This window comes from Lolium perenne, chromosome 5 (assembly GCF_019359855.2).
Source record: "Lolium perenne isolate Kyuss_39 chromosome 5, Kyuss_2.0, whole genome shotgun sequence".
In the NCBI taxonomy this organism is placed as follows: Eukaryota; Viridiplantae; Streptophyta; class Magnoliopsida; order Poales; family Poaceae; genus Lolium; species Lolium perenne.
In genome coordinates, this window is record NC_067248.2 from 117,002,928 (window position 1) to 117,147,106 (window position 144,179).

Consider the following 144,179-nt stretch of genomic DNA (forward strand, 5'->3'; position numbering starts at 1 on the left):
TCAGTGGCTTTCTAACAATATAAAATTCACTAAATTTGGTTTAGCCAATTTGAAATGGTTGAATTTCAAAGTTTGGGCAGTATGGAAAATGTTTGGAAAAGTTTAAATCAAATTTGAATTAAACAGGCCGGCGGGAAACGAAACTGGGCCAGATTCGGAATAAAACGGCCCAGTCCAGCCCACCACGGTCCACAGACGCGTGGGCTGCCTGACAGGGTGGGGTCCGCCTGTCAGCCTCCTTTAAAACCCGAAACGGTACGGGGCGACGTGGAGCGTAGGATTAGAGAGGGATCTAACGGCTGAGGTGCATCGTCTCGCCGGCGAGAGAGAGGTTCGCCGGCGGCTCGGGTAGGGGGTGGGAGTGCTAACCAGGGCTCCCGTGGTGGCTGGCAGTGTGCGTGATGTAGATGTGGACGACGGCGAAGCTCCTGGCACCGGCGGCAACTCCTGGATCGGCTCCAATCGACGGCGGCAAGGTGCGGTACTGGCGGGCTCCGATCTTCAAATTGGAGCAGCTCCGGCGACAATCGAGCGAGTGGTTGGGTGGAGGAGAAGCAGTGGAGGATGGTGAACGAGATGGTGTGCTCAGCTTCGTCCAGGGAACGCCGTATTTATAGATGGCCAAGGGTGTTGCGTGGCCGTGAAGAAGTCGACCGAGGTGCGGCGGTTCCGGCGAGGTGTTGGGCTAGGCAAGGGTGCTACGGTGTTCTCCTCGTCCAGGCGAATCTGTAGGTGGCAACGGCGCGGTCGGGCGGCGTCTGTAGGCGAAGCATTGCTTCCGTGTCTGCCGCGCTGGTCGCGGGATCGCTTCGTCGTCTCCGGCGGCGGCGGGCACGGGTCGTGGTCTTGGCCGTGTCTGGCGATGTCCTGGTGGCGCGTGCGTGCTCAACGGCTAGTCAGGGAGTCCAGGGCGTGCTCGTGGTGGTGGCGCGGCATGTGGCCAGTGTGTGTCCGCGTCGGACACACGCGCGACGCGAGCGGCGTCCAGGGCGTGTGTGGGCGCGCGTCGTCCGGCCAATGTCGTCGTCGAGCGCGACCATGGCGGTGCTAGGGTGGCGTAGGAGAGGTGGTGGCACACGGTGGCGAGGTGGCCAGGGGTGGCGAGCAAGGGAGAGAGGGGGTGGTGCGGCATGGCCGGCATGTGGCCGGCATGGCCATGCCATGCCTTGTTAGCCCTCCCTTAGGGTTTCTATGTGGCATTCAAATGGTTTAAGGGGACCAGGGGACCAATTGGGGCAGGTTTGGGTAGATAGGGTTGAGGTAGATCACTATTTGCTATAGTGTGTGAATAGTGTTCAAATTTGGAAAATACAAAATTATCCAAATTGGAAATAATTCAAAAGGGGAAAGTTTGTGATATGTGAAGGTTGAGATAAGTTGTAATTGACCAGAGATGAATTGAGGTGGTGGTGGAAAAATTAGATTTCAAAATTTGGCCAAAATGGCTAAGTGAAGATTGTTGAACTTGTTATAAAGTTGCAACTTTGGATGAGCATAGCTAGTGATCAAAAATGAATTTGGCAGGGTGGTCTTCATCAAAGTTGTTCACCTTGATGTTGACTTTGAAATGGTGCAAGGAGTTAGCAAGAATGGATTTGAGAAAATTGAATTGCAGGGGCTCAAAGTGGTGATCAGACTAAAATTGGCAGATTTGGCCATCATCACATGTGAGTGGGAAATGTGTGTGAAATTCATTTGGATTGTGCAACCCTGGTTCCAAAAGTTGTAATAAGTGTTTAATAACACTATTCAACTAATGGTGAAGACCAAATAGGTCTAGGGTCAAAATTTATAAAAATGCCATAGGGCATATGTGAGGGTTTTTAGGGTTTTGTATTTTATGGATTTTCTTTTTCTTTGATTTATTTGGTTGGTGATCTTCATATGATCACTCTAGGGTTTTAGAGCACATCAAAATACAAGTAATAACAATCATCATGGCATATCACTCAAATGCACAAGTCCTATGCATGGTACTATATGCAAAAGAAAAGTTTTTGTTGGTTTGAAATTTTGTTCTCTGGAATTCTCTAACTTTCTTTCCATTGAAAATTGGGGTGTTACACCCCAAGAGGAAGGTATGATGCGCACAGCAGCAAGTTTTCCCTCAGAAAGAAACCAAGGTTTATCGAACCAGGAGGAGCCAAGAAGCACGTTGAAGGTTGATGGCGGCGGGATGTAGTGCGGCGCAACACCAGGGATTCCGGCGCCAACGTGGAACCTGCACAACACAAGCAGAGTACTTTGCCCCAACGAAACAGTGAGGTTGTCAATCTCACCGGCTTGCTGTAACAAAGAGTTAACCGTATTGTGTGGAAGATGATTGTTTGCAGAAAACAGTAGAACAAGTATTGCAGTAGATTGTATTTCAGTAAAGAGAATTGGACCGGGGTCCACAGTTCACTAGAGGTGTCTCTCCCATAAGAATAGCATGTTGAGTGAACAAATTACAGTTGGGCAATTGACAAATAAAGAGAGCATGACCATGCACATACATATCATGATGAGTATAGTGAGATTTAATTGGGCATTACGACAAAGTACATAGACCGCCATCCAACTGCATCTATGCCTAAAAAGTCCACCTTCAGGTTATCATCCGAACCCCTTCCAGTATTAAGTTGCTAACAACAGACAATTGCATTAAGTATGGTGCGTAATGTAACTAGTGACTACATCCTTGAACATAGCACTAATGTTTTATCCCTAGTGGCAACAGCACAACACAACCTTAGAACTTTCTCACATCCGTCCCTGTGTCAATGCAGGCATGAACCCACTATCGAGCATAAGTACTCCCTCTTGGAGTTACAAGCATCTACTTGGCCAGAGCATCTACTAGTAACGGAGAGCATGCAAGATCATAAACAACACATAGATATAACTTTGATAATCAACATAACAAGTATTCTCTATTCATCGGATCCCAACAAACGCAACATATAGAATTACAGATAGATGATCTTGATCATGTTAGGCAGCTCACAAGATCCGACAATGATAGCACAATGGGGAGAAGACAACCATCTAGCTACTGCTATGGACCCATAGTCCAGGGGTAGACTACTCACACATCACACCGGAGGCGACCATGGCGGCGTAGAGTCCTCCGGGAGATGATTCCCCTCTCCGGCAGGGTGCCGGAGGCGATCTCCTGGATCCCCCGAGATGGGATCGGCGGCGGCGGCGTCTCTGGAAGGTTTTCCGTATCGTGGTTCTCGGTACTGGGGTTTTCGTCACGGAGACTTTTTATAGGCGGAAGGGCAGGTCAAGAGGCGGCACGGGGGCCCCACACTACAGGCCGGCGCGGCCAAGGGGGGGCCGCGCCGCCCTATGGTGTGGCCCCTCCGTGGCCCCTCTTCGTCTCTCCTTCGGACTTCTGGAAGCTTCGTGAGAAAATAGGCCCCTGGGCTTTGATTTCGTCCAATTCCGAGAATATTTCCTTACTAGGATTTCTGAAACCAAAAACAGCAGAAAACAAAGAATCGGCACTTCGGCATCTTGTTAATAGGTTAGTTCCAGAAAATGCACGAATATGACATAAAGTGTGCATAAAACATGTAGATAACATCAATAATGTGGCATGGAACATAAGAAATTATCGATACGTCGGAGACGTATCATGCCTACAGTATTTTAATCCTGCTGTTTACTATAATCACTACTGCTGTCTTTGTTACACTGCTGCTTATATTTCACTACTGCTACTGCTATAAAACTGTTGCTACTGATAAACTCTTGCGAGCAAGTCTGTTTCCAGGTGCAGCTGAATTGACAACTCCGCTGTTAAGGCTTACAAATATTCTTTGGCTCCCCTTTGTTGAATCAATAAATTGGATTTTACTTCCCTCGAAGACTGTTGCGATCCCCTATACTTGTGGGTCATCAAGACTATTTTCTGGCGCCGTTGCCGGGGAGCATAGCTTTATTTGCAAGTTCACTTGGATTTATATTGTTCGCTGTAAATTCTCCATCATGGGTAAACCTCGCGATACTAAAGTCGCCATATTACCATCCACTACAAGAAAAGGTACAACTCTGAGTACCTCTGCTGCTCTTGATTCACCATCTGTGATAAGTCAACTTGTTTCACCACCACAAGCTTCACATGCTGGTACTTCTGCTGAATCTGAAAATTCTTCTTATAATTTTAATGATGCTTCTGCTGTGCTTGATGATAGTGGTTCGTTAGGATCTTTTCTAGATGCTACAATTACTAGGTCTAGACAAATTGAAAATACTAAAATTCCTAATGAAAATACTGTTACACCTATTAATTCACCTGAGTCTGTTGAATACTCTAGTGATGATCTTGATGAAGATTATGTGGAACTTGATGATGATTTTATTGATAAATGCAATGCTACTACTGGTACAAGTAATATTAAAAAGCTTCTTGCACAACATACTGTTAGATATAAATTGTCTCCTGATCCTAAATTTGCCACATCTCCTATAAACATTAAGGATAAGGATTATGATTTTTCTCTTGATTTATCTCATATATCTATTGTTGAGAAAACACCTTTTTGTGGTACTGAAAAAGAAAGTGATGTAGAACACATGAATGAGCTTTCTACTTTGAGTAGCTTGTTTTCTGATGATATTAAGAAGCGTACTTATTTTGTTGCTAAATTTTTTCCTTTCTCATGAAAGGATGATGCTAAAACTTGGTATAATAGTTTGCCTCCTGATTCTATTGACAGTCCAAGTGGTTTGCTTGATTTTTTCTTTCGAAAATATTTTCCTGCTAGTGCTCAACATATTGCTTTGCAGAAAATTTATAGTTTTGACCAGGAAGATGGAGAGAAATTGCCTGAAGCTTGGGCAAGGTTTTGCTCTCTTATCAGAACTCGGCCTGGACATGATCTGGAAAAACATGATTTACTTGATATATTTTATAGTGGACTAACCATCGAGTCTAGGGCATACCTGGATAGTTGTGCTGGTTGTGTTTTCAGGAAAAGAACTCCAGACGAAGCTGAAGAATTATTGGCTAGAATAGGCCGAAATCACGATGATTGGACTACACCTAAACCAACCCCAACGCCAATATTGAAGAAGAGGGGTATGATTAAATTAAATGATGAAGATATGAGGGAAGCCAAGAAATCTCTTAAGGAGAAAGGTATTAAATCTGAAGATGTGAAGAATTTACCTCCCATAGAAGATTTATGTAAGATAACTCCCCCTTCATCCATGATTGAGGTACATTCTCTTCAACGCTTTAGTAGGGAAGATATTCCTTACTCAAAACCTCCGGATCAATGTTTAGATGAGTTTGATAATTATTTTGTTAAGCAAGATAATTTTAATATGAGAGTAGACAATCATTTAATGGAAAATTCTCAAGTTATTAGTAATTTGCATGATATTGTGGAGAGAACCTCCAATGATGTTAAGATGCTTGTTAAACAATTTCATATGGTTCAAACTCAAATTGATCAACTCACTAAAGTGCAAAATGACTTGTTAAAAAATAGTTCTAAAGAAAAACATGCTTATGAAGTAATAACTAGAGGCGGTGTTTCTACTCAGGATCCTCTATATCCTGAGGGGCATCCCAAAAGAGTTGAACAAGATTCTCAACGAACTGAAACTAGTCTCCTTCTAAGAAAAAGAAGAAGAAACATAAAACTGTTGTAGAATCCTCTGAGCCTGTTAATGATCCTAATAGTATTTCTATTTCTGATGCTAAAACTGAAAGTGGTAATGAACATGATAAAGATAATGATAAGAATGATGCTTCTGATAAAGAAGTGGTTGAAGATGAACATGAAAAGCATGCTAAAAATAAAAAGTACACTAATGAAGATTTTATTGCTAAGAAACATGGTAATGAAAGGGAACCTTGGGTTCAAAAGCAAATGCCTTTTCCTGCTAAGAAACTAAAATCAAAGGAAGAGGAACACTATAATAAATTTTGTGATTGGATGAAACCTTTGTTCCTGCAAATCCCTTTGACTGATGCTATTAAATTGCCTCCTTGTTCAAAGTCTATGAAAGATATTGTCTCTAACAAAAGGAAAATTCCTAATGAGAAGATTTCCACTATGCTTGCTAATTACTCTTTCAATGGCAAAGTTCCAAAGAAGCTGGGAGACCCAGGTATAGCGACTAGCCCTTGTTCCATCAAGAATAATTATGTTAGAACTGCTCTATGTGATTTGGGAGTAGGTGTTAGTGTTATGCCTTTTTCTCTTTACAAGAGACTTTATTTAGATAAGTTGATACCTACTGATATATCTTTGCAAATGGCTGATAAATCTACTACTATTCCTGTTGGTATATGTGAGGATGTTCCTGTTCAAGTTACTAATAATTGCTTAATATTAACTGATTTTGTTGTGTTGGAAATGCCTGAAGATGATAATATGTCTATTATTCTTGGAAGACCTTTTCTTAACACTGCAGGGGCTGTTATTGATTGCAATAAAGGAAAGGTTACTTTCAATGTTGATGACAAGGAGCATATTGTTTATTTTCCCAAGCGGATTGATAAAGTATGTGGAGTTAATATAATTTCTAATTTGAGAACTATCAAAGTGGGAGTTATTGATTGTCCTAAATATGAGCCTAAACAAGGATATCAAAATATTATGATTGGATCCATATCAATACAATACAAGGTAACATGATTGATTTGAGGTTTATTTCTTCTTGTGTCATGTAAAATTTATTTGGTGGAAAGACTTGATCAACCTTGTTAACAAGTACATTTTATATGCATGGAAGAGCTAAACAACATTTCTTTCTTCCCACACTTGTTTTACTTGATGTAGTACTACTTGTTTTGCCATATGCTTTAGTTGTTTAGAGGTTTGAAAATCTTTTTCTGCCCTGTAATAATAATTTTAATACCCAGAAATGTGCATTTTCCAAAGTTTTCAAAAATTTACAAAAAATATACCGATGGTCTTATTTTTCGAAAAGCAACCTGGGAGTGCCTGGGGCTGACCAGTGGGGCACCCCAGGGCTGCCCCCCATGTGCCAGCGCGGCCAAGGAGGGGGGCGCGCCACCCTGTGGTGTGGGACCCTCCTTGCCCCACTTAGTCATCCCTTCCTCCCATTCTACTCTCTCTCTCGAAAAAACTCGTACCAACTTTCTCTCACTCGCGTTTTTGCTCAAGAGCTCAGGATTTCTCGATCTCTTTGCTCAGCCCAGATTTCTGTCTGAAATTTGGCACATTTGCTCTCCGGTATGTGACTCCTCCGATTATCCAAATAGAATTTTGCTTGGTTGAGTATATCTTGAGTATTTTGCTGCTGTAGGTAACATGTTAAGTGAGCTTGCATGCTTGTTCTAAGTTGTAAAAAATAGTTTTGATGCATGTTTAGTACTCTACCAAGTTCCTATAGTAGTTACCCTCATTTATATGTCTCAAAATCAACTTTTATAATGTTTGTTGAAAAATTTCAGAAAATGGAGTGGAATAGGCACCAACTCAACCAACATGAATTGGAGGTGCATGAAGTTATGAGAGTTCACCGCGAAGAGGGAGTATACCCCTCCTACTACCCTACTGCGCGTAGTTGACGTATGTCTTTCCGTTCAACACGCGTCCGTTGGGAACCCCAAGAGGAAGGTGTGATGCGTACAGCAGTAAGTTTCCCTCAGTAACAAACCAAGGTTTATCGAACCAGTAGGAGCCAAGAAGCACGTCGAAGGTTGATGGAGGCGGAATGTAGTGCGGCGCAACACCAGGGATTCCGGCGCCAACGTGGAACCTGCACAACACAAGCAAAGTACTTTGCCCCAACGTAACAGTGAGGTTGTCAATCTCACCGGCTTGCTGTAACAAAGGATTAGATGTATAGTGTGGATGATGATTGTTTGCGGAAAACAGTAGAGCAAGTATTGCAGTAGATTGTATTCGATGTAAAAGAATGGACCGAGGTCCACAATTCACTAGAGGTGTCTCTCCCATAAGATAAATAGCATGTTGGGTGAACAAATTACAGTTGGGAAATTGACAAATAGAGAGAGCATGACCATGCACATACATGATATGATGAGTATAGTGAGATTTAATTGGGCATTACGACAAAGTACATAGACCGCTATCCAGCATGCATCTATGCCTAAAAAGTCCACCTTCAGGTTATCATCCGAACCCCTTCCAGTATTAAGTTGCAAACAACAGACAATTGCATTAAGTATGGTGCGTAATGTAATCAATAACTACATCCTCGGACATAGCATCAATGTTTTATCCCTAGTGGCAACAGCACATCCACAACCTTAGAACTTTCTGTCACTGTCCCAGATTTAATGGAGGCATGAACCCACTATCGAGCATAAATACTCCCTCTTGGAGTTACTAGCAAAAACTTGGCCAGAGCCTCTACTAATAACGAAGAGCATGCAAGATCATAAACAACACATAGGTAATAAATTGATAATCAACATAACATAGTATTCTCTATCCATCGGATCCCAACGAACACAACATATAGTATTACAGATAGATGATCTTGATCATGTTAGGCAGCTGACAAGACCCGACAATGAAGCATAATTAGGAGAAGACGACCATCTAGCTACTGCTATGGACCCATAGTCCAGGGGTGAACTACTCACTCATCACTCCGGAGGCGACCATGGCGGTGAAGAGTCCTCCGTGAGATGATTCCCCTCTCCGGCAGGGTGCCGGAGGCGATCTCCTGAATCCCCCGAGATGGGATTGGCGGCGGCGGCATCTCTGGAAGGTTTTCCGTATCGTGGCTCTCGGTACTGGGGGTTTTGCGACGAAGACTATATGTAGGCGGAAGGGCAGGTCAGGAGGCGTCACGGGGGCCCCACACGCTAGGGACGCGCGGACCCCCCTGGTCCACGCTGCCCTAGTGTGGCGGCGCCCCGTGGCCCCACTTCGTCTCCTCTTCGGTCTTCGGAAGCTTCGTGGAAAATAGGCCCCCGGGCGTTGATTTCGTCCAATTCCGAGAATATTTCCTTACTAGGATTTCTGAAACCAAAAACAGCAGAAAACAGCAACTGGCTCTTCGGCATCTCGTCAATAGGTTAGTGTCGGAAAATGCATAAATATGACATAAAGTATGCATAAAACATGTAGGTATCATCAATAATGTGGCCATGGAACATAAGAAATTATCGATACGTCGGAGACGTATCAGCATCCCCAAGCTTAGTTTCTGCTCGTCCCGAGCAGGTAAACGATAACAAAGATAATTTCTGGAGTGACATGCCATCATAACCTCGATCATACTATTGTAAGCATATGTAATGAATGCAGCGATCAAAACAATGGTAATGACATGAGTAAACAAATGAATCATAAAGCAAAGACTTTTCATGAATAGTACTTTCAAGACAAGCATCAATAAGTCTTGCATAAAAGTTAACTCATAAAGCAATAAATCAAAGTAGAGGTATTGAAGCAACACAAAGGAAGATGAAGTTTCAGCGGTTGCTTTCAACTTGTAACATGTATATCTCATGGATATTGTCAATGTAAAGTAATATAACAAGTGCAATATGCAAGTATGTAGGAATCAATGCACAGTTCACACAAGTGTTTGCTTCTTGAGGTGGAGAGAAATAGGTGAACTGACTCAACATAAAAGTAAAAGAAAGGCCCTTCGCAGAGGGAAGCATTGATTGCTATATTTGTGCTAGAGCTTTGGTTTTGAAAACAAGAAACAATTTTGTCAACGGTAGTAATAAAGCATATGCATCATGTAAATTATATCCTACAAGTTGCAAGCCTCATGCATAGTATACTAATAGTGCCCGCACCTTGTCCTAATTAGCTTGGATTACCTGGATTATCATCGCAATACACATGTTTTAACCAAGTGTCACAAAGGGGTACCTCTATGTCGCCTGTACAAAGGTCTAAGGAGAAAGCTCGCATTGGATTTCTCGCTTTTGATTATTCTCAACTTAGACATCCATACCGGGACAACATAGACAACAGATAATGGACTCCTCTTTAATGCATAAGCATGTAGCAACAATTAATGTTCTCATATGAGATTGAGGATATATGTCCAAAACTGAAACTTCCACCATGATTCATGGCTTTAGTTAGCGGCCCAATGTTCTTCTCTAACATTATGCATGCTCTAACCATTAAATAAGTGGTAAATCTCCCTTACTTCAGACAAGATGGACATGCATAGAAACTCACATGATATTCAACAAAGAGTAGTTGATGGCGTCCCCAGGAACATGGTTATCGCACAACAAGCAACTTAATAAGAGATAAAGTGCATAAGTACATATTCAATACCACAATAGTTTTTAAGCTATTTGTCCCATGAGCTATATATTGCAAAGGTAAAGGATAGAAATTTAAAGGTAGCACTCAAGCAATTTACTTTGGAATGGCGGAGAAATACCATGTAGTAGGTAGGTATGGTGGACACAAATGGCATAGTGGTTGGCTCAAGGATTTTGGATGCATGAGAAGTATTCCCCCTCGATACAAGGTTTAGGCTAGCAAGGTTATTTGAAACAAACACAAGGATGAACCGGTGCAGCAAAACTCACATAAAAGACATATTGTAAACATTATAAGACTCTACACCGTCTTCCTTGTTGTTCAACCCAATACTAGAAATTATCTAGACTTTAGAGAGACCAATTATGCAAACCAAATTTTAGCAAGCTCTATGTATTTCTTCATTAATAGGTGCAAAGCATATGATGCAAGAGCTTAAACATGAGCACAACAATTGCCAAGTATCAAATTATTCAAGACATTTTACCAATTACTACATGTAGCATTTCCCGTTTCCAACCATATAACAATTTAACGAAGAAGATTCAACCTTCGCCATGAATACTATGAGTAAAGCCTAAGGACATATTTGTCCATATGCAACAACGGAGCGTGTCTCTCTCCCACACAAAGAATGCTAGGATCCATTTTATTCAAACAAAACAAAAACAAAAACAACCGACGCTCCAAGCAAAGTTCATAAGATGTGATGGAATAAAAATATAGTTTCACTAGAGGAACCTGATAATGTTGTCGATGAAGAAGGGGATGCCTTGGGCATCCCCAAGCTTAGACGCTTGAGTCTTCTTAAAATATGCAGGGGTGAACCACCGGGGCATCCCCAAGCTTAGAGCTTTCACTCTCCTTGATCATATTGTATCATCCTCCTCTCTTGATCCTTGAAAACTTCCTCCACACCAAACTCAAAAGAACTCATTAGAGAGTTAGTGCACAATCAAAATTTACATGTTCAGAGGTGACATAATCATTCTTAACACTTCTGGACATTGCACAAAGCTACTGAAAGTTAATGGAATCGAAAAATCCATCGAGCATAGCAAAACAAGCAATGCGAAATAAAAGGCAGAATCTGTCAAAACAGAACAGTTCGTAAAGACGTATTTTATTGAGGCACCAGACTTGCTCAAATGAAAATTCTCAAATTGAATGAAAGTTGTGTACATATCTGAGGATCACTCACGTAAATTGGCATAATTTTCTGAGTTACCTACAGAGAAATCTTCCCAAATTCGTGACAGCAAAGAAATCTGTTTCTGCGCAGTAATCCAAATCTAGTATGAACCTTACTATCAACGACTTTACTTGGCACAACAATGCGACAAAATAAGATAAGGAGAGGTTGCTACAGTAGTAAAAACTTCCAAGACTCAAAAATAAAATAAAAGTACTGTAGTAAAAACATGGGTTGTCTCCCATAAGCGCTTTTCTTTAACGCCTTTCAGCTAGGCGCAGAAAGTGTATATCAAGTATTATCAAGAGGTGGTGTATCAACATTATCTTGGGCTTTACCCTTACCTTTCTTGTTCTTTTTCTTACTCTTTGATTTAGGGAATACATGTCTTCCCCCCGGTGTAGAGGTGAATTTCAGGGTGCCTTCTCCCATATCTATGACTGCTCCCAATAGTTTCAGCAGGCATCTTCCGAGTGTGATTTGTCCTGTTCCTACACATTCAATAACAAGATAATCAATGGATATTGTTCTTCCAAGAATGGCTGTATGCACACCCGCAGCTATTCCCTTAGGAGTTATAACAGAGTTATCAATAAGAGTTATTCCTTCTCCCCCTTCAACGAATCCCCAAAGTGTCAAAGATTCATGAATACTCTTAGGCATAAGGCAAAATTCAGACATAATATCACAATTGGCATGAAGAGTTTGATTACCGATAACAATTTTAATAGTGGGGTCCCATAATGAAGGTTCAGAGTTCACTAAAACTTGATCAAGACGGTTACGAACATATCTATAATTTTCATTCAAGCGAGATGCACTTGTCTCAAGAGTGTTTAATCTATTATAAATGCTGATAAGGGCTGAATCAAAGTTATTAGCTGAATCATGTGATGCAACCAACTTCTTTATGGCATTAAAAGCTTGATCCCCATTGCAATGAAGGAAATCTCCTCCCACTACAGCATCCAAGGCATATCTATAGCGAATCATAAGACCAAAATAAAAGTTACTAAGGAGAAAACTTAGAGTCATTTGAGGTTCAGCTTTACGATAAGAAGTAAAAATTCTGGACCAAGCATCTTTAAAACTCTCCTCATCCCCTTGCTTAAAAGTGAAGACTAATTCTTCAGGTGAAGAAGTAACAGGTGCAGAGCTAGACATGGTAACAAAAGTAAAATGCAAGTAACAAAGTAAAATGCAAGTAACTATTTTTTTGTGTTTTTGATATAGAGTGCAAACAAGACAGTAAACAAAGTAAAGCTAGCAACTAATTTTTTTGTATTTTGATATAATGTAACAAACAAGAAAGTAAATAAAATAAAGCAAGACAAAAACAAAGTAAAGAGATTGGATTGTGGAGACTCCCCTTGCAGCGTGTCTTGATCTCCCCGGCAACGGCGCCAGAAATTTACTTGCTGCGCGTAGTTGACGTATGTCTTTCCGTTCAACACGCATCCGTTGGGAACCCCAAGAGGAAGGTGTGATGCGTACAGCAGTAAGTTTCCCTCAGTAAGAAACCAAGGTTTATCGAACCAGTAGGAGCCAAGAAGCACGTCGAAGGTTGATGGCGGCGGGATGTAGTGCGGCGCAACACCAGTGATTCCGGCGCCAACATGGAACCTGCACAACACAACCAAAGTACTTTGCCCCAACGTAACAGTGAGGTTGTCAATCTCACCGGCTTGCTGTAACAAAGGATTAGATGTATAGTGTGGATGATGATTGTTTGCAGAAAACAGTAGAACAAGTATTGCAGTAGATTGTATTCGATGTAAAAGAATGGACCGGGGTCCACAGTTCACTAGAGGTGTCTCTCCCATAAGATAAATAGCATGTTGGGTGAACAAATTACAGTTGGGCAATTGACAAACAGAGAGAGCATGACCATGCACATACATGATATGATGAGTATAGTGAGATTTAATTGGGTATTACGACAAAGTACATAGACCGCTATCCAGCATGCATCTATGCCTAAAAAGTCCACCTTCAGGTTATCATCCGAACCCCTTCCAGTATTAAGTTGCAAACAACAGACAATTGCATTAAGTATGGTGCGTAATGTAATCAATAACTACATCCTCGGACATAGCATCAATGTTTTATCCCTAGTGGCAACAGCACATCCACAACCTTAGAACTTTCTGTCACTGTCCCAGATTTAATGGAGGCATGAACCCACTATCGAGCATAAATACTCCCTCTTGGAGTTACTAGCAAAAACTTGGCCAGAGCCTCTACTAATAACGGAGAGCATGCAAGATCATAAACAACACATAGGTAATAAATTGATAATCAACATAACATAGTATTCTCTATCCATCGGATCCCAACAAACACAATATATAGCATTACAGATAGATGATCTTGATCATGTTAGGCAGCTCACAAGACCCGACAATGAAGCATAATTAGGAGAAGACGACCATCTAGCTACTGCTATGGACCCGTAGTCCAGGGGTGAACTACTCACTTATCACTCCGGAGGCGACCATGGCGGTGAAGAGTCCTCCGGGAGATGATTCCCCTCTCCGGCAGGGTGCCGGAGGCGATCTCCTGAATCCCCCGAGATGGGATTGGCGGCGGCGGCGTCTCTGGAAGGTTTTCCGTATCGTGGCTCTCGGTACTGGGGGTTTCGCGACGAAGACTATATGTAGGCGGAAGGGCAGGTCAGGAGGCGTCACAGGGGCCCCACACGCTAGGGCCGCGCGGGCCCCCCTGGTCCGCGCCGCCCTAGTGTGGCGGCGCCCCGTGGCCCCACTTCGTCTCCTCTTCGGTCTTCGGAAGCTTCGTGGAAAATAGGCCCCTGGGCGTTGATTTCGTCCAATTCCGAGAATATTTCCTTACTAGGATTTCTGAAACCAAAAACAGCAGAAAACAGCAACTGGCTCTTCGACATCTCGTCAATAGGTTAGTGCCGGAAAATGCATAAATATGACATAAAGTATGCATAAAACATGTAGGTATCATCAATAATGTGGCATGGAACATAAGAAATTATCGATACGTCGGAGACGTATCATACCCATGCACCGATTTCATGAGGAGTGCAGGAATCTTGCAAGATGTTCAAAATCTGATTTCCAATGCAGGGTTGGAAGGTTTTGTTGTTGGTGCACCTTACCAATATGCAAAACTAACAATGTCAGTGGTGCAGGATTTTGAATTCCATTGGTCCCAACCTAACCCCATGGTTCGATATAAAATTTACAATAAAACTATCAACCTGCCCTTTGATGATTTTTGTGCAGCTATTAGAGTGCCACAATGGGGATTATGCGAGAAGGTTAGGGGACTGCCGCAGGAGCTCTTGAGTCTATACAAGATGATCTGTCAAGGGAGAAGCTTCTCAGATGAGAGTGGTAGAATTCGTAGTATTCAACTCCCAGCTATTCGCTATTTTGCTTACTTTATCACCAAGTGCGTACTTGCTAGAAAGAATGCAAATAAGTTATCTATCTAGGATTTGGTTTTCCTAGCTGCTGCATTGCAACGTGATAGGACTTATAATTTGGGTGCTTTGATAGCCTTTAGACTTGCTACTAACCGTGATAAAGGAGGAATTTGTGGAGGTCTCATCGCCTCTCGTTTGCTAGCTATGCATGGTATAGAACCTCACCCTCTTGATGTTCAGCTCTCCATAGAGAAACTTGATATTGTTTCCATGATAAAACATGACTTTGTTTCTGATTGGTCTAATTTGAATAAACTGTCTTACGAGATAACCTTTTACAAGAAAAAGTGGAGAACAACTAAAAAAACTGAAAGGCTAGTAGGATTGCCTGCACCTGCTTTGTTTAACCTTGATTCCAGGAAAAATTGGCCGGTCACAGAAGATGAACTTGATGCATACATAGAGGGGGTGGCCATCATGCAGGGGACGGCACGGAGGAGGCCGAGGAACCCCTTGACTTGTCATCCGATGCAGCGAGTTCTTCACATCAACATTTTGGGCATGTGGAGCCTTCACCCTTTTCTTCTGCACAGGGACCTTATTATGACCACGCCATGTATGATCCACCGGCGTGGAACCCTGACCCTCGTTGGGGTTGATCTCCACTTAGGCCAAAACCCTAAGCTTGGGGGGAGGTATGCCGACATCACTCATTCATTGCATATTACAATTGCCGGATACTTGTACATAATTGTTTCTCTTCTTAAGGTGGTTTCTAATAAGAGGGAGATGATATTTGGGGAAGTGTTGTCTAAAAACAGATTATGGACCGATACCAAAAAAATTCCTAAAAACAGCCAGAACATTATTATCTAACTTTCATTAGTTGAGCACTTTTCGAGTTGAGCAGCGGAAGATTTTCGTAAAAATTGATTACTGTACTGTTGTCAAGTTTGACGGATTTCTGCTACTTTGTGTTTATGTGACTCTTTTAGTTTTCATTCTTTTTTTTTTGCTTTTGTTTCTTTCCTAAAACGCAAAAAGACCAAAAATATTTCTGCTGTTTCTCTTACCATTTGTTTATTTTGGTTTCTTGTTCCTATTTTGCTTTATTTACTATCGTTGGTTTGCTATGAGAAAATCCAAAAATGTGTTGCTTTGTTTGCCTGTTTCCTTTTGTTCTTGTTTCCAATTCGAAAACACCAAAAATATTTGTTGTTCTTCTTTGGTTTTTTAAATTTTATTATGGAGTTCAGCGGTCTTCGGTGCCTGGAGCTTGGTTTTCATTCCATATTATTCAAGCTACACAAGTGAAAGGCAATAATGACTATCTACGACAACTCGACTGTGGTGAGAGGCTGGTATGAACTCTATTTGTTTTCATTTTTGTACATATACTCATCCATGTGAGCATGCTTAGTTGGTTCATGTGAGGTATATGTCATTTAATGAAAGTCTAGTAGTTTATGATCTCTCATGTTTAGCTCCAATTTATTAATATGAGTAGCATGTCATAAATATTTGTTTGCATTGTTTTATTCATAGATAGGTATGACATTGTGGTATCCTCCTCTGAATAATTCACTTGAATCGACTTGGCACATGCTCACGCATGCATATAACTGAACAAAGTCAATTAAGCCTTGATGATTTACTTTGCTTCAGAGTTCTTGTATCACTGTTATGCCTCCGTTAATTTATTTTGTCGCAAGCATGATTATGACAGTTACTGCTCTCTTGATTGTCGCTTCCCAGTCTATTGCTAGCCTTCACTTGTACTGAGCGGGAATGCTGCTCGTGCTTCCAAACCCCTGAAAATGAAGTTATTCCAAAGTGTCCACCATAAATACCTATGCATGGCATTTCAAACCATTCCAAGTAAATTCTCATGTGCTACCTTTAAACCTTAAAAATACTTCTCAATTTGTGTCGATGTTTTATAGATCATGAGGAAGTATGTGGTGTTTATCTTTCAACCTTGTCATTTACTCCTGACAGACTTTCATCAATGGACTAGTGGCACATCCGCTTATCCAATAATTTCGCAAAAAGAGCCGGCAACGGGGTTCCCAACCCCAATTAATTAACTTTCATCAATAATTCTCTTCACATGTTTTTCCCTGATTTACCAGTAAGCAACTTAATTTGCAAATATACACTCCTCCATGGTATGTGAATGTTGGAAGGCACCCGAGGATTCAGTTAGCCATGGCTTGTGTGAGCAAAGGTTGGGGGGAGTGTCATCCATAATAAAACTAAAGTACGTGTGTAAACAAAAGAGAAGAGGGATGATTTACCTTGCTGGTAGAGATAACGTCCTTCATGGGAGCCGCTCTTGAAAGTCTGGTTGACGAGGTAGTTGGAGTGCCCACTACCATTCGTTGACAACAACAAACACCTCTCAAAATAATTTTACTTCTGTTTTTAAAAATGAAAAGCTCTAGCACATGTTGATCCCTGCTTCCCTCTGCGAAGGGCCATTCTTTTACTTTTACGTTGAGTCACCACCCTTTCTTTGAGCACCTTCTTGAGAGCACAATTGTCATTCTTAGTATAATATGCTTGTCCCAAAATGTGATTAACTGTGGTATAACTTTGATGCTTTTATCTTTGATAATCTCTACTTCCAGTCTTACCATGAACTTCAAAGGTGCCCGGGCATTTATGTTTTGCTGTACAAATACGGGCAAGCGAGATACCACTTTATCATATCGTTTTATGAGAATTGCAATCTTGCTGATAGACATGATTCATGATGCTTATTATTAATTTGTTGGTACCTTTTCCATGATTGACATAGCTATTAGATGACTTTATTTGCATGTATCTTATTATGAATCGCCTAAGTACTTGTCCATATCATGAGAATATTTACATCATATGAACAAATGTGTTCGTGAAAGTTCTTTTATCACACTCAGTTGTTAACTGAATTGCTTGAGGACAAGCAATAAGCTAAGCTTGGGGGAGTTGATACGTCCAAAATGTATCTACTTTCCCGAACACTTTTGCTATTGTTTCGCCTCTAATTTGTGTATTTTGGATACAACTAACACGGACTAACGCTGTTTTCAGCAGAATTGCCCTGGTGTCCTATTTTTGTGCAGAAACTCAACTTTCAGGAAAATCCCCGGGAATAATTGCTTTGGGCCTATTTTCACAGAAGATTTACGGAGCCATAAGACGAGACAGAGGGGGCCACGAGGCGCCCACCACACCAGGCGGCGCGGTGGGCCCCTGGGCCGCGCCAACCTATGGTGGCGGCGCCTCGGCCAGCCTCCGACGGTCCCCTTTCGACTACTTAATCCCTCTGACCTTAAAACGCGAGGGGGTTCGATGAAAATTGCCAGAAGACATCCAGAACTCCGCCGCCATCGCGAAACTCCGTCTCGGGACCAGAAACTCCGTTCTGGCACTCCGCCGGCACGGGGAATTGGAGGAGATCATCGCCATCATCACCACCGACGCCTGTCCATCAACCATCCATGATTCCCCCATCCATGTGTGAGTAATTCCCCCGCTGTAGGCTGAAGGGGATGGTAGGGATTGGATGAGATTGGTCGTGTAATAGCATAAGATTGTTAGGGCATAGTGCCTAATATCCGTAGTTGGTACTTTTATGATATTGTTGCAACTTGTTATGCTTAATGCTTGTCACTAGGGCTCGAGTGCCATGATCTCAGATCTGAACATGTTATCAATTCATGATGATATTCATTGCTTTATGATCTTACCTGCAGGTTGTATACACATATTGCTGTCCGGAACCCGAGGCCCCAAAGTGACAGAAATTGGGACAACCGGAGGGGAAGGCTGTGATATGAGGATCACATGTGTTCACGGAGTGTTAATGCTTTGCTCCGGTGCTCTATTAAAAGGAGTACCTTAATTACCAGTAGATTCCCTAGAGGCCCGGCTGCCACCGGCTGGTAGGACAAAAGATGTTGTGCAAGTTTCTCATTGTGAGCACGTACGACTATATACGGAACACTTGCCTATGGTTGTTTAGTACTTGGATACTGATTTATTACTATCTGCAAATGCCATGCCTTGATTGATACATGAGTTCTCTCATCCATGCAGCGCCCGTTCATCCATCCCTGTGCCTACAGTATTTTAATCATGTTGTTTACTATAATCACTACTGCTGTCTTTGTTACACTTCTACTTATATTTCACTACTACTACTGCTATAAAACTGTTGCTACTGATAAATTCTTGCGAGCAAGTCTGTTTCCAGGTGCAGCTGAATTGACAACTCCGCTGTTAAGGCTTACAAATATTCTTTGGCTCCCCTTGTGTCGAATCAATAAATTGGGTTTTACTTCCCTCGAAGACTGTTGCAATCCCCTATACTTGTGGGTCATCATGTTCCCAGAGAATAGAAAAAGGAAAAAAGGGAAGGTGGAGACTAATTTGAGAAGGTTACTAGTACTTCTAATTTAAATGCATGCAGGCCTTAGATGAGAGGTAATATGGGATAAATATTTTTTCAGATTAGGCCCTATGAATCGAGACAGAGGGGTATAAAACTATGTGCACTTCCAGATCATTTCTCCCGTTTTTTAGATGTCCTTTCACTTACTATAAAAAACAAAGAAGCACTATAAGGGCTCTTTTGATTCAAAGGAATGTGGAGAGTGTAGAAATAGGAAAGCTGTAGGATTGAAATTTTCCCATAGGAATCAAATCCACCATAATTCCTATGTCAATCCTATGAATCAAACAAGCCCTAAGTGGTTACCAGTGCTTAATGCACAGTTCCAAAGAGTTCATCCCGCAGTCCAAATAACTAATAATCAGATGATCTCAATTTTTGTGTATGTAGTTGTGCCTATTACCATCACAAATATAGTCTCAAATAGTATGATGGTGGAGATACACATTTTTTAACTACCATGATTTTTGGTAAATGCTTAGTCAATTTTGGCATAATTTGACTTTCTAAAAATAATATAAGCCTTAAGCTTTGGGATGGAGGTACTATATTAGCTTTTCCTTGGCTTAAGCAAAATCCCTTCCCATCCCCTTAAATAGAGTACTCCAGAAGTAAACAATCCCTCGAGGCTAGGAGATAAGAGAGGCCATACTCCTTGCGCGCTGGCAATGCTGGAAACTGTCATTGTTACCCTGAAGATGGAATCCACTGTGATCCACTGCATTTTATGCTCCCAGCCCCTCAAGCCCCCCGTCTTCAAGGTCGATCCCTTTCCCTCCCACACTCCATTGATGTTTCTTTTGTGGGTTCACTGCTGCAAAAATGGCAATCCACGAACTTTCATTTGTGCAGTGCAAGGGTAATCATTTGGCCCGCGGCCGCTGCCTCAGCGAGCTTCCCAGGAACGGGTGCCATAGGTGCGTGGAACCCCGCGGCGGATTCGAGCACGACCCAGCAATGAACGCCGTCATATCAGCGGCGACGGTTGAGTGCCCCCACAGCAGCTGCGGGAGCTTGGTGGCCTACCACCAGGTCCACGACCACAAGATTGCATGACGCACACCCCTTGCGCTTGGATGGAGCCCGGCTACGACTTCACAGCCCTGCCAACGGCGCACGTCACCCACTTCGCAACGGCCCACTTGATCCAAGTGCACAAGCTCCCGCCGTACAACACGACCAAAGTGTTCCAGGTGCTGGTGCCGGTGCCGGGTTCACCGTGAATGTGGATCATCGCCGAAGGGGAGGACGGCGTCGTGTTCGTCCTGATCATCTGCGTGCTCGGTTCGACTTCGACCACCAGCGTGTCTACGGTGTGCGTTAGGGCGGCGTGCGTGCGTGTGGCCTCTGTACATGGCAAAGATGTGGGCGAATGGGCCAGCGTCGTGCTCGTTGGCGCACGCGAGGAGCAGGGCGGACACCGTGAATGTGTCATTGGAGGCGTCGAGCTGCACCTTGCCGGGCGATGTCGCGTTTGATGAACTCACGCCGTTCCTCTCGGTGCCTCCGCTGTACCTGGTGCTTGGTGGACCTTCAAGCTACTACGTTTCTACATTCGCATGGAGAAGGAGAACAATTAATCATCAAAACAAGCACTCCTACTCTATATGATGATTCGTAGTATAGTGCTAATGCGGATGTAACCTCTAGTAAAGTACTAGTACTAACACTGTATGAGTACTATTATTTCAGTTTCGCTTCTATTGTTGGGAAACATCATCAGGAACATAACTTGAACTTATTGGTTTCAAATCTGTGACAATAAAAGAAAAAGAACAAGAAAGGGAGTAACTGTTTTTCGTCCTGCTAATGCAACCTTGAGGTGATAGGGAAAACTTTGTACAAAGCATCGTGCTCATATAAATATACGTATAAAATCATCAGCAGTACCTCGATAGGTGCCATTTCCATTGATCGACAAGACAAGACACACACATAGACTGGGTCACTGGGAGATGGAAATTACTACTAGATAGCTGTCCTGACGTGATAGGATGCCTACATACACCCTACTTGGCAGGTTACGATACCTTCCCAACGAAGGTATCCAGTCAGACCCATTGATTATTTTATTATGAACGGAGAGCATTCTAGAAGACATGTCATGTCTTGGGGAAGATGTTTGGCTTAATCATGGTTTAGATATGGCCACGAATTTTGTCATTTAAGGCACCACCTATGGAAACCACAAGATTACTGAAACAACAACACATTACTTGACGCTAATGTAGATGTATCTAGACATATTGTAGCTATAGATACTTCCATTTTAGCATCAAGTAATATGGATCGGAGTGAGTAATATAATACAGTATACTCAGTATAAGGTTAACTTTGGCACACGCTGGGACGCACATATTTGTTAGAAGTACACACATGCAAGACAGAGCACAGAGTAAAATAATTACTATTTACTTATGGAAACCAAAACCTTGTACGTGTCCACTATATATATAGGCATGGACTACACTTATTGCTTGTGGATGAGGATAGCTGTTGTGGACAACACAGTGGATGCTGTTAGAGTGAAACGACACACTTACTATGGATCGTAGGGAGTATGCAAGATAAAAAAAGATCTACCATACTTATTATTATTATATACTTTTTTGCGAATCTTATTTTATACTCATCAGTTATGGACTCACGACACTTGTCGTCGTGGTGAACGAGCAGATGCCATAGGATGGCTTAGATTGGGGCCGAATGGACGCAAGAGGATTCGGGGGAGGGTTTGCGATCAGGTGGGAAGAGATTCCGGATGGTTTCCTCAAGAACTTGGCCAAGGCCAGAGGTTGAAGAAGAAAGGCACAAGGAAGAACTCCCTCTAGATCACCATGTTCATTGATTCACACAAGTTACAGGCTCTGCCTACATGCATACACACGTCTCTTCTAACGTAACCAATCGCATCGTGCCGTGCCCGCAAGGAGGGCTGCCCCCTCTCCTTATATAGGGGAGAGGGTGGCTTACAGAGCAAGAAACCCTAATGGCATCTTTGACTGGACAAACTACTTTACAGAGTTACTGTACAAAGCTACTTTAATCATAGATGACACCGGGGCCTTCTTTTATCATAGGAGCTGACGTCCTCCGGCTTCTTTCTCCGTCACCTCTCTCTTTGGCGCCAGGGCTCTGAATAAAGTTACTTTGCTTAGCTCATCCTTGTCTTCTTGCTCTGAAGAGAATCTTTGACCAGTCCTGCCGACAGGCACTCCTTTCCGGTATCTTCTATACCGGGTTCCGGCATACCCCTTTGGGGATGCCGGCTTAGCCTTGCTCTCCCGGATTCCTACTAGGCTTCCGGTAAGAACATTAAACCGGTATCTCGATGGCTCAAACCATCCGGTTTGGCATGCCTTTGGCATACCGGGGGTTATCCCCCCAACATTAGTCCCCGAAGCTGGTATAGCCTGGAGGATTCTATCCTACAGACCATGCCAGGTTTTCATCTTTTTAAGATACCGGTTTAATCACTCATGTCTTGAGCTTAGTTCCGGCACCTTTACCCTTGTTCCTTTTCTTCTCCTTGCAAGGCTCGTTCCGGCATCTCTTTTTTCCGGCACCACGTGTCTTTACTCCTTCCTCGACGAAGTCGAGAATATTTCGGGCCCCGCGCCTGTCAGAGACAGGCGCACTGTAACTGACGCGCCAGTGTCCGTTGTCACATCGCTTCGACTCCCGCGCGCGCAGTTAATGCATCTCTGCGGATCCCACTACTTCTTCGGGATCCTGTGTGCGCCTCCGTGTGGCCTCCCTCTTCTCACGTGTATCCGTTCGCCACGTGGCGGCCCAAGGTGCGAACCGTCGCGGGCCGCGAGGCGAACCGCCGCGGCCCAGCGGTTCCATCTCCACCTTCTCTCTCCTTTATAAACACAACTGCCCGTTCCTCTTCATCTTCTTCGCATTCTCCTCCTTCGCGCACAGAGCTCCACGCCTTTGCGCCACCGCCGTTCTCCGTCCGCCGTCGCTCGTTCAAGCTCCGGCGCCTGGCGAACTCACGCCGCGCCTCCGCCGGACTTCGCTGTGCGGAGTTCTTCGGCAGCAACTTCCTCGCGTCCGCCGCATTTGTGCTTCTTCGCGAGCTTCTCCGCCTCGCCGTCAACGGAGCTCGCCGGCGACCGCAGACCCGCTTCACCGTCAGCGAACGCTTCCTTCAGCGACCGCGCCGCTCAAGGTTGGTACCAATTTCACTTTACTCGCCGTTCGCTTGCTTTCCAGATCTTGAGCCTTTGCTGTTCTTATTTGCTCTTTTTCTTTGCTTTTATTCTTACTCGTAGATCTTCACGCGGGGTTCAAGTTTGGGATTTCTGTTTCTCCGCCTACCCTCGCAATGTCTGACGAGGAATCTTCCTCCGCATCTTCTTCTTCCCTTTCTCTCAAGCGCCGTAGACCCTCTCCCGGTGAATCTACGGCCTCAGATCCGATGGAGACCGATTCCGGCAATCAGCAGGAATCCGGTAGCCTCCAAGAGTCCGGCGGCCACCTAGAATCCGGTAGCTTTAGCCAAGCTTCCGGTAGCCAAGAGGCCAGTAGCTCTGGCCAAGCCTCTAGCAGCTCCAGCCAATCTTCCGGCGAGGAGCCTTCCCCAACCACCCGCGGAGCCTGGATGGGCTCCAACGTTACTGAGTTTGAGATCGATTGGTTGTACCGGTCTCGGAGGATTCCGGAAGGAGTTACCTGCCGGATTCCGGATGATGAGATCGAAACGGATCCGGAAGACGACGAGTATGTTGTTTTTCTCGCTCACTTTGAGCGTGGCTTCGGCCTTCCTGCCTCTACTTTTTTCCGGGAGTTCCTAGATTTCTACGAACTCCAACCTCACCACCTTCCTGGCAACGCCATTTTCTATCTTTCTTGCTATGCCACCTTCATGGAGGCTTACATCGGCATTCGTCCCACTCGTGAGACGTTTGCCCGCTTCTTCAACTTGCGGATCAACTCCGTCCAGGGCAAGGAAATCCCTAAGCCCAAGCCGCCCGTGCAGTGCGGCTCTTGCATCATCGGCTCCCGCCAGGGGAGCACTTTTCTTAAGTTTTCCGGCCTCGAGTCTTGCCGCGCCTGGCAAGGAACTTTCTTTTATGTGAAGAACACCGGCCGCGCCGATCTCATCAATCTTCCTCCATACCAAGAGGGGCCCCCCAGCAGAACCAACTGGAGCTACAACCCGAGGACGGAACACGCCGAAACCAACCGGGTAGTGCGCTTCTTGGCCTCTTTGAAGAAGGAGACCAACATCTGCTCTGATGATATCATCCGGACTTTCATATCGCGCCGGGTGCTTCCTCTTAAGCGCCGCGCACATAGGATGAGCGAGATGTATGGCCCAGGCGATCCTACCAAGATCACAGGCCGTGCTCTCAGCAAGAAAGACGTTGTTCGCAAGGCTAAGCAGATTTGTCAAACTGCTATGCCTTTTGCGTGGGAATGGGGCCTCCTTCCCCTCAGTTCCTCTAACCCTCCGACTCAAGAAGTAAGGGATTGCGCAATTTAGGGTTGTCTTCTGCCGGTAACTTCTGCTTTTGTTAACCTTCCTTTTTATCTTGTTTCAGGCCAGGGACCGCTTCCCTCTCATCCGGGCAGAGCCGCGAAGAACTCTCCGGAAGCGCGCCTTTGACTCCTTCGACCCGGATCCCTACATTCTTTGGAAGGATCTGAAGATGGGGAAGACTCCGGCTGCGCGCCTTGGCCGGGACCCGCCGGAGCCCACCGGAAACCCCGAGGACCTGGTTGTGCTCGAGGTACTTTCTTTTCCGGCTTCCTATACTTTGCCACTATTGCTTTCTTGCGAATTGCTTCTTAGCCATATCCAACTCACAGATCCACGAGCGCGTGCCGCCCCTGCGCGCCGAGGCCGGCTCTGAGTTTGTGGACAAACTCATGGCCCAGGGCCAGAAGAACAAGCAGCCGGCATCTACTGCCGGCTCCAGCCATGCTCCTCCCTCCAAGCGCTTCCGGACGGAGCCCGTGGGGGAGAAAGAAGTGGGCGTGCGCCGCTACGGGCGCAAAGCGATGCCAACCGCTTCCGGGTAATTTTCTTTTCCGGCTTGCCTCTTTTTTGCTAAGTTCTTTTTCCGGTTGCTTTTTCTCAACCATTGGTCTTTTCTCTTTTTCTCAGCCCCGCTCTCAAGCTTGGCCCAAGGCCATCGGGCTCTGAGGGATCCGCAAGGACCTCAACCCCTCCTCCTCGCTCAAGCCCGGCACCATCTGGTGCCGGCAACTCCTCTGCCTCCCTTTCGGGGGGCACAACAAATTCGGGGCGTGCGGCCCCTTCACTGTCAGATCACCGCACGGAGGAGGATCTTTCCTTCCTCCCGGAACACCAAGACACCGGCGCCAGCAACATCGGCGCCGGAGAAGAAGAAGCTGCCGGGCGGGCGGAGCCTTCTGCTCCTCCCGTCCTTGAAAAGACAACTTCCGCGCCGGAACCTTCCGCGCCGGAAGGCTCCAACACGGGTGACGCTCCTAGCGCTCCCCCTTCTCCACGCACCATCCTCATGCCTCCGCCAGAGGCTCCTCGCGCCCAGCCCTCCAAGGCCGCTCCTAGCGCGCCGCCGGCCAAGACCTCCGGGGCCTCCTCTACCGCGCCGCCGCCCAAGCCTTCCAAGCTCATTAAGGGGAAGGCGACGGCCTCCAGCGCCCCTTCGGGCGGCCAGCAGCCCTTGGTGCTGCACGTGTCCAAGGCCGCCAAAAGTGCCAGCATGAAGGCCACCGGCCTCCTTGGCCGCATCACAGAGTTCCAGCGCCAAGGCCGGGACCTGGGGCACCTTCTGCCGTATGCTCAAAAGTGGAACGCCGCGGACATCACTCCGGCGACCCGCGGAATGGGCAAGGATCGGTTGCCGGCACCTGATCCTGTCGGGGATCGGTGTTCTGAGGAGCACTTCATGCGGCTCCGGGCTGCCGTAAAAGAGCTTGACAGCGCGTGGTACGATTCCACGAACAATCTGACGGTATGTTCTACTAACTTTCAATCTTTGCCGGTTTCTTCGTTTCCGGCTCTGTTTTATCTTTTCCTTAGTTTCATGCCGGTTTCTCTCTTGTCTATCTTCCCAGTCCCCGAGTTTTGTGGTGAGAGCGCAGCTCTTAGCGCAAAACTTAACTTAAGATTTTAGCGTGAAACCGGCACTGCCAGTCCCCGAGTTTCGGGTTAAACATCTTCTCCTTAACACATAATTTACCTTAGAAACGCGCAAAACCGGCACTGCCAGTCCCCGAGTTTCGGGTTAAGAACTTTGTTCTTAGCGCAAAACTTATCTTAAAAACGCGCAAAACCGGCACTGCCAGTCCCCGAGTTTCGGGTTAAGAACTTTGTTCTTAGCGCAAAACTTAACTCATTTCTTCTTTTTCTTGAACAGGTCACCGCTGACGCTCGGAAGGCCCTCTTCGAGGAGCTTTTGTGGGAGCACCGGGAGCTCGCTGAGGCACATGACAAGTGCCAAGGTAAGTTTTTGTTCCACCGGCATCTTTGCTACCGGAAACCTTTTTTCCTTGTGATATTTACAATTTCTGTTCAACAGTGATCCCGGAAGCTTCCATCGATGCTCTGAAGGAGCAGCTCGCCGCGGCCCAATGTACTATTTTTTCCTTTCTCCTTTGAACTTGGTTTCTTTTCATTTTTACTAGTGTAACCTTGTTAACACTCTTTTTTCCGGCTACAGGGGAGAAGGACCAGCTCAACCGGCAGCACCAGGAGGAGCTGAACGCCCTCAAGACCAGCTACCAGGAGCTCAAGTCTCAGCTGATTCAGCTGGGGCTTGACCACGCCAAGGCCCTCAAAGCCGCTGAAGTGACCGCAGCGGCCAAGTTGGACGAGGCTCTGGAGAATGCTTGCAATGCCACTGTGGTGTTGCGGGCAGAGCTGGAGGAGATGGCCAAGGCCCGGAAGGGTGCCGAGGAGAAGGCCGCGCGGCTGGAGGAGGAGCATAAGGAGTGCGATCAGCTGATCCTGCAGACCGACACACTCGCCCTCCGTAAGTTCTTTTCTTTTACACTTTGACTACTGCATACGAGCCTTTCTTCCTTCGACCCCATTTTCTTTCCGCTATCTTTCCGTCCGGTCTCTCTTCTTCCGGATTCTTTTCTCTCCGGTCTCTTTTTCTTCCGGACTCTTTTCCTTCCGGTCTCTTTTCCTTAAACTTTTTCTTTCTTTGCATAGGCCTCTTTCCGGACTCGCAGAGGTACGCCGTCAAGAGGGTCGACGCGCAACGCAAGGACAAAGGCCAAGCGGATCTTACCGTGCCATGGACGCCCAAGGACCATCTGGTCGCGCTTAACGCGCGGGTGTCCCATATGCGCTGCATAGACCGCAATCTTTCGGACATCCCTGATGTAGCTACCCAGCTATACAGGACTTTATGGCCTGGCGAGGAGGTGCCGGACACCTTCTCCCTCATCAGCGATCGCCTCAAGAGTGCCGGCAAGAGGATCCGCGAGTGGCAGTGCTCTGCTGCTCGCGCTGGAGTGGACTCCGCCCTTCGCGTCGCCTGCTCCTGGTACCCGGAGCTCGATCTGGACGCCCTTACCGGCGTGCGTGAAGACGCAGAAACTGATCTGGACCCGATCCTCGCCGCTAAGCGGCAGGATCGCGCGTACCGCATCGCGGAGTATGCCGACATGCGCACCTTCATCCCTCCCCCTCCTGGCGTCGAGGACTATCTGGCCGAGGAGGAGGGTGAAGCCGAAGACGAGGTCCTGGATGATGCTGATGCCGGTGCTGCTCCTCCGGAAGCCCCTGCTGCGTGATTACTCTCTTTGAAGTGTTTGCCTGCTATATGTGTTGGTCCTGCTTATCTTTGAAACAATGTTCGTTAAATTCTGCCCCGGAATGCCGGGGTCTATGATGTAAGACTTTAAGTTTGCCTGTGGTTGTGCTACAACATTTCCTGCCGGTAAGTTATACCGGTAGCTAAGTATTTATAAGTTTGCCTTAGCATATTTTGCTTTTGGTTTTGATTTTATCCTGCACTGCAAAGATTTCTCAACTGTTTCCGCATCCAATTTGATGCATACTTGGTTCTTTTGCCTTGGCTCTGCCTGCCTTCTCTGGGCGTTCTTTGGCGTATAAGCACAAGGTTCTTTCACCAAACAAGCATCTTCTGGAACTTAGAAATAACTTTGAAATTTTGCAAAAAACCGGTTTAACCGGGGTTAGTTAGATTTTCCGGATTGTTCTTTCCTGCTCTCCCTCTTCGCAGTTCATGTGCTTATCTCCTACCGGTTTATCTTGCTTGCCATGAAGCCGGTTTGCGGGCAGCAGCAGAGTCGAAGACTCCGGTAGGATTTAGCACACTACTAAACCGGAAAGAAAAAACATTCAATAAGCAACCGGTAAACTGAAAAAATAGACAAGTTACATGCAACTTTAGTTGGGGTAGTCCCCGAGATTCATTCAAGATTCTGGCAACTTTTATTCATAGCTTATAAGGTACAAAAAGGAACTTCTTACACCACCACTTCAAGAGTAGAAGGGACGCAACAGAGCTACGTTCCATGGACGTTTGCTCTCCTCTCTCTCCTGTCCGCCTTTCCTTTCTTCCACTCCTGTGCATCGATCAAGTAGTATGCATCATTGTGAAGCACCTTGCTTACAATGAAGGGACCTTCCCATGGTGGCAAGAGCTTATGCCGGCCTTCAGTGCGCTGCACCAGGCGAAGTACAAGATCTCCTTCCCGGAAAACTCTTGGGTTAACCTTCCGGTTATGATAGCGTCTTAGGTTTTGCTGGTAAATGGCTGTTCTTGCCAAAGCCAGCTCTCTTGCTTCTTCTAGCAAGTCCACATCGTTTTCTCTGGCCTCTTTGACCTCTTGCTCAGTATAGAGCTGTACCCTTGGTGAATCATGAATGATATCGGTTGGTATCACCGCTTCTGCTCCATAAACCATGAAGAAGGGAGTGTATCCGGTAGACCGGTTTGGGGTTGTTCTTATACTCCACAGTACTGATGGTAGCTCATCGAGCCAACACCCCGGTGACCTTTCCACCGCATCAATGAGTCTAGGCTTGATACCGGAAAGCACCAAGGCATTCATTCTTTCCACTTGGCCATTGCCTTGTGGGTGTGCCACTGAGCACAAATCCAACCGGATGTTCTTTTCTTCACAGAACCTTTTGAACTCGCCTTGAGCAAAGTTGGTTCCATTATCAGTGATGATGCTGTGCGGGTATCCATACCGCAAAATGACATCTTTTAGGAATTTCACCGCTGTATGCCCATCACACTTTGCGATAGGTTTTACTTCTAGCCACTTGGTGAACTTATCCACCATCACCAAGATGTGAGTCATGCTGCTTCTTGCAGTTTTGAATGGTCCAACCATGTCAAGGCACCAAACGGCGAATGGCCATGTTAGCGGTATTGTCTTTAAACCGGATGCTGGGGTATGATTTTGCTTGGCGTACCTCTGGCAGCCGTTGCATTTTCTTACTAAATCCTCAGCGTCCTCCAAAGCAGTGGGCCAATAGAACCCATGCCGGAATACTTTTGCTACTAGCGCCCTTGACGAAGCATGATGCCCACATTCTCCTTGGTGAATTTCCTCAAGCATTTCTTTCCCTTCCTCCGGTTCCACACATCTTTGAAGGACACCGGTAACGCTTCTCTTGTACACCTCACCATTGATGAATGTGTAAGCTTTGGACCTTCTTTGTATCCTCCTTGATTCATTTTCGTCAGCCGGCAAGGTGCCGTTGATCAGGAATTCCTTAATAGGTTTAACCCATGACGGTATCTCTCGAACCAAAAACACCGGTGCATCTATCTCCATGCTATCCACCAGCATCATTTCTTCCGGTATGGGTACAGCAGTCCCCGAGCTTACCGGAGCAGTCCCCGAGCTTGCCGGAGCAGTCCCCGGGTTCCCTTCATCGATATCCATGGGTACTACGTGTGACTCCGGTACAAAAATTGATTCTGACTCCGGGCTTGGTTTGATCTATGGCACTCTTAGGTGAGCCAAAGCTATTCCGGGAGGAATTTCTTGCCTAGATGAGCCCAGCTTGGACAAAGCATCTGCGGCTTCATTTTCTGCGCGTGGCACATGGTGGAACTCACACCCTTCGAAGAATCCGGCAATCTTTTGCACGTGAAACCGGTACAAGGCCATGTTGGCATCTTTTGCATCCCAATCTCCTGAACACTGCTGTACCACAAGATCTGAATCGCCATAGCAAATGATCCGGTGTGCACCGATTTCTTTTGCGACCTTAAGCCCATGGATCAAAGCTTCATATTCAGCGACATTGTTTGATGCCCTGAAATGCACTTGCAAAACATACCGGAGGTGATCTCCTTTTGGGGAAGTGAGCACCACACCGGCACCTAGACCTTCCTTGAGCTTGGACCCATCAAAGTGCATCTTCCAGTACTCTATCCTCTGATCTGGCGGTTTGTATTGCATCTCCGCCCAATCAACAAGGAAATCAGCCAAAGCCTGTGATTTTATGGCATCTCTTCTTTCATACATCGGCACGTATGGTGATATCTGGATTGCCCATTTTGCAATCCGGCCGCTGGCATCTTTGTTGCACATGATGTCGGAAATTGGTGCTTCACTCACCACCTTCATGGGGTGCTCCTCAAAGTAGTGCTTGAGCTTGGTGGCGGCCATGTACACGCCATAAGTCATTTTCTGGAAGTGAGGGTAGTTCTGTTTTGAGAGGGAGAGCACCTCGCTCAGGTAGTATACCGGCCTCTGGACGGTTTTTTCTTCCTCTTCTCTTTCAACCACAACCACTACACTCACAACCCGGTTTGTTGCTGCTATGTATAACAGCATAGGCTCTCTTTCTAGAGGTGACGCCAGTATAGGTGCTGTGGCTAGCATTGTTTTTAGCTCTTTAAACGCAGCGTCTGCCTGAGGGGTCCAAACGAACGTGTCAGATTTTTTCATCAGAGCATAGAGTGGCAGAGCTTTTTCTCCCAACCTGCTCACGAACCGGCTCAGCGATGCCAAGCTTCCGGTAAACTTCTGCACATCTTTTAACTCTCGAGGGATAGCCATTCTTTCTATTGCCCGGATCTTTACCGGATTAACCTCTATGCCCCGGCTTGATACCAGGAAACCGAGCAGCTTGCCGGCAGGGACACCAAAGGTGCATTTTGCCGGATTGAGTTTCATCCGGAACCGTCTTAGGTTATCGAACGTTTGCCGGATGTCATCGATTAAGGTGTTCTTTACCTTAGTTTTTATCACGATGTCATCCACATAGACTTGCACGTTTTTTCCAATTTGATCAAACAAGCATTTTTGCATACAGCGCTGGTACGTTGCACCAGCGTTGCGCAAACCAAAAGGCATAGTGACATAGCAATAAGCCCCGTGCGGGGTAATGAACGCAGTTTTTATTTGATCTTCCTTTTTCAAGGGAATTTGGTGGAAACCGGAATAGGCATCCAGAAAGGACAACAACTCACACCCCGCAGTTGAATCAATCACTTGATCGATTCGTGGCAAAGGAAAAGGATCTCTTGGGCAAGCCTTGTTCAGGTTGGTGTAGTCGATGCACATGCGCCACACCTTCGGAGCTTTGGCCTCCAGGTTCTCATCTTTCTTCTTTTCAACCATTACCGGATTGGCCAGCCACTCTGTGTGCGTGACCTCCACAATGAATCCGGCAACAAGCAGTTTGGTTACCTCTTCTCCTATGATCTTTCTTCTGTCTTCAGCGAACCGGCGCAGTGGTTGCCGTACCGGCTTGGCATCTTTCCGGACGTTTAGAGAGTGCTCAGCCAGCTCCCTCGGAACACCCACCAAATCATCAGTTGACCAGGCAAAGATATTCCGATTCTCACGGAGGAAGCTGACGAGCGCGCTTTCCTATGCTTGATCAAGGCCGGCACCGATACGAACGGTGCGCTCTGGGTAAGCCGGATCCAGCACGATGTCCTTTGTTTCATTCGTTGGCTTGAATGCCGGTGAGCCCATGTTTTCACTCATTGCCGCTAAGCTCATTTGTGAGGATTGAGCCAGCGCAACAGCTGTTTGCATTCTTTTCTTTTCCTCCGCGATCACCAGCGATTCCGCTAGGTTCGATCCGGCAGATGCAGTTTCCAGTGAGATCTTATAGTTTCCCACCACAGTCAATGGTCCACGAGGTGCCGGCATCTTCATTTTGAGATAAGCCGTATGAGTTGTGGCCATGAAGGCTGCCAATGCCGGTCTCCCCAGCAATGCATGGTAGGGACTGTCTAGATCCACCACCTCAAACTCCAGATTTTCCACCCGGCAATTGTCACATCCTCCAAATGCCACGTCCACCCGAACTTTTCCTATCGGGGCACAGGACAAGCCAGGAACGATCCCGTGGAACGTTGTGCGCGTTGGCTGAAGCATGTTTTCTGTTATGCCCAGCGTGTGCATGGTGTGCTTGTACATGATGTTTATGCTACTGCCATTGTCTATCAGCACCTTGCTGAACTTCACTCGAGTTTGCGGCCCTTTCATGATTGGGTCCACAACAAGAGCATATCCACCCGGATTCGGCATGATCTTAGGGTGATCCTTGGATGACCAGGTAATTTCCTGATTGGACCACATCATGTACTTGGGAACTGCCGGCATCACAGCATTGACCTCCATGGAGCGCCGGTGTACACTTTGCCGGTCTGTTGGCTCAGTGACAAAGACAACACAGCACAGATGCGGATCTTCGTAAACGTTCCGACCCAAAGGTGCCGGTGGGGGTGGTTGGTTGTCATTTTGCTCCACCCGGTTAACTTGCTGGTACTGCTGCCGGTTTGGCTGCACCGGTAAGGCGTTTGCCCCGGTAAGTGGTGGTGGTGGTGGTAGCTGTTGTTGCTGCTGCGGCATGTCTTGTGGTGGCCGCGCATCTTTCACTGTTCCTTTTTGCATCAAGTACTTGGTCCAGGTGCAATCCTTTGTCAGATGGTTTGACGGGTGTGCCGGATTCGGCGTGTGCCACCGGCAAGGTTGGTCCATGGCAGCTTCCATGGTGTATTTTGCGGGTTCTTGCCAGTTTCTTTTCTGGACCCAGGGTTTCTTTTCCACCCATTGTTTCTTTGGACCCGCCCATGGCTGCGATCCGGTTTTTTGCCTCTGGCTGTCGCTGGCCTCAAAGTTTTCCTGCACAGCAGCAACTTGCTGCGGACCGTACCTTCGATCCGGAAAATCTTCTCTTCTTTTGTTATTCCGGTTGTCCCGGTGTTGTTCGTGGCGCAGCTGTTCCGGCTCCGGTTGCACTGCCGGCTGCGTTGGGTCTCCCAACGCATAGCTATCCGCCACACGTATCATCTCTGCCAACGTTGTCGGCATGTTGCGCTGCAACTTTTGCCACAACGGTGAACCTCTTCTGCATCCACTGCTAAACCAAGCAATGGCTTGTGCCTCGATTACCCCTTCACAGGAGTTCCTTGTGGTGTTCCACCGGGCCAGATAATCCCGGTCTGTTTCGTTCGGACGCTGCACGCACAGAGCAAGTTGCTGCGGCCTGTTTGGCCTCTGATAGGTGCTGCTGAAATTGCTCACAAAGGCCTCCTCAAAATCCAGCCAGCCATTTATGCTTCCTGCCGGCAAGTTGTTTAGCCAGATTCTTGCCGGTCCAACCAAAAACGATGGTATGATCCTCACGGCCCAACGCCGGTTTCCTCCTCCTGCTACGGTTCCTCCACCGCCTGCAACGTATACCGCGGTCACGTAATCCGCGAGCCAGTCTTCCGGCTTCGTGGTGCCATCGTATGTCTTTGTGTCACGAGGCAACATAAAGTTGCGGACTGGTGGTTTTTCTTTCATGATCCTTGGGCCAAAGCACTTTGGACCTGGAGGACCTTCCTCCTCGATCATTTCTGACAAGTACACTCTATCCAGACGGTGCCTCGCATCCCGTTCCGGTAAGTATCTCTCTCCCAGGCGTTCTCCCAATGGGTTCCGGTATGCTGCCGGTCTGGTGGAATCGGCTTCATCGTAACATTCCGGCACCGCGGCCCTTGCCTGCCGGTACCTAGGGGGATCTATTTCCTCCTCATCGTACGCTGCCCTTGCAGCTCGATAGTTTTGCCCGGTCTCATATCTACCGGCATGATTGTTTCCGGCATAGCCTCTGGCGTAGCCTCTCTCTGCCCCTTGGCTTTTTCTACCGGCATCGTGTTGCCCGGCTTGTTGCTTTCCGGCAAGAACCGGATCGTACACAGTCATCTGCTGTGCATTCACTTCTTTTTCTCTTCTTCTATCCGGATGGGGGGACGATGCCTGCCCATGGGACTTGCTACCGGCATTCTTTGTTGAACGCACGGATTTTGAGGCCGCGGCCTTGTTCAGCTTAGCCAGCTGCTCAGCATTTTGCTGCTCTATGGTTTCCAGCAGCTCTCTGACACGCTCTTGCTGCTTTACCAAAGCCTCTCCGGAAAGCGACTCACATAGCTCTACTGCAGCCTTAGCAGCTTTTATAGTTTTATCCGGGCTGCTATACTTAGGCTTTTCCACGATGCTAACAGATGCAGAGACGCTCTTGTCGGTAAGAATCTCTTTGCGCAAATCTTGATCTAGGTTGCGAGCTTTTAGCCGGTTTTCCGGCACCCTAGCAGCATGCGCGCTAACAGAAGCAAAGCCATGGGCAGCGTTATACTCACGTACGGTTAGGTTCAGCTCGCGCTGCGCCCTGACGATGTCCTTGCCGCTCTCCAGCATCTTCTGGCGCTGCGCCTCCAGCTCCGCCTGAGCCGCTGCCGGGTCGATGTTCTGCGCGATGGGGGTGGCGAGGACGTTCATCGCTGCCTGGAGCGGTGTCTCCGGTGGCGCGGATGATGCTCCCGCTGCGCCTGCGCCGCGCTCCAGCGGTGGCTTAGCCGCACGGGTCGAAACCGCGCGACCGGCACCTTCAGCCGCAACCTCCTTTCCTGCACCAGCCACACCGGTCATCATTACCTCGACGCTGCCGGCGGCGCGGCCAGCACAAAGCCATCTTGGCGGGTCCGGTGCTACCAGCACCGGCGAGAGGCGCTGGCGCACGGGGACGGTGCCGAAGTAGACGCGGTGGCTGCCGAACTCGATGATGCGGCCGTTCTTGGGGAAGACGCCGCCGTTGGCGAAGCAGCCCGCGTTGTCGTTGATGAAGTCCATGGCGTAGATGCGCTGCACCAACGCGGACACCGTACGTTCGCCGGAGATCTCGAGGACGCCCGCCCGAATGTGAACTCCATCAAGCGCCACTTCATGCCCCACGGTGGGCGCCAACTGTCGTCGTGGTGAACGAGCAGATGCCATAGGATGGCTTAGATTGGGGCCGAATGGACGCAAGAGGATTCGGGGGAGGGTTTGCGATCAGGTGGGAAGAGATTCCGGATGGTTTCCTCAAGAACTTGGCCAAGGCCAGAGGTTGAAGAAGAAAGGCACAAGGAAGAACTCCCTCTAGATCACCATGTTCATTGATTCACACAAGTTACAGGCTCTGCCTACATGCATACACACGTCTCTTCTAACGTAACCAATCGCATCGTGCCGTGCCCGCAAGGAGGGCTGCCCCCTCTCCTTATATAGGGGAGAGGGTGGCTTACAGAGCAAGAAACCCTAATGGCATCTTTGACTGGACAAACTACTTTACAGAGTTACTGTACAAAGCTACTTTAATCATAGATGACACCGGGGCCTTCTTTTATCATAGGAGCTGACGTCCTCCGGCTTCTTTCTCCGTCACCTCTCTCTTTGGCGCCAGGGCTCTGAATAAAGTTACTTTGCTTAGCTCATCCTTGTCTTCTTGCTCTGAAGAGAATCTTTGACCAGTCCTGCCGACAGGCACTCCTTTCCGGTATCTTCTATACCGGGTTCCGGCATACCCCTTTGGGGATGCCGGCTTAGCCTTGCTCTCCCGGATTCCTACTAGGCTTCCGGTAAGAACATTAAACCGGTATCTCGATGGCTCAAACCATCCGGTTTGGCATGCCTTTGGCATACCGGGGGTTATCCCCCCAACAACACTGGGAGCATACACACACGATCGTATATACTACAGTAGTATTGTACTAATTTTAACACTACTTGCAAGATAACGTATAGCTGGATGTACAGAACTACTTATCACTGGGTGCATACACACACGATCGTATACATACTAGTACTGTACTACTTTTAACACTAGGCTATCCTTTTCAGTGATCTTCCTCTTCAGCTTCCACAGCCTATACCATGCTGCTCTTCTTCTTCTTCTTCTTCTTCTTATTATTATTATTATTATTATTATAACTCCCGCTATCCTGGAATTCTGCCAATTTTTGTTGACCTTTCTCAAAGTTCACTATTCGCCTGTATACCTCATATGTCGCGTTTGCGTTGATGCTTGCATACAGGATATACTTCATGAACATGAGCACCTGCTTCCACAGTGGCTGCAGCATAGTCAGCCAACGAATTCTTATTGTTAGTGGAATCGGCAGGCTTCCACCTTTTCTGGATGTCCACGAAGTTCGCCACTGAGAGGTTGCAACGCCCAATCCTGGTAATGTCGTTGCCGATGTCGACACCTGCAAATGTAATGTCAGGCTTGACAAGAAATCAGCGAGTTTGGGGCATGGCTGGACGGCCGAGGAAAACTGGTACAGGAGGCAGTCTGTGCCCATGCACAACTGTATGAGGGCAGCCTTCTGTTCAGGCCCATAGGTGTACTCTACGTCTAGGCCAACAATTTTGTACGAGTCTTTTTTCTCCAGGATCAACTCAATTTTGTTGATGTGTTCCTCCACCTTAGACGCCATATTGGTATAGTTCGCCGTAATGGTGGTTTTTCCATGAGCGAGAAAAGTGTGCCCGTGGTAGAACGCTTCCATCGAGGGTAGCGAGAGGGGCACAGGCGAGAGTGTCAGGGAGAAGACGAAATGAGGAAGACGAATGTTAACCGCCACGCTAGGGCCTGGAAACCGCTAGATGCATGCATTTGGACGGTTTTGAAGATGACGGGCCGTAGGGCACGAATGCAGTTTTCCTGTTAAAATAATAAAATAACCGCCCACGTACTTAATTAATTGGATGATTATTTGTTTCTCGAGAGGAGCCTAGTTTTTTTCTGCGAAACTCTGAAGATCTATTAAAAATCATCAACATTAGTACAAAGAGATTCAAAAGTAATATTACTTTCGTCTAAAAGGAGGTGTCTTAGTTTTGTCTAATACGGATGTATATAGACATATCTTAGTTGTAGAAATTACAAATATGTCTTCCTTGCACCACTTAGCTACCACTACAAACACTAACGCAAGGTAGATCAGCATCATGCAATGTAGACATTACAGTATTTTTGTACTAATGTACTTGTCTTCCCTGATCTATGATTCAGTATCTAGTATACTGTGTACTGCATATACACCAGGGAGATTTAAAATACGAGTTGAGTGCCAAAACTCCCGCCTTCATACACATATTTTGAATTCCCATTCGACCCATATTACCAATGACGCAATGACAGACAAGTGAAGCCGGTGTGGCTTGGGGTCTCGTTCGTAATTTACACATCCCCTCTGATATATATAGTCTACCGCCTTCCTTTCGTCTTCCCCATTTCCGCCAAAAATCTGTCGCAATACTCCAGGCCTATCATCTCTCACCTGCCGGACCACCGCACCGGAATATCCCAGCCGTACTTAGCCAGCCTACCACCTCACCTACCTGAGGTCACCGACTCCCTCGTCTGCAGCACCAGATCCGCTTCACCAAGGCCGATGTGTACTGCATCGGATCTGCTTCACCAACTGCTTCGTCCGCAGCACCAGATCCGCTTCACCAACGTCGTCGTGAACTGCACTATCTGAGTTCACCGACTCCCTCGTCTGCCGTACCTGATCCGCTTCACCAACGACGCCGTACACAGCACCGGATCTGCTTCACCGACTCCCTCGTTTCAGATCTGCTTCCCCGAACCCATCATCGACCGCCCCAGATCTTCTTCCACGACACCGACGCCCACCGCAACCGCAACACCCCCGCCATCATCGACGTGACCCGCAAGGATTCCGAGTATGACTACACAAAACCGCCGTCGAGGTAACCAGACCCCCTCCCCCTACACGTTTTGGTCTGTTACCATAGAAGGTTCAAGCATGTCTTGATCAACTAGAATGTGTCTATATACATCCAAATGTAGACATAACTGAGATTTATATTAGCACGTAAGTATCTAGACTTGGTTTACTGTCATGCAATCCAATCTAGTTAAACCCGTGTCAATCTATATCTATACCTAATAATATAATAATAAAGAAACTAAGGTTTCTGCTAAAATTTTCGTCCAACTTCAAACTACCCATAAATTTCCGAAAAATTACACCTATGCCCCCCCCCCCCGCGAGTTAATATTGATTCGTCCGTCTAAAAAAGCATCGACAGAGAAGTCCCATAGATCCAGCTCCGCCCTGCTCTCAATGCGTGTGGCAAATGGTAGGAACCTGCGCATTTGCCCATGCCACTCCTCGAGCTCTCTGTCTTGATGTGCTTCACACACCTTGATGTGCTTCACACACAGGGCTTATAATACTAGGAAGCTTGTGCCTCACATACACTTACACACAGGGCTTCTACTACTAGGAAGCTTTATTGGATATCTCAGTGGCAAAGGTCACTTCAAGAGAGATTATCCTAACCGTAAAGTCATGATTATCAATGAGGACAATGAGTATGAGACTGGAGATGATGTTGATCCTAATGCTCCAGAAGATGATGACTATGACACTGATGATGAAGATGCTTATCCGTCTGAAGCTCGCACCATTGTTGTGTCGCAGCGTGCTCTTAATGTGGTGCCTAGTGCATCTACTCAGCGCTGCAATTTGTTCCAAACAAAGGCTTTAGTTGGTCCTGACAAGGCTTGCAAGGTCATTATTGATGGCGGGAGTTGCCGCAATTTAGCAAGCAAGGAGTTGTGTACCAAGATGAAATTGAAGTATCTACCGCACCCACATCCATACTATATTTAGTGGTTGAGCGACAATGCTGAGATGAAGGTAAACCACATGGTGCGTGTTGAGTTTGCTATTGGACCGTATAAGGATTGCATTGACTTTGATGTGGTTCCTATGACGGTGTGTCATCTACTATTGGGTCGGCCTTGGCTCTATGACCGTTCTGGGCAACACAATGGTCGTGCCAATACATATCACTTGGAGTTCAAGGGCAAGAAAATCAATGTACAACCTATGTCACCGCAGCAAATTGTCAATGAATCTCGTCAGAAAGTTGAAGTAAACTTGGAGGATGCTTCTTTAGATAGGCGAGAGAATTGTAATGTCGTGAGTGATATAACGAAAAGTGAGAGAGTGAATTCCTTAGTCTCATTAGCCACCAAGAGAATTTAGCGAGGATCCTACAGCCATGCCTCTTGTTCTCTTGTACAGGGGTACAGTTTTGGTTTCTAACGACATGACCCCTCTTCCTCTTGGTGTTTCTAATGTTTTGCAGGAATTTGGCGGCGTGTTTCCGGATGAGGTACCCGCAGGACTTCCACCATTGTGTGGTATTGAGCATCAAATTGACTTGATTTCCGGAGCTTCGCTACACAATCGGGCACCATATAGAACAAACCCCGAGGAGACGAAAGAGATACAGAAGCAAGTACAAGCGCTACTCGACAAAGGTTATATTCGCATAAGCCTTAGTCCTTGTGTTGTTCCTGTTATTTTAGTTCCTAAGAAAGATGGTACATGGCGTATGTGCGTAGATTGTAGAGCTATAAACAACATTACTATTCGATATCGTCACCCTATTCCCCGTTTAGAGGATATGCTAGATGAATTGAGTGGTGCTGCTGTGTTCTCTAAAATTGATTTGTGTAGTGGTTATCATCAAATTAGGATGAAATAAGGGGATGAGTGGAAAACAGCCTTTAAAACAAAATTTGGTTTATATGAGTGGTTAGTAATGCCTTTTGGTTTGACTAATGCACCTAGAACTTTCATGAGACTGATGAACCATGTTTTGCGTGAATTTATTGGCAAGTTCGTGGTTGTGTATTTTGATGACATATTAATTTACAGCCGCAATGAATCTAATCATACTATACATATTCGACATGTTTTGCAAGTGTTGTGTGATAATAAACTCTATGGTAATCTTGAGAAGTGCACATTTTGCAAAGATAAGGTCATACTTCTGGGTTATGTTGTCTCTAAGCATGGAGTAGAAGTAGATGTGTCTAAAATTGAAGCTATTCAAAATTGGCCTACTCCCATGAATGTGAGTCAAGTAAGAAGTTTTCATGGTCTAGCTGGGTTTTATAGAAGATTTGTGCCCAACTTTAGTACTATTGATGCACCTTTGAATGACTTGACTAAAAAAGGTGTTGTGTTTGAGTGGGGTGCAGCCCATGATCATGCTTTTGATGAACTTAAGAGATTGTTAACTTCTGCACTGTTGCTTGCACTTCCTGATTTCAATAAGCAATTTGAGATTGAATGTGATGCTAGTGGTATTGGAATTGGTGGTGTGTTGATGCAAGAGGGTCGCCCAATTGCATATTTTTCTCAGAAACTTTCTGGTGCTAAGTTGAACTATCCTATCTATGATAAACAATTGTATGCTTTAATTAGAGTTCTTGGGGTTTGGCAACATTACTTGTGGCCAAAAGAATTTATCATACATTCTGATCATGAAGCTTTGAAATATCTGAAAGCTCAATCTACTTCGCATAAGCGTCTTGCTAAGTGGGTCGAGTTCATTGAGTCTTTTCCATACATTAATAAGCATAAGAAGGGAAAAGGTAATATTGTTGCTGATGCTCTATCTAGGAAGAATATGCTATTAACTCAACTTGATGTTAAAATTCCTGGATTAGAAGTGCTATGTGATTTGTATGCTACTGATCATGATTTTGCTGAAACATATTTCTTGTGTGCTATTGGTAAAACATGGGAAAAATATCACATACATGATGGGTTCTTGTTTAGAGCTAAGAAACTATGTGTTCCAGAATCGTCTGTGCGTTTGCTCTTATTACAGGAATCACATGCTGGAGGTTTGATGGGTCACTTTGGGCGTGAGAAGACGCTACTCATGCTAGCTGACCACTTTTATTTGCCAAAGATGGGGCGGGATGTGGACAGGTATGTGAAGAGGTGCATTACTTGCAACAAGTCCAAGTCCAAGCTGAAGCCTCACGGTTTGTATACTCCTTTACCGGCACCTACTACACCTTGGGAGGATATTAGTATGGATTTTGTATTGGGTTTGCCGCGTACTAAGAGAGGCCATGATTCTATATTTGTGGTAATGGACATATTTTCTAAGATGTCACACTTTATTGCCTGCCACAAAAGCGACGATGCGTCGCATATTGCTAACCTGTTTTTCAGGGAGGTTGTACGACTACATGGAGTCCCAAAGACTATTGTTTCTGATCATGACGTGAAGTTTATGAGCTACTTCTAGAAGACGCTGTGGAGAAAGCTGGGAACGAAGCTACTCTTCAGTACTACTTGTCATCCTCAAACTGATGGACAAACTGAAGTGGTGAATAGAACATTGTCACAACTATTGAGATCCATGATAAAGAAGAACCTAAAGGAGTGGGAAGAGTGTTTGCCGCATGTGGAGTTTGCTTACAACAGGGCGGTACATTCTATCACGGAGTTGTGTCCTTTTGAGGTGGTGTATGGTTTCAAACCCATTAATCCACTTGATTTGTTGCCTTTGCCCATACATGAGAGAGTTAATATGGAGGCATCCAAGAGGGCAGATTTTGTACGAAAGATCCATGTGAAGACTAAAGAGTTGATAGAGAAGAAAGGCAAGAGCAATGCTGCAAGGATGAACAAGAAGCGCAAAGAGATGTTGTTCAAGCCTGGTGATATGGTCTGGGTACATTTTCGCAAGGATAGGTTCCCGAAGCTGCGGAAGTCCAAGTTGCTTCCTCGTGGTGCTGGTCATTACAAAGTGCTTGCCAAGGTCAATGATAATGCATACTCGATAGATCTTCCACTTGATGAGTTTGGTGTCAGTAATTCTTTCAATGTTGCTGATTTGACACCATATGACGGAGAAGACCTTGGAGCGTCGAGGTCGACGCCTTTTGAAGGGGGGAGATGATGAGGACATCCCTACCTCACTACCATCTCCGTCATTGCCAAATGAAGATGAACCTGCTGTGAAGCTCAAGTCCAATGAAGTTCGGATTGGACCAATTACAAGGGCTCGTGCGAAACTACTTAAACATCAGGTGAACTTGTTTCTAAACGATACTTTGATTGATGAGAACTTTATACTGCCTAAGTCCTATTACTTATGTATCATCAGGTATCAAGAGGAGACGAGCATCGCACGAGGAGTAGAGGAGCAGCTGGACGTAAAGACTGACGTCAAGATGGACATAAAGCTGGGCATGGAGCTGGACATGAAGAAATCTCATGGACGCGCGAGGGAGGAGCGGGAGGCATGCGCGAGAGGAGAAGTTGACGTCCAGGCCAGCCCAGCGCCCGGTCAGACCGGCCGCCAGACCGGCGCGCCCGGTCCGTCCTACTGGGGCCAACCGGAAGAGCATCTGCGACACTTCCGCTTGCCGCCCAATCCTTGGCCCGGTCTAGACCGGCCAGCCCGGTCCCAGACCCGGTCAACCGGGCTCCAGACCGGCCTAGTCCGAGTCTGTCTCGACCAGATCAATTCTGGGTCGGTTATTCTTGTATCTTTTCGACCAGAAGTCGTCCCGGACGCCTATATAAGTGCCCAAGACGCCCCCTAGGTGCTTTAGACCACGTTTAACATAAACCCTAGTTTTTAGTTGTTTGCTCTGCAAAACTATTGAATTCCCTACACCATATTGTTTGATATTGTGTAGACCCTGATAAAGTCTCGTGTGATCTGCTGTTCCATTGGGAATTAGACGGTTGCAACTTACCGCTTCATGGTCGGCGGCTACGTGCGCAAGTGTGTGGAGTTGCGAATATCTTGCAGGGTTGAGAGCTGTTGCATTGGCGACAAGGACCAATCAAGAGATCTCGTTGCGTCATACAAGTTATCATCCACTACATCATCGTGTTTCTCCGCTGCCATCACCCCGTGATCATCATCACCACCGTTGCTTACTGAGAAGATCGGGCCACCCCTTATCATTACTTACATGGGAGGGGTGATACTCTATTTATACTTTTGTACATGACCCTTTAGATTGTTGCCATGTGCCTGAATCCAAACCCTATACCATACTTCTAGAATACTCTACAAACTCTAGATATTTCATACTACTCGTAAATATCTTACTCTAGAACATTCCCCATTCTACAATTCTCTCTACATACCTTGGATACTTCATGACTAAGCTAGCTCCTTGATAACCCACAAGTATAGGGGATCGCAACAGTCTTCGAGGGAAGTAAAACCCAAATTTATTGATTAGACACAAGGGGAGACAAAGAATACTTATAAGCCTTAATAACTGAGTTGTCAATTCAGCTGCACTTGGAAAAGCACTAGTGATGACGCGTAAAGCACACGCTCGTTGGGAACCCCAAGTGGAAGGTGTGATGCGTACAGCAGCAAGTTTCCCTCAGTAAGAAACCAAGGTTTATCGAACCAGTAGGAGTCAAGAAGCACGTCGAAGGTTGATGGCGGCAGGATGTAGTGCGGCGCAACACCAGGGATTTCGGCGCCAACGTGGAACCTGCACAACACAACCAAAGTACTTTGCCCCAACGAAACAGTGAGGTTGTCAATCTCACCGGCTTGCTGTAACAAAGGATTAACCATATTGTGTGGAAGATGATTGTTTGCAGAAAACAGTAGAACAAGTATTGCAGTAGATTGTATTTCAGTAAAGAGAATTGGACCGGGGTCCACAGTTCACTAGAGGTGTCTCTCCCATAAGACAAACAGCATGTTGGGTGAACAAATTACAGTTGGGCAATTGACAAATAAAGAGGGCATGACCATGCACATACATATCATGATGAGTATAGTGAGATTTAATTGGGCATTACGACAAAGTACATAGACCGCCATCCAACTGCATCTATGCCTAAAAAGTCCACCTTCAGGTTATCATCCGAACCCCCTCCAGTATTAAGTTGCAAAGCAACAGACAATTGCATTAAGTATGGTGCGTAATGTAATCAACAACTACATCCATAGACATAGCATCAATGTTTTATCCCTAGTGGCAACAGCACAACACAACCTTAGAACTTTCTGTCACTGTCCCAGGTGTCAATGCAGGCATGAACCCACTATCGAGCATAAATACTCCCTCTTGGAGTTACAAGCATCTACTTGGCCAGAGCATCTACTAGTAACGGAAAGCATGCAAGATCATAAACAACACGTAGATATAACTTTGATAATCAACATAACAAGTATTCTCTATTCATCGGATCCCAACAAACGCAACATATAGAATTACAGATAGATGATCTTGATCATGTTAGGCAGCTCACAAGATCCGACAATGATAGCACAATGGGGAGAAGACAACCATCTAGCTACTGCTATGGACCCATAGTCCAGGGGTAGACTACTCACACATCACACCGGAGGTGACCATGGCGGCGTAGAGTCCTCCGGGAGATGATTCCCCTCTCCGGCAGGGTGCCGGAGGCGATCTCCTGGATCCCCCGAGATGGGATCGGCGTTGGCGGCGTCTCTGGAAGGTTTTCCGTATCGTGGCTCTCGGTACTGGGGGTTTCGTCACGGAGGCTTTAAGTAGGCGGAAGGGTAGGTCAAGAGGCGGCGCGAGGGGCCCAAACCATAGGCCGGCGCGGCCAGGGGTGGGGCCGCGCCGCCCTAGGGTTTGGCCACCCCGTGGCCCCTCTTCGTTTCGTCTTCGGACTTCTGGAAGCTTCGTGGAAAAATAGGCCCCTGGGCTTTGATTTCGTCCAATTCCGAGAATATTTCCTTACTAGGATTTCTGAAACCAAAAACAGCAGAAAACAAAGAATCGGCACTTCGGCATCTTGTTAATAGGTTAGTTCCAGAAAATGCACGAATATGACATAAAGTGTGCATAAAACATGTAGATAACATCAATAATGTGGCATGGAACATAAGAAATTATCGATACGTCGGAGACGTATCAACTAGTAACAGGGGTGATGTGAAAGCAGCAGTAATATGAGAGCAATAGTAACAAGAATACAAAGCAGCAAAGAGCAGAATACGAGGCAATGGCACCAGAAAATAGTTGATACTACTTCTAATGGCATATAGGACCGAGTGAGTATTTGATGATGAAAGATGGACCGGGGTTCCCAGCTATCTACACTAGTGGTAACTCTCCAATAACAAGTGACAAGTGTTGGGTGAACAAATTATAGTTGGGCAATTGATAGGATTGAAATATCATTAAGATAGAACATCAAGTTTATTAATCATGTAGGCATGTTTTCCATATATAGTCATACGTGCTCACAATGAAAAACCTGCATAACATCTTTTGTCCTACCAGCCGGTGGCAGCCGGGCCTCAAGGGAATCTACTGGTAATTAAGGTACTCCTTTTAACTAGCAAAATGCCTGCGCGTTGCTGCGTCTCTCTCGAATAATTTCATTCATGTGCGGTAGTAGACATAACACACATAAAAATTCATTTAAATTAGTAAAAAACTTAATCAAATAATCACCATACTATTTAGAGAACAAGGTTATCCCGTTTAAGATGGTTTTGTTAACTACAAAAAATAGGGGAACATATATACCATTGTAAAGCATGACCCCAAGTATATCATCAGGACTACATAGACTTGCATCTAAAAGGAAAAGGCAGTAAATAACTTGTCCACATGTTTAGTCCAGCCCACAGTAATTTTCTTAGCTGCATTGGTTCCTAAATTGTTTTGAAAGGATGTGCAAGCAAAGAATACCGGCAATGTCAGATTTGGCTAATAACCCAGCCAGCAGACGCTTGGATCGCCAGCCTGGATGATCCTGGTGGCTTACTGCTTGCATCACCTATGAAAATCTCAAGTTAACCGAAGTATGCTATCCTCCTCCTCAATAAGCAGCACCAGCCCCAACACACATCAAACCAAAATCTACTGCGAGTCCTAGAATATTCCCCAAACCCCCACACCGTCTCCGCTCCGCCTGCCACTCCACCGCCACCACCACTCGCGTTTTCACGCCCGAATCGGCTCCGTCGACAGGCCGTCGCCGGCGGCGGTGAACGGCGCCGTGGGCTGCCCGGCGTCGGCGCCAGGGTGCCCGATCATGCCCTCCCACCCCGCGCCGCTGGCGGCCGGCGCAGCGTCGGCTGGGCGGCACCTGTCGCGCCGCCTCGTGCAGATGGGCGTCGGCGACGTCTTCGCCGTCCCCGGTGACTTCAACCTCACGCTGCTCGACTACCTTGTGGCCGCGCCCGGCCTGCGCCTCGTCAGCTGCTGCAACGAGCTCAACGCCGGCCGGGTACGCCGCCGACGGCTATGCGCGCGCCCGCGTCGTGGGGGCCTGCGCCGTCACCTTCACCATCAGCGGGCTCAGCATGCTCAACGCCATCGCGGAGGCCTACAGCGTGAACCTCCACGTCATCTGCATTGCCGGTGGGCCCAACTCCAACGGCTACGGCACCAACCGCATCCTCCACCACACCATCGGCATCGCCAACTTCTCGCAGGAGCTCCGCTGCTTCTAGACCGTCACGTGCACCAGGCAGTGGTGACCAATCTGGACGACGCGCACGAGCAGATCGACACGGCGATCGCGATGGCGCTCAGGGAGAGCAAGCCCGTCTACCTCAGCATCAGCTGCAACCTGCCCGGGAGGCCGGGATACCTCACCCCACCTTTACCCGTGTCCCCGTCCCCTTCTTCCTCGCTCCTAGGATCAGCAACAAGATGGGGCTCGAGGCTGCAGTGGAGGCAACTGTCCAGTTCCCGAACAAGGCTGTGGCGCAAGGGCCAAGCGAGAAGTCGTGCGTGCGCGTGGGTCTCAGCTGGAGATTTTTATTTCTCTGGTCAGCTTTTTTTTACGTCGCGGGAGTAAGGGCGCACACGGTTTTCATCCGGTTTTTCTCCCGATGCTTAGGGCGAACGACACGGTTTTTCCTGACGGACGATGGTTAATTTACGTACGGACACCACAGATGTGTGTTTAATAGTAAAGATAGAGCACCGGAGCAAAGCATTAACACTTGGTGAAAACATGTGATCTCATATCTAAGCCGTCCCCTCCAGTTATCCCAGTTGTTGTCACTCTGGGGCCTCGGGTTCCAGACATAGACATGTGCAAACAACTTGTAGATACAATCTAAGCAATAATTATAGAGCTTAAATCTAAGATCATGCCACTCGTGCACTAGTGACAAACATTAAACACAACAAGATTGCAGCAACAATAACTTCACAAACTTTATAGATAGACTGATCATAATGTAACAATTCATCGGATCCCAACAAACACAACACCGATTACATCAGATGGATCTCAATCATGTAAGGCAGCTCATGAGATCATTGTATTGAAGTACATGGGAGAGAGAATACCAACTAGCTACTGCTAGAACCCGTAGTCCATGGGGGAACTACTCACGGAGCATAATGGAGGCGGTGGTGTCGATGGAGAAGGCTCCGGGGGTCGATCCCCGTCCCGGCAGGGTGCCGAGACAGGAACTTCTGACCCCCGAAACTAGGTTTCGCGATGGCGGCGGCGCCCCTGGAGTCTTTCTGGAATATGATCGATTTATGTAGGGTTTTCGCGTCGCGAGGGAATATATAGGCGAAAGGGCGGCGCGAGGGGGTGCCCGGGGGGCCCACCCCATAGGGCGGCGCGCCCCCCTCCTTGGCCGCGCCCCCTGTGGTCTGGAGGCCGTGGGCCTCCCCCTGGCTTGTCCTTCTAGCTCCGTGTGTCCCTCGGAGAAATAGGAGGTTTGGTTTTTTGTTTCGTCGAATTCCGAGAATATTGCCCGAACAGCTTTTTTTGAACTAAAAACGGCAGAAAACAGGAACTGGCACCTCGGCATCTTGTTAATAGGTTATTCCCGGAAAATGCATAAAATCATTATAAAGTGTGAGAAAAACATGTAGGTATTTTCATAAACTAGCATGGAACATCAGAAATTATAGATACGTTGGAGACGTATCAAGCATCCCCAAGCTTAGTTCCAACTCGCCCTCGAGTAGGTAAATGATAAAAAGAATAATTTCTGAAGTGACATGGTACTAACATAATATTGATCATACTATTGTAAAGCATATGAGATGAATGAAGTGACTCAAGGCAATGATCTATAGTTTGCTAACAAATAGATAATGACTAAGCATATAGCAAAAACTTTTCATGAATAGTACTTTCAAGACAAGCATCAAAATGTCTTGCATAAGAGTCAACTCATAAAGCAATAAATTCTTAATAAGAGGTTTTGAAACAACACAAAGGAAGATTTAAGTTTCAGCAATTGCTTTCAACTTTCAACATGCATATCTCATGGATAATTGTCAACACAAAGTAATATAATAAGTGCAATAAGCAAGAATGTAAGAATAAATGCACACAGTTGACACAAATGTTTGCTTCTAAGATAGAAAGGGGTAGGTAAACTGACTCAACATAAAGTAAAAGAAAGACCCTTCGCAGAGGGAAGCAGGGATTAAATCATGTGCTAGAGCTTTTTAAGTTTTGAAATCATATAGAGAGCATAAAAATAAAGTTTTGAGAGGTGTTTGTTGTTGTCAACGAATGGTAGTGGGCACTCTAACCCCCTTGTCAAACAGACTTCCAAAGAGCGGCTCCCATGAAGGACGTTATCTATACCAGCAAGGTAGATCATCTCTCTTCTCTTTTGTTTACACATGTATTTTAGTTTTATTTATATATGACACTCCTCCCAACCTTTTGCTTTCACAAGCCATGGCTAACCGAATCCTCGGGTGCCTTCCAACATTTCACATACCATGGAGGAGTGTCTGTTTGCAAAATTAAGTTGCTTACTGATGAATCAGGGCAAAACATGTGAAGAGAATTATTAGTAAAGGTTAATTTAATTGGGGCTGGGCACCCCGTTGCCAGCTCTTTTTGCAAAATTATTGGATAAGCGGATGAGCCACTAGTCCATTGGTGAAAGTCTGCCCAACAAGATTGAAAGATAAAACACCACATACTTCCTCATGAGCTATAAAACATTGACACAAATAAGAGATAATAACTTTTGAATTGTTTAAAGGTAGCACATGAAGTATTTACTTGGAATGGCAGAAAAATACCACATAGTAGGTAGTTATGGTGGACACAAATGGCATAGGTTTTGGCTCAAGGTTTTGGATGCACGAGAAGCATTCCCTCTCAGTACAAGGCTTTGGCTAGCAAGGTTGTTTGAAGCAAACACAAGTATGAACCGGTACAGCAAAACTTACATAAGAACATATTGCAAGCATTATAAGACTCTACACTGTCTTCCTTTTTGCTCAAACACTTTTACCAGAAAATATCTAGACCTTAGAGAGACCAATCATGCAAACCAAATTTCAACAAGCTCTACGGTAGTTCTCCACTAATAGGTTTGTAACACCCCATTTTTCAGAACCTGCATTTTTCCTCCTGCTTAAAATTTTGAACCAACAAAAACCTTCCTTTTATGTTTGTTAGGGTTCTTAAGTGTGTTTCATGCTTGGTCTAGTTTTAAAACCTTGATACGTCTCCAACATATCAATAATTTCTTATGTTCCATGCTACTTTATTGATGATACCTACATGTTTTATGCATACTTTATGTCATATTTATGCATTTTCCGGCACTAACCTATTAACAAGATCTTGCAGAAGTGCCGATTCTTTGTTTTCTGCTGTTTTTGGTTTCAGAAATCCTAGTAAATAAATATTCTCGGAATTGGACGAAATCAACGCCCAGGATCTTATTTTTCCACGAAGCTTCCAGAAGTCCAGAGAGGAAACGAAGTGGGGCGACGAGGCGCCCACACAACAGGGCGGCGTGGCCCAAGCCCTGGCCGCGCCGGCCTGGCGTGTGGGGCCCTCGTGGCGCCCCCTGACCTACCTCCTCCGCCTACTAAAGCCTTCGTCGATAATAACTCCAGTACCGAGAGCCACGATACGGAAAACCTTCCAGAGACGCCGCCGCCGCCAATCCCATCTCGAGGGATTCAGGAGATCGCCTTCGGCACCCTGCCGGAGAGGGGAATCATCTCCCGGAGGACTCTTCACCGCCATGGTCGCCTCCGGAGTGATGAGTGAGTAGTTCACCCCTGGACTATGGGTCCATAGCAGTAGCTAGATGGTCGTCTTCTCCTAATTATGATCCATGAACTTGTTTATTTCGCATTGCCTGTTTTGCTATGCTCGATGGATTTTTCGATTCCATTAACTTTCAGTAGCTTTGTGCAATGTCCAGAAGTGTTAAGAATGATTATGTCACCTCTGAACATGTGAATTTTGATTATGCACTAACCCTCTAATGAGTTGTTTTAAGTTTGGTGTGGAGGAAGTTTTCAAGGATCAAGAGAGGAGGATGATACAATATGATCAAGGAGAGTGAAAGCTCTAAGCTTGGGGATGACCCGGTGGTTCACCCCTGCATATTTCAAGAAGTCTCAAGCGTCTAAGCTTGGGGATACCCAAGGCATCCCCTTCTTCATTGACAACATTATCAGGTTCCTCTAGTGAAACTATATATTTATTCCATCTCATCTTATGTACTTTGCTTGGAGCGTCGGTTTGTTTTTGTTTTTATTTTGTTTGAATAGAGTTGGATCCTAGCATTCATTGTGTGGGAGAGAGACACGCTCCGCTATTGCATATGGACAAATATGTCCTTAGGCTTTACTCATAATATTAATGGCGAAGGTTGAAACTGCTTCGTTAAATTGTTGTATGGTTGGAAACGGGAAATGCTACATGTAGTAATTGGTAAAATGTCTTGGATAATGTGATACTTGGCAATTGTTGTGCTCATGTTTAAGCTCTTGCATCATATACTTTGCACCTATTAGTGAAGAAATACATAGAGCTTGCTAAAATTTGGTTTGCATAATTGGTCTCTCTAAGGTCTAGATAATTTCTAGTAAGGGTCGAACAACAAGGAAGACGGTGTAGAGTCTTATAATGCTTACAATATGTCTTTTATGTGAGTTTTGCTGCACCGGTTCATACTTGTGTTTGTTTCAAATAACCTTGCTAGCCTAAGCCTTGTATCGAGAGGGAATACTTCTCATGCATCCAAAATCCTTGAGCCAACCACTATGCCATTTGTGTCCACCATACCTACCCACTACATGGTATTTCTCCGCCATTCCAAAGTAAATTGCTTGAGTGCTACCTTTAAAATTTCTATTCTTTACCTTTACAATATATAGCTCATGGAACAAATAGCCTAAAAACTATTGTGGTATTGAATATGTACTTATGCACTTTATTTCTTATAAGTTGCTTGTTGTGCGATAACCATGTTCCTGGGGGCGCCATCAACTACTCTTTGTTGAATATCATGTGAGTTGCTATGCATGTCCATCTTGTCTGAAGTAAGGGCGATTTACCATGAGTTGAATGGTTAGAGCATGCATACTGTTAGAGAAGAACATTGGGCCGCTAACTAAAGCCATGATTCATGGTGGAAGTTTCAGTTTTGGACAAATATCCTCAATCTCATATGAGAACATTAATTGTTGTTAAATTCTTATGCATTAAAGAGGAGTCCATTATCTGTTGTCTATGTTGTCTCGGTATGGATGTCTAAGTTGAGAATAATCAAAAGCGAGAAATCCAATGCGAGCTTTCTCCTTAGACCTTTGTACAGGCGGCATAGAGGTACCCCTTTGTGACAATTGGTTAAAACATATGTATGGTGATGATAATCCAGGTAATCCGAGCTAATTAGGACAAGGTGTGGGCACTATTAGTATACTATGCATGAGGCTTGCAGCTTGTAGGATATAATTTACATAACACATATGCTTTATTACTACCGTTGACAAAATTATTTCTTGTTTTCAAAACCAAAGCTCTAGCACAAATATAGCAATCAATGCTTCCCTCTGTGAAGGGCCTTTCTTTTACTTTTATGTTGAGTCAGTTTACCTATTTCTCTCCACCTCAAGAAGCAAACACTTGTGTGAACTGTGCATTGATTCCTACATACTTGCATATTGCACTTGTTATATTACTTTACATTGAGAATATCCATGAGATATACATGTTATAAGTTGAAAGCAACCGCTGAAACTTAATCTTCCTTTGTGTTGCTTCAATACCTCTACTTTGAATTATTGCTTTATGAGTTAACTCTTATGCAAGACTTATTGATGCTTGTCTTGAAAGTACTATTCATGAAAAGTCTTTGCTTTATGATTCAGTTGTTTACTCATGTCATTTACCATTGCTTTGATCGCTGCATTCATTACATATGCTTACAATAGTATGATCGAGGTTATGATGGCATGTCACTCCAGAAATTATCTTTGTTATCGTTTACCTACGCGGGACGAGTAGGAACTAAGCTTGGGGATGCTGATACGTCTCCGACGTATCGATAATTTCTTATGTTCCATGCCACATTATTGATGATACCTACATGTTTTATGCATACTTTATGTCATATTTATGCATTTTCTGGCACTAACCTATTAACGAGATGCCGAAGAGCCAGTTGCTGTTTTCTGCTGTTTTTGGTTTCAGAAATCCTAGTAAAGAAATATTCTCGGAATTGGACGAAATCAACGCCCAGGGGCCTATTTTGCCACGAAGCTTCCAGAAGACCGAAGATGATACGAAGTGGGGCCACGAGGTGGCGACACAATAGGGCGGCGCGGCCTGGCCCTTGGCCGCGCCGGCCTAGCGTGTGGGGCCCTCGTGTGGCCCCCTGACCTATCTCCTCCGCCTACTTATAGCCTTCGTCGCGAAATCCCCAGTACCGAGAGCCACGATACGGAAAACCTTCCAGAGACGCCGCCGCCGCCAATCCCATCTCGGGGGATTCAGGAGATCGCCTCCGGCACCCTGCCGGAGAGGGGAATCATCTCCCGGAGGACTCTTCACCGCCATGGTCGCCTCCGGAGTGATGAGTGAGTAGTTCACCCCTGGACTATGGGTCCATAGCAGTAGCTAGATGGTCGTCTTCTCCTAATTGTGCTTAATTGTTGGATCTTGTGAGCTGCCTAACATGATCAAGATCATCTATCTGTAATGCTACATGTTGTGTTTGTTGGGATCCGATGAATAGTGAATGCTATGTTATGTTGATTATCAATTTATTACCTATGTGTTGTTTATGATCTTGCATGCTCTCCGTTGCTAGTAGAGGCTCTGGCCAAGTTTTTGCTTGTATCTCCAAGAGGGAGTATTTATGCTCGATAGTGGGTTCATGCCTCCATTAAATCTGGGACAGTGACAGAAAGTTCTAAGGTTGTGGATGTGCTGTTGCCACTAGGGATAAAACATCGATGCTATGTCTAAGGATGTACGTGTTGATTACATTACGCACCATACTTAATGCAATTGTCTGTTGTTTGCAACTTAATACTGGAAGGGGTTCGGATGATAACCTGAAGGTGGACTTTTTAGGCATAGATGCATGCTGGATAGCGGTCTATGTGCTTTGTCATAATGCCCAATTAAATCTCACAATACTCATCATAACATGTATGTGCATGGTCATGCCCTCTTTATTTGTCAATTGCCCAACTGTAATTTGTTCACCCAACATGCTTATTCTTATGGGAGAGACACCTCTAGTGAACTGTGGACCCCGGTCCATTCTTTTACATCGAATACAATCTACTGCAATTCTTGTTCTACTGTTTTCTGCAAACAATCATCATCCACACTATACATCTAATCCTTTGTTACAGCAAGCCGGTGAGATTGACAACTTCACTGTCACGTTGGGGCAAAGTAATTTGGTTGTGTTGTGCAGGTTCCACGTTGGCGCCGGAATCCCTGGTGTTGCGCCGCACTACACATCGCCGCCATCAACCTTCAACGTGCTTCTTGGCTCCTACTGGTTCGATAAACCTTGGTTTCTTACTGAGGGAAAACTTGCTGCTGTATGCATCACACCTTCCTCTTGGGGTTCCCAACGGACGTGTGCTGTACGCGTATAAAACCTTCACTAAGTTTCTAAATTAGAGAGTTACCTTGAGTGATATTTTAGTACCTCACCTAAAATCAGTAGGGATTGCCCTCTTGTGTTGTGAGACCACCCTTTTTTATTTTTTTTCTCCTCACTTCTAAAAACCCTAGCTCTGCTTGTTTGGTTGATGCCACCTCATCACCTAGGGTTACACCACCAACACCAACACCCCTTGTTTATCCATTTATTTTGTTTTTCTTCAACACATGAGCTTATGCACTTGATACCAAAACTTGGCACATGCACTTGGCATAGCCCCCTTCTTTCTTTTCACCCCTGCCTCTTTTTCCTTTTTCTCCTTTTCTCTCTTGGAGTTTGGCCGAGAGGCAAGAAGGAGGGAAACTTCCCCCTCTCTTCTCTCTTCTTTCCTTTCTCCCTCTCTTCTTCTCTGGTTTGGGCCGTGGCCGACGCCACCACTCCCTCCTTTGCCCTGGCCCAACCCTGGCCCTCACCCTCTCTCTTTTCTGGCCCGCAGGCCACTGGCCCCCTCTCTCCCTCCAAACCCTAGCCCTCCCCAGCCCACGCACGCCTAGCTAGAGACATGATGGCACGGAGCCTCGCTCGACGCGCCATCAGCCTCGTCTGTCGAGCGCCCCCTCGTTTCCCTCCCTCGCTGACGCCACCAGGGCGACATCACGGAGGGGCCGACGCGTGACGCCAGCCCTTGGCCACCGGTTGGCCGTCGCCACCGCCCTCCCACTACCCGCGCCCCTCTCCGCCTATAAAACCCCACCCAAAGGCACTCCTCTCCCCCTCAGCTCCCCACTCGCAACGCCGCCAGGCTGCCCCTCCCACTCCCTAGCTGCTTGAGCAGCAGCCCGTGCCACTGCTGCGACGCGCCGAGACGCTCACCACGGTCACCGCATGGGTGACGCGCAGGTGGTCACCGCCGCGATGCCATCGACGCCTCCCTCCCTGCTCCCTCGTCATCAGCACCCCCTCCTGCATCCCCTAACCCCTTCTCTCTGCCCCTGACGCGCAGATCGGCAGCGGAGCGACGACGCCGACGACGAGCCGACGCCGACCGTGTTCCAGTTGACGTTGCGGGAGGAAGAGCAGACGCCCCTGGACACCGCCAATACACGCACACGACACACATCTACGCCACCGTGCCGCCTACACCAAGCCACGCCACCGCCAGTCGCCGGTAAGCTCCCTGGCCGCCCCTTTTTCTTCTACGCTGGCGAGCGCCGCGCAGACGTCGTGGACGCGACGGCTCCAGGCCGTCCGATCCAGATCCGACGGCCGCATGGCGCATGCATGGCCACGTCGGCGTGCATGGCCACGTCGGCTGGTCTGGCCCGCCACGGGCCCCAGCCTTTTTCCCTTTTTCTTTTTCTCCGACCACCGGAGAGCCCCAATGGGCCGGCCCAACTGCACAGCACCGCACGGCCCAAATCTTCCTGCCCTTTTTAATTTCGTTTGAAAAATTGCTATAGAAATTAAAAATGGAAATCTGCCAGTGTACTGTTTTGCTAATAAAAATAGTTTGGTAGCTCCGATTGATGTGATTCCAATTGCATTAGAACTAGCTTGAAATTATATTTCAGATGCCACTGACCTTGTATTTTAGTATTTTTATACAATTTTTAATAAAAATAAAACTTGATCACTGTTTCTGGTTAGTATTTTGAGTCTCAAAATTTGAAAAATAAATATTTTTGAATGATTCCAATTGTGTTGATCTTGTTTTGTTACTATGCATCTAGGAAAAATACCAGTAGCCTCTGTTCTTGATATTTTGTCTCTGGTTATGATTGTATGTGTGTCACATGCAATGATTGGATGAAAGTTTGATGGTTTTAATTAAACCTTGTTACTTTTCTTTTATCAAAATGGCCAAACCATGTTTTGTTACTGCCAAACAACTCCCCTGCATATTTTCATCTTTCATTTATTTACTCTTGGTTCTTGACTCTTGAGTTATATATTGATGGTATGCATCGTTTACTTTTGCGACGCTAGATACGAACGAGGGTGAAGTTGAAGGGGAGGACTTTGGAGAAGGATTTGAGGAGGACCAGGGACAAGCCAACCAAGGCAAGCCATCTTTGATCTCTGTTTGGTGTCTAGTTGGATGTCATTTGTTCATGTCCAAAGCACCTTGTTTCTATGTGTGTTATTCTCTCTATTTATGATGTCTATCTATGGTTGCAAGTGGGGTACTCCCTAGTGGTGCCACTCCACCTTTGCCCTTGTGTTTTTGGGAGGCATGGTATCATGGCCGTGCTATTCCACTTGGTTAACTTGTATGCTCAACATGAGCATGTCTCATTCCAAGATAGAAGCTACACCACACCCACCACTTTTGTAGTTTTGAGGTATCAATGTCATGATCTTGGTGTAATTCTCAACTTGAGAGGAGTATGTCGTGTACCCTATTGGAGAGTTTGTTGGATAGTGATACTCCACTATCTAAGTTGTATATTTAGCACCACAAATCTGAAAGTATAATCCTCCTTGTGTTGTCATAGTACATGCTTAACGTAAGCAAGTATGATCCACTCCATTACCCCCTTTTTACACCATCTATGGCGTGATGACTCTCATCTCGGCCATAGTGCAATAGTAGTTTCACTCATGAAACTATAGGTTGGGAACCCCTCAAGGCTTACCTTGTTGTAAATGTTTGTGAAAACCTTGGGTAAGCTAACTCTACCCAAGCGTATGTTTTGGAAAGGCAAAGTTTTTTGACAAGGATGTTGGACGAATATACCTTGGGTAAGTTAACTCTACCCAAGTGTATGTTTTGGAAAAGCAAATGTTTTGAAAAAGGTTGTTCGGAGGAATATGGTTGGTTGTTGGCAAACAAAGGAAGTGTGTGAGTTTTGTTTTCAAAGGAGCACTTCGTATAAGTGTACACCAGCCCAACTTTTATTCGCGCAACCACATTATCCAAAGTGGGCACGGGCTTAGTACGTAGTCTGTTGAAATTGGCATGAGCGCCCTTCACAACTTTCTAGGGAGGGTCACGACGACCTCCGATGCCGGGTTGCGCTCTGGAGGAGGCAATACACTGTAGTTGCCTATAGCCGGACGATTACTGAGGGTATTCTGTCATGGCGCTGGAGATACGCTCAAAAGGAGGTATGCTGCCGGGGTGCCGGGAAGGGGTAAGCCCGCAGGGAAGGACTTGTGCCAAGGGAGACGGGCGAAAGACTATGACTAGTTATTCGATACTCGCATAATTTCGTATGACGATCCGGGGATGATCCCGGCGGATTTATCAGTTCTTGTGGGGAAAGTGCGCAAACTCTGCAGAGTCAAATCTATTCGAATAGCCGCGTCCGTGGTCATGGACGGGTTGCAGAGGCCTACCTTAACCTGGGCTTGAGTTTTGTTTTGACAAATGCTTTGCAAAGGAAGTGTTGTGTTTATGTGTACCGGAAAGGTATGGAAAAAGGGCGTGTGTTGACCAGATGGAGATGGTCGTGGAAAAACTGAGACCAAGTGGGGAACTCTTTCCTAGTGTTTCATGAAGAGGAACTCTTCTTCAATAAAGATATAGAGATGTCATAGATATCTTTTGAAGTATCTTCTTCAATAAAGATATAGATATGTCATAGGATTTCTCTAGCATTCCCATCAAATGAGATGGCGGTATGCTAACTCTTCTTCAATAAAGATATAGATATGTCATAGGACTTCCCTAGCGTCCCAATCAATTGAGATGGCGGTATGCTACCTTTCCTCTTATTAGGTTAGCTAGATGACCTTAAAAACACCATAGTGTCAGCATCACTTGAGATGCCGGCATGCTATATCCACAAGAGAAACTGTTCTCTCCCTCTTGTCTTCTCTAGTTAGACTTGTATTCACCTTCTTGATGGTTTTCGAGTACAACTCCAAATGTACTCACGGCTTTGTCCCTAGCTATTAACTTGGCCAGACTATGAGGAGGACTACGAAGACGATGGAGGATACCAGGACGACTATGCGACCTAGGACGATCTCCAAGTCAGCCGCCTGTAGGTCTGAGGCATGACTTGGGCCCGACGACGTTGACGTGTATCCGCTGCTATGTTTGTGAACTTGCCCATCGTGGCATTTATGTAAGACCGGGGGCATGTGACCCCGATGTTGTAAGACTTATTTATTCGGTATTGTAATGGATGATGTAATCTGGATATTCGGTTCGGTTATGTGCTCACGGTGCACTGATCATGGGATCGTGAGTTGAATGCATAACAGGGTATTTCGGACAGTTAGTCCAGGGTCCCCACAAGGTTTAAACTACATGACACAAAAGCTTAAACATGATCTACTTGAGAGCTCAAAACAATTGCCAAGTATCAAATTATTCAAGACAATATGAAGCATTTTCTGTTTCCAACCAAATAACAATAAGTGTTGCGGCTTTCAGCTTTCGCCATGAATATTAAAGTAAATTAAGAACACAAGTGTTCAAATGAAAAAGCGGAGAGTGTCTCTCTCCCACACAAGGATTGCTAGGATCCGAATTTATTCAAACACAAACAAAAATAAAAACACACAGACACTCCAAGTAAAGCACATAAGATGTGGAAGAATTAAAATATAGTTTCACTAGAGATGACCTGATAAGTTGTTGATGAAGAAGGGGATGCCTTGGGAATCCCCAATCTTAGACGCTTGAGTCTTCTTGAAATATGCTTGGGTGACCCACGGGGGCATCCCCAAGCTTAGGCTCTTCACTCTTCTTGATCACATTATATCACCCTTCTCTCTTGACCCTTGAAAACTTCGGTCACACCAAACTTCTCATAAACTTCATTAGAGGGGTTAGTACTCAAAAAACTTTAATCCACTTTAGCCCTGTACTGACACGTTGCAAGAACTCAATAAAACATTAGCTACAGCTCTCCACGTCTAGAAAGCCTTACTTAAAGTCCACAAGAGACAATGCAAAAAAACAGAGATAGAATCTGCCAAAACAGAACAGCCAGTAAACACGAATTTTTTCGAGGTACTTCCGTTGCTCAAATCAGAAAACTCAAAACTAATGAAAGTTGCGTACATATCTGAGGATCACTCATGAATTTTTGCAGATTTTTCTAAGTTTCCTACAGAGAGACCTCCTCAAATTGGTGACAGCTAGAAATCTGTTTCTGCTCACAAATCCAAATCTAGCATCAACTTTCTATTAGAGACTTTACTTGGCACAACAATACGATAAAATAAAGATACAAAGGCATTGCTACATAAGTAAACAGCACCTTGACTCAAAAATAAAATAAAAATTGCAGAAATAAAATAATGGGTTGTCTCCCATAAGCGCTTTTCTTTAACACCTTTCAGCTAGGCGCAAAAGGTTTTAATGATGCTCACATGAAAATAGAAAATGAAGCAAAAGGAGCATCAAGAAGCAAATTCGAAACACATTTAAGTCTAACCTGCTTCCTATGCATAGGAAGATAAAACACGAGTAACTTCAAAATTTTCAGCATGTAGAGAGGTGTTTTAGTACCATGAAAATTTCTACAACCATATTTTCCTCTCTCATAATAATTTCTAGTAGCCTCATGAACAAACTCAACAATATAACTATCACATAAAGCATGTTTTTCATGATCCACAAACACATAATTTTTAACAAGCTCAAAAATAATGGGATTAAAACTTTCAAACCCACTTTTATCAATAATATAACAAGATGATTGATCAATCTCAAAAGATATGGGGCTACTAGATAAAGTCAAGACCTCTCCAATCCCATTTTCATTAGTAGTACAATTAATATTATCAAGTAACATAGGACCATCATCTAGAGCTTTATCATAAACATTTGCCAAGCAAAACTCTTTAGTACCATGCATTTCGATATCAGGCACAAACAAAGCATTATCATAAGATTTATCAAAATAGCATGGATTATCATAGATAACAGTAGCATAATTATTCTCACAAGTTTTACACATAGGGAATATTTCAAGAGAATCCACAGGAACATAACATCCATCCTCCTTTGGTAAGCATGGAGGACAATCAAATAGTGTAAGAGATAAAGAGTTACTCTCATTAGAAGGTTGGCATGGGTAGCTAATCCATTCTTCCTCATTTTGTTCATCACTCTCCTCCTCCTTTTCATCCAATGAGCTTTCAGGTTCATCAATTTCTTCTTTCACAGGTTCTTGCAAATTGTGAGTGCTTTCTTGTGCATGAATGAGTATCTCTTTATAATCAATGATATAAGGATTATTGATGTAATATTCTATGCAATAATCAAGGATAGAAGAGACATAATCTTTAAGGTCCTTACAAGCAACACAGGTTTCAGAATTTTTAGAAATGAATGATTCTATTTGAGAAGCTCCCATAAATAAAACAAATTGTTCTACTTCTTAGAACCCAAGATGAATATAGTTATTCCAATGATAGTTCACAATTAAAACTTCTTCACTAAAGCCACATTGGAATTTAAGATGTTAAGTATCCTGTTTAGAGCAACAGTTTATATCATATCGTTTAAGCAAGATTTTACCAATTGTATTCAATTTTTCTAACACGGCACTCATCACTTTACCCTTTCTCGATTCTCTATAATTCATATATAATTCTATAAGATCCATACAGGTTATGGGTTCTTCCATAACAACAGTTTTTAATTTTTTGGTTGTTCAAATTTTTATGGATTTTCGGGTATATAAGAAAAATAAAACAAGACAAAAACAAACTAGAAAAAAAGTAAACTAAGCAAAATAATACTAGACAGAAATAAACTAAGCACAAATAAACTAGACAAAAGTAAACTAAGAAAAACAAAATAAAATAAAAAAAGAGAGAGAGGTAGAATGTACTCCCCAGGTGAACTTATGAGTAGAGCTATGCTCCCCGGCAACGGCGCCAGAAAATAGTCTTGATAACCCACAAGTATAGGGGATCGCAACAGTCTTCGAGGGAAGTAAAACCCAAATTTATTGATTCGACACAAGGGGAGACAAAGAATACTTATAAGCCTTAACAACTGAGTTATCAATTCAGCTACACCTGGAAAAAGCACTAGTAACAGGGGTGATGTGAAATCAACAGTAATATGAGAGCAATAGTAACAGTAACACAGGAGCAGTAGCAGTAACATAGAGGCAATGGCACCAGAAAATAGTTGATACTACTTCTAATGGCATATAGGACCGAGTGAGTATTTGATGATGAAAGATGGACCGGGGTTCCCAGCTATCTACACTAGTGGTAACTCTCCAATAACAAGTGACAAGTGTTGGGTGAACAAATTACAGTTGGGCAATTGATAGGATTGAAATAGCATTAAGATAGAACATCAAGTTTATTAATCATGTGGGCATGTTTTCCATATATAGTCATACGTGCTCGAAATGAGAAACTTGCATAACATCTTTTGTCCTACCAGCCGGTGGCAGCCAGGCCTCAAGGGGATCTACTGGCAATTAAGGTACTCCTTTTAATAGAGCACCGGAGCAAAGCATTAACACTTGGTGAAAACATGTGATCTCATATCTAAGCCATCCCCTCCAGTTATCCCAGTTGCTGTCACTCTGGGGCCTCGGGTTCCGGACATAGACATGTGCAAACAAGTTGTAGATACAATCTAAGCAATAATTATAGAGCTTAAATCTAAGATCATGCCACTCGTGCACTAGTGACAAGCATTAAACACAACAAGATTGCAGCAACAATAACTTCACAAACTTTATAGATAGACTGATCATAATGTAACAATTCATCGGATCCCAACAAACACAACGCCGATTACATCAGATGGATCTCAATCATGTAAGGCAGCTCATGAGATCATTGTATTGAAGTACATGGGAGAGAGAGTACCAACTAGCTACTGCTAGAACCCGTAGTCCATGGGGGAACTACTCACGGAGCATGATGGAGGCGGTGACGTCGATGGGGAAGGCTCTGGGGGTCGATCCCCGTCCCGGCAGGGTGCCGAAACAGGAACTTCTGACCCCCGAAACTAGGTTTCGCGATGGCGGCGGCGCCCCTGGAGTCTTTCTGGAATATGATCGATTGATGTAGGGTTTTCGCGTCGCGAGGGAATATATAGGCGAAAGGGCGGCGCGAGGGGGTGCCCGGGGGGCCACCCAATAGGGCAGCGCGCCCCCCTCCTTGGCCGCGCCCCCTGTGGTCTGGAGCCCGTGGGCCTCCCCGTGGCTTGTCCTTCTGGCTCCGTGTGCCCCTCGGAGAAATAGGAGGTTTGGCTTTTGTTTCGTCGAATTCCGAGAATATTGCCCGAACAGCTTTTCTGGAACCAAAAACAGCAAAAAACAGGAACTGGCACCTCGGCGTCTTGTTAATAGGTTAGTCCCGGAAAATGCATAAAATCATTATAAAGTGTGAGCAAAACATGTAGGTATTGTCATAAAACTAGCATGGAACATCATAAATTATAGATACGTTGGAGACGTATCACTCCTTTACTAGCCAACCACATTGATAGGATTACTAGTAACAATCTCCCCCATAATCTTGTTATATAAACTATCTTTACTATTAAATTTAAAACAGGTCGCGGTGGTTGGTGATGGTACGTCAAACGTATATACAACTCACCCCGAACATAAAAATTAAGGTCAGCGTGACCGGCTCCATAAGGAGTTCATATCAGGATTAGTTACGTCACGACCAAAATCCAATCCGTAGCACTAGGTAGCAAAATCAGCATCCCTTTCCTAATTCTAATCGGTAAAACAAACATAGATCGGTTCAGGCACACATCTTTTTCGTTCGCTCCCCTTTTTATTCTCTAAGGAACCCTCTCTTTAACGAGCGTAGGTTGATGGAGATGGCTTTTGTACCGGTCAATTTTTATATCCTTTTTGGCATATTTTTTTAAAAGATCGGCAGGTTATCCGTCCTTTCTCCTCTGTCGTGGTTCATCAACGCGTGTCCGGAAATCCCGGTTAGACCGGCACAATCAGCAAAAAAGAAAAAGGCCAAAAGAGACCCATTGATTAGGCTCCTCTTGCTGTGCTACTTTAAATTTTCTAACTTTTCTTTCATTCGCAAACATACAGTGACAACCTATATGACTCTAGTTTTCTTTTCCTAATTTTTGCACGTGCATGCATTTTCCCTTTAAAATTCGTAGAACATACAAATCTCAACACTTATGCAACTAACAATCCTTCAAAAAAGAAACTTTCATACCCTGCAGCTTTTAAGAGGTTAGTGACAAGAATCAACCACATGTTTAGGAGCGTGATACGTCTCAAACATATCTGTAATTTCTTATGTTCCATGCTAATTTTATGACAATACTCACATGTTTTATATACACTTTATATCATTTTTATGCATTTTCCGGCACTAACCTATTAACAAGATGCCGAAGCGCCAGTTCCTGTTTTCTGCTGTTTTTTGTTTCAGAAATCCTACACAGGAAATATTCTCGGAATTGGACTAAACAAAAGCCCACGGTCTTATTTTCCACGGAGTCCTCCAGAACACCGAAGAGGAGACGAAGAGGGGCCACGAGGCGGCCACACTGATATGCGTACAGCACGCGTCCGTTGGGAACCCCAAGAGGAAGGTGTGATGCGTACAGCAGCAAGTTTTCCCTCAGTATGAAACCAAGGTTTATCGAACCAGTAGGAGCCAAGAAGCACGTTGAAGGTTGATGGCGGTGAGATGTAGTGCGGCGCAACATCAGGGATTCCAGCGCCAACGTGGAACATGCACAACACAAACCAAGTACTTTGCCCCAACGAAACAACGAGGTTGTCAATCTCACCGGCTTGCTGTAACAAAGGATTAGATGTATAGTGTGGAAGATGATTGTTTGCAGAAAACAGTAGAACAGTATTGCAGTAGATTGTATTTCAGTAAAGAGAATTGGACCGGGGTCCACAGTTCACTAGAGGTGTCTCTCCCATAAGATAAACAGCATTTTGGGTGAACAAATTACAGTTGGGCAATTGACAAATAAAGAGGGCATGACCATGCACATACATATTATGATGAGTATAGTGAGATTTAATTGGGCATTACGACAAAGTACATAGACCGCTATCCAGCATGCATCTATGCCTAAAAAGTCCACCTTCAGGTTATCATCCGAACCCCCTCCAGTATTAAGTTGCTAACAACAGACAATTGCATTAAGTATTGCGTTTAATGTAATCAGTAACTACATCCTCGAACATAGCACCAATGTTTTATCCCTAGTGGCAACAGCACATCCATAATCTTAGAGGTTTCTGTCACTCCCCAGATTCCCGGAGACATGAACCCACTATGGAGCATAAATACTCCCTCTTGGAGTTACAAGCATCTACTTGGCCAGAGCATCTACTAGTAACGGAGAGCATGCAAGATCATAAACAACACATAGACATAACTTTGATAATCAACATAACAAGTATTCTCTATTCATCAGATCCCAATAAACACAACATATAGAATTACAGATAGATGATCTTGATCATGTTCGGCAGCTCACAAGACCCGACAATTAAGCACAATGGGGAGAAGACAACCATCTAGCTACTGCTATGGACCCATAGTCCAGGGGTAGACTACTCACACATCACTCCGGAGGCGACCATGGCGGCGTAGAGTCCTCCGGGAGATGATTCCCCTCTCCGGCAGGGTGCCGGAGGTGATCTCCTGAATCCCCCGAGATGGGATTGGCGGCGGCGGTGTCTCTGGAAGGTTTTCCGTATCGTGGCTCTCGGTACTGGGGGTTTCGCGACGAAGGCTATTTGTAGGCGGAAGGGCAGGTCAAGGGGCGTCACGAGGGGCCCACACTATAGGTCGGCGCGGCCAGGGCTTGGGTCGCGCCGCCCTGTGGTTTGGCCACCTCGTGGCCCCACTTCGTTGACTCTTCGGTCTTCTGGAAGCTTTGTGGCAAAATAGGACCCTGGGCGTTGATTTCGTCCAATTCCGAGAATATTTCCTTACTAGGATTTCTGAAACCAAAACGAGCAGAAAACAGCAACTGGCACTTCGGCATCTTGTTAATAGGTTAGTTCCAGAAAATGCACGAATATGACATAAAGTGTGCATAAAACATGTAGATATCATTAATAATGTGGCATGGAACATAAGAAATTATCGATACGTCGGAGACGTATCAGCATCCCCAAGCTTAGTTCCTGCTCGTCCCGAGCAGGTAAACGATAAACAAAGATAATTTCTGGAGTGACATGCCATCATAACCTTGATCATACTATTTGTAAGCATATGTAATGAATGCAGCGATCAAAACAATGTAAATGACATGAGTAAACAAATGAATCATATAGCAAAGACTTTTCATGAATAGTACTTTCAAGACAAGCATCAATAACTCTTGCATAAGAGTTAACTCATAAAGCAATAATTCAAAGTAAAGGCATTGAAGCAACACAAAGGAAGATGAAGTGTCAGCGGTTGCTTTCAACTTATAACATGTATATCTCATGGATATTGTCAATGTAAAGTAATATAATAAGTGCAATATGCAAGTATGTAGGAATCAATGCACAGTTCACACAAGTGTTTGTTTCTTGAGGTGGAGAGAGATAGGTGAAATGACTCAAGATAAAAGTAAAAGAATGGTCCTTTGAAGAGGAAAGCATCGATTGCTATATTTGTGCTAGAGCTTTGATTTTGAAAACAAGAAACAATTTTGTCAACGGTAGTAATAAAGCATATGTATCATGTAAATTATATCTTACAAGTTGCAAGCCTCATGCATAGTATACTAATAGTGCCCGCACCTTGTCCTAATTAGCTTGGACTACCGGGATTATCGCAATGCACATGTTTTAACCAAGTGTCACAAAGGGGTACCTCTATGCCGCATGTACAAAGGTCTATGGAGAAAGCTCGCATTGGATTTCTCGCTATTGATTATTCTCAACTTAGACATCCATACCGGGACAACATAGACAACAGATAATGGACTCCTCTTTTATGCATAAGCATGTAGCAACAATTAATTTTCTCATATGAGATTGAGGATATTTGTCCAAAACTGAAACTTCCACCATGGATCATGGCTTTAGTTAGCGGCCCAATGTTCTTCTCTAACAATATGCATGCTCTAACCATAAGGTGGTAGATCTCCCTTACTTCAGACAAGATGAACATGCATAGCAACTCACATGATATTCATCAAAGAGTTGTTGATGGCGTCCCCAGGAACATGGTTATCGCACAACGAGCAACTTAATAAGAGATAAAGTGCATAAGTACATATTCAATACCACAATAGTTTTTAAGCTATTTGTCCCATGAGCTATATATTGTAAAGGTGAAGAATGGAAATTTAAAGGTAGCACTCATGGCATAGTGGTTGGCTCAAGTATTTTGGATGCATGAGAAATACCATGTAGTAGGTAGGTATGGTGGACACAAATGGCATAGTGGTTGGCTCAAGTATTTTGGATGCATGAGAAGTAATCCCTCTCGATACAAGGTTTAGGCTAGCAAGGCTATTTGAAACAAACACAAGGATGAACCGGTGCAGCAAAACTCACATAAAAGACATATTGTAAACATTATAAGACTCTACACCATCTTCCTTGTTGTTCAAACTCAATACTAGAAATTATCTAGACCTTAGAGAGACCAAATATGCAAACCAAATTTTAGCATGCTCTATGTATTTCTTAATTAATAGGTGCAAAGTATATGATGCAAGAGCTTAAACATGAGCACAAAAATTGCCAAGTATCACATTATTCAAGACATTATAGCAATTACTACATGTATCATTTTCCGATTCCAACCATATAACAATTTAACGAAGAAGAAACTTCGCCATGAATATTATGAGTAGAGCCTAAGGACATACTTGTCCATATTCTACAGCGGAGCGTGTATCTCTCCCACAAAGTGAATGCTAGGATCCATTTTATTCAAACAAAATAAAAACAAAAACAAACCGACGCTCCAAGAAAAGCACATAAGATGTGATGGAATAAAAATATAGTTTCAGGGGAGGAACCTGATAATGTTGTCGATGAAGAAGGGGATGCCTTGGGCATCCCCAAGCTTAGACGCTTGAGTCTTCTTGATATATGCAGGGGTGAACCACCGGGGCATTCCCAAGCTTAGAGCTTTCACTCTCCTTGATCATGTTGTATCATCTCCCTCTCTTGATCCTTGAAAACTTCCTCCACACCAAACTTAGAACAACTCATTAGAGGGTTAGTGCATAATCAAAATATACATGTTCAGAGGTGACATAATCATCCTTAACACTTCTGGACATTGCACAAAGCTACTGAAAGTCAATGGAATCGAAAAATTCATCGAACATAACAAAACATGCAATGCGAAATAAAAGGCAGAATCTGTCAAAAAGAGAACAGTTCGTATTGACGAATTTTATTGAGGCAACAGACTTACTCAAATGAAAATGCTCAAATTTAATGAAAGTTGCGTACATATCTGAGGATCACTCACGTAAATTGGCATAATTTTCTGAGTTACCTACAGAGAATTTTGCCCAGATTCGCGACAGCAAAGAAATCTGTTTCTGCGCAGTAATCCAAATCTAGTATGAACTTTTCTATCAACGACTTTACTTGGCACAACAAAACACAAAACTAAGATAAGGAGAGGTTGCTACAGTAGTAAACAACTTCCAAGACACAAAATAAAAACAAAGTACTGTAGTAAAAACATGGGTTGTCTCCCATAAGCGCTTTCTTTAACGCCTTTAAGCTAGGCGCAGAAAGTGTGTATCAAGTATTATCAAGAGACGAAGTGTCAACATCATAATTTGTTCTAATAATAGAATCAAAAGGTACCTTCATTATCTTTCTAGGGAAGTGTTCCATACCTTTCTTGAGAGGAAATTGATATTTAATATTACCTTCCTTCATATCAATGATAGCACCAACAGTTCGAAGAAAAGGTCTTCCCAATATAATGGGACAAGATGCATTGCATTCAATATCCAAGACAACAAAATCAACGGGGACAAGGTTATTGTTAACGGTAATGCGAACATTATCAACTTTCCCCAAAGGTTTCTTTGTAGAATGATCAGCAAGATTAACATCCAAATAGCAATTTTTCAGTGGTGGCAAGTCAAGCATATTATAGATTTTCTTAGGCATAACAGAAATACTTGCACCAAGATCACATAAAGCATTACAATCAAAATCTTTAATCTTCTTCTTAATGATGGGTTCCCAACCATCCTCTAGCTTTCTAGGAATAGAAGCTTCGCGCTCTAGTTTCTCTTCTCTAGCTTTTATGAGAGCATTTGTAATATGTTGCGTGAAAGCCAAATTTATAGCACTAGCATTAGGACTCTTAGCAAGTTTTTGCAAGAAATTTATAACTTCAGAGATGTGGCAATCATCAAAATTCAAACCATTATAATCTAAAGCAATGGGATCATCATCCCCAATGTTGGAAAAAATTTCAGCAGTTTTATCACAGGCAGTTTCAGCAGTTTTAGCAGTTTCAGGCAGTTTCTCACGCTTTGCATTAGAAGTGGAAACATTTCTAACACCAATTCTTTTATTAGTAATAGTAGGAGGTGCAGCAACTTATGTAGCATTAGCATTACTAGTGGTGGTTATAGTCCAAACTTTAGCTATATTATCTTCTTTTTCTTTTTCTTCTCTTTCCCACCTAGCACGCAATTCGGCCATCAATCTTATATTCTCATTAATTCTAACTTGGATGGCATTTGCTGTAGTAACAATTTTACTATGATGGTTTTCATTAGGCATAACTTTCGATTTCAAAAGATCAACATCAGCAGCAAGACTATTGACTTTAGAAGCAAGTATATCAATTTTCCCAAGCTTTTCTTCAACAGATTTGTTAAAAGCAGTTTGTGTACTAATAAATTCTTTAAGCATGGATTCAAGTCCAGGGGGTGTGTTCCTATTATTGTTGTAAGAATTCCCATAAGAATTACCATAGCCGTTGCCATTATTATAAGGATATGGCCTATAGTTGTTACTAGAATTGTTCCGGTAAGCATTGTTGTTGAAATTATTATTTTTAATGAAGTTTACATCAACATGTTCTTCTTGTGCAACCAATGAAGCTAACGGAACATTATTAGGATCAACATTTGTCCTATCATTCACAAGCATAGACATAATATCATCAATCTTATCACTCAAGGAAGAGGTTTCTTTGACAGAATTTACCTTCTTACCTTGTGGAGCTCTTTCCGTGTGCCATTCAGAGTAATTAATCATCATATTGTCAAGAAGCTTTGTTGCTTCACCAAGAGTGATGGACATAAAGGTACCTCCAGCAGCTGAATCCAATAGGTTCCGCGAAGAAAAATTCAGTCCTGCATAAAAGGTTTGGATGATCATCCAAGTAGTCAATCCATGGGTTGGGCAATTTTTAACCAAAGATTTCATTCTTTCCCATGCTTGTGCAACATGTTCAGTATCCAATTGTTTAAAATTCATTATGCTACTCCTCAAAGATATAATTTTAGCAGGGGGATAATATCTACCAATAAAAGCATCCTTGCATTTAGTCCATGAATCAATACTATTCTTAGGCAGAGATAGCAACCGATCTTTAGCTCTTCCTCTTAATGAGAAAGGGAACAATTTTAATTTTATAATGTCACCATCTACATCTTTATATTTTTGCATCTCACATAGTTCAACAAAATTATTGAGATGGGCAGCAGCATCATCAGAACTAACACCAGAAAATTGCTCTCGCATAACAAGATTTAGTAAAGCAGGTTTAATTTCAAAGAATTCTGCTGTAGTAGCAGGTGGAGCAATAGGTGTGCATAAGAAATCATTATTATTTGTGGTTGTGAAGTCACACAACTTAGTATTTTCAGGAGTACCCATTTTAGCAGTAGTAAATAAAACAAACTAGATAAAGTAAATGCGAGTAACTAATTTTTTTGTGTTTTTTGATATAGAGTGCAAGATAGTAAATAGAGTAAAACTAGCAACTAATTTTTTTGTATTTTGATATAGTGCAGCAAACAAAGTAGTAAATAAAACTAAGCAAGACAAAAACAAAGTAAAGAGATTGGGATGTGGAGACTCCCCTTGCAGTGTGTCTTGATCTCCCCGGCAACGGCGCCAGAAAAAGAGCTTGATACGCGTACAGCACGCGTCCGTTGGGAACCCCAAGAGGAAGGTGTGATGCGTACAGCAGCAAGTTTTCCCTCAGTATGAAACCAAGGTTTATCGAACCAGTAGGAGCCAAGAAGCACGTTGAAGGTTGATGGCGGCGAGATGTAGTGCGGCGCAACACCAGGGATTCCGGCGCCAACGTGGAACCTGCACAACACAAACCAAGTACTTTGCCCCAACGAAACAGCGAGGTTGTCAATCTGACCGGCTTGCTGTAACAAAGGATTAGATGTATAGTGGAAGATGATTGTTTGCAGAAAATAGTAGAACAGTATTGCAGTAGATTGTATTTCAGTAAAGAGAATTGGGCCGGGGTCCACAGTTCACTAGAGGTGTCTCTCCCATAAGATAAACAACATGTTAGGTGAACAAATTACAGTTGGGCAATTGACAAATAAAGAGGGCATGACCATGCACATACATATTATGATGAGTATAGTGAGATTTAATTGGGCATCATGACAAAGTACATAGACCGCTATCCAGCATGCATCTATGCCTAAAAAGTCCACCTTCAGGTTATCATCCGAACCCCCTCCAGTATTAAGTTGCTAACAACAGACAATTGCATTAAGTATTGCACATAATGTAATTAGTAACTACATCCTCGAACATAGCACCAATGTTTTATCCCTAGTGGCAACAGCACATCCATAATCTTAGAGGTTTCTGTCACTCCCCCAGATTCACGAAGACATGAACCCACTATCGAGCATAAATACTCCCTCTTGGAGTTACAAGCATCTACTTGGCCAGAGCATCTACTAGTAACGGAGAGCATGCAAGATCATAAACAACACATAGACATAACTTTGATAATCAACATAACAAGTATTCTCTATTCATCGGATCCCAACAAACACAACATATAGAATTACAGATAGATGATCTTGATCATGTTCGGCAGCTCACAAGACCCGACAATTAAGCACAATGGGGAGAAGACAACCATCTAGCTACTGCTATGGACCCATAGTCCAGGGGTAGACTACTCACACATCACTCCGGAGGCGACCATGGCGGCGTAGAGTCCTCCGGGAGATGATTCCCCTCTCCGGCAGGGTGCCGGAGGCGATCTCCTGAATCCCCCGAGATGAGATTGGCGGCGGCGGCGTCTCTGGAAGGTTTTCCATACCGTGGCTCTCGGTACTGGGGGTTTCGCGACGAAGGCTATTTGTAGGCGGAAGGGCAGGTCAAGGGGCGTCACGAGGGGACCACACTACAGGTCGGCGTGGCCAGGGCTTGGGCCGCGCCGCCCTGTGGTTTGGCCACCTCGTGGCCCCACTTCGTTGACTCTTCGGTCTTCTGGAAGCTTCGTGGCAAAATAGGACCCTGGGCGTTGATTTCGTCCAATTCCGAGAATATTTCCTTACTAGGATTTCTGAAACCAAAAACAGCAGAAAACAGCAACTGGCACTTCGGCATCTTGTTAGTAGGTTAGTTCCAGAAAATGCACGAATATGACATAAAGTGTGCATAAAACATGTAGATATCATTAATAATGTGGCATGGAACATAAGAAATTATCGATACGTCGGAGACGTATCACACACCATAGGGGGGCGCGGCCCCACCCCTGGCCGCGCCGCCATATGGGGTGGGCCCCTCGGGCGTCCCCGACTCTGCCCCTTCGCCTATATAATCCTTCCGTCGCAAAAACCCTAAGGAGATCGGCCTTCCTCCACGAAAAGTTACGTATCCGCCGCCATCGCGAAGACAAGTTTCGGGGGACAGAAGTCTTTGTTCCGGCACGCCGTCGGGACGGGGAATTACCACCAGAGTCATCTCCATCGACACCACCGCCATCTTCATCGCCGTTGCTGTCTCCATGATGAGGAGGGAGTAGTTCTCCCCCGAGGCTGAGGGCTCTACCGGTAGCTATGTGGTTCATCTCTCTCTCCCATGGTGCGATCTTTATTTGATCATGAGCTTTGTAATATAGTTGAATATGTAGATGTAGCTCTTGTCTATTATGCACTCTAGAAGTTACTTTAATATGAACTCCGGAGTCACTCTCCACGGTGTGATGGTGACAGTGTGCGCATCGTGTGTGATTCCTTTATGACGTTGTGGAGCTTGTTTACTCCGGCTTGAGGTGTGCTTTTGCAGCCCTACACAATGAATGGTGTTTATTATCCAACAAGAGAGTGTTTGAGAGTAGCATTTATTTATTCAATTATGTGATCATTGTTGAGAGTGTCCACTAGTGAAAGTATGATCCCTAGACCTTGTTGCTAAGCATTGAAACACCGTTTCCAACAAGTTCTGCTACATGTTCGCTTGCTGCCATTTTCATTTCAGATTGCAATTACTACTTATAATCATCCATATCTATTATATTATTAAAACAACAAACAAACAATCGCTTAGATTAGCTAATATTACGTAAATAAAAAATAGTGGCCAAGATTATCTTCCCAACAATAACTGCATACTAGCCTAGGTTTATTTGAACGATCCGTTCCTCAGCTCAAAGAAAATCCCGTTCCAACTATAGTCGGCCGCCACCAGACCCGCCGCCACCACTCCTGCGGCCGCCATTGCCGCCGCTCCGCGCGGGTCCGATTGTCGTTGCCTAATCGACGGTACCTCGGAGGAGGGATCCTCACGAGGGGGAGAAGAAGTAGGGGCCATAGGGCGGAGTGCACACGGGACGGTGGTACGCGAGTTACCCAGCTTCGGAACACCTGCACGATGACAGGGCCTACTGCTGCTTGTCTGGAATTATCTGGGCGCTTTCGCGTTGTTACAATGAGTTGTGGTTGTGCCTCTAGGGCTCCCGGGATCCGGCTTATAAAGGCGCACGGATCTAGGGTTTACATGGAGAGTCCTAGCCGGATTACAGATAGCCTAGCTACGGTACAATATCTTGCCGTGCACGTCACGGATCCGCCTTCCATACACGTCGTCCTGGATCCGGGTTCCTCATGGGCCTCCATGGATCCGGGTTACTCCTAAGGTCGGTACGGATCCGGTTTGCTGATCCTGGGCTGGACTTCTTCCTTCATGATCAACAGCAACTGGGCCGCCCGATGGGCCACATGCCTCATCACCGTCTGTGGGCCACCCGGGCTTGCCGGATCTAGGCACTGTCGATGGTACACCCATGAAGTATACCCACAACAGTAGCCCCCAGAGTTCTCCGAGTTTCCCCTGCAGTTTCCGCCTTGCTGGTCCATCATGATCTCCGGCAAACGTTGGTAACGCGGAGAAACTTGAAGAGCTCCAACTTTGCATTTTCTTCCTTTTCCAACTTATAGCCGGAAAATGCTCCCATCCCGCGGGACTTCATCCATCGACGTTCCAAAGAACATTTCCGGGTTACTCCCTGCTCGAACGAGAGCCAATCTTATCTTCACAAAGTTACCCGGAATCTTAAAAGACTCAATCGGTTTCGGAAATCCTTCACCTTTAGATCATACTTAACAACGGAAGTTCCACATTCCCCGCGCACAACTTCCTCATTTCCCGCGCTAAATTTTCGCAGACGCAAATCTTCAGCCGGAATTTTCGGGAGTGCACGGTTAAGTTACCTCCACGTCGTTTTACCGCAGTTGACCTAAACACGTGTCATCCATCCAACGGCGCGACCGTTCAGTTTCCACCGTTGGATCCGGATCCCGAATCTCCGAGCGCGGCCTATAAATACCCCGCGGCCCGGTAAAAATCCATTCTTTCACCCCCTCTCACCACATCGTCTTCCTCCTCGCGCCGCGCCGCCCGCCAGATCTCGATTCCGGCGAGCTTCGCCCCGGTGAACTTCGCGCGCCGCCGAACCAAGGCTCCCCTCGCACCAAGATTCTCACGTTTGAACGAGAAACTCGCTCCGCTGCCGATTCGTGGTCACGCGGGTCGATTTCCTTCAAGTTCGGCGACCTCATCTCCGCCGGAGCTCCGTCGAGCCACCGCGCCATTAGCGGTAAGTACGCCGGACTTGTAGAAGACAACCTAGTGTAGAAGATAGGCTTAGTGATCCGGGTACTCAAACACTTTGTATGGGTGCAGCCGGAAGCATGCCACTCGAATCGTCACTTTGCACTGGTAGCTCTTCGAGTAGCCCGGATCCCAACCAAATAGAACCCATATGCCCGGATCCCATATCATTCCGGCCACCGTATGTTTCCGACATCAGACTAGCTCAACCTTTTTCCGCATCTTCCAGCACCGCTCCAGGCCGGATCCCTACCCTCCAAGAGCTCCAAGAAGAACTCGAGGGACAAGCTCGGATGGCAGCAAAGGTGCAGGAGGCGGAAAACAAGAGGGCGTCCAAGGCCCGGATCCGCGAAGGAGAACGAGGTCAATGGTGGCCTTGCGCAACCACCGACGTGGAGCTTAGAGAGCTCCAGAACGAGGGCATGATCTCCACACACTGGAGTTTCACTCGTGACTCCGACGTCCCCAAGCCAGAAGCCGGAGAAGTTGTCATGACCAAGGCTTGGGTGGAACGCGGACTTTCACTCCCTTGTTCGGAATTTTTTCTCTCTATCCTCAACACCTACGGGCTCCAGCCCCACAACATTTGCCCAAATTCATACCTTCTCTTGTCCAACTTCGTGACTCTCTGCGAAGGACATCTTGGGATCCGGCCAGATGTTAAGCTGTGGCAATTCTTTTTCCGGGTGAAGAAAGAAACCAAGGACAAAGCAATGGTGAACTGCGGAAGCATGACATTTATGCTCCGCCCTAACCGCATGTATCCTCCCCATGATTCACACGAATCCGTCCGGTACTGGAATGCCGGATGGTTCTACGAGAAGAATGTTTCCGTTCCGGATGTCCACGAAGGCCTCCCCCAGTTCGTCAACGAACCTCCAGAAGAACTTGCAAGCTGGAGCTTCGTGCCTCCACTCGCCCTGACCCCAACCTTGGAGAAGGCTGCGCGGAGAATCTCCTGGCTAGTCCACGACGGACTGACCGGAGCCCAGCTCACGCTTAGCTGGTTCTCCCGGAGAATCCAGCCACTTCGCTACAACACGCGCCTGATGTGCGCTTATACCGGGGCGGACGATCTTCTCCGGGTTACCCGCCACGATCTTCCGGCTGATTCTCTAAAGAGAAGGATCAAGACGCTGGTGAAGATTCCGAGGGGCCAACAGGTCCCGGAACTTTTCAAGGATATCTACACGAACGATCAGTGTCCTCCGGTAAGCTTCGTTCTTTCCGTTGCTTCAAACTTCACAAGCTTTTTGACGTTTAACTCTAACTTTTGTTCATTTTCCTTTCAGCTCAACACTTTGGCGGAGGAAAACTTCCGCACCATCATTCGCGTCCCCGTCACCGGCGACACGGCGGAGGAGGCTCCGGAAGACGACGAGGAGGAAGAGGACCAGGCACCTCGCAAGGCGGCCCCTCGACCTACAAAGTGTCCCCGCGCCAAAGCTTCCGGCTCTGAAGCCGGAGCTAGCGGCGAGGCCTCCGCCAAGAAGCCGAAGACGACGAAACCACCTCCGCTTGACTCAAGGAAAGCGGAGCGTGCACGTCTAAGGATGCTCTCGACGGCTGGCCAAGGCACACGCCCCATCATCCCCGGCGCCCCGTAAGTTTCCGAACATGATGCGACTTTAACTTAGCGAAATTATCTCTTGTCTAAACCCTTTCACTTGTTTGCAGGAATCCGAAAACCGCTGCCACGCGGACCACCAGCCAGGAGCCCATCACGAAGTACATGAAGAAATCTCCGGCTGTTGGTCCCTCTACTCCAGTTCCACCAAGCGCTTCCCACCCAACTCCTCAACCGTCGCCCCCTCCGGCTGATCCATCTCCCCCACCTGCCGCAAACACTCCACCGGAAATAATTCCGGTTAGCAGCGGGCATGCGGAAGGAGAAGATCCTAAGGCCAAAGGCCCTGCCCAAGAAGAAGCGGAAACACAAGGCCAAGGAGAGGCGGAAGTCACTTCTTCCGAGAAGGCTGGAGAGGGCGCTGGCGACATGGTCGTTTTTCCGAAGAATTTTGGAGATCCGGCTGACACCACTTCCACCCCCAAGGCGTATGCCACAAAGTTTTTCAACAAGCTGACTGAGGCGGAGAAGTGGGAGCTTGAACAAGACCTGCTCAACGCCATGCTGAACAACGCCTGGGGGAAGCCTGATTCCAGGACTTCGGAAATCCAGGACTTCAAGAAAAACGTTGGCCAGTTCTGCGACCAACTCATCTGCAAGCAAAAGGTACTCCCCAGTAGCCCCCAAGCATGTAGGCGGAAGCTCAAAAAGTAGTTAGCGCTTAGATGCTTAGAGAAAAATTACTTCCGGGAAAGTTTTTTAGAATGAACCAGTAGCCCCCAAGCATTATGGCGGAAAGGATCCGGCAATGATGCTTTAAAAGAAACCACTGCTACAGGCGGAATTTTTACTCCTGCACTGTTTAAATTTTACAGGAACAACAGGCGCTGCACTACGAGCTGCACAAGAACATTGCCCTGCAGCGCCGCGTTACTCTGAGTCAGGCGGAAAATATCCGGACCCTGAAGGATGAGAATGCAGAACTGGCTAAACAACTGGCGGACGCCCAAGGTTGGTTTCCGCCTTCTTCGTCATTAACCAAATTCCGACTTTAAATTTGCTGTTAACTTATGTTATTATAGGCGCATCCTCCTCCCTTGCAACAGCTTCGACTGAACTTGAGAACCTGCGCTCCTCGTACCATGAGTTGGAGACGAAGCTAAAGGAGGCGGAACTTAAGAGGGAGCAGGCCGAAAAGCAGCTGGCGGAGAAAAACTCCGAGCATATCAGGGAAAAGGGCGAGCTGGAACTAAAAAAGAATGCTGATAGCGAGACCATCAGGAGGCAGCAAAAAGAGCTCAATGGACTCTGGAAATTTATGGAGACGGCGGAGCAGCACTGGGACTTGCTTAATGAGAACATCTTGGGTATGATATCGGAACCTTGTCAAGATTTTTGCTCCGATTTTTTTTTTACTTTGCGCTCAAATTGCGTGCTTATATCCTGATTATCTTTTATGCAGAGCCGCTTGGGTACCCGGAACAGCGCCGGAATTTGTTCCCACGGGACGACCTTCTGCAACTCGCGGGCGATGACTGCAAAGATCTCATCTCCGCCTCCCGCAAGATATGCTATAACTTGAACATCAAGAGGAGCCGCACTTGCGACGTGCGCAAGCTTATTGGTAAGATGGATGTTCTGCCGGAGCTGGTGACAGATCTGCAAGCATCTTCAGCCCGAGGCGCAGCTGCAATGGCCTTGACCATGTGCCTAGCACATACTCCGGGTCTTGATCTTGATGAAGTGACCACGGGCGTTCCTCCGGATGCGGATGTCGGCGCGCTGCTGGATGCAGTGAGCGGCTACGACACCCGTATCGTGCGCAGGATCCGGCACGAGGAATTCTACGACAAGGTCATCCTCGCTGCTGACGAGCCCTTAGAAGCGGAACTTCAAAAGGAACTCGACGCCAAGGCGCGACCTGCGGAATCCGGAGCCCAGTTTACCTGGACCAGCTCCAAGGATGCTCCCCAAGAGGAACCCAAGACCAGCACTGCTGCCTCTGAAGAAAAAGAAAGTGAAGAAGACGTGTCTTCTCCGGCCGAAGGCGCCAAGGAACAGGATCCAGAGGGCAAGACTTCTCCGGCTAAGGGGGAGTGAAAACTTTTATTCCTGCGGGAAAAACAATGCATCATTTTGGCCCCAGCGAGGGTTTGTAATAAGACTTTAAATTCTTAAGTAGCTAGGAACGAAACGATTATGCATGGGGCGAAAACACTTATCCTGCTATCCATTAAATATTATGTGCATGTTTCGTTTTATGTCGGAAAGCAAGTGCTGACTTCGTTATTTTCCGGCTTGCCCACTTGACCTTCCACGAGCCAGAAAACCTTAGCCAGAAACGCTCGCCAGCGGCGACGAAGCCCAATGGCAGTCCGTCCATAACCGCGGAAACAAGCCCCCAGGCATAGGTGCCGGAAATCGCTACTAGGAATCCACGAGTTCGCAACAGATAACAACTTAATCAGAAAACTTAAGCTTACGTCCTAAAGGACGATTTTGAAAATCACAACTTTCATACACGCCTAGGCGGAAATATCCAGCTCTGCGTTTTTAGTCGGAAAAAACATACACGATCTAAAATGAACAAGTAAAGGAGGTAAAAGACTCAAAGAGTGAACCAGAAGCTTTATTTCATTGATCATGTATAACTATTACAGAGTTTATAACTCGGAAAATATATGCTAAGTGTAGAAAGGACGTAGCTGTGCAATGTTCCAAGGGCGATCTGTTTCATCGTAGATGTCATCCGGATCCTCACGCTTGCGTTTCCAGTGCCAGTTAGCAGGTCTATCCCTTAGCTCACGGAAATCAACAAGGTAGTACGACCCGTTATGGAGCACTTTGTTAACGACGAAGGGTCCTTCCCATGGAGATTGCAGCTTATGGTCTTTCACCTGTCGAAGGCGGAGGACCAGGTCTCCTGCCATGAAGGAGCGTTTCCGAACTCGACGACTGTGATAACGTCGGAGCTTTTGCTGGTAGATGGCGGATCTCTGGTCTGCTAAGTTCCGAGCTTCCTCGATCAGGTCCACATATAGCTGTCTGGCCTCGTCAGCTGTTTCTTCATTGTAGGCGGAAACTCGCGGTGAATCGTGGATGATGTCGGAGGGAAGCACGGCTTCGGATCCGTATACCAGGAAAAAAGGGGTAAACCCTGTTGATCTGTTAGGGGTAGTTCGTAAACTCCACAGAACAGCTTCCAACTCATCAGCCCAAGCTCCAGCTGCTCGTCGCAGCGGTCCTTCAAGGCGTGGTTTAATTCCTGATAATATTAGGCCGTTAGCCCTTTCAACCTGACCATTGGACTGTGGATGAGCCACAGATGCGAGGTCCAGTCGTATCCCCATTGTTTCACAATAATCCCTCAATTCTCCTTGAGCGAAGTTTGTGCCATTATCTGTGATTATGCTGTGTGGGATGCCGAATCTCATCACGAGGCTGCAGACGAATTTTAGTGCCGTAGCACCGTCGGCTTTTCTCACTGGCTTAGCCTCGATCCATTTGCTGAACTTGTCAACAGCGACCAGGAGGTACTCAAAACCGCCAGGAGATGATCTTTTTAACTTACCAACCATATCGAGCCCCCAGACCGCAAATGGCCAGGTGATAGGTATGGTCTTCAGCTCTTGGGCTGGAGCGTTTGGTTGAGTAGCGTAGTACTGACAACCTCGGCAGGTCTTGACTATTTTATCAGCGTCTTCTTTAGCTGTAAGCCAATAGAAACCTAACCGAAAAGCTTTTGCAACGAGTGATCTGGGAGCGGCGTGATGCCCGCAATCCCCTGCGTGGATCTCTCTGAGGATTTCAATGCCGTCTTGATTGGAGACGCATTTAAGAAATACCCCTGCTGCACTTCGTTTGTAGAGCTGTCCATCAACTATTGTGTAGGTTCTTGCTCGTCTGACGATCTGTCGTGCGAGGACCTCGTCCTCTGGCAACTTCTGATCGATGAGGTAGTCCAGGAAAGGCTGTGTCCAAGCCGGAGTGACAGCCATCACTTCCTTAGCCGGAGATACTGCCACCTCTGGGTTTTCCGGGTTAGCGCCCTTAACTGAGGGTATCCGGAGGTGCTCCAGGAAAATGCCAGGCGGAATCTGTTTCCTGCCGGATCCGAGCTTGGATAGCATGTCTGCCGCTGTGTTGTCGTCTCTTCTGACGTACTTGACTTCGTATCCGAGGAAGCACTTGGCGAGCTCATCAACTTCGTCTCTGTAGGCCGCCATGACGGAATTTCTGGCGTTCCAGGTTCCGGCTACTTGTTGTGCAACCAGGTCGGAATCTCCGTAGCATATGATGTGCTTGATCCCAATTTCCTTAGCGATGCGCAGACCGTGTAGTAGAGCCTCATATTCCGCCATGTTGTTAGTAGCTTCGAAGTGGATCTGCAGAACATACTGCAGTTCTTCTCCGGTAGGGGACTTCAGGGTGACTCCGGCTCCTGAGCCTTGATGCTGCTTGGATCCATCGAAGTGCATGACCCATGTTTCTGGTTCCGGCTCCAGACTTGCATCCGGAGCTTCTGTCCAATCTGCAACGAAATCTGCCAGAACCTGGGATTTTACCGCAGTCCTTGGCTTGTAAGCGATGTCGAAGGCGGATAATTCGATGCCCCATTTAGCCGTACGTCCTGTTGCGTCAGCGTTGTTGAGAATTGTTGCCAGCGGAGCCTTGCTCACGACTGTTACTGGATGCTCTTGGAAGTAGTGCCTCAGCTTCCGGCTGCCTAGGAACACTCCATAGGCTAGCTTCTGAAAGTGAGGGTATCTTTGCTTTGACTCCGTCAGCATCTCGCTAATGTAGTAGACAGGTCTTTGGACGTCATATTCATGACCTTCTTCCTTTCGCTCCACCACGATGACGAGGCTGATGACTTTGTTGGTAGCTGCCAGGTCGGCCGCCACCAGACCCGCCGCCACCACTCCTGCGGCCGCCATTGCCGCCGCTCCGCGCGGGTCCGATGGACCTTGCATCGCCTATTTTTATCCTCTGTGTCCCTGGCTACTGCGAGTCCTGCAGCTCTTTCTCCCGGTTCTTCTCCATGTTGTCCCGTATTCTCATCTCCGCCCACAGTCCCGACGCCCAAGAAAGTAGAGCACCAAGATCTAGGGTGTCAGTCATGCGGACAAGATGGAAAGGAGGCCGTCAGCCTAGAGCACTCAAAAAGACACTGAGATGCATCACATAATAGCTCTATTCACCGATGGTGCTGACCGCCAAAGAGGTTGGGATTTGTTATTCACCGATCTTCATAGATCGATTCAATACTACTGACGTCCAGGTCGAAGCTGTACATTATTCTTGCAGGAACGTTGTTTGGTTTCATAGAGTTGGACATTAAAGGTAAGAACAGCAGTATGCTTATTTTAATCTTTGTATCTTCCTTTGAACTGAACATAGAACATCAAAGAATTGGCCATGGAAATACTATTCTTCCGTCTGTGCATTAGTTTTGGTACAAGTATATATCAGTTGAAGATTGAGGTAAATGAGCTTACGAGGTACTACTACTTGGTGCAGTGAAATATTTTTTCCTAGGTTAGTAATGCTAATGAACATAGTTAACTGATTGTTTTCCTGGTACGAATTACTTTGATATCAAGTCCTGGAACTAGCTGAGCAATTCAAAGTGGAGGATATGCGGCAGACAGCGCGCCATATCACGAGCAAGACATGGCGATTCTATATTGAACTCACGGTGAATTGCACACTGTTTCGAAACATGGAGCAGATCAAGCGGCTCTAGCTATTTTTGGACTGGACAGTCGGTGGCTATTTTGAACAAAGACTACAGAAACCTTCTTTTTTCAGTAATGTTCAGTGCTTGATTGATTTCCCCTAAGAATTCATCATTATCAAAATTGCTACCAGATCTGTCTGGCAATTTTGGTTCTCCTCATAGTATTACTTTTTCTGAAAGGCAGAACCTATATATTTAGGGACTTCTAATCAACATTTTATAGTTTCAGTTCCATGTGCAAATAATTTGATCTCTCCCCAGCTAGACATGAAAGAATGAATTTTAAGATTTTTTTTAGGTTTGTTGGGTGAGCTTCCATCAGCAAAGAGTTTCGAAAGGTATCAGTATAATAATAAAGGTAATGCTCACAATTTTTGTTTTTTTGTCACTATTTAATTCAGGGCATAATAACATCAATGATTTAAGTAACCAAGGAAATAAATGTCAGAAGAAAGTACTATGGTTTCGCTGCACCTTCAGCGGTGCGGTGCCTGACGGTAGTATTTGGCATGACATTTGCATAGTTGGGCTTTTATTATTTGTGATGATTCAAGAGGTTGTGTCCTCTCGTCAAGTATTTGCATCCGGAAGATTCGATGAAATTTGAAGGCATATGGAACTATGCAAGAGGTTGTTGATGCGTGTATGAAAGACAAATAGGTTCAAGGTAGGAAATCGACCCATGCTCCATAGGTTAACTATAAAGATGAAAGAAGCATATATTTTCATAAGGTAATTCCATCGATCAATTATATATCTACTATTACATGTTATCTCTCTAGCTGATAATGAATTGCCACACAGACAAGGCATACCGGGGTGATCTCCTTTTGTACGCGTACCAATGACATTTCTACCACACCAGCTTGCACTGCTATGTCAATGGTGTCAGCCACGCCTACGAGGTGCAGCATTGTAGGCTTGCAAAAGGGCATCTAAGAGGAAGTCTTCATCCTCGGAGCACTCAACAAGGCAATGGAAATAGTCCACAAAGGCATCAGAGAATAGTTGCATGGCCTCATGGGCAGAGGTGGGCCACTCAAGGGCATCGACTCTGGCCTCTTCGACTCTAATTCACAAGTTGGTGGTACTCCGCAACATATCTGGAGTGATACATATAAACTTTACATATCTTTCTTTGACGTTCTAGATTGAGTTCATGAACGTTAACCGAATTTTGTTTGCAGACAAGAATAAAGCTATGGAGGTCAGGCATACACACATTGCAACCAGCATTATTCAGAAAATTAAGAAATTTATTGTTGCATGTATGCTTTCTGTTATTTATGGTGTTAATATGATCTAGGGAGTATATTCATGTGGCAGCTAGGAGTGTTCCACTAGGTTCGCTACAATCTGAGAAGAACATGCTTTGCTAGAGAAGTTGGGTAAGAAGGTTTATTGTGTTTCAGTCTTCTCATTAGATTCAGACGATGTAATATCTAAGTCTACCCGTGCAAAATATGTATGTAAGTTAATTCGTGAGGGGCAAGGGTACTGCCCAAGATCACCAGCCATGAAGTACTACTTTGGTTGTTCATATATGAGAGGCAGCAGCTGAAACTATTTATTTTTCTTTACTGTGTATAATATTTATGCTGCAAATTGATTCTCGCTTATTTACCTTCCTTTTAGCTCCTATGCAGCGGTCATTATAGTGTCACACTTAATATTGCGTATAATAGTGTCACACTTAATATTCTAGACATAACATGAGTGAACAAGTCGAATTGTTTCCTTGGTGTAAGAATCACCTTACATTTACTTTTATATAAAGTTAGGTAGTAACAATTGTTTTTTTTCCAGTGCATGTACTCTTTATTTTGTATTCTGAATCACGGTATATAGTTTTTTTTTCTCCGGGGCATGGTATATAGAATCGACATATACTGTAAGGGGATTTCATTATATGTGAGCAAGTGCCAATATTTAGTTCGTTAAGAACATGCTAGAGTAAGATGAAGAACAAAAGTTACCTCAAATAATATAAAGAACAAAAGCCTTAAGTCTCCTTATTACTCAAAATTATTTACATATTTGTTAAAGAAGTATCCGCAAGAGGTATAAATGGCTATGGAGAAACTAATTCTTGAAACATTACACTACCTTTAAATAATATATGTAGTTGTTATTTTCATTGCAACTATTGTAGATAGTTAAATATTGTTTTACTCTTTTATTGATCGTATAACCACCTACATCATATAGCTCAATTATAAAACTATTAAAGCGATTTGTTGAAATTCGAGATAATCGAATAAAAGAAGTACATACATTTAGTTTTTTAATGCTCAAATAATTTATTACTCAATGATTTAAATAATCTCATCAAGACATTGTATTCAATAATTTACTACAATCTATAAAAGCTTAAAGAAAATAAGGGAAGCAAACATATAAATTCAATATTAATTACACGAATAACTCATGACAAATCTAGCGGCACAAATGTGCGGGCCTCTTCGCTAGTTACTTGTATTTCACTATCTCTTCGCCGAACTAGTGCACATATACATCTGACAAGTGTATTAGGTGTGTTGGCGACACAAGAGACTTCTTGTATCTTAATTGCAGGGTTGCTTGAGAGGGATATCTTTGACCACTACCTCCCTGAGTTCGATAAACCTTGGGTGATTCACTTAAGGGAAACTTGCTGCTGTTCTACAAACCTCTGCTCTTGGAGGCCCAACACTGTCTACAGGAATAGAAGCGTGCGTAGACATCAAGCTATTTTCTGGCGCCATTGCCGGGGAGGTAAGATAAAAGATATTCACATCCTCCGACTACTAAGCTATTTCCTAGCACTGTTGCCGGTGTGTGAGTGCTCGAAGCTATTTCCTTTAGATTCTGCAATTATATCTTTTTGTTTCTTGTTTTTATTTCACTAGTTAGGCTTAATGGAAAACAACAACAAAATTACAGATCTTTATGAAATTTATATTGAATTAGGACATGATGCTTTTGAATAGAAAATTAAAAACCTATAGAAGTTTGTCTGCATAATAGTGGTAGTAATGTTATTAGAATAAATTCTTTGGACACCATTATTTTTAATGCTATGGAGAAACCCAAGCTTGGGGAAGCTAGTTTATATGAAAATAATCTTTTTTGCTCCTCGGCTTTGGAAGAAGTATTTTGCCTTGATAATACTTTATCTCCCATATGCGATAACTCGAATGATGCTTGTGATATTCCAAATCCACCTGTTGAAAGTATTTCTTTTAAAATACCTATGAAAATTGTTGAAAGGGTTATGAATGATCAGTATGTAGGGGATGGATCAGTCCATCCAAGTGTTCACTTGTCTAAACTTACAGAACTTTGTGAGTTATTTGAGATTGCAGGTGTATCAAGAGAAAATGTTATGATGAAACTATTTCCATTGTCACTTAAGGACAAAGCAAAGGAATGGTATAGGCTGCTGGATGAATGACCATCGAATTGGAAACAGCTTGAATCTCTCATTTACTCTAAATTTTATCCTCTTCATGAAGTGCATCTAGATAGGTATCGCATTTATAATTTTTACCCTCATGATGGAGAAAGCATTGCTCAAGCTTGGGGAAGACTAAAAACATTAATACTCAAATGTCCTAACCATGAGCTTTCTGAGGAAATAATTGTTACTAATTTTTATGCAAGGCTTTCAAGTCATTATAAGGATTATGTAGATGCATGTTCACAGGGTTCTTTCACAAGTAAGAAGGTTGAAGCTAGATGGGATCTTCTTGAAAGAATTCAAAGCAATACTGAAGATTGGGAGAACGACAAAGGTAAAGAATTAGGTATAAACTATGAATATGAATGCATTAAGTCTTTCATTGAAACTGCTGGTTTTCAAAAGCTTAGTGATAATTATGGTCTTGATTCTCAAATTATTGTTGATTGTTGTAGAACCTTTGCTTCTCATATTAATGTTCCTAAAGAAAATTGGGACGTGTATCATGAACCTTTCAAAGACACTTGCATGGAAAATGAAATTGTTGTTAATGATTGCAACAAACATGCTCAAACTTCTGAAAATACTATTTCTTATAAGCATGTTAATTTTTGTGGAATGCATAGACCTTGTGGAATTAATCAAATCGAAGATGAATATTGTATGCATCATAGGAATGAAAAAACTAGAATGTGGTACAAGGCTCTAAAAAATCTTGGTGAAAAAGTTTGTGACCTCCATCCTTTTATTTGTGAACTTTGCTATGAAGTGGGTTATTTTAATTTTCAATGTTCTAGTCATGATGATAGTATTTTGAATTTAATGAGTACTTCAGGTCTATCTTGTGATAACAAGATCACTTCTAATGAGCATGATGAACTTACTTTATTTTTGGGGTGTGAAGAGTTACCAAGAAAAATTTCTTTGTTAGATATGAGTGATCTTGATATGAATAGTGTGTTGCATGGATGTTATCTCTATTGTGTTAATAATTGCCATGCCAGCACCTACATACAAAGTGCTATAAAGGATGGGACTTTACCAAAATATGAAAGGACTAATATGTGTTTTGTTCTCGTTAATCAAAGAGAGGTATCCTCCCAAGTTTCTTCTATTGTTTCTAATAATAAACCAGGTTATGTGGAGAAGCTTCCTTTCAAGCCTCTCCCTCCTAAAGAGGAAAAGAAGAAGAAGAAGGGAACGAAGAAGAAGAAGAGGAGGAGTAAAAGGAGAGAGGAAACGGTATCTTCTCCCAAACTTGTTGCTCCTATTACAATTGATACTTATAATTCTGAATTCGATGATTCTGAACTTGATGATGAACCTATGCCTGTTATTTATATTAGTGATCATGATTGGGAAAAGCACACTTCTTTTGATATTGAAGATCTCTGGGACATTAATTCTGAAAATGATGATGTTAATAATTGCCATAGTATTAGTACTATCCATGTTTCTTCCCATGATGATATAGAAAGCTCTAAGCTTAGGGATGAGGTGTTTGAAAATCATTTTGCTACTGATGATTATATGTTTGATACATCTCCTTCTAGTAACCACGATGGTATGTTTACAGATGAGCACACTTTGGAAGATAACTGTTCTATTTCTTATGATGACACTATGCCTCCAATCTTTGACAATTATTATAAAGAATACTATGACATAGGTTATAATTATAGTCATCCTCATGAAACTTGTCATAGTTATGGAGGGATTACCCAAAACCATCTCTCTAATATACAGCTTGTCTATCATATTCAAGTTCGTTATGGTGATTGTGATATTTTCAGTCCATCTACTATTGAGGATACAATTCATTATGATTATTCTATGCCTCAAATTTATGATGATTATAATGATTGATGTGATAGTTTTACTCCCACTATTACTAATAAAATTGATTATGCTTGTGTGGAGAGTAATGATACTTTTATGTATGTGGTTCATGATAAGAATGCTTTATGCGATAGCTATATTGTTGAGTTTATCAATGATACCACTGAAAATTATTATGAGAGAGGGAGACACGATTTCATATATCACAATAATATTAATTCTCCTCTCCTTGTGTTGAAATTTTTGAAGTTACACTTGTTTTGTCTTCCTATGCTACTCACTTTGTTCTTCATTGACTTGTTTTCTTACAAGGCTCCTATGCATAGGAAGAGTGTTAGATTTAAACATGTTTTATATATGCTTCTTGATGCTCTCTTTTCAACTCTCGTCTTTATGTGAGCATCATTAAAATCACTATGCCTAGCTAAAAGGCGTTAAAGAAAAGCGCTTATGGGAGACAACCCATCGTTTTTATTTTCAGTTATTTTTGCTTTTCTTTTTGTTTTGAGTCAAGGTGCTTGTTACTTCTGTAGCAATACCTTTGTATCTTTATTTTCTTGCATTGTTGTGCCAAGTAAAGTCGTTGATAGAAAGTTGATACTAGATTTGGATTTCTGCGCAGAAACAGATTTCAAGCTGTCACGGTTTTGCGTTTTTTCTCTCTGTAGAAAAATCTTAAAATCTTGAAAAAATTAATGAGTAATCCTCAGATATGTACGCAACTTTCATTCAGCTGGAGATTTTCCATCTGAGCATGTTAAGTGCCTCGAAAAAATTCGTCTTTACGGACTGTTCTGTTTTGATAGATTCTGCCTTTTATTTCAGATTGCATCTTTTACTGTGTTTGAGTGGATTTCTTTACTCCATTAAATTTCAGTAACCTTGGGTAATGTCCAGAATTGTTGGAAATGATTGTGTCCTTCCTGAACATGTGAATTTTTGATTATGTACTAACCCTCTAATGAGATTGCTTTGAGTTTGGTGTGAAGGAAGTTTTCAAGGATCAATAGAGGAAGATGATATAATATGGTCAAGAAGAGTGAAAATTCTAAGCTTGGGGATGCCCCCGTGGTTCATCCCTGCATATTTAAAGAAGACTCAAGCATCTAAGCTTGGGGATGCCCAAGGCATCCCCTTCTTCATCAACCACTTATCAGGTCACCTCTAGTGAAACTATATTTTTATTTCGTCACATCTTATGTGCTTTACTTGGAGCGTCTGTGTGCTTTTTTTTTGTGTTTGAATATATTCGGATCCTAGAATTCCTTGGGTTGGAGAGATACATGCTCCTCTTTTTCATATTGAACACTGGTGTTCTTAGTTTTACTTTTAATGTTCATGGTGAAAGTTGAAAGCCGCTTCATTTATTGCTATTTAGTTGGAAACAGAAAATGCTTCATGTGGTAATTGGTATATTGTCTTGAATAATTTGATACTTGGCAATTGTTTTGAGCTCTCAAGTAGATCATGTTTAAGCTCTTGCATCATGTGGTTAAACCTATTAGTGGAGAACTATCGTAGAGCTTGTTGAAATTTTGTTTGCATGATTGGTCTCTCTAAAGTCTAGATATTTTCTGGTAAAAGTGTTTGCGCAACAAGGAAGACAGTGTAGAGTCTTATAATGCTTGCAATATGTTCTTATGTAAGTTTTGTTGTACCGGTTCATACTTGTGTTTGCTTCAAACAACCTTGCTAGCCAAAGCCTTGTACTGAGAGGGAATGCTTCTCGTGCATCCAAAACCTTGAGCCAAAACCTATGCCATTTGTGTCCACCATAACTACCTACTATGTGGTATTTTTGTTCCATTCCCAAGTAAATTGCTTGCGTGCTACCTTTAAAAAAAATCATTCCTTGTCTTTGCAATACATAGCTCATGGGAAAGTAGCCTAGTAGTAATGAATATGTCGCTTATGCATCTTAGTTCCTATAAGTTGCTTGTTGAGCAGTAACCATGTTTCTGGGGACGCCATCAACCTGTCACACCTTTGTTGAATATCATGTGAGTTGCTATGCATGTTCGTCTTGTCTGAAGTAAGGGAGATTTGCCATGAGTTAAATGGTTTGAGTATGCATATTGTTAGAGAAGAACATTGGGCCGCCAACCAAAGCCATGTATCATGGTAGAAGTTTCAACTTGGACATTAATCCTCAAATCTCTTATGAGAATATTATCTGTTGTTGAATGCTTTAAGCATAAAAGAGGAGTCCAATATCCGTTTTCTATGTTGTCCTGGTATGGATGTCCTCAAGTTGAGATCTATCAAAATTGAGAGATCAAATGTGATCTATCTCCTTGGACCTTTGTACAGGTGGCATAGAGGTACCCCTTTGTGACACTTGGTTGAAACATATCTAATGCAATGATAATCCATGGAAATCCGAGCTAATTTGGACAAGGAGCGGGCACTATTAGTATTCGATGCATGAGTCTTGCAACTTATAGGAGGTTTTATGCATAACAGATATGAATTGTTACTACCGTTGACAAAATTGTTTCCATGTTTTCAAAATAAAAAGCTCTAGCACATGAGTAATCCATGCTTCCCTCTGCGAAGGGCCTTTCTTTTACTTTATATTGAGTCAGTTTACCTACTTCTTTCTATCTTAGAAGCAAACACTTGTGTCAACTGTGTGCATTGATTCTTACATACTTGCTTATTTTCACTCATCATATTACTTTGTGTTGACAATTATCCATGAGATATGCATGTTGAAAGTTGAAAGCAACAGCTAAAACTTAAATCTTCCTTTGTGTTGCTTCAAAACCTTCTATTAGAATCTATTGCTTTATGGTTAACTCTTATGCAAGACTTGTCGATGCTCGTCTTGAAAGTACTATTCATGAAAAGTCCTTGCTATATGATTCAGTTGTTTAGTCATTATCTATTTGTTAACAAACTATAGACCATTGCTTTGAATCACTTCATTCATCTCATATGCTTTACAATAGTATTGATCAAGATTATGATGCTAGCATATCACTTCAGAAATTATCCTTTTTATCGTTTACCTACTCGAGGGCGAGTAGGAACTAAGCTTGGGGATGCTTGATATGTCTCAAACGTATCTATAATTTCTTATGTTCCATGCTAATTTTATGACAATACTCACATGTTTTATATACACTTTATATCATTTTTATGCATTTTCCGGCACTAACCTATTAACAAGATGCCAAAGCGCCAGTTCCTGTTTTCTGCTGTTTTTGGTTTCAGAAATCCTACACAGGAAATATTCTCGGAATTGGACGAAAGAAAAGCCCACGATCTTATTTTCCACGGAGTCTTCCAGAACACCGAAGAGGAGACGAAGAGGGGCCACGAGGCGGCCACACCATAGGGGGGCGCGGCCCCACCCCTAGCCGCGCCGCCATATGGGGTGGGCCCCTCGGGCGTCCCCCGACTCTGCCCCTTTGCCTATATAATCCCTCGGTCGCAAAAACCCTAAGGAGATTGGCCTTCCTACATGAAAAGTTACGTAGCCGCCGCCATCGCGAAGACAAGTTTCGGGGGACAGAAGTCTCTGTTCCGGCACGCCGCCGGGATGGGGAATTGCCCCCGGAGTCATCTCCATCGACACCACCACCATCTTCATCGCTGTTGCTGTCTCCATGATGAGGAGGGAGTAGTTTTCCCCCGAGGCTGAGGGCTCTACCGGTAGCTATGTGGTTCATCTCTCTCTCCCATGGTGTGATCTTTATGTTATCATGAGCTTTGTAATCTAGTTGAATATGTAGATGTAGCTCTTGTCTATTATGCACTCTAGTGGTTATTTTAATATGAACTCCGAAGTCACTCTCCACGGTGTGATGGTGACAGTGTGTGCATCGTGTGTGATTCCATTATGACATTGTGGAGCTTGTTTACTCCGGCTTAAGGTGTGCTTTTGCAGCCCTACACAATGAATGGTGTTTGTTATCCAACAAGAGAGTGTTTGAGAGTAGCATTTATTTATTCAATTATGTGATCATTGTTGAGAGTGTCCACTAGTGAAAGTATGATCCCTAGGCCTTGTTGCTAAGCATCGAAACACCGTTTCCAACAAGTTCTGCTACATGTTCGCTTGCTGCCATTTTTATTTCAGATTGCAATTACTACTTATAGACATCCATATTACATGTATTTCACTATCTCTTCGCCGAACTAGTGCACCTATACATCTGACAAGTGTACTAGGTGTGTTGGGGACACAAGAGACTTCATGTATCTTAATTGCAGGGTTGCTTGAGAGGGATATCTTTGACCTCTACCTCCCTGAGTTCGATAAACCTTGGGTGATTCACTTAAGGGAAACTTGCTGTTGTTCTACAAACCTCTGCTCTTGGAGGCCCAACAATGTCTACAGGAATAGAAGCGTGCGTAGACATCAGAGCGCACGGACATTCTCGCTAAAAAAAACCATGTTTCACGTGTGGGTGTTTCATTAATAAAGAGAAATATTTGTTCAGTTGGGGCCACGTTTCGACGTGTGTTCTCGACGAATCAGTTTCTCAGAAAAAGTATCTCGAAGGTGTTCATAGAGTTAGCATGTGCATTTGTGCATTCATAGGAGCGAGTGTATGTACTAAGTGAGCATTTATATTGTACCGTATTTTGTAAAAAAAGATGGTGTAAAATGGGCACCTTTTATGATATACTCCCTCTGTCCCAAAATGTAAGGCGTCTAAGGATTGGTCAAAAGTCAAACCTTACAAACTTTGACCAAATATTTTAAAAAATATTTACATCTACAATATCAAATTGACATATTAAGAAAATATACTTTAGGGTGAATCTATTGATAATGATTTAGTATTGTAAATATTTATATTTTTGTGTATAAACTTGGTCAAACTTTAAAAACATTGACTTTTAACTAATCCTTAGACGCCTTATTTTTGGCACGGAGGGAGTATCATCCAATAAATACTATGAATTATTCGATCGTTTGTTCAAACATGTCAATTAGATCGGTCGATTGATCAACTTGGATCGGTCGGTCGAGCATCAGAGTTGTCTCAGTGGTGACAAAAAATAATGCACATTGTATGAGACTGGCGTACCACAGATTCTAAATAAAAATGAGGAGCATGTGGCCACACATCCTGGACATAGAGATTGTGATTATATTCCATTTATTCTATTTTTGGAGAGAGCCATCTTTCGTTATTAACCCGTTGCAACACACGAGTATTATGCTAGTATCCCCTAATCCAGATCACATGGACCATGCACTTCATCTTGTGATGACATCACACTGACTCCCGTCAATCAACGACGCCGCACCCTGCTTGTTAGCCTCACACCGACTTCATATTAGATATCATGTAGTACATGTCAAGTACCAAATCACTGAGAACCAACCTGTGGTTGGATGGTTAGGAGGGTAGTGGCACTCCCAGATTTGACGCTTTGGTGTCTCAAAAATGGAGGAATATTCTTGTGTGGGATGCGGCGTTCCCGATGACATTGTGGTGCTAGTGGTGACTTCGTCAATCTCAATACCCGTCGGATCAGTTTCTTGGATGCAGTTTCCTGGAGGTGCTCGAAGGGGTAGAGTGTGTGTGCGTGAGCGATGAGTGTATGTATGTACATGTGAGCGTCTATGATTGTACTGTGTGTTGCAAAAAATAGTATTAATTTTTATCTTGTTCATACTAAGACTAGCAAAGTGTTCCCTGCTCTATAAACTCTCAAGAAACACCCCTATAATATCTATCTAGTTCGTCCTAATGTTAGAACAGTAATTGCATGATATGTAATTCATCTATTTTTGATAGGAAACCTACATGTTTGTTTGCTTTTATTATTCTCAGGTGACAGGTTGCGTGCTGGGACCATAGCCGCCGTCTGTTTTGTTCGTTGCAAAATGTTGTTTTATATTCCGCCATTCTGTGCTCTTTTGTGTTCACAAGGTTTTACATTATAATTTCCATCTATTTTGTTGTAAACAATGATGGTAAATGCCAATTACTATTTCCTTGCTGCTATCCTTTCGCCATCATGTAGTACATGTGTGAACTCATTGCTCTGGTACATTTAAATTCTTCATTGTTTTTGTTCTTCAAGAGCTCCAACCCTAACTCTTTGCTGTAATTTCATGTTGCCCTATCACATGGAACACAACAAATCATGGAGTGAATCACCCCTATAATCCAGTAAGTACCTTTCATTTTTTATTGATATGCTTATCATGCTGGAACCAGTTTGTGTTGAACACATTTACTCTCCATATAGATAGGATAAGTGGTTTGAAATAAATCATGCTATTTATATGACTGCACGTCTTCGTTCATTTTCCTGCTAGCTTCTCAAATTTGTTCTATTATCTGTCTAATCTTTTTGTTGTTTGATCATGATTAAAACAATTTAATTGTTCTGCTTAACTTAAATGATCTGGCATTTTATTCCAGCCACATAATGTTTGATTGCTCATGCACTTCCTCATACCATTATGTCTTCTGGATTTCATCCATACATGATAAGAATGTTTTTCTTGGTGAATATGAGTCAGATGATGATTCAATTGGTTATTAGTCCTTGATTCATTGAGTTGACTGATGATTAAAACATATAAACCTTGCCACTTTCTGGCATGCTTATTGTGGGATATAATGCGCATATTTGTTTTTTGTAAGACTTTTTTCTGATTTCACTTTTGATTAATCCAATGTCACCTTCTATAGTAGGAAATCCACCTTCAGTAGGTATCATAAATAAGATTTGTTGTTACTTTTTGGCTGACCCATCTTTTATTTTTAGGCACAAAATGGTTCATTTGTTTGTTTCTCCTTCCCTTATATTTGTAGTGACCTCACCCGGTAGGGTGCCGATCTCTGTGCTTTATTGTGCTAGTCCCTGGATCAATCGCTAGCACACACAGTTTAAGATGTAATACCAAGAAACAAAGGTCTTTATTACATTCGCATGATCCAGAGTTACATAATAACCTACAACTTTGCATAGCACAAGGCTAGCATAACATCAGAGATTAATAGAGGAAGTTTTGAGTTTGGTGTGAAGGAAGTTTTTAAGGATCAATAGAGGAAGATGATATAATATGATCAAGAAGAGTGAAAATTCTAAGCTTGGGGATGCCCCCGTGGTTCATCCCTGCATATTTAAAGAAGACTCAAGCATCTAAGCTTGGGGATGCCCAAGGCATCCCCTTCTTCATCAACCACTTATCAGGTCACCTCTAGTGAAACTATATTTTTATTTCGTCACATCTTATGTGCTTTATTTGGAGCGTCTGTGTGCTTTTTTTTTGTGTTTGAATAAATTCAGATCCTAGAATTCCTTGGGTGGGAGAGATACACGCTCCTCTTTTTCATATTGAACACTGGTGTTCTTAGTTTTACTTTTAATGTTCATGGTGAAAGTTGAAAGCCGCTTCATTTATTGCTATTTAGTTGGAAACAGAAAATGCTTCATGTGGTAATTGGTATATTGTCTTGAATAATTTGATACTTGGCAATTGTTTTGAGCTCTCAAGTAGATCATGTTTAAGCTCTTGCATCATGTGGTTTAAACCTATTAGTGGAGAACTATCGTAGAGCTTGTTGAAATTTGGTTTGCATGATTGGTCTCTCTAAAGTCTAGATATTTTCTGGTAAAAGTGTTTGCGCAACAAGGAAGACAGTGTAGAGTCTTATAATGCTTGCAATATGTTCTTATGTAAGTTTTGTTGTACCGGTTCATACTTGTGTTTGCTTCAAACAACCTTGCTAGCCAAAGCCTTGTACTGAGAGGGAATGCTTCTCGTGCATCCAAAACCTTGAGCCAAAACCTATGCCATTTGTGTCCACCATAACTACCTACTATGTGGTATTTTTGTTCCATTCCCAAGTAAATTGCTTGCGTGCTACCTTTTAAAAAAATCATTCCTTGTCTTTGCAATACATAGCTCATGGGAAAGTAGCCTAGTAGTAATGAATATGTCGCTTATGCATCTTAGTTCTTATAAGTTGCTTGTTGAGCAGTAACCATGTTTCTGGGGACGCCATCAACCTGTCACACCTTTGTTGAATATCATGTGAGTTGCTATGCATGTTCGTCTTGTCTGAAGTAAGGGAGATTTGCCATGAGTTAAATGGTTTGAGTATGCATATTGTTAGAGAAGAACATTGGGCCGCCAACCAAAGCCATGAATCATGGTTGAAGTTTCAACTTGGACATTAATCCTCAAATCTCTTATGAGAATATTATCTGTTGTTGAATGCTTTAAGCATAAAAGAGGAGTCCAATATCCGTTTTCTATGTTGTCCCGGTATGGATGTCCTCAAGTTGAGATCTATCAAAATTGAGAGATCAAATGTGATCTATCTCCTTGGACCTTTGTACAGGTGGCATAGAGATACCCCTTTGTGACACTTGGTTGAAACATATCTAATGCAATGATAATCCATGGAAATCCGAGCTAATTTGGACAAGGAGCGGGCACTATTAGTATTCGATGCATGAGTCTTGCAACTTATAGGAGGTTTTATGCATAACAGATATGAATTGTTACTACCGTTGACAAAATTGTTTCCATATTTTCAAAATAAAAAGCTCTAGCACATGAGTAATCCCTGCTTCCCTCTGCGAAGGGCCTTTCTTTTACTTTATATTAAGTCAGTTTACCTACTTCTTTCTATCTTAGAAGCAAACACTTGTGTCAACTGTGTGCATTGATTCTTACATACTTGCTTATTTTCACTCATCATATTACTTTGTGTTGACAATTATCCATGAGATATGCATGTTGAAAGTTGAAAGCAACAGCTAAAACTTAAATCTTCCTTTGTGTTGCTTCAAAACCTTCTTTTAAGAATCTATTGCTTTATGAGTTAACTCTTATGCAAGACTTGTCGATGCTCGTCTTGAAAGTACTATTCATGAAAAGTCCTTGCTATATGATTCAGTTGTTTAGTCATTATCTATTTGTTAACAAACTATAGACCATTGCTTTGAATCACTTCATTCATCTCATATGCTTTACAATAGTATTGATCAAGATTATGATGCTAGCATATCACTTCAGAAATTATCCTTTTTATCGTTTACCTACTCGAGGGCGAGTAGGAACTAAGCTTGGGGATGCTTGATATGTCTCAAACGTATCTATAATTTCTTATGTTCCATGCTAATTTTATGACAATACTCACATGTTTTATATACACTTTATATCATTTTTATACATTTTCCGGCACTAACCTATTAACAAGATGCCAAAGCGCCAGTTCCTGTTTTCTGCTATTTTTGGTTTCAGAAATCCTACACAGGAAATATTCTCGGAATTGGACGAAAGAAAAGCCCACGATCTTATTTTCCACGGAGTCTTCCAGAACACCGAAGAGGAGACGAAGAGGGGCCACGAGGCGGCCACACCATAGGGGTGCGCGGCCCCACCCCTAGCCGCGCCGCCATATGGGGTGGGCCCCTCGGGCGTCCCCCGACTCTGCCCCTTTGCCTATATAATCCCTCGGTCGCAAAAACCCTAAGGAGATTGGCCTTCCTACACGAAAAGTTACGTAGCCGCCGCCATCGCGAAGACAAGTTTCGGGGGACAGAAGTCTCTGTTCCGGCATGCCGCCGGGACGGGGAATTGCCCCCGGAGTCATCTCCATCGACACCACCGCCATCTTCATCGCTGTTGCTGTCTCCATGATGAGGAGGGAGTAGTTTTCCCCCGAGGCTGAGGGCTCTACCGGTAGCTATGTGGTTCATCTCTCTCTCCCATGGTGTGATCTTTATGTCATCGTGAGCTTTGTAATCTAGTTGAATATGTAGATGTAGCTCTTGTCTATTATGCACTCTAGTGGTTACTTTAATATGAACTCCGAAGTCACTCTCCACGGTGTGATGGTGACAGTGTGCGCATCGTGTGTGATTCCATTATGACGTTGTGGAGCTTGTTTACTCCGGCTTAAGGTGTGCTTTTGCAGCCCTACACAATGAATGGTGTTTGTTATCCAACAAGAGAGTGTTTGAGAGTAGCATTTATTTATTCAATTATGTGATCATTGTTGAGAGTGTCCACTAGTAAAAGTATGATCCCTAGGCCTTGTTGCTAAGCATTGAAACACCGTTTCCAACAAGTTCTGCTACATGTTCGCTTGCTGCCATTTTTATTTCAGATTGCAATTACTACTTATAGACATCCATATTACATGTATTTCACTATCTCTTCGCCGAACTAGTGCACCTATACATCTGACAAGTGTACTAGGTGTGTTGGGGACACAAGAGACTTCATGTATCTTAATTGCAGGGTTGCTTGAGAGGGATATCTTTGACCTCTACCTCCCTGAGTTCGATAAACCTTGGGTGATTCACTTAAGGGAAACTTGCTGTTGTTCTACAAACCTCTGCTCTTGGAGGCCCAACAATGTCTACAGGAATAGAAGCGTGCGTAGACATCAGAGCGCACGGACATTCTCGCTAAAAAAAACCATGTTTCACGTGTGGGTGTTTCATTAATAAAGAGAAATATCTGTTCAGTTGGGGGCCACGTTTCGACGTGTGTTCTCGACGAATCAGTTTCTCAGAAAAAGTATCTCGAAGGTGTTCATAGAGTTAGCATGTGCATTTGTGCATTCATAGGAGCGAGTGTATGTACTAAGTGAGCATTTATATTGTACCGTGTTTTGTAAAAAAAGATGGTGTAAAATGGGCACCTTTTATGATATACTCCCTCTGTCCCAAAATGTAAGGCGTCTAAGGATTGGTCAAAAGTCAAACCTTACAAACTTTGACCAAATATTTTAAAAAATATTTACATCTACAATATCAAATTGACATATTAAGAAAATATACTTTAGGGTGAATCTATTGATAATGATTTAGTATTGTAAATATTTATATTTTTGTGTATAAACTTGGTCAAACTTTAAAAACATTGACTTTTAACTAATCCTTAGACGCCTTATTTCTGGCACGGAGGGAGTATCATCCAATAAATACTATGAATTATTCGATCGTTTGTTCAAACATGTCAATTAGATCGGTCGATTGATCAACTTGGATCGGTCGGTCGAGCATCAGAGTTGTCTCAGTGGTGACAAAAAATAATGCACATTGTATGAGACTGGCGTACCACAGATTCTAAATAAAAATGAGGACCATGTGGCCACACATCCTGGACATAGAGATTGTGATTATATTCCATTTATTCTATTTTTGGAGAGAGCCATCTTTCGTTATTAACCCGTTGCAACACACGAGTATTATGCTAGTATCCCCTAATCCAGATCACATGGACCATGCACTTCATCTTGTGATGGCATCACACTGACTCCCGTCAATCAACGACGCCGCACCCTGCTTGTTAGCCTCACACCGACTTCATATTAGATATCATGTAGTACATGTCAAGTACCAAATCACTGAGAACCAACCTGTGGTTGGATGGTTAGGAGGGTAGTGGCACTCCCAGATTTGACGCTTTGGTGTCTCAAAAATGGAGGAATATTCTTGTGTGGGATGCGGCGTTCCCGATGACATTGTGGTGCTAGTGGTGACTTCGTCAATCTCAATACCCATCGGATCAGTTTCTTGGATGCAGTTTCCTGGAGGTGCTCGAAGGGGTAGAGTGTGTGTGCGTGAGCGATGAGTGTATGTATGTACATGTGAGCGTCTATGATTGTACTGTGTGTTGCAAAAAATAGTATTAACTTTTATCTTGTTCATACTAAGACTAGCAAAGTGTTCCCTGCTCTATAAACTCTCAAGAAACACCCCTATAATATCTATCTAGTTCGTCCTAATGTTAGAACAGTAATTGCATGATATGTAATTCATCTATTTTTGATAGGAAACCTACATGTTTGTTTGCTTTTATTATTCTCAGGTGACAGGTTGCGTGCTGGGACCATAGGCGCCGTCTGTTTTGTTCGTTGCAAAATGTTGTTTTATATTCCGCCATTCTGTGCTCTTTTGTGTTCACAAGGTTTTACATTATAATTTCCATCTATTTTGTTGTAAACAATGATGGTAAATGCCAATTACTATTTCCTTGCTGCTATCCTTTCGCCATCATGTAGTACATGTGTGAACTCATTGCTCTGGTACATTTAAATTCTTCATTGTTTTTGTTCTTCAAGAGCTCCAACCCTAACTCTTTGCTGTAATTTCATGTTGCCCTATCACATGGAACACAGCAAATCATGGAGTGAATCACCCCTATAATCCAGTAAGTACCTTTCATTTTTTATTGATATGCTTATCATGCTGGAACCAGTTTGTGTTGAACACATTTACTCTCCATATAGATAGGATAAGTGGTTTGAAATAAATCATGCTATTTATATGACTGCACGTCTTCGTTCATTTTCCTGCTAGCTTCTCAAATTTGTTCTATTATCTGTCTAATCTTTTTGTTGTTTGATCATGATTAAAACAATTTAATTGTTCTGCTTAACTTAAATGATCTGGCATTTTATTCCAGCCACATAATGTTTGATTGCTCATGCACTTCCTCATACCATTATGTCTTCTGGATTTCATCCATACATGATAAGAATGTTTTTCTTGGTGAATATGAGTCAGATGATGATTCAATTGGTTATTAGTCCTTGATTCATTGAGTTGACTGATGATTAAAACATATAAACCTTGCCACTTTCTGGCATGCTTCTTGTGGGATATAATGCGCATATTTGTTTTTTGTAAGACTTTTTTCTGATTTCACTTTTGATTAATCCAATGTCACCTTCTATAGTAGGAAATCCACCTTCAGTAGGTATCATAAATAAGATTTGTTGTTACTTTTTGGCTGACCCATCTTTTATTTTTAGGCATAAAATGGTTCATTTGTTTGTTTCTCCTTCCCTTATATTTGTAGTGACCTCACCCGGTAGGGTGCCGATCTCTGTGCTTTATTGTGCTAGTCCCTGGATCAATCGCTAGCACACACAGTTTAAGATGTAATACCAAGAAACAAAGGTCTTTATTACATTCGCATGATCCAGAGTTACATAATAACCTACAACTTTGCATAGCACAAGGCTAGCATAACATCAGAGATTACAACGAAATAAAGACAGCATGGAGTCCTTCGTCTTCATGTGCCACAGGCGAGCATGTTGAGGATAGACTCGTAACCCTAATCATCGTAACTCACTCGTCTATCAAATATCTGCAACAGGTAAAGTTACAGCCAAAAACATTTGGTCAATACTTTGAATGTATTGGCAAGATGTCACTATTTAGTGGACACAAATGGCGCCTAATACCTACATGTATATTTGGCTGGTGGAGTTTAGGCTCTTTGTAGAAAAGCGGGCATTTTCCCTATCTTTTGTAAACATCATTTGTCTTTGAAAATATAACCCTAAAAGCATGAACCCAAGTTCTCATCACGCTGGCTCACCAGGGATAGACACTAGAGTCCAGCTTAATGCTACCCAAGTTTACCCATCAAGTTTTATTATGAAATTGGGATCAGAGAGATCTTCCAACAGCTCCAGATCCAGTTGCTCAAAGTTGTCCGTTACCGGGGACACGGCTAAGTACTTAGTTTTTAACACTCTGCAGAGGTTTGTACACTTTACCCGCATGACTTAGTCAGCCCCTTTTTCCACCACGATGCTCATTTTGCTCAAATGGTTGGGAGAGGACTAAGACGAGACTATTTTCGGAAGTAAGGCCTGAGCCCTCTGGACGGACCCGTACCAACATACACATCTACATTTGTTGGTCACGTCGGGACAGGTCCCTACAACCTACGTAGTCAAGACAGAGCCCATATGACATGCGGCTGTACAAGAAGCTACTAAACAAAGAACTTGTCCAATCTCTTTCGTTCCTGGGTGGCGGACCCCACCAATGTTCACCGTGCAGACGCTCCACTCGTACCAATCCGCCCAGGTGGTTCATTCATCTTGTTGTTTTTCCTTAGAGAAAATCATAACTTTCTTTTTCATATCAACTAAACCTATCATGAGATCCCAACCCCGAATCTACAAGCATGGCTAAGCAAGCTACTTATGGTGGCGACAAAGAAGACAAAGGGGATCCTAAAACTACCATAATAGGATTAGCATAGCATATATTTTAATAAAACATCCTACACATGCAACATCTACTAAGAGAAAAACTACATGCGTTAAAAAACATTAGGAAATCATGAGTGACACTTGCCTTAGTGGTGAGTTGAGGGATTGGTGCACTCGTCACAAAAGCACTCTTGACAATTCAAACAATCTACAGACCAAAACACTATATAAACACACATACATAGACAAGCACAAGAAATAGAATATTCATACATATGTGTTTAAACATAACAAAACTCACTTATCGTAGTACTCTGGTTGTATTCTATATGCATGATGCCATGGTCATAATTTTAGTGTTGTTTAATATATTTAAAACATTTTCTAACACTAGAAAGGTCTACAACACTATATAAAATATATAAATAGAATAACAGAGAATAATAAATTCTTTTATTATAGTACTGTACAGAGAAGTTCATTTGCTGCTAGTAGTAAAAAGAATTGCTCAAAAATATTTTGTAGAACTCATTTTATAGCCAAATACTATAATTAAGTTTCTGTAAAAACTGTGAATGAACATGACGTAAAAGTATAATATTATGACACTAACGTATTCTTCATACTTTTGTGAATCCAGGGACATCTTATTTGCTAATTTTTGATAAGTAGAACTAAAGATATGATTTTTTCAAAAATTGGAGTATGTCCTGTTCTAATATCCGAAAATTACAATAGATGTGACAAGTGGCCGATTCTAATTGGTCAGTACCCCTTCATCTAAGTGAACTACTAGTAGCCTTAGGATCTGGATCTTATGGTTGCAATGAAAGGGAATAGATGAGATAAAAAAAAAACAAATGAAAAGAGGCAGCAGCTCACGTAGGGAAACACACAGGTCACTTGAATTGTCGTCGCGTGGTCACTGCGATTGATGTCCCCGTGATTGTTGGCGATGGTGTAGCAGACAATGGAGGTCGTCTTCGGAAAGGGAACTCGATGGTGAAGTTGCGGACGTCGAGGTGCAGTAGTTCGCCGGAAATCGCTCGCCGGAGACTACGGTCGAAATATAGCGCCGTCGCTGTGGTGCACCAAAAATTACGAAATAAAGTCTGAGAGATGCGCCATGAAAAGATAGGAAGTTTTGAAAAAAACTAGAGATCAAAATATGGACTGTGCTCACCGAATTCGACGATTTACTGTGATGGTACAGCGGACTTGCGGAGACCGAATTCGAGCAGCCTGGGGGCTTTTGGTCTGTGGTGAGTGAGAGGAAATGAAGAGGAGAGAATGAAGCTTAAGTACGTCAATTGGTGGCTTAAATCGCCCACAATCAAGCGACGAAGAAACGCATGGAAACGGAAAACTGATGCGACGCACGAATAAACTCTTTGGCTGGAGATGATGACGACCCTAACGTGGCCTTCGGACCCACCTGTCAGCCACATAATAAGAAATGAAAGGCGGATGCGCTGCCTTCTGCGTCGCTAGCTTTCGCGTGAACGTGCGCGTATGCATCACACGGTTGGGCTGACTCGTACGAGCTGCATGTGGTGGCATTTTTTTATTTTATTTTCTTCTTTATTTTATTGTTTTTCTGAATTAATATTTGCAATTGATTAGAAAACCAAAATACTTCAAAAGTGACTCAAACCAAGTCTGAAAATTTTAAATAAAATACCGTTAGATTTCTTATTGAGTGTAGAATATTTTGTAACCACTTTTAGTTTAAAAGAGAATATTTTAATAAATTCGAATTTGGCACCTAGGCCTATATGGCTTATTTTCGGTTTAAGATTTATTTACAGAATTAAGGTTTATTCAAATTTTTCTAGAGAATGCAAACATATGATGATGCTTACGAATGCAATGCATGTATTTTAATATTGGAAAATTTTGGGATGTTACAGACTACAACCCTTAAAAGGAATCTCGTCCCCGAGATTCGAAGAAAGGCTAGAAAGAAAAATATGGTTTTGACATATGTCGGGGTGGGCTACCACTCTTACAAGAAATTTTTGTAGGTAATCTTAGGTCTTGGGTTTAAACTAGGCATATCTGGGTATGACTCGATATTGGGTCACCTTTTGTACAAACTATAACTTATGTCTTCATTTCAGTATCATTCATAGTTTTCTGATACCATTTGTAGCTTCTAACTTTATTTCCAAAATGTGGGTGTATAATCATATATCTTGATATTCTACACTCCTCAAGATGGCTTGAGTAGACGTTTCTTGCTTTGTAGGGCTTCTGATCCGGATGGTTGTTCAACTACTTTGACGCTGAAAGGTCACTCTCTAGGCAATTAGAAAGTCAATATGAGTAAACTTCATGACATCATTCCTTATACTTCTTGTTGGCGTCTTCAAAAATCTTTCACTACACATCCAAACGTACATGGTGGTCATCCTCGGCGTATTCTTACGCTTGGCAACACTTACCTGTTTAATGGATTACTATTCTACCATTCTAAAGCTCAGGCTTATCAACGTCGTCTCTATGGTAGGTATGTCTCTCTAGATTCGCAATATCCACATACAAGGGTGAACAATAAGAATGGTAGGAAGGGTGATCAGTCCATCCTCCTTTCTGATCATTACTCTGTAAATGGTTTATTGAATCTCGCATTCTAACACTTGGTCAACCTCACTAGTTTGACAAAACTTTCATGAAAATAAATGTGTTAATATTTTGAAACCCTTTGCAAAAAAAGAATTTTTTTCTATCGATTCCTTAGCTAAAGGTTTATGTAAAACTCAATATGACATTAACCTTCAAGTTTTAGGACCTTCTACAATCCTTCTTCACGATACATATAAGTTGATATGCATCCACGAGATGAATTTTCTTTTTATTCATCCTTATATCACTTGTCATTGCATAAGTGAATAACATCCATACATTATAGTTGCTTATAGTAACGCTTATTTATGCTTGTGACTTCATACCGACATAACGCTTGCGTATAGTTTGCATCATAGTTTCCTACTCAACCATGAATTATACTATCCTCTTATAATGGGGGCATCCTCCATTTTCCAAGATTTATTGGTTACTCGTAGATAGCGGTTTTTCTATATCCATTGCCAACCCTCTTCTCTTGGCAGTCTCGGGAGTAGTGCCCCTTATTCTTGCACTTGAAACATACTACCTTACTGATATCCTTCTTAGAATTCTTACTGACAACATACTCTCTAGTAGCATCTCCTTTGCCCTTCATCTTTTCTAGGCAGTCCCATGAATAGTGTCCAAACGTCTGACATACATGGCACTCAACTTGGCTAATTGGTTTTTTTAAGGTACCCTTTTCTCCTTCCTGCTCTTTTGCTTTGTTCTTCTTCTTTTCTAGACAATGTGATGCATAATGTCCTGGTTCCTTGCAGTTGTAACACAACACTTGGCTAATTTTCTTCTCCTTGGAGTTGTTGAGCCTCTTCTTCTTCTTGGGTTTCTCCAAGGCTAGGAGATCTTCTAGTTCCTGGTCTTCATATTCCACCACATATGTGGGAAGTCTTTCTCGCTTTCTAGTACAATTACTAGATATATGCCCTTCCTCTCCGCAAGTGTAACAACACTTGGTGGTGAAAGAAAGTGTTGTTTCGTGAAGCTTAGCTTCACTTCCCCCCTTCATTTTCATTCTTGTATCATCATGGATCTTCCCAATGGATTGACATATTCCATCATTTGCTTGTTGTTTCATTCGCTGCACCAAGGGGAAAAGATGACATCGAGCAGGTACATGAGTGGTTCCTTCACATAGGAAACATGAAACATGAGTTGCGGGGCATTCTCCATTTGGATGGCTTGTATCACAGTGTGGGCACAGTTCATAGCACACCTTAGATATGCGTCCTATTTCTCCACAAATTTTGCAAGCTCGACGACTTGTCACAACCCCTTCTTCGAATTCCTTACTACCCTGATTCTGGTGTGGAAGGTTTCCATTATTGTTAGCGATGTTCTGATGCATCATTTGCACTATCTGAGTGTGTGCATCTAGAAGTTGTTGCACTCCCGAGTGTATCTCATTGATGTTGTTGTTGATCACATTCTGAGTCAGCAGCTGGGTCAACTGAGTCTGTGCATCTATCATCTGCTGCATTGCTAACTCCATCTGAGGGTTATTGTTGTGTTGTTTCTTCTAGGAGGGTCCATCTGTTTGAGTTTGGGATTACGTTTAGGGCTTAGCATGGATGAGAAGGGATATAAGATTCTAAAGAAGGTTCCTACCCAAACACAACAGATCAAGGCAATTCAGTATACAAACAACATCTAACAAGCATCAAGCAACATGGTTTAAACACACACACACACACACACACAAAAAAAATATTTAGTATGGTCATACCACAATTTGGTATGATCAATATGTTATTACGACATCGTTGGTCAATAAAACAAAAAATGATGGTGGTCAAATCTATTTTTTTCTTGAGTGTTTCAAGTTTCCTCTATTAATTATTTATATGAGGTATTTCTCGGTGTTGTGCATTATTGATATGAGTCTTCCTTAAAATTCTTCATTGTCCTTCCGTGTAAAACTTATTGTGGAGTCGAAGAATATCATGTGAATCATTAGTCTCACTCCAGGAACTTAGTCATTATCTATCCTTTCTCGATGGTTTTCAAGGGGTAGATCATCTAAGGAAAGAGGAAACCATTTTTCAAGATGGAGTAGGTGAGAATACTAGAATTTCACAAAGGAAACATCTTTTTAATTGAAATAGGATTAGACAAAAATTTCATCCTAGGGTCTTCCTATTTCTAATCCAAACATAGGGTCACGAACCTACGGTCAACACAATGCTCTGATACCATCTGTAGTGACCTCACCCGGTAGGGTGCCGATCCCTGTGCTTTATTGTGCTAGTCACTGGATCAAACGCTAGCACACACAGTTTAAGATGTAATACCAAGAAACAAAGGTCTTTATTACATCGCATGATCCATATATACATAATGACTTACAAATTGCATAGCACAAGGCTAGCATTACATCAGAGTTTTTCAACGAACAAACATATAGCATGGTGTCATTCGTCTTCATGTGCCACAAGCGAGCATGTTGAGGATAGACTCGTAACCCTAATCATCGTAACTCACTCGTCTATCAAAATATCTGCAACAGGTAAAGTTACAGCCAAAAACATTTGGTCAATACTTTGAATGTATTGGCAAGATGACACTATTTAGTGGACACAAATGGCGCCTAATACCTACATGTATATTTGGCTGGTGGAGTTTAGGCTCTTTGCAGAAAAGCGAGCATTTTTTCCTATCTTTTGTAAACATCATTTGTCTTTGAAAATATAAATGTCTAAGAGCATGAACCCACGTTCTCATCACACTGGCTCACCAGGGAAGGATACGGCCGATCCTTCTTTAAACATTTCAAATTGTATAAAAGCATGAACCCAAGTTCTCATCACACTGGCTCACCAGGGATAGACACCAGACGATCCAGCTTCATACATTACTACCCAAGTTTACCCATCAAGTTTTATTATGAAATTGGGATGAGAGAGATCTTCCAACAGCTCCAGGTCCAGTTGCTCAAAGTTGTCCGTAACCGGGGACACGGCTAAGTACTTAGGTTTTACACTCTGCAGAGGTTTGTACACTTTATCCGCACGACTTAGTCAACCCCTTTTCCACCATGATGCTCATTTTGCTCAAATGGTTGGGAGAAGACTAAGACGAGACTATTTTCGGAAGTAAGACCCTGAGCCCTCAGAATGGATCCGTTCCAACCTACACAACTACATCTGCTGGTCATGTCGGGACAGGTCCCTACCACCTACTTAGTCAAGACAGAGCTCATATGACATGCGGCTGTACAAGAAGCTACTAAACATGAAACATGTCCAATCTCTTTTGTTCCTGGGCGGCGGAACCCACCAATTTTCACCGTGCAGACGCTCCACTCATACCAATCCGCCCAGGTGTTTCATTTATCAAGTTGTTTTTATTTATAACAAAAACATATTTCTTCATCTGATCTCATCATGATATCCCAACCACGTATGTAGTAGCATGGCTAAGCAAAACTACTTACGATGGCAACTTAAGGAAAACTAAAGGAATCCTGAGACTATAGGATTAGCATAGCATAGCATAGCATAGCATATACTTTGAAAACATCCTACACATGCAATATCTACTAAGTAAAAAAACTACATGCATAGAAAACATAGGACATGAGTGACACTTGCCTTTTTGTAATTGATGATCGTACACTTCTCACAATCACACGCGTTGCACTCCGTACAAACTATAAGATAAAAGTAACCCACCATAAACACAACATTCCATAACAAAATCATCAAGCAAAACAAACAATACAATTGCATGTTTGGTTATTCATTTTACATTTTGAACTTTATATATCTTATGGGTCAATCGGAAAGAATGTATGGCAAGAGACGAGGCTTGCAAGATATGGCATTGAGATAGTTATGATATTGGGTAATGCTAAAGTGTTAAAATGTGTTTGTGCGGATATGTATGATCATAAGCTATTTGCCAAAAGGATCATATTGAAAAGATTCTACAATTTAAGTTATGACAAAAATACTCAAATTGACATGTTTTGAAATAGTTCAAAAGTTAAATTTTAATATACCAATATGTTGTTCATATTTTTTTGAGTTCAAGGGTATAACTTTTGCACGATTTAAATAGACAGATGAAAAGATATTGATTTTACAAGATTAAACATTCCGGGGTTAAATTTTAATGACGTCCGAAAAGTTGTGCGAAAAGGTTTCTTGGATGGAAAAACTTTCTACATGAAAGTTGTAGCGAATTTAGTTATAAACTCAACAGAGAAAATCTCATCTAAAATCGAGCTATAGATTTTAAGAAATGGAATTTTGAATTTAGACATGCGCTATAAGCTAGCAAGCACGAGAACGAACCGATCGATCGATCACATGCACGTACACCGTGCGTGAGAGAAAAACAAATAGAAGTGTGGTTCAGATAAATGGCTAGCGGCCTTTGGATTTAGATCTAAGGGAAAAAGATGGACCTGCCTTAATCTAATCCAAGCTATGAACACTTCATACTTCAGCAAAATAGTATTACCGTCAGTGGCAGACTCGAGCGTTGTCGGGACCGGCGTTCCGACGGTGTCCTATGTCAGCGACGTACGCCACGAGGTGCAACGTGCGCTGTACGTGACAAATAATTTCTCGGCGACGTCGTTTGTTTCCGGGGAAGCGCAGAGAGAGGAAGCCAATGTTGGTGCAGCAACGGTGTCTCTTAGTCGAAAGACGAGCACGAAGATTTTCTGCAGGATACTGTAGAATTAAAGAAGTGTATAAGGGGATGGGCAAGATTAAGATGAGTCGCTGGATATCGAAATTAGGCGGCAATGCTTACTGTGTCTCCGGAAATTGTTTAGAACATGTGGCGGGGGTGTGGAACTTCGGCGACCAAATGATGGACCATCATGTCCTGGAAGTAGGCGACGGTGAGGGGAGTCCATCAGTAGAAGGAATAGAAGAAAGGATCAACGCACGCGACGTACCAATCCGACGAACTCCGAATACGTCGTGGCCAACAGCGACAACATCATGCCCGACCATGTCCTGGAGGTATCCCTCGACGAGGAACGTATTTGACGAGATGATCACCGAGAGCGACGTAACCTAGCGATGAACTCAATTTTGTGGCTGATGTTGGCATGGTCGGTGTGTGTTGTACAGGGCATCTCAGTACGAACTTTCTGAAGCGAACTGGTGGAGGAGGACAATAGGTACACGGAGGAAATCTCGGTTTGTGTTGGTATGAGCTGTGGAGGGAGATCGGGATGACAATGCCGGCCGGTGGCATTCGGTGCACCTGGACGGTTTGGGAGATTAAGACAACTAAATAGAATATCAATTGCCTGAACGGATTCTCCATCAAATATTGAGTAATTTTCGTGTTGATGGTGAGTGGAAACGTTCACTAGAATTGATGAGAGAGGGAAGAAAAACCTAGTCATATCCATGGTTGTAACGTAAGTGCCTGTACGTGAGGAGGAAGACGAACGAGGGAAGCGGCTCGTCCGGTTTGCCTAGATGGCCCAGGTTTGGGCTGGAAAAGAAAACAAAGGAAGGCTGGGGGCAGTGGTCTGGCCGAGTGGGCTGGGCCACGGAGTGGGCCGGGGGCTGGCGCGACTTTCTTTTATTTTTTTAACAGAAATTGGAAATTTACTTTGGGGCTTCAAATAAAATCAGAAAAATGCAAATGAGGTATCGTTGGATTCGTTATGAAAAATACTTTAATATGAGATGAAATTTGGGACAAAATGTAAACATTATAAAACCAAAAATTTATATACATGTCTATGTGGCTATAGTGTCTTTTTAGGGTTTAATGTTTTCTTAAAACAATAATTCTATAAGTTTCAAAATCTTCGAACAAAATAGAGTTTTGTTGGTAAATATTTTGAAAACCAGTTTATGTAAAATCTATATTTTTGTGAATAACTTTTAAATAAACACAAAAGTTTTAATTCCTTGTGAAAAATTCAATCAAGTTCAAACAATCAAGCATTAAATTTATTTTTATTTTACATTCCGAAATTTAGAAAATTTTGGGATGTGACAATATTGGGCCCATGGGTTAAACATTGAAATTATATGTCAGTTTATATGAATCCCAGAATGGTTGCTGTCTAATCTGTCTTAATTGGTCCTGCTCGTTTATATTTGGCACCAAATGGATATATTTCTCGTTTATCTGAGGCATTCCCATGGCTGGCCGATGATTAAAATAATGAAATTTAGGGGGTTGGAGATTCTCCACCTGCACAATATCTGGCTAGTTTTGTCCACATGACCGCTTTTGTGGAACTTAAGGGATCTGAAGCACCCCTTCCAAGTGTCAATTTTAATTGACGATGCATTATCTTGATTTCTGGCTTATTCATTGAAGGCACAATTTGTCTAGTTACTTGATTTATTTTGTTCATATTTGCCATCCGGTTGCTCTGCCTGTTGCATTGGGGTTGATATCTTGCTTTGTTATATTATGCCTTATGATTTGTGAAAATCTGCCATCTATTTTGATGCTTTGCAAAAATCTGTGACAACTAATATGGTTGTTTTCTCAAATTGTATGGTTCTGTAACTTGCACTGTCTTGATTTCAGCTCCTGAATAGAGCAAGGAAGGCAGATGGCAGGGCATGTACATCAAGTGTCCAGGTCTTTCCACAGCACAGCCGTGACAATGCCAATTCATCTGATAGTCAGATGATATCTACTATCCGAGCCATTCCAGCGCAAACAATTGCTGCCTTTGCACACGAATCAATTGATATAATTCAGCAGCAAAGAGATGAAAGAGATTCAAAAATCGACATAACAGTCAATGAGATACATGAATTGAAAAATAGGCAAGCTTGGATTGAGCAGATCCTTAATAATCTACTCTGCAGATCTAATGGAAAGCCAGCTGTTACTTTCACTCCGATGAATTCTACCTAACAGAAATGCAGTTTTGCCGATGATGCCATTTGTATGGCTAGTATCATTTGAGTTATTTCGACTTCTTGTGGTATTTGAGAATTTTTCTTGTTATTGTAATACTTGAGCTTTTTTTTCCTGTTATTGCTATAGTTTGCAATAATTGTAACAAATTTTCAATGTAATGATTATTTGATCTTGCACTCGGCCTTAAACAGAACTACTAGTACGGTCTCACAATTTTTTATCATTATACTTTGCAAGATTTAGTGGATGCTCCAAATTCAGAGCATCTCCATCGGCGGCCCCGATAGCGATTTGGGGGCTGGCATCGTTTTAGGGCTCGCACCGGTGCGTCCAAATGGCGCCGGCGATTTGTCGAGCCCAATAGAATTACCGGCATCCCCGTGTCGTCCCCTTCGCCAAGGGCGCGAATCGGGCGCCCCGGGTGCCTCGCGGAACGACGGTTTTCGCTGGTGGGGGCGCCTTGTCAGCGAGAGGACGCGACGGTTCGCATCGGCCACGATGCGGGAAGGTTGGTCGTCGGCATTTAATGGCCTCCCGCGCGGAAACCGAGGCAGCGACTGGCCACGCGGAATCCAGTCGGCGTAAATGTGGGTAGTTGCCACCGCTAGATAGGACGTACGCCGTCCACCACCGCCGCTCCATTCTATCCTCTCCACCACCGCTGCTCCATTCTCTACTCTCCACATAAAGATGCCCGCCGTCTGAAGACCACCTACTCGATGCTCTGCCTCAACGGCCGCGCGCTGCCTCCACCACCACCGCAGCCGCAGCCGCAGCTGCAGGCCGATGATGAGCACAGCTCCGACGAGGACGAGGATGCATGGTTCGAGGCGTGGCACAATGTCTACGTAGCAGAAGCGGAAGCAGAAGCGGTGGAGGAGGTAGCGCAGTCGGGCGAGCCGCCGCAGGCCCCCGCCGACCCGGAGCAAGCGGCGATCCTCGCGTCGCTGAACGCACAATGATACCAGCGGTTGAGGGAGGAGGAGCGCGAGTTCGTCAACAACGCGAACCTCAAGCACGTCCTCGAGATATCGCGCCAGCAAGTGGCCACGGAGGAGGCGGGACGCCGCCTCTTGGAGGCGGAGCGACAGAAGCTCGCAGAGCTCAACGCTCATCGCCACTACGACGCATTCGCTCGCCAGCAGGCGAGGCGCGCCGAGATCGAAACTTCTCGGGAAAGGCTGGAAGCGCGGGGACAGTGCCACCGGAAAGCCCCTGCGACGCCGGCTGCCATGCTCCACCGCTAGATGCGCGAAGCAACGGAGGAGAAGCGGGCACGGACGCAGGTGGCAATGGCGAAGAACAACGATGAGGTAGGGCCGTCGAGCGCCCCAACCGACGGCCAGCAGACCAGGATTAATTTTAAATTTAGTTATGTTTAAATTCGAGCTACTTTGGTATAAATTTCGTATGAGTTTGGGTTTTTAAATGTCAATTTAAATTGTATAATCTATCGGGGCTGCCGTTTTGGGGCCGCCGGTGTGGGAGCAACATCCCCAAATAGAGGATGTTGTGCTAGAGCCCCCTAAACGGAGGTGCCGGCGCCCCTGCCGGTGGAGATTCTCTTATAGATAGATCATGATCATGGTAACAGAAATCATCAACGTGATGATGATTTGATGTTGCACTCGACCTTGAACATAAGTACTAGTACGGTCTCACAATTTTTTAATCATTATACTTTGCAACATTTAGCGGATGCGCCAAATTCAGAGATCGATCATGATCATGGTAACAAATTTTCAATGTGATGATGATTTGATGTTGCACTCGGGCTTGCACATAAGTACTAGTACGGTCACTCAAAATTTTAGCATTATACTTTGCAAGATTTGGGTGTGTTCGGTTGGGGAACGAAGTGGAATGTAATGTAATAGTTCCATTCCAAAATAATGGGTTGGTTCCATTCCTATGTTCGGTTGGACAGAAAAATGGAATGGAATGTTTCTATTCGAGTGTTTAGTTTGAGAGATGGAACGAGTACTAATCATGTCCTGCTGCTCAGCCCCTGCCGTGCTACTGTTCGCGTCGGTCTGCTCCTACACTCGCACCGGCTACCACCCTGTGTCTTGCCCAGCCGCCACCGTCTGCAGCTTGCCCGGCCGTCGCGTCCTGCAGCTCGCCCGGCCTTGCAGCTTGCCTGGCCGCCGCGCCCTGCAACTCGCCCTGCTGCCGACTGCTGCAGCTCGCCCGGCCGTCGCCTCCTGCAGCTCGCCCTGCAGCTTGCCCGGCCGCCGCTTCGCAGCTCGCCTGCAGCTTGCCCGGACGCCGCGTCCTGCAGCTCGCCTGCCGCCGACTCCTGCAGCTTGCCACTGCAGCTTGCCGGACACCACGTCCTGCAGCTCGCCACCGCCGACTGCCGCAGCTCGCCCTGCCGCCGCGTGCCGCTGCAGCTAGCCCGGTCGCCGCCTGCCGTTGCTCGCCCGACAGGAGCTCGCCGCGCCGCCAGAGAGACTAGTGGATAGGGTTAGTTACACGCCACTAGGGACGAGGGAGAGAGGTTAGCGTAAGCGCCTTGGGTGAGTTAATTTCTAGGTAATGTAGTGATTTGTGCAGAGTTAGAGCGAGGTGTAGGGATACGTAGCATAGAAAACAAAAAATTCCTACCGTGAGAACGCAATCCAAGCCAAGATGCAATCTAGAAGACGGGAGCAACGAGGGGATGAACGAGACTAACTGATACGTCTCCAACGTATCGATAATTTCTTATGTTCCATGCTTGTTTTATGACAATACCTACATGTTTTGTTCACACTTTATGATGATTTTATGCATTTTCTAGAACTAACCTATTGACGAGATGCCGAAGTGCCAGTTCCTGTTTTCTGCTGTTTTTCGTTTCAGAAATCCTAGTAAGGAAATATTCTCGGAATTGGACGAAATCAACGCCCAAAATCTTAGAATCCCACGAAGCTTCCAGAACACCCGAGAGCCACCAGAGGAGGGCCCTGTGGGCCCCAGATGATAGGCTGGCGCGGCCAGGGGGTGGGCCACGCCCCCTATTGTGTCGTCGCCTTGTTGACCTTCCTACTCCGCCTCTTCACCTATTTAAAGGTCCCTGACCTAAATCTTTGATACGGAAAAGCCACGGTACGAGAAACCTTCCAGAGCCGCCGCCATCGCGAAGCCAAGATCTGGGGGACATGAGTCTCTGTTCCGGCACGCCGTCGGGACGGGGAAGTGCCCCCGGAAGGCTTCTCCATCGACACCACCGCCATCTTCATCACCGCTGCTGTCTCCCATGAGGAGGGAGTACTTCTCCATCGAGGCTAAGGGCTGTACCGGTAGCTATGTGGTTAATCTCTCTCCTATGTACTTCAATACAATGATCTCATGAGCTGCCTTACATGATTGAGATTCATATGAGTTTTGTATCACTATTCATCTATGTTACTCTAGTGATGTTATTAAAGTACTCTATTCCTCCTCCACGGTGTAATGGTGACAGTGTGTGCATCGTGTAGTACTTGGCATAGGTTATGATTGTAATCTCTTGTAGATTATGAAGTTAACTATTGCTATGATAGTATTGATGTGATCTATTCCTCCTTCATAGTGCGATGGTGACAGTGTGGATGCTATGTTAGTACTTGGTGTAATTGCAATGATCTATCATGCACTCTAAGGTTATTTAAATATGAATATCGGATATTGTGGAGCTTGTTAACTCCGGCATTGAGGGTTCTTGTAGCCCTACACCATTAGTGGTGTTCATCATCCAACAAGAGAGTGTAGAGTATAGCATTTATCTATTTATTCTGTTATGTGATCAATGTTGAGAGTGTCCACTAGTGAAAGTATAATCCCAAGGCCTCGTTTCCAAATACTGCTATCACTGCTTGTTTACTGTTTTACTGCATCTCTACTGCCTGCAATATTACCACCATCAACCACACGCCAGTTGTAGCATCAAGCTATTTTCTGGTACCGTTACTACTGCTCATATACATTCATACAACCTGTATTTCACTATCTCTTCGCCGAACTAGTGCACCTATTAGGTGTGTTGGGGACACAAGAGACTTCTTGCTTTGTGGTTGCAGGGTTGATTGAGAGGGATATCTTTGACCTCTTCCTCCCTGAGTTCGATAAACCTTGGGTGATCCACTTAAGGGAAAACTTGCTGCTGTTCTACAAACCTCTGCTCTTGGAGGCCTGTAACATCCCAACCTTGTGTTTATAAATAAACGAGTGATCATGTGCATCTCATGCATGTAGTTTGCATTTGAGTAAATTCTACATCAAAGTTTAATAATTTTCAATTATGCAAACTCTCTCTCTGTTTCTTCTCCATTCAAAATCTCTCAAGATTTTATAAAATAGGCAACATGGCATTGTTGTCATTCAATGAGCCATGTGTGTTTATCATTCTTTGGCAATTTCTGAGTTCAAACAAAATTCAAAACTGAGTTGAAATTTGAATTTGAAAAAAGAAAAGAAAACCAGAAAAATTAGAGAGAGAACTCTCCTCTCTCTCCCTGGGCTCAGCCCACTCTCTTCTCTCTTTTTCCCTCTCTGGCCGCGGCCCAAGTTGGCCCAGCCGCACCCCTCACCAGCCCAATGTTTTTCCCCGAGGGGGTTTTCGCAAAAATGCCTTTCTTCCCCGCGCCTCCAAGCAGGAGGTGGCCGCACCGCGTCCGCCCGATGGCGCCGGCGGCCCCGATCGTCCCCGCCGCCCCCCGGCGGCTATAAAGCCCCGCCGGCCGCCGCCCCTACCCCTAGCTTCCCCTATTTCTCCTCCCGCACTCCCCAACGCCCCCGGACCTAACCCTAACCCGTGCAGATACCGGCCGGCCGCCGTCGATTCCGCCGCCGGCGAGCTCCCCTGGCCACCGCCGACCACTCCGTCGCGCTCCTGGTGAGCTGCTGCTCCTCCTCGTCCCCTCGCCTCTCTCCCTCTCGCCCTCTAGCCATGGCCGCCACGGCTCTTGCCCGACCTCCGCCGCACTTGTCACGCCGGCCACTCTCCGGTGGCCAAAAGCGGGCGGCGCCGCCACCAAACGGCCCGCCGCGTCGAGCCGCCCCTTTCCCCCCTGCGCGCTCGTCCGATTACGGCCCGAATCGGCCGATTGCAAATCGGCCAGAGCCCACAGGGAGCCATGGCGCCGCTGACGTCATCATGACATCAGCGTGACGTCATTATTCATTTTTTCCCTATTTTTGTATTTTCTGTATTATATTTCTGTATTTATTTAAATAGAAACTATTATGACATGTGGGGTCCCTTGTCAGGATTTTAGTAATTTCATAAATAATTTAGAAAAGAATAAAATTATGACATGTGGGTCCAACTTTATTATTATTTGTTTAATTTTCTGAAATTGATTTAAAATGAATTAAATTTTGGAAATTCATAAGTAATTCATTTTAAATCAGAAAAATATAAAATTATATATCAAAATGATCAGAAAAAACATTTCCTAATTGTTTATCCATGTTTCATACATGCTTGAACCAATTAATTGTGAGCCTTAGTAGAAACCGAAAATCAACCCCTCTCATATGTCGGGTTCGATGCCGAACCCCCTTTAAATTCCGTCGATGCACCTAGGGTTTAACCGAACCCCTTTAATATGACATGACATCATATTGTATGTGCATTGCATTGTACCATGTCTTGATTGTGCTCTTCCTTTCCGGTGTTTGGTTCTTCATCGATAGGGACCGAACGCGAACCTGAGATCAACGCCCCCGAAGAGCAGCACCAGAACAACGAGGGACAAGGCAAGCCCTAACCTGGTTCATATATGGTTTCGAAATGCTTTACTTCTGGTTCTTACATATTGCATCCGCTTCAAATATGTTTTATCGGCAGTTCTAGATATCCTATGTGTGCATATTCCATCCTTGTAGCCCAGAGTTACTGATCCACCGCTCCTAGCAAAACTAGGTCTGAGCTTGTTCGCATTGCTAGAGCCGTATATGTGTTATGCTTAGCCATGCTTAGCTGTTGAAGTCTGATCCATCCGGTTGATGAATCAGAGCTACGAATGAACCTAGTTTGACAGGATGACGTGGTAAGATCAGTGATGATGTTAATAAAAATGCTAAAGGCTTGGATGGGACGCCACATGGGGATGTGGTGATTTGACTCGTTCTCGCCTATAGTAGGACCTGAGTTCTCTCCTTCGGAACCAAGGCGAGCGTACGACCACACGGGGCCCATGGGAACCCCTTGGCCCGAACTTACCTAGCTTACCCATGAGTCAATTAGTTTGCGAGTTCCATTTGCCATACGCATGGGGAAAGGTGGAAAAGGTTTTCAAAGTGCATCATACAGGGCGTGGCCGGGGTGAAGGATGCTGGAGGCATTGAACTGGATCCCCTGCACACAATGACCGGGACCGCCTCGAAGAATGGCTACCTACGATGACGGAGCTCCCCAGTTAGTTTGACTCATGGGATAGGCGAAGTAAGGGAAAGGTTTTGGTCGACCACCCTCTGCCGGCACAACAAGGAAGTGTGTTAATCTAGTGGCACTAAGAGTCGGTCGGCGCGTGTGGGTAAAGTTGTACACCCCTGCAGGGTAAATCTTTTCGAAAAGCCGTGTCCACGGTTACGGACGACTTGGTGATGGATTCTGTGATCATAGACAACTTGAACCTAATCGTAAAACTTGATGTCAATGTGTGATAAGGATCCCTTCTCAGGGTGTCGAGGGGTTGATCCTAGGTGATAGGTTCAGGTGATGATGAAGATTCGGTGGATTCAACATGATGATCTTGAAGCTAGAGTTGATATCGCTCTCTTACCCCTTTTGAAAATGGTCTGAATAGACGAGCTTCTGCTCCCTCCTGTTTACAAAGGAAAACTGGCTTTACGCAAAATAAGCTCCACATAAAGCCTCGCATACCCGCTTTGCTAACAGGTTGTACTAAGTCTTGCTGAGTCCCTGTACTCAGCCTTGCATGCTTTGTTTCAGAGGAAGTTCTTCCAACAGATGGTGGCTTCTACCTCGACGTCGACGAGTAGATCGGAGTTCCTCAGGCGGTAGCCTGAGACTTATGGGCTGGGACGTCGCCTTATGTTATGGCCTCTTAGGCCCTTTGAAGTCTTGTTATCTAGATAACATAATTTGCTTTCCGTTGCTTGTTGAATTGTGGTCAGTGACCTCTGCGTGTAATAAATTTGGATCTTAACTCTGCTAAGAGTTGTAATATATTTGCTTTCAGTCGTAGAGTCACTGTTGTGTTACCGATTCTCACCCTGTAGGCCCTAGAGATCTAGGTTAGGCTTATGCCAGATGTGATATCTGGGTTTGTCTAGCCCCGACCTCCGGGGTCGCGACAGGTTTTGGTATCAGAGCAGGACTGCCTATAGAAACCCTTTCGACTGGTCGATGTTGAGTCTAGTAGTTGTGAAAACTATTTGAAAGTTAAAATTATTTGCAAAACCATCTGAATAGGATTCTTTTTACTCCTTATTTGGTGTCATTCTAATGCTGAGTCATCTTACCTTGTTTTGATTGAAAAAGGTTTTACCTCTACCCTGATATTTCCAAACTTATAGGATCTACGGGTTTGGGTTGTTTTCTCCATAAGTACTCCGTACTTGGTTGCTTAACTCAGTGTTCCTAAAGTTACATCAGTTGATCTGAATCTTGTTCCTTCTATTCAGTGAATGTTATCATTCCGTTGAAATCCTTTCCAAGAAATCCGTTTCTCATGATCTTTTTACTTTGTGGGTTCCACATAATTCTGTTCTAGGCTTCAAGGTTTCTTCTTACCTTGGATGCCTCCTTCCCTTTCTAATTTTCTTGAATAATACTTTTGAAGCTAGGTATGGCTTCTTAAGTTACCTTGTGATTACTACCTCGCAGTGTCCTCTGTGTCACTCAGATAGTAGTTACCCCTTTATTTGTGTTTCCCCCTGGACTTGAACCGAAGGTCCCGGATTGTGCTGGGTTCACTTACTGTGAATCTAAGTACATGATGCTGGCCTTTAACCCAAGATCCATTCCGTTGATTCCTCCTCTTGTCGTGCTCGTCTGACCCATGTCTCTGTTGATGAGGCTGAAAAGGATCCAAGCGTCCTAATGGGTATGCTCTATATAAACTCAATCCTAGCTACAGTTCTGTTTGATTCCGGAGCATCGCATACATTCATATCTCAAGAGTTTGCACAAAAGCATGATATAACCTTCAAGACAATGCCCTCCCCTCTAGAGATCACAACTCCCGGGTCTCGTTGGCAAACCATTTGGATTACCCGTGAGGTTATAATCAGTATAGGGCATCTGTTGTTCCCCACCTCTCTCATTGCCCTCAAGTCAACTGACATTGATGTCATCTTGGGCATGGATTGGCTAGTAAAGCATAAGGCTGTCATTGATTGTTCAGCCAGGTCTATTGTGCTGACCGATCTTTCTGGCAAAAGTATTCTATACTGGGCTCCATCCGCAATACCTCCATCGGCAAGGTTTACCCCTGAAGCCGAGTTGTATGCCGTTGAAGCCCTGCCTAAACCAGAAATCTCCGATGTTTGGGTGGTCCGTGACTTTCCAGATGTCTTCCCTGAGGAGTTACCTGGCATGCCACCTGATCGAAGTGTGGACTTTGTCATTGAGTTGGTTCCCGGAGGCCCTCGTTTCTCGAAGACCATATCGTATGCCTCCGGAAGAGTTGGTTGAACTGAAGAAGCAGTTAGAGGAGTTGGAAGAGAAGAAGTTCATACAACCCAGTACTTCTTCCTGGGGTTGCCCTGCCCTCTTTGTCAAGAAGAGAGATACAAACATTCCGCGGCTGGTTGTTGACTACCGTCCGCTCAACGCAGTGACAATCAAGAACAAATACCCTCTTCCTATAATTAATGATCTTTTTGATCAGTTGTCCGGTGCCACAGTATTCTCCAAGATGGATTTGAGATCAGGGTACCATCAAATCCAAATCCGCAAGGAGGACATTCCTAAGACAGCGTTTACAACTCGTTATGGTCTTTACGAGTATACTGTCATGTCCTTTGGCCTCACAAATGCTCCTGCCACTTTTATGCGGCTCATGAACTCTGTTTTCATGGAGTATCTTGACAACTTCGTCGTGGTCTACATCGACGATATTCTGATCTACTCCAAAATCGAAGATGAACATGATGAACATCTCCATTTGGTGTTAACCAAACTTCGTGAACACCGTCTCTACGCCAAATGCTCCAAATGTGAGTTCTGGTTAAAAGAGCTCATATTCTTTGGTCATGTTATCTCTGAAAAAGGTGTTGCAGTCATTCCAGATAAAGTTCAAGCCGTTCTTGACTGGAAGACACCTAAGTCAGCTAAGGAGATTCGAAGTTTTCTCGGTCTGGCGGGTTATTACCGCCGATTCATTGACAATTTCTCCAAGATTGCCAAGCCAATGACTGATCTTCTCAAGAAAGACAAGAAGTTCGAATGGTCAGAAAAGGCTAAAGAGAGTTTCCAGGTTTTGAAAACCAAGCTGACTACTGCTCCTGTGCTCGTCCTTCCGGACACAAGCAAAGACTTCGTTGTCTATTGCGATGCCTCTCTCCAAGGGCTCGGATGTGTGTTGATGCAAGATGGCCATGTGGTGGCCTATGCCTCTCGACAGTTGAAACCACATGAGCTCAATTATCCTATTCATGATCTCGAGCTTGCAGCTGTGATCCATGCTCTTAAGCAATGGCGACCTTACCTTTATGGTAATCGTTGCGAGTTGTACTCAGATCATCAAAGTTTGAAGTATCTTTTCACCCAGTCGGATCTGAATCTCAGACAGAGAAGATGGTTGGAAGTCATCAAAGATTATGACTTGGGTCTCAACTATAAGCCCGGCAAAGCCAATGTCGTTGCTGATGCGCTAAGTCGGAAGTCCTATTGCAACAATCTGATGGTTAAGCAAGTGCAACCTTCTCTCTATGAGGAACTTGCAAAACTCAACCTTGAGATTGTTCCTAGTGGATTCCTAGCTAATCTTGAGGTGAAGCCCTCTCTTGAAGACCAGATCAATAAGGCTCAGAAGCAAGATTCTGGCATTACCGAGATCAAGAAGAACATTGCTAGCGGAGTTGCTAAATGTTTCTCCATTGATGATCAAGGTACCGTTTACTTCGGTAAGCGTCTAGTCGTGCCGGATAAATCAGATCTCAAAGAGGTAATCCTTAAAGAAGCTCATGAATCACCCCTCTCCATCCATCCTGGTAGTACCAAGATGTATCGGGATCTTCGCCAAAGATTCTGGTGGTCAGGGATGAAGCAAGAGATCGCTAAGTTTGTTGCTGAATGCGACGTTTGTCGTCGCGTAAAGGCTGAACATCAAAGACCTACTGGCACTCTCCAACCACTATCAATTCCAGAGTGGAAATGGGATGAAATTGGCATGGATTTCATTACCGGTCTCCCCAAGACCAAAAATGGAAGAGATGCTATATGGGTAGTCATTGACCGTCTATCCAAGGTTGCTCACTTCCTTCCTATCCGAGAAGACATAAAAGCTAGTCAACTAGCAGATCTATATATCTCACGGATAGTCACTCTTCATGGTGTTCCTAAGAAGATCGTCTCTGATCGTGGAAGTCTTTTCACCTCAAAGTTCTGGTCTAGCTTTCAACAAGCTATGGGAACTCGTCTTTCCTTCAGCACAGCCTATCATCCTCAAACCGGTGGTCAAACCGAAAGAGTGAATCAAATTCTCGAAGACATGCTCAGGGCCTGTGTTATATCATTCGGTAAAGATTGGGAAAAGTGCCTTCCATTTGCCGAGTTCACCTATAACAACAGCTTCCAATCTAGCCTGGGCATGGCACCTTTTGAAGCTTTGTATGGCAGAAGGTGTAGAACTCCTTTGAACTGGTCCGAAACTGGAGAAAGAAAGTTCTTTGGACCAGATATGATCAATGAAGCGGAAGATCAAGTTCGCATCATTCGTGAGCGTCTGAAAACTGCTCAGTCACGTCAAAAGAGCTACTATGATCGCCATCATCAAGAAGTGAAGTATGAAATTGGTGATCAAGCTTATCTTCGAGTCACTCCTCTCAAGGGTGTCCGTCGCTTCGGTATCAAAGGCAAACTAGCTCCTCGCTATGTTGGTCCTTTCCGCGTCCTTGCCAAGCGTGGTAATGTTTCCTACAAGTTGGAGTTACCTTCCAATTTTCCTGAAGTTCATGATGTCTTCCATGTGTCTCAACTCAAGCGTTGCTTCAAAGATCCTATCCGTGGTGTTGATCACGAGACTCTTGACCTTCAAGAGGATCTAACTTATTGAGAACATCCTGTTCGTATCCTTGATGAAGCCGAGCGTAAAACTCGACGTCAGAGCATCAAGTTCCTGAAAGTTCAATGGTCTAATCATTCTGAGCAAGAAGCAACCTGGGAACGAGAAGATCGTTTACGATCTGAGTACCCTTCCTTCTTTTCTAAAATCTAGGAATCTCGAGGACGAGATTCTTGTAAGGGGGGTAGAGTTGTAACATCCCAACCTTGTGTTTATAAATAAACGAGTGATCATGTGCATCTCATGCATGTAGTTTGCATTTGAGTAAATTCTACATCAAAGTTTAATAATTTTCAATTATGCAAACTCTCTCTCTGTTTCTTCTCCATTCAAAATCTCTCAAGATTTTATAAAATAGGCAACATGGCATTGTTGTCATTCAATGAGCCATGTGTGTTTATCATTCTTTGGCAATTTCTGAGTTCAAACAAAATTCAAAACTGAGTTGAAATTTGAATTTGAAAAGAGAAAGAAAAGAAAACCAGAAAAATTAGAGAGAGAACTCTCCTCTCTCTCCCTGGGCTCAGCCCACTCTCTTCTCTCTTTTTCCCTCTCTGGCCGCGGCCCAAGTTGGCCCAGCCGCACCCCTCACCAGCCCAATGTTTTTCCCCGAGGGGGTTTTCGCAAAAACGCCTTTCTTCCCCGCGCCTCCAAGCAGGAGGTGGCCGCACCGCGTCCGCCCGATGGCGCCGGCGGCCCCGATCGTCCCCGCCGCCCCCTGGCGGCTATAAAGCCCCGCCGGCCGCCGCCCCTAACCCTAGCTTCCCCTATTTCTCCTCCCCGCACTCCCCAACGCCCCCCAGACCTAACCCTAACCCGTGCGAGATACGGCCGGCCGCCGTCGATTCCGCCGCCGGCGAGCTCCTGACCACCGCCGACAACTCCGTCGCGCTCCTGGTGAGCTGCTGCTCCTCCTCGTCCCTCGCCTCTCTCCCTCTCGCCCTCTAGCCATGGCCGCCACGGGCTACTGCCCCGGCCTCCGCCGCACCTCGCCGCCGGCCACTCTCCGGTGGCCAAAAGCGGGCGGCGCCGCAACCAAACGGCCCGCCGCGTCGAGCCGCCCCTTTCCCCCCTGCGCGCTCGTCCGATTACGGCCCGAATCGGCCGATTGCAAATCGGCCAGAGCTCACAGGGAGCCATGGCGCCGCTGACGTCATCATGACGTCAGCGTGACGTCATTATTCATTTTTTCCCTATTTTTGTATTTTCTGTATTATATTTCTGTATTTATTTAAATAGAAACTATTATGACATGTGGGGTCCCTTGTCAGGATTTTAGTAATTTCATAAATAATTTAGAAAAGAATAAAATTATGACATGTGGGTCCAACTTTATTATTATTTGTTTAATTTTCTGAAATTGATTTAAAATGAATTAAATTTTGGAAATTCATAAGTAATTCATTTTAAATCAGAAAAATATAAAATTATATATCAAAATGATCAGAAAAAACATTTCCTAATTGTTTATCCATGTTTCATACATGCTTGAACCAATTAATTGTGAGCCTTAGTAGAAACCGAAAATCAACCCCTCTCATATGTCGGGTTCAATGCCGAACCCCCTTTAAATTCCGTCGATGCACCTAGGGTTTAACCGAACCCCTTTAATATGACATGACATCATATTGTATGTGCATTGCATTGTACCATGTCTTGATTGTGCTCTTCCTTTCCGGTGTTTGGTTCTTCATCGATAGGGACCGAACGCGAACCTGAGATCAACGCCCCCGAAGAGCAGCACCAGAACAACGAGGGACAAGGCAAGCCCTAACCTGGTTCATATATGGTTTCGAAATGCTTTACTTCTGGTTCTTACATATTGCATCCGCTTCAAATATGTTTTATCGGCGGTTCTAGATATCCTATGTGTGCATATTCCATCCTTGTAGCCCAGAGTTACTGATCCACCGCTCCTAGCAAAACTAGGTCTGAGCTTGTTCGCATTGCTAGAGCCGTATATGTGTTATGCTTAGCCATGCTTAGCTATTGAAGTCTGATCCATCCGGTTGATGAATCAGAGCTACGAATGAACCTAGTTTGACAGGATGACGTGGTAAGATCAGTGATGATGTTAATAAACATGCTAAAGGCTTGGATGGGCCGCCACATGGGGATGTGGTGATTTGACTCGTTCTCGCCGATACTAGGACCTGAGTTCTCGCCTTCGGAACCAAGACTGAGCGTACAGCCACACGGGGCCCATGGGAACCCCTTGGCCCGAACTTACCTAGCTTACCCATGAGTCAATTAGTTTGCGAGTTCCATTTGCCATACGCATGGGGAAAGGTGGAAAAGGTTTTCAAAGTGCATCATACAGGGTGTGGCCGGGGTGAAGGATGCTGGAGGCATTGAACTGGATCCCCTGCACACAATGACCGGGACCGCCTCGAAGAATGGCTACCTACGATGACGGAGCTCCCCAGTTAGTTTGACTCATGGGATAGGCGAAGTAAGGGAAAGGTTTTGGTCGACCACCCTCTGCCGGCACACCAAGGAAGTGTGTTAATCTAGTGGCACTAAGAGTCGGTCGGCGCGTGTGGGTAAAGTTGTACACCCCTGCAGGGTAAATCTTTTCGAAAAGCCGTGTCCACGGTTACGGACGACTTGGTGATGGATTCTGTGATCATAGACAACTTGAACCTAATCGTAAAACTTGATGTCAATGTGTGATAAGGATCCCTTCTCATGGTGTCGAGGGGTTGATCCTAGGTGATAGGTTCAGGTGATGATGAAGATTCGGTGGATTCAACATGATGATCTTGAAGCTAGAGTTGATATCGCTCTCTTACCCCTTTTGAAAATGGTCTGAATAGACGAGCTTCTGCTCCCTCCTGTTTACAAAGGAAAACTGGCTTTACGCAAAATAAGCTCCACATAAAGCCTCGCATACCCGCTTTGCTAATAGGTTGTACTAAGTCTTGCTGAGTCCCTGTACTCAGCCTTGCATGCTTTGTTTCAGAGGAAGTTCTTCCAACTGATGGTGGCTTCTACCTCGACGTCGACGAGTAGATCGGAGTTCCTCAGGCGGCAGCCTGAGACTTATGGGCTAGGACGTCGCCTTATGTTATGGCCTCTTAGGCCCTTTGAAGTCTTGTTATCTAGATAACATAATTTGCTTTCCGTTGCTTGTTGAATTGTGGTCAGTGACCTCTGCGTGTAATAAATTTGGATCTTAACTCTGCTAAGAGTTGTAATATATTTGCTTTCAGTCGTAGAGTCACTGTTGTGTTACCGATTCTCACCCTGTAGGCCCTAGAGATCTAGGTTAGGCTTATGCCAGATGTGATATCTGGGTTTGTCTAGCCCCGCCCTCCGGGGTCGCGACAAGGCCCAACACTTTCTACAGGAAAAGGAGTGTGCGTAGACATCAAGCTATTTTCTGGCGCCGTTGCCGGGGAACGAAGGAAAGCTACACCATTTCCTCCCTCGTCAACTACGCGCCAGTCCTGGACAGCATCAAGTATTTTCCGGCGCCGTTGCCGGGGAGCAAAGGTAAAAGGTACTCACACTCCGGATCTCGGCTACTAAGCTATTTTCCAGCGCCGTTGTAAGTACTCGAAGCTATGTCCTTTAGATCCTGCAATTGCATCTTTTTGTTTCTTGTTTATCACTAGTTTGGCATAATGGAAAGCAACAGTGAGCTTTTAAAATTATTTCCTGAGTTAAGACATGGATGGTTTGATGCGAAAATTAAAAAACCCATGGAACATATTAGTATGAATACTTTGAACACCATTGTTGCTAATGATATGGAAAATTCTAAGCTTGGGGAAGCTGGCTTTGATGAGCATGATATTTTTAGTCCCCCAAGCATTGAGGAGAAAATTTTCTTTGATGATACTTTGCCTCCTATTTATGATGATTATAATGATAGTAGTCTTTTGGTGCCGCCTGTTATGGAGGATAAATTTGATTATGATTACAATATGCCTCCTATATTTGATGATGAGAATAATAATGATAGCTATTTTGTTGAATTTGCTCCCACTATTACTAATAAAATTGATTATGCTTATGTGGAGAGTAATAATTTTATGCATGAGACTCATGATAAGAATGCTTTATGTGATAGTTACATTGTTGAGTTTGCTCATGATACTACTGAAAGTTATTATGAGAGAGGAAAATATGGTTGTAGAAATTTTCATGTTACTAAAACACCTCTCTATATGCTTAAAATTTTGAAATTGAGCTTGTCTAGTTTTCCTATGCTTGTTGCATTATGTCTACATAACTTGTTTATTTACAAGATTCCTTTTCATAGGAAGCATGTTAGGCTTAAATTTGTTTTGAATTTGCCTCTTGATGCTCTCTTTTGCTTCAAATACTATTTCTTGCGAGTGCATCATTAAAACTGTTGAGCCCATCTTAATGGCTATAAATAAAGAACTTCTTGGGAGATAACCCATGTGTTTATTTTGCTACAGTACCTCTATTTTATATTTGAGTCTTGGAATTTTTTACTACTGTAGCAACCTCTCTTTATCTTTATTTTATTGCATTGTTGTGCCAAGTAAAGTCTTTGATAGTAAGGTTCATACTAGATTTGGATTACTGCACAGAAACAGATTTCTGTTTGTAACGAATTTGGGCAGAATTCTCTGTAGGTAACTCAGAAAATTCTGCCAATTTACGTGAGTGATCCTCAGATATGTACGCAACTTTCATTCAATTTGAGCATTTTCATTTGAGCAAGTCTGGTGCCTCTTAGAAATTCATCTTTACGAACTGTTCTGTTTTGACAGATTCTGCCTTTTATTTCGCATTGCCTGTTTTGCTATGCTTGATGGATTTTTCTATTCCATTAACTTTTAGTAGCTTTGTACAATGTCCAGAAGTGTTAAGAATAATTATGTCACCTCTGAACATGTTAATTTTGATTATGCACTAACCCTCTAATGAGTTGTTTTGAGTTTGGTGTGGAGGAAGTTTTCAAGGGTCAAGAGAGGAGGATGATACAATATGATCAAGGAGAGTGAAAGCTCTAAGCTTGGGGATGCCCCGGTGGTTCATCCCTGCATATTTCAAGAAGACTCAAGCATCTAAGCTTGGTGATGCCCAAGGCATCCCCTTCTTCATCGACAACGTTATCAGGTTCCTCCCTTGAAACTATATTTTAATTCGGTCACATCTTATGTATTTTACTTGGAGCGTCTATATGTTTTTGTTTTTGTTTTTGTTTGAATAAATGCTTGTGTGGGAGAGACACACGCTCCGCTGGTTCATATGAACACATGTGTTCTTAGCTTTACTTTTAGTGTTCATGGCGAAGGTTGAAACTGCTTCATTCATTGTTATATGGTTGGAAACGGGAAATGCTAGATGTAGTAATTGGTATGATGTCTTGAATAACTTGATACTTGGCAATTGTTGTGCTCATGATTAAGCTCTTGCATCATATACTTTGCACCTATTAGTGAAGAAATACATAGATCTGGTTAAAATTTGATTTGCATGATTGGTCTCTCTAAAGTCTAGATATTTTCTAGTAAGGGTTTGAACAACAAGGAAGACAGTGTAGAGTCTTATAATGCTTGCAATATGTCTTTTATGTAAGTTTTGCTGTACTAGTTCATACTTGTGTTTGTTTCAAATAACCTTGCTAGCCTAAGCCTTGTATTGAGAGGGAATACTTCTCATACATCCAAATTCTTGAGCCAAACACTATGCCATTTGTGTCCACCATACCTACCTACTACATGGTATTTCTCCGCCATTCCAAAGTAAATTGCTTGGGTGCTACCTTTAAAATTTCCATTCTTTGTCTTTGCAATATATAGCTCATGGGACAAATAGCCTAAAAACTATTGTGGTATTGAATATGTACTTATGCATCTTATCTCTTATAAGTTGCTTGTTGAGCGATAACCATGTTCCTGGGGACGCCATCAACTACCTTTGTTGAATATCATGTGAGTTGCTATGCATGTTCGTCTTGTCTGAAGTAAGGGCGATTTACCATGAGTTGAATGGTTTGAGCATGCATATTGTTAGAGAAGAACATTGGGCCGCTAACTAAAGCCATGATTCATGGTGGAAGTTTCAGTTTTGGACAAATATCCTCAACCTCATATGAGAATATTAATTGTTGCTAAATGCTTATGCATTAAAGAGGAGTCCATTATCTGTTGTCTATGTTGTCCCGGTATGGATGTCTAAGTTGAGAATAATCAAAAGCGAGAAATCCAATGCGAGCTTTCTCCTTAGACCTTTGTACATGCGGCATAGAGGTACCCCTTTGTGACACTTGGTTAAAACATATGTATTGCGATGATAATCCAGGTAATCCGAGCTAATTAGGACAAGGTGCGGGAACTATTGGTATACTATGCATGAGGCTTGCAACTTGTAGGATAGAATTTACATGATACATATGCTTTATTACTACCGTTGACAAAATTGTTTCTTGTTTTTAAAATCAAAGCTCTAGCACAAATATAGCAATCAATGCTTCCCTCTGCGAAGGGCCTTTCTTCTACTTTTATGTTGAGTCAGTTTACCCATTTCCTTCTATCTTAGAAGCAAACACTTGTGTTAACTGTGCATTGATTCCTACATACTTGCATATTGCACTTGTTATATTACTTTATGTTGACAATATCCATGAGATATACATGTTATAAGTTGAAAGCAACCGCTGAAACTTAATCTTCCTTTGTGTTGCTTCAATGCCTTTACTATGAATCTACTGCTTTATGAGTTAACTCTTATGCAAGACTTATTGATGCTTGTCTTGAAAGTTCTATTCATGAAAAGTCTTTGCTATATGATTCAATTGTTTACTCATTACATTTACATTGCTTTGAATCGCTGCATTCATCTCATATGCTTTACAATAGTATGATTAAGATCATGTTGGTAGCATGTCACTTCAGAAATTATCTTTGTTATCGTTTACCTACTCGGGGACGTGTAGGAACTAAGCTTGGGGATGCTGATACGTCTCCAACGTATCGATAATTTCTTATGTTCCATGCTTGTTTTATGACAATACCTACATGGTTTGTTCACACTTTATGATGATTTTATGCATTTTCTGGAACTAACCTATTGACGAGATGCCGAAGTGCCAGTTCCTGTTTTCTGCTGTTTTTGGTTTCAGAAATCCTAGTAAGGAAATATTCTCGGAATTGGACGAAATCAACGCCCAAGATCTTAGAATCCCACGAAGCTTCCAGAACACCCGAGAGCCACCAGAGGAGGCCCCTGTGGGCCCCAGATGATAGGCTGGCGCGGCCAGGGGGTGGGCCGCGCCCCCCTATTGTGTCGTCGCCTCGTCGACCTTCCGACTCCGCCTCTTCGCCTATTTAAAGGTCCCTGACCTAAATCTTCGATACGGAAAAGCCACGGTATGAGAAACCTTCCAGAGCCAACGCCATCGCGAAGCCAAGATCTGGGGGATAGGAGTCTCTGTTCCGGCACGCCGCCGGGACGGGGAAGTGCCCCCGGAAGGCTTCTCCATCGACACCACCGCCATCTTCATCACCGCTGCTATCTCCCATGAGGAGGGAATAGTTCTCCATCGAGGCTAAGGGCTATACCGGTAGCTATGTGGTTAATCTCTCTCCTATGTACTTCAATACAATGATCTCATGAGCTGCCTTACATGATTGAGATTCATATGAGTTTTGTATCACTATTCATCTATGTTACTCTAGTGATGTTATTAAAGTACTCTATTCCTCCTCCACGGTGTAATGGTGACAATGTGTGCATCATGTAGTACTTGGCATAGGTTATGATTGTAATCTCTTGTAGATTATGAAGTTAACTATTGCTATGATAGTATTGATGTGATCTATTCCTCCTTCATAGTGTGATGGTGACAGCGTGCATGCTATGTTAGTACTTGGTGTAATTGCAATGATCTATCGTGCACTCTAAGGTTATTTAAATATGAAAATCGAATATTGTGGAGCTTGTTAACTCCGGCATTGAGGGTTCTTGTAGCCCTACACAATTAGTGGTGTTCATCATCCAACAAGAGAGTGTAGAGTATAGCATTTATCTATTTATTCTGTTATGTGATCAATGTTGAGAGTGTCCACTAGTGGAAGTATAATCCCTAGGCCTTGTTTCCAAATACTGCTATCACTGCTTGTTTACTGTTTTACTGCATCTCTACTGCCCGCAATATTACCACCATCAACCACACGCCAGTTGTAGCATCAAGCTATTTTCTGGTACCGTTACTACTGCTCATATACATTCATACCACCTGTATTTCACTATCTCTTCGCCGAACTAGTGCACCTATTAGGTGTGTTGGGGACACAAGAGACTTCTTGCTTTGTGGTTGCAGGTTTGCTTGAGAGGGATATCTTTGACCTCTTCCTCCCTGAGTTCGATAAACCAAGGGTGATCCACTTAAGGGAAAACTTGCTGCTGTTCTACAAACCTCTGCTCTTGGAGGCCCAATGATACGTCTCCGACGTATCGATAATTTCTTGTGTTCCATGCCACATTATTGATGTTATCTACATGTTTTATGCACACTTTATGTCATATTCGTGCATTTTCTGGAACTAACCTATTAACAAGATGCCGAAGTGCTAGTTGCTGTTTTCTGCTATTTTTGGTTTCAGAAATCCTAGTAACGAAATATTCTCGGAATCGGACGAAATCAACGCCCAAGTTCCTATTTTCACCGGAAGCATCCAGAACACCCGGGAAGGACCAGAGGGGGGGCACTGGGCCCCCAGACCATAGGACGGCGCGGCCCAGGCCCTGGCCGCACCGCCCTATGGTATCGTCGCCCCTTCGACCCTCCTGCGCCGCCTCTTCGCCTATTTAAAGCCCCTGGATCGAAAACCCTGATACGATTGGCGAAAACCACAGAAACCTTCCAGAGCCGCCGCCATCGCGATGCCAAGATCTGGGGGACAGGAGTCTCTGTTCCGGCACGCTGCCGGAGCGGGGAAGTGCCCCCGGAAGGCTTCTCCATCGACACCGCTGCCATCTCCACCGCCATCTTCATCACCGCTGCTGCTCCCATGAGGAGGGAGTATTTCTCCATCGAGGCTAGGGGCTGTACCGGTAGCTATGTGGTTCATCTCTCTCCCATGTACCTCAATACAATGATCTCATGAGCTGCTTTACATGATTGAGATTCATATGAGTTTGTATCACAATTTATCTATGTGCTACTCTAGCAAAGTTATTAAAGTAGTTCTATTCCTCCTGCATGTGTGTAAAGGTGACAGTGTGTGCACCGTGTTAGTACTTGGTTTATGCTATGATCATGATCTCTTGTAGATTGCGAAGTTAACTATTGCTATGATAATATTGATGTGATCTATTCCTCCTACATATGCATGAAGGTGACAGTGTGCATGCTATGTTAGTACTTGGTTTAGTCTTTTGATCTATCTTACACTAAAGGTTACTAAAATATGAGCATTATTGTGGAGCTTGTTAACTCCGGCATTGAGGGTTCGTGTAATCCTACGCAATGTGTTCATCATCCAACAAGAGTGTAGAGTATGCATTTATCTATTCTGTTATGTGATCAATGTTGAGAGTGTCCACTAGTGAAAGTGTAATCCCTAGGCCTTGTTCCTAAATACTGCTGCGTTACTACTGCTTGTTTACTGTTTTACCAGCGTTACTACTACTGCAATACTACCACCATCAACTACACGCCAGCAAGCTATTTTCTGGCACCGTTGCTACTGCTCATACTTATTCATACCACCTGTATTTCACTATCTCTTCGCCGAACTAGTGCACCTATTAGGTGTGTTGGGGACACAAGAGACTTCTTGCTTTGTGGTTGCAGGGTTGCATGAGAGGGATATCTTTGACCTCTTCCTCCCTGAGTTCGATAAACCTTGGGTGATCCACTTAAGGGAAAACTTGCTGCTGTTCTACAAACCTCTGCTCTTGGAGGCCCAACACTGTCTACAGGAAAGGAGGGGGAACGTAGACATCAAGCTATTTTCTGGCGCCGTTGCCGGGGAGGAAAGGCAAAAGGTACTCACACTCCGGATCTCGGCTACTAAGCTATTTCCCGGCGCTGTAAGTACTCGAAGCTATTTCCTTTAGATCCTGCAATTGCAACTTTTTGTTTCTTGTTTACACTAGTTTGGCATAATGGACAAGAATGATCTTCTTATTCTATTTCCTGATTTAAAACATGGATTGTTTGATGCGAAAATTAAAAAACCTATGGAATCTTATTTGCATGCTGGTAGTAATATTAGTATGAACGCTTTGAACACCATTGTTGATAATAATATAGAAAGTTCTAAGCTTGGGGAAGCTGGTTTTCATGATCTTTTTAGTCCACCAAGCATTGAGGAGAAAATTTTCTTTGATGATACTTTGCCTCCCATATATGATGATTATAATGATAGTGGTCTTTTGGTGCCACCTACTGTGGAGAGTAAATTTTGTTGTGATTATACTATGCCTCCAACACTTGATGAGAATAATAATGATAGCTACTTTGTTGAATTTGCTCCCGCTACAACTAATAAAATTGACTATGCTTATGTGGAGAGTAATAATTTTATGCATGAGATTCATGATAAGAATGTTTCATTTGATAGTTATATTGTTGAGTTTGCTCATGTTGCTATTGAAAGTTATTATGAGAGAGGAAAATATGGTTGTAGAAATTTTCATGTTACTAAAATACTTCTCTATGTGCTGAAATTTTTGAAGCTATACTTGTTTTATCTTCCTAATATTGTCACTTTGCTCTTCATGAATTTATTTGTGTACAAGATTCCTCTTCATAGGAAGCATGTTAGACTTAAAAGTGTTTTGTATTTGCCTCTTGATGCTCTCTTTTGCTTCAAATACTATTTGTTGCGAGTGCATCATTAAAACTGCTGAGCCCATCTTAATGGCTATAAAGAAAGAACTTCTTGGGAGATAACCCATGTGTTATTTTGCTACAGTACTTTGTTTTATATTTGTGTCTTGGAAGTTGTTTACTACTGTAGCAACCTCTACTTATCTTAGTTTTGTGTTTTGTTGTGCCAAGTGAAGCCTTTAATCGAAGGTTGATACTAGATTTGGATTTCTGCGCAGAAACAGATTTCTATCTGTCACGAATCTGGGCTGTTTTCTCTGTAAAAAAATCATAAAAATATGCCAATTTACGTGAGTGATCCTCAGATATGTACGCAACTTTCATTAGTTTTGAGTTTTCTGATCTGAGCAACGGAAGTATTTATTAGAAATTCATCTTTACGGACTGTTCTGTTTTGACAGATTCTGCCTTTTATTTCGCATTGCTTCTTTCGCTGTGTTGGGTGGATTTCTTTGTTCCATTACCTTCCAGTAGCTTTGAGCAATGTCCAGAAGTGTTAAGAATGATTGTGTCACCTCTGAACATGTGAGTTTTTGATTATGTACTAACCCCTCTAATGAAGTTTATGAGAAGTTTGGTGTGAAGGAAGTTTTCAAGGGTCAAGAGAGGAGGATGATATACTATGATCAAGAAGAGTGAAAGCTCTAAGCTTGGGGATGCCCCGGTGGTTCACCCCTGCATATTCTAAGAAGACTCAAGCGTCTAAGCTTCGGGATGCCCAAGGCATCCCCTTCTTCATCGACAACATTATCAGGTTCCTCCCCTGAAACTATATTTTTATTCCATCACATCTTATGTGCTTTTTCTTGGAGCGTCGGTTTATTTTTGTTTTTTGTTTTGTTTGAATAAAATGGATCCTAGCATTCACTTTATGGGAGAGAGACACGCTCCGCTGTAGCATATGGATAAGTATGTCCTTGGTTTCTACTCATAGTATTCATGGCGAAGTTTCTCCTTCGTTAAATTGTTATATGGTTGGAATTGGAAAATGATACATGTAGTAATTGCTATTAATGTCTTGGGTAATGTGATACTTGGCAATTGGTGTGCTCATGATTAAGCTCTTGCATCATATGCTTTGCACCCATTAATGAAGAAATACATAGAGCATGCTAAAATTTGGTTTGCATATTTGGTTTCTCTAAGGTCTAGATAATTTCTAGTATTGAGTTTGAACAACAAGGAAGACGGTGTAGAGTCTTATAATGTTTTCAATATGTCTTTTATGTGAGTTTTGCTGCACCGGTTCATCCTTGTGTTTGTTTCAAATAAGCCTTGCTAGCCTAAACCTTGTATCGAGAGGGAATACTTCTCATGCATCCAAAATACTTGAGCCAACCACTATGCCATTTGTGTCCACCATACCTACCTACTACATGGTATTTTCCGCCATTCCAAAGTAAATTGCTTGAGTGCTACCTTTAAAATTCCATCATTCACCTTTGCAATATATAGCTCATGGGACAAATAGCTTAAAAACTATTGTGGTATTGAATATGTAATTATGCACTTTATCTCTTATTAAGTTGCTTGTTGTGCGATAACCATGTTCACTGGGGACGCCATCAACTACTCTTTGTTGAATTTCATGTGAGTTGCTATGCATGTCCGTCTTGTCTGAAGTAAGAGCGATCTACCACCTTATGGTTAAGCATGCATATTGTTAGAGAAGAACATTGGGCCGCTAACTAAAGCCATGATCCATGGTGGAAGTTTCAGTTTTGGACATATATCCTCAATCTCAAATGAGAAAATTATTAATTGTTGTTACATGCTTATGCATAAAAGAGGAGTCCATTATCTGTTGTCTATGTTGTCCCGGTATGGATGTCTAAGTTGAAGAATAATCAATAGCGAGAAATCCAATGCGAGCTTTCTCCTTAGACCTTTGTACAGGCGGCATAGAGGTACCCCTTTGTGACACTTGGTTAAAACATGTGCATTGTGATGATCCGGTAGTCCAAGCTAATTAGGACAAGGTGCGGGCACTATTAATACACTATGCATGAGGCTTGCAACTTGTAAGATATAATTTACATGATACATATGCTTTATTACTACCGTTGACAAAATTGTTTCATGTTTTCAAAATCAAAGCTCTAGCACAAATATAGCAATCGCTGCTTTTCCTCTATGGAGGACAATTCTTTTACTTTCAATGTTGAGTCAGTTCACCTATTTCTCTCTACCTCAAGAAGCAAGCATTTGTGTGAACTGTGCATTGATTCTTACATACTTGCTTATTGCATTTGTTATATTGCTTTGCATTGACAACTATCCATGAGATATACATGGTACAAGTTGAAAGCAACCGCTGAAACTTAATCTTCTTTTGTGTTGCTTCAATGCCTTTACTTTGAATTATTGCTTTATGAGTTAACTCTTATGCAAGACTTATTGATGCTTGTCTTGAAGTGCTATTCATGAAAAGTCTTTGCTATATGATTCACTTGTTTACTCATGTCATATACATTGTTTTGATCCCTGCATTCACTACATATGCTTTACAAATAGTATGATCAAGGTTATGATGGCATGTCACTCCAGAAATTATCTGTGTTATCGTTTTACCTGCTCGGGACGAGCAGAACTAAGCTTGGGGATGCTGATACGTCTCCGACGTATCGATAATTTCTTGTATTCCATGCCACATTATTGATGTTATCTACATGTTTTATGCACACTTTATGTCATATTCGTGCATTTTCTGGAACTAACCTATTAACAAGATGCCGAAGTGCCGATTCTTTGTTTCTGCTGTTTTTGGTTTCAGAAATCCTAGTAACGAAATATTCTCGGAATCGGACGAAATCAACGCCCAAGTTCCTATTTTCACCGGAAGCATCCAGAACACCCGGGAAGGACCAGAGGGGGGGCACTGGGCCCCCAGACCATAGGCCGGCGCGGCCCAGGCCCTGGCCGCACCGCCCTATGGTGTCGTCGCCCCTTCGACCCTCCTGCGCCGCCTCTTCGCCTATTTAAAGCCCCTGGATCGAAAACCCTGATACGATTGGCGAAAACCACAGAAACCTTCCAGAGCCGCCGCCATCGCGATGCCAAGATCTAGGGGACAGGAGTCTCTGTTCCGGCACGCTGCCGGAGCGGGGAAGTGCCCCCGGAAGGCTTCTCCATCGACACCGCTGCCATCTCCACCGCCATCTTCATCACCGCTGCTGCTCCCATGAGGAGGGAGTAGTTCTCCATCGAGGCTCGGGGCTGTACCGGTAGCTATGTGGTTCATCTCTCTCCCATGTACCTCAATACAATGATCTCATGAGCTGCTTTACATGATTGAGATTCATATGAGTTTGTATCACAATTTATCTATGTGCTACTCTAGCAAAGTTATTAAAGTAGTTCTATTCCTCCTGCACGTGTGTAAAGGTGACAGTGTGTGCACCGTGTTAGTACTTGGTTTATGCTATGAACATGATCTCTTGGAGATTGCGAAGTTAACTATTGCTATGATAATATTGATGTGATCTATTCCTCCTACATATGCATGAAGGTGACAGTGTGCATGCTATGTTAGTACTTGGTTTAGTCTTTTGATCTATCTTACACTAAAGGTTACTAAAATATGAGCATTATTGTGGAGCTTGTTAACTCCGGCATTGAGGGTTCGTGTAATCCTACGCAATGTGTTCATCATCCAACAAGAGTGTAGAGTATGCATTTATCTATTCTGTTATGTGATCAATGTTGAGAGTGTCCACTAGTGAAAGTGTAATCCCTAGGCCTTGTTCCTAAATACTGCTGCGTTACTACTGCTTGTTTACTGTTTTACTGCGTTACTACTGCTGCAATACTACCACCATCAACTACACGCCAGCAAGCTATTTTCTGGGACCGTTGCTACTGCTCATACTTATTCATACCACCTGTATTTCACTATCTCTTCGCCGAACTAGTGCACCTATTAGGTGTGTTGGGGACACAAGAGACTTCTTGCTTTGTGGTTGCAGGGTTGCATGAGAGGGATATCTTTGACCTCTTCCTCCCTGAGTTCGATAAACCTTGGGTGATCCACTTAAGGGAAAACCTGCTGCTGTTCTACAAACCTCTGCTCTTGGAGGCCCAACACTGTCTACTGGAAAGGAGGGGGAACGTAGACATCACCCAACACTGTCTACATGAAAAGGAGTGTGCGTAGACATCAAGCTATTTTCTGGCGCCGTTGCCGGGGAACGAAGGAAAGCTACACCATTTCCTCCCTCGTCAACTACGCGCCAGTCCTGGACAACATCACTAACCCTTGAAGATTTCCAAAGCCTATGAGAGGAGGCTCTCGTTATTGCAGTAGACGATCACTTGCCGCTTTCAAAAGGGCGTACAAGATCTTGACGGTGCCACAATCGGGCAGCACCTCCGTACTCGGTCACACGTTCGGTGTTGATGAAGACGATGTCCTTCTCCCCGTTCAAGCGGGCAGCGGAAGTAGTAGCTCCTCCTTGAATCCCAGTAGCACGACGGCGTGGTGGCGGTGTCGATGGAGATCTCCGGCGGAGCTTCGCTAAGCGTTTGCGGGAGAGGTGGAGGAGGTGGGGCGGCTAGGGTTTGGGAGAGGGGGTGGCCGGCCACTATGGGGTGCGGCCAAGGCTTTGGCTTGAGGTGGCCGGCCCCCTCCCCTTGTCCCTCATTATATAGGTGGAACACCCCAGAGTTGGTCTACAAGTCTTCGAATAAGACTCCAAACCAAAACCTTCCATATGACATGAAACCAACCCAAGGTGGGATTCCCACTTGAGGTGGGATTCCCACCTTTCCTTGGGAGGGGGTGGCCGGCCACCTTGGTGGAGTCCACCTGGGACTCCACCCCTCTAGGGTTGGCCGGCCAAGCTTGGTGGAGTCCCTTCGGGATTCCGCCTTCCATAGTGATTTATTCCGGACTTTTCTAGAACCTTCTAGAACCTTCCATAAATGCACCGGATCATTTTCAAACTTATAAAATGACTTCTTATATATGAATCTTATTCTCCGGACCATTCCAGAACTCCTCGTGATGTCCTGGATCCCATCCGATACTCCGAACAAAACTTCGAACTCCATTCCTTATATTCAATATCTACTAATACGACATCAAACCTTAAGTGTGTCACCCTACGGTTCGCGAACTATGTAGACATGGTTGAGACCTCTCTCCGACCAATAACCAATAGCGGGATCTGGAGATCCATAATGGCTCCCACATATTCAACGATGACTTAGTGATCGAATGAACCATTCACATACGATACCGATTCCCTTTGTCACGCGATATTTTACTTGTCCGAGGTTTGATCATCGGTATCTCCATACCTTGTTCAACCTCGTCTCCTGACAAGTACTCTTTACTCGTACAGTGGTATGTGGTCTCTTATGAACCATTCATATGCTTGCAAGTTATTAGACGACATTCCACCGAGAGGGCCCAGAGTATATCTATCCGTCATCGGGATGGACAAATCCCACTGTTGATCCATATGCCTCAACTCATACTTTCCGGATACTTAATCCGACCTTTATAACCACCCATTTACGTAGTGGCGTTTGATGTAATCAAATTACCTTTCCGGTATAATTGATTTACATGATCTCATGCTCGAAAGGACTAGGTAACTATGTATCGAAAGCTTATAGCAAATAACTTAATGACGTGATCTTATGCTACGCTTAATTGGGTGTCTCCATTACATCATTTATATAATGACATAACCTTGTTATTAATAACATCCAATTTTCATGATAATGAAACTATGATCATGTCAACACCCGGATTTTTAAGTCCAGATGCCTATTATGCCATTCATCGCAATCCCAGGAATATTGTTTTTGCGAGACATAATAGTTAAGTAGCATAGAGTCATCATTCATTACAATACCAACATAGTCATTACACAAATAGGATCACATGATCCAGTCTCATTACAACACTTGATCTATTGATCATTACACAAATAAGTAGCGGAAGCAAAGTAGTAGTGGACTATCTATTCCACAGGCAACACTTGACGTTAGAAGCTCCTAGTTGTTGTAGACGTCCTGCTGGTCTTCATCCTCGTACTGCTGGTCGGCTTCATATTCTGGCCATTTGAATAGCCAGGGACAAAGCCGTGAGTACTTTCAAGTACTCGCAAACTAATACTAATGTAAGTACTAATATTGCTATTGAGAGTGTTCTAAGCTCTAAGGCTATTTGCATAAAGCCAATTTTAGTTTAGAAACATTTTAGTAAACAACTCCTCATGTGCTACTAACTCAAGTGGGAAAATTAGTGTCATTCCCACAACTCTGTTGTGATTCAAATTCAAAGTCACCGTTCAAGTTCCAGTTCACAAGTCAAAACTATATAAATTCTGATGACGGAAACAGTATGGCCTCTCCAATTGTCAATGACCGCGGACGCGGCTATTCGAATAGGTTTACACTCTGCAGAGGTTGCACACTTGTGCCACAACATTTGATTACATCTGTCAGGGATAAACCCCGAATAATCGTAACTCAGTACGCGGATCATCAACCGTTAACCTTTCACTTACACATCCTAGTATAGGCACCTCTCCCCATGAGCTTGGCCTCCCGGTATTATCCAACTATTATCCCGGGAACTGCACAGGGCTTGGCCATACAATTCACCTCAATTCACGTCATTTCACTTTCAATGGAGGCAGCCTCGGCATAACCCCTATGACGCTTGTTCAGAGGGAACCCATACTAAGACACATAAATTTCCAGCTAAGCCTTACCCATAATCAGGTATTGTGGGGGTACTCAAAAATTGGAATGGTATCGCATCCAACTCAATCATCAGTTTTTTTTGCCATTTCACCAAGTCAAATTCATGTCATATTCACCTTCAAAATCTTTCAATGGAAATGACTCATCATTCCAAGGTTTTCACCATCATCATTTCACAAACGCATGTTCCCATCTAGAGTAGTCGATTTTAGTTTAGCACTAGTATCTAAGTATGAGGGGTTCTAAGTAATTTGCTTTGCTTCTAGGCTAACTTTGATACTCTTGTACTAATCCCAAGCTAACCAAGTGAATCATGAATCAAAAAGTACTTTGATAAATCAAAAGTAAGTAAAACTTGTAAAGTAAAACTGGGAAATAGGATCATGAGCATAAAGTAAATGGGTAATGCCTTGCTCATGGTGAGCTTTGCACTTTGCAAGAGTATTATCTTGCCTTGGTTGGGGAATTGGTCAAAGTGGTCTTCTTCTCCTTGGAAGTAGACCTCCTCCTCCTCTTGATACTCCTCGGTACTAGCGTCTAAAATACGAATACGGGGTACACAATCATCATACCAAACTTATGTACTAAACTAAGCACACACATGATTCACACAACTTAAGCTAGCATCACACATTACTATTAAGTTGGTGGATGTGTTTTCTTATTTAAGAAAAATAATTTCCTCTCATACTAATTACTTAGAGAAATAATTTCCTCTCATTATCTTATTAAGATTTAGTTTCTCTCATGAAAGATATATGACCTAGGTTGACCAAAGTCAACCTCTTCATACTCATCATTTAAGAAAATGATTTAAGTGAGGTGAAGCACCTCATAAAATTTAATCCTAACATGGTAAAGATTTAATATCATCAAACAATTCATATGAGACCTAAATGACCAGAGTCTCTACCTCATTTTGAAATGTTTGTGACAAGATTTAAATGAGATAAAAACTCCCATATGATTTATTAATAGTTTTGGACAATATCTTTGACTAGAAATAGCCATATAGTCCTTTAATTAAAATAGGCCATGATCATTCATAGTAAGCATGGCATATTTTTGCAGAAACAATTAGTTCAAGTGAAATGTGATTTATAGGAGTTGGAATCAACTCAAACGCATTTTTGGTTGATTTTTAATAATTATTCTAATTCAGAAAAGTCTCTGTCTTGTTTATTTTTCTAATTTAATTCTATAACAAATCTGGGGTTCAAACCTGTGGCATTGTGTAGAGAAAACTCTAAGCTTTCCAAATATATAAAATTTGTAAAATTTGGCCAAGTATATTTGTCCCTATTTATTTTTGAAGTTGACATCAGATTGCAATATTCATCTATTCTGGAAAATCGAGTTTGAAATACGTGGGCTGGCGGGAAAACTAACGGGCTGCGCAGAGAGATAAAAGATTGGGCCGGCCCAGCTTCGCAGCAGGCCAGCTGACAGCGTGGGGACCACGCATCAGTGGGGGTTAGGCAGCGAAGCGGTACGCGAAAGGAGGGCCGTGCGATTAGAACGAGATCGCACAGTCGAGGATGGTCTTCTTCTCCGGCGAGAGGAGGACTTACTGGCGGCGGAGGTAGGGGGTCGGAGAGCTCGTCGGAGCTCCGGCGGTCGTCGGAGGTGTGCGCAGCTATGTTGTCGATGAAGGGGAAGCCGATGGTAGCAGTTGCGTCGTCTGGGGCGGCTTCCTTCTCTGGCGATTGTTGGCGACGGTGAGCGGCGGTGATCTTGCAATTGGAGGTCTCCGGTGGCTAATCGAGCGAGTTTGGTGGTCGAGGCGAGTCAGTGTGAGGAGGGGAAGCAGATGGTGTGCTTGGATTGAGGAGAGGGGTGCTCCTTTTATAGCTGCGGGAGGTGGCCGTGGTGCTCGAATGAGGTCAGCCATGGCGTCGGCGGTAGGGGGTCGCAGGGGCACTGGCGATGACGCTCTCTTGCAGGCGACGTCCTTGCGGTGCTGTAGCGCGTGATTGTGGGGAAAACGAGGGAGAGATGCGATGGTGAGCTTGATGGAAGAGTGCAGGCCCGTGGCGGGTCGCGTCGACGGTGACGACGGCCACGGTCTTCCTGCGGTCAAACGGCGATGTCTGCGAGTCTCCTGGAGGTCTAGCGCGTCTACTGGCGAGCGGAGCAGGCAAGTGGAGGCGAGGCGCGTCGGCGGTCGTCACGCTCTGGTGTGTCCAGGGTGCTCGCCGTGCGACTGGCGCGTGCGTGTGCACGCCTGGGCGCGTCTGGCCACGTCGGTTTCTACCCGTTGCGCTGAGACTTTTCGTCGAGGCTGGGTCTGGTCGTGCTCAGGAGAGTGAGAGGGAGTTGATGGACATGGCAGGTGATACGTCTCCGACGTATCGATAATTTCTTATGTTCCATGCCACATTATTGATGTTATCTACATGTTTTATGCACACTTTATGTCATATTCGTGCATTTTCTGGAACTAACCTATTAACAAGATGCCGAAGTGCCGATTCTTTGTTTTCTGCTGTTTTTGGTTTCAGAAATCCTAGTAACGAAATATTCTCGGAATTGGACGAAATCAACGCCCAGGGTCCTATTTTGCCACGAAGCTTCCAGAAGACCGAAGAGGAGACGAAGTGGGGCCACGAGGTGGCCACACCCTTGGGCGGCGCGGCCCCCCCCTTGGCCGCGCGGCCCTGTGGTGTGGGCCCCTCGTGCCGCCTCCTGACCTGCCCTTCCGCCTACTTAAAGCCTCCGTCGCGAAACCCCCATTACCGAGAGCCACGATACGGAAAACCTTCCAGAGACGCCGCCGCCGCCAATCCCATCTCGGGGGATTCAGGAGATCGCCTCCGGCACCCTGCCGGAGAGGGGAATCATCTCCCGGAGGACTCTACGCCGCCATGGTCGCCTCCGGAGTGATGTGTGAGTAGTCTACCCATGGACTATGGGTCCATAGCAGTAGCTAGATGGTTGTCTTCTCCCCATTGTGCTTCATTGACGGATCTTGTGAGCTGCCTAACATGATCAAGATCATCTATCTGTAATTCTATATGTTGCGTTTGTTGGGATCCGATGAATAGAGAATACTTGTTATGTTGATTATCAAAGTTATGTCATTGTGTTGTTTATGATCTTGCATGCTCTCCGTTACTAGTAGATGCTCTGGCCAAGTAGATGCTTGTAACTTCAAGAGGGAGTATTTATGCTCGATAGTGGGTTCATGTCTCCGTGAATCTGGGGAAGTGACAGAAATCTCTAAGATTATGACATGGCAAACATGATGCGGCGATGCAACTTATCCACATTAATCGGAGTCGAAACCCCGGACAATCAAATTAGAGTTGGAGTTGCATTTCTACCGTCAAATTTAAGTGGTTGTTAATCATGGCAAGAGCATGGCAAGGGTGATCTACTTCAAAGTTAAACGGAGCGGGGAAACCCTAGTCAGTGTCCGAAATACTCCGCATATATGTAAGGTGAATATACACGACTATCCACGAGCGACATGATGCGAGATGCAAACAGATGAATGGATGGCATATTCATGTTCCTTATGTTTTTCTGATCAATTTTCATATATAAAACATTTTATTCCGAGTTACGGTTTGTGAGATATGATTTTTGCAAGATATAAATATGTGCAGCAATTTTCAGGAAAAACAGAAAAAGGGCCAGGACGAACTGGGTCGGACCTGCGCTATCCTGGGCCGGAACTGATCAGCTTCGGCGTCAGATTGGATTGGGCCGCACCGGGCGTTGATCTGAGATGTAGGATCTGGGCCGTGGCCCATTGGTACGCCGGATCTGATCCACAGAATCAAGAAACAAAAATGTGGCTTAATTAGCCAGATATGGGATTTGAATGCAGGATCTCTTGGTCGTGAGCAAAGGAACCAACCACTAGGCTAGATGTGGTTCGGTGAGCAGTGCAAGGTGCACGGCAAAAAGATGTAGTGCAGGACGGACTTGACCGTGGCAACCATGGTTGACAGAAACGTGCAGATCGAGCCTCGATCTGGCAGCCGAGCGCACGCCTGGATGCGGGAGTGTGCGCGCTCAAAGCGGAAGACCAAGGGGAGGCTGCTGGTGGAGATCTTGGCGTCGGGAATCCGCCGGAGGAAGGCCGACGACGAGCACCTACGGCATAAGAACGGCGTCAACGCCGGCGGAGCATATAAGAACGAAACAAGGAGTATGAGAGGTCCAGGAGGAGCGCCAAGATACCAGGAACGCTATGATGTGCTCGAAAACGGCGAAGGAGGTCGGACGGCGACGAATTTCTCGCCGGAGTGCGCTGGGCATGGCGGGGGGAACGGCGAACGTGTGTCCGATTGAGAGCCTTTTGGAGTGATTCCTTACACCAGAAGGTAGAGCTCGACGATGCGGTTCTCTGAGTACTCTCGGTTCGGCGAGGGGCGGCCGGAGATGGCGGGGCGACGGTGAGCTGCTCACGGTGGTTTTCTCACAGAGAAGAAAAGGAGGTGGGAGATGGGGGTGGCGGCGCGAATGGGAGAGAGAGGAGAGGGGTTGGTGGCTAGGGTTTTCTGGGGCGAGAAGATAAGGAGGAGGGGGAAGCATGTGAGGCGCGTGAGAGAGGGGGACCTTGGCGTGATGTTGACAGGAAGGAGAGCACGCACCGTGCGTGAAGGGGAGAAGACGACACGAGGAGTTTTTTTTCTCCTCGAAGGGGTATGCGGGCTGAGGCGGTGGTTTGGGCCAAAAGAAGGAGAAGGGAAGGGGGACTGGGCCAGAGAAGAAGGGAGTGGGCCGCCGGGTTAGAGAGGAAGCAGGCCAAACAGGAATAAAGAGGTCCAGGATAAGAGGGGAGGCTTTTGGGGTTTTCCTTTTCTCTTTTTATTTAAAACCTTTGAATTCAAATTCCTTTTTCCGTTTTGAATTCGAGGCAAAGGTGAGAGGAATATTAAAATTAGTTTTCAAAATATTACTTCATTTGTAATCAAAACAAAACAACATTTTTATTCCAAAACTAATTGTTGCACCATTTAATTATAAAATAGAATATATGAGAGGGAGTTAGAGTTTATTAGATGGAAAAATGAGATAAGGGATTATTAAAACCATATGAGAGAGAAAATAAAGAGTTAGGGTTTAATAAAATAATTTTATTTTGTTAAAACATGGATGTGATGCATGCATGATGCCATGATGATGCACAAAAGAAAAAGAGCAAGCAAATCTAT

General features: G+C 44.0%; 1 pseudogene; it reads left to right on the top strand.

Annotated features, from left to right (window-relative positions):
- The first annotated feature begins 20,344 nt into the window (after nt 1-20,344).
- LOC127303516 (uncharacterized) lies at nt 20,345-112,718 on the top strand (annotated as a pseudogene).
- The last annotated feature ends 31,461 nt before the right edge of the window (nt 112,719-144,179 follow it).